The sequence below is a fragment of the Triticum aestivum genome, chromosome 4B (genome assembly GCF_018294505.1).
Source record: "Triticum aestivum cultivar Chinese Spring chromosome 4B, IWGSC CS RefSeq v2.1, whole genome shotgun sequence".
In the NCBI taxonomy this organism is placed as follows: Eukaryota; Viridiplantae; Streptophyta; class Magnoliopsida; order Poales; family Poaceae; genus Triticum; species Triticum aestivum.
Genome location: NC_057804.1, coordinates 312,123,049 through 312,267,227, shown reverse-complemented (window position 1 = coordinate 312,267,227; position 144,179 = coordinate 312,123,049).

The window sequence follows — 144,179 nt, the reverse complement described above, 5'->3', positions numbered from 1 at the left end:
ATTGGATCGAGCCATCGAGCAAAACCAACGTTTAAATCACATCTGTCGCGTTCGTGTCTCACCCTCCTACACAGCTCGACCCCACACGGTCGCTCGGCATGCCACTCACCGCAAACCGAGTATACGATAACTTTCCCGCCTGCTTGTTGATGGATCGCGCCATGGAGTACTTGCACTAGTGGAAGAGATTGACGAGTTGGGGGAGGACATCTAGCTGTAGCACGGAATCCCAAGAACTTTTTACATGCATGTTGTGGCCGGCTATTGCGACCTTTGAACGCGGAGCAGTCGCGTGCACCAGGAAGCGGCGCGGGGGACGCTCTCTCGCCGACGCACCGCTTCAATGCCGGTGCTAGTGTGAGGTCGCGTCTACTCTGGCCGGGCATGAATGCGGCACTGACCATTTCAGGTGGGAAGCATGCGCGGGTGATGAAGAGGGTTCGGGTTGGTCAGGAGCGGGCGTGGCAACGGTCCAGACGCCTGCAAACAAGAGATGTTGTATGTTAATATTGCTGCATATATAATTAACAACATAAATAATGTGCTAGTTGGACAAATATGATTGGAGATGTAGATGGAAATAGAATTTTACGTAAAGATGGATAAGCATGTCTATGTCTATGTGTGCGCGACGACTCTCGCGACCTAGAAGCGGGGGCGTGTTTTTGATCGAGTTTTCTTTCTTGGTACGTTAAAAAATTATCCGCCAATTTTCGTTTCTTTTTTCCGGGAATGCACGTATTCTATTTAAAACCACTACTATGGAGAGATTTGTTTACTCCATTATAACCTCTTGTTTGATAGGTTTCTCTCGTCTCGCTCTCCATATCAAAACAAGATGACACTTGTCGGATATCGGGTTCCCGCAAAACCCTTAAGGTTTGAACACGGGGGTGCGCATGAAGATCTCCCCCTACCGAAACATGCCCTCAGCCTCGCCGCGATCTCTAAGCTAGCATGATGAACAACACAAGAGACACAAGATTTATACAGGTTTGGGCCACGGTTGTGGTGTAATACCCTACTCCTATGTGTGGTGTGGTGGATTGCCTCTTGGCTGATGATGAACAGTACAAGGGGACAATAGCCTCGCGAGGCGAGGTGTTCTTGTGCTTGGTGATGTGTAGATGAACTGAGTTCAGATCCCCTTCTATTGTGGTGGCTATCCCTATTTATAGAGGCCCTGGTCCTCTCCCCAATTATTGAGCGGGAAGGGATCCAGCAACAACCATTTTGAAAGGGGACAGATAGTACAAGCTATCCTGACTAAAGGTGGTCTTCGCTTGTAAAAAGCGCTGGTGGTGACGCCGTCTTGGGCTCCATGATGACCTCTGTCCTGCCGTCCTGCTAGCCTTGGTCTTGTTGCACCGATATGGAAACCTTTGCGTGATGCCTCGGTACTCCGCGCCTGCGCTTGCACCCTTAGCACCAAAGGGGAAACGAGGACACTACGCGCGCTGGCGCCTGCCTGGCTCCCGCCTGGCCTTGGTTGTCATGGCTTGCGTCACGGGGACCTCGCGAGGTACCCCTTGCCTTGATCTCTCCGCCTCCCTCGCAAGCTTGCCTGGTGAGGCTGCTCCTGAGGAGGCCTTGCGTCATCCGCCCCACGAGGCTTGGCCCCTCGCGAGGGTCTTGAGTGTTGGTTGATGAAGATGGGCCACACTGGGCCGCTGGTGGAGCCACGCCGCAGGCCGCAGGTAGGCAAGTTCGGGGACTCCCATTCCCAGAATGCAGACAGTAGCCCCCGGGCCCAAGGCGCGCTCAGACTTGGCCTAGCGGCAAAGCCAAAGGGCAAGTGCGGAGCGCCGCGGGCCCCAACAGCCCGCGGCCTTGGTCGACGCATGGCGACTAATTGGACGTGGGCGTCTCCGCTTCCCCACGCTACCTCGGCAACTGCCCGACTTGACGAGTCCGTGCTGCATGCAAAAAGGGTCATCATTACCTGCGATCTTGGAGGTTGACGGTTGGCCTCCCTTGGTCTATGAATGAGGAGGGGCGATAGCCCTCGTCGCCCATCTCTTTTTGCTCTGCCTGCTTCTTCCCTGCTCTTCCTTTAGCCTTGACGCCAATGGCACCGATCCGCAGATTCTCGGCCGAATATAAGGGGAAGGCTCCCCGGGATGGACCTGATCTGCTCCCGCTGAAGAAGAGGCCGGTCCACCGCCGTGGTGAGGTAATGGGGCTGGAGATGACGAGGCCTTGGTGCAAGCTGCCACCTCCTAGGTTCCCTCTACCCCGATACACCCGAGCCGAGGGCTCCGGAGAAAGGGATGGCGAGCGACACCACCCGCACCGCAGGTGAGGTCGGCGAGCCACGGAGACGCGTGCCGTTGCTCCTGGAGTCCACGCTGCGGACTCCTCTCGCGAGCTCGTGCTGCATGCGGTGTTGCCTCCAAGCACCTAGATCCGCTTCCCTTCATTCTTCGCTACCGAGATGCTACCGAGGGGGCCTCTTGAGCTTTGGTTGCAGCGTGCCAACTGTGGCGCTCAGGCAACCGGAGCAGAGGTTGAAGTCATCTCCCCGGGCAAGATCTTCATGAACCGAGGCTGGGGCGTGGTCGCCCGGGTTTGCTGAATGGGAGGTGCCCTCGTGATCCATTTCGAGTACGACAGCGCTTCCACGCTGTTCTTCAAGGTCTTCGACGCGGAAGGCCACCGCCTGGAGCACTGCCCCAGAGGAGGCAGTTAGGACATCGACGTGGCAGGGACCGGCTGTCGGTGTCAAAACCGACGGATCTCGGGTAGGGGGTCCCGATCTGTGCATCTAAGGCTAATGGTAACAGGAGGCAAGGGACTCCACCACCGCTCTGGCGAGGATATTGTCCGATTTGTATAAAGGAGAAGAAGAAGAATTCCTTCATATTAAACCGCGGGATGGGTTTTCTATGTACAACCCCCCAAGCTGGGTAAGTCGTCACTCTTTCCCCCGCCTCATTTGTTCTGGCGTCCTTTGCCAAGATTATTTACCTCAATATTTCCGAGCAGGAACTGAGGAGGGCTGTAGAAGGGTTCAACAGCCCCTCCCGTAGCCAGAGGACCCTGGAAGGGTCTTCGATGGCGGACTTGAAGAAGATCCGGATATCACTGTGGAGCTTGTCAATAGGACATTTTATCAGGAGAGCTACGATGGCGCCTCAGTGGCTATTATCGCCGACTATCCCGAACTGCTACCTGCATCGCGTGTAAGCAAAGCCAAAAAACCATCCTCTGAAGAGGACTCCTTTCTGATGCCATGCCTTATACCTGAAGTGTCGTATTTTTGTAGAGACGATAGTCGGAGCGCGGCGCAGAGCCCGTGGGGGTTCGTCGGCAAAGGGCATCCGGATCGGGCAGGCTTAAGAGGAAGGCGGTTAGGGCCGAAACACCGCTACAGAGGTATGGTAAAAACCTGCTCTGTGGTTATTGTGTTTGAAATGTGACAGCACCCTTTGTATCCTGGTAGAAAGAGGAGTAGCCGGACTATGTCCGGAGATCCGGCCAATCACGCTTCCACGAGCCGGATTCCAGGACCGGCTTCGAGAGAGGAAGCGGACGCGGGGCCGATGCCGGGTTGTCCTCCGACAGAGGATGCGGATATGCTCGCCGCCACGAATTCCAAAGTAGAGAGTGCCATGAATCACCGGCGCCGACGGGCCGTACTTCGCAACAACATCTTTTTCGAAGAGGCATTTAATGCTTTCAATTCGGGAGACGCATACATCTGAGCTGCTCAAGGCAGGCTTGCCCGGGCGACAAACCAGTATGCCAAAGATATACGGGTAAGAAAATTTAATAAGCATGTATAGCAGTAGCCCCTGAGACTTGAAATGGTTGGAACAACTGTTTGAAGGATCAATTTATGCACATGTCCTTGTAGATAAGAATGCCCAATTGTATCGAGAGCCGGAAGAGTGCAAGACCCGGCTGAGGGCCACGGTTGCCAAGTTAGAGGAATCACAGAAGGCCTCATCTGGTAACATTTGTCTCAATTGTACGAAAATGTACCAGTTAGTAAGTGGCTTGTATGATAAGTCTAAAAGAAAATTCTGCAGACAATCCCGAGGTGAATCCGGAGGTCATAAGAGATAACGAGTCACATCTCCAAAGGCAGCTAAAAGCTGGCGAGCCTGTTCTTACTCAAGTTAGGCAGGAGAAGAACAATCTTCAATATGCCAATGTCCGGCTGGGCGTTGAATTAAGAGATGTCCGCGCTCAGCTGGAGGACCCCGTAAAGGAGAACAGAAGGCTTCGTCGCAGTATTTATGGTGAGTGCCTAGACATACTGTAGTACATCTCGGAGAGGAAGCATATTGAAAAAGTTTATGTCTGTAGGTATGTTGACGGGCCGCCCTGAAGAGGATATGCCCGCGTCCACAGGTGATATGCTGGACGAGCGAGCTCGGCAGGTGATGCAGGGTATTGCCCAGGCCTTGTGGCCATCCATCTCCCTGCCAAAAGGCATGGGGGAGCTCGTGGATGTGCTTCAAGGAGCACGGTGGCGCTTCCGATTGTGGAAGATGTCAGCCTGCCGACAAGGTGCAAGAGAAGCATGGGCCATGGTGAAGATGCGCTACACCAAGCTTGACCCGAACCATATGGCCGAAGTCGGACCGGCAGGGCCAGATGGGCAAGAACTTCCCGTTAGTCTGGTGTACGACCATGTAGCATTAGCCGCAAAGTATTCCCAACAGGATTGCAAGCTCGATAGCCTGCTGGACGGTATAGAGGAAGAATATAGTCAGTCCAAGTGACTATGTAATTCAATGGACATATGTAGTCCCTAGCCGGATTAAAAGTCATTTGTCATGGCGGACCTTTTCGCTTCAGCCCCTAGATCCGATAGTCTGGGGTGTATCCGAATACCCGCTCAGTTATGTAGAACCGGGGTATGCGTGGAAAACAGGCGTAGGGGTCATAAGTGCTTGAACAAACAAGTACCCAACTAGCTATGTTATATTACAAGGATAGTAAGAAACATCTTCCAGGGAGAATAGTTTCGTTAGGGGTTCCTTTCCCTGGGTACGCATGCATCGATGTACATGTCCGGACTGCGAACAGAGGCGCATGATACAAAACTTCTGGGGATTCTTGTTGTAATAAACGAAAGGAACATCTTTTTTTCACCTACCGAATATTCCCTTAAGAACGCTAGCTTTCGGCTTCACCCAGTCTGAGATACACATCCGGCCGAACCGGCAGTAACAATCACAGAGGTGCTCCCCTTATGCCCTAGCCAAATTAACGGGAACATAGGGCATAAACACAAGAGCCAGGCAACCCAGCATGGCCACATCTTAAGTCGTATCAATGCATATAATGGTGAAGAAAAGGCACATATGGAAAAAGAACGCATATGTGATAGGCAAAAAGGAATTAAAGTGATTATATTTAGCTTCCGTATAGGAAGCCCCCAGGTATGGCTTACACACATAGTGCGGCTGGAGTTATCCGAGCGTCCGCACTGTATTGAGTACTTTGTGTGAAAAAGGAAAAAGGTAGAGAAAGGAAAGAGGAGGGAACATAATTAAAAAGGAGGGGGTAAGGAGACGAACACTGAGTTCGGCACTAGGCGTAGAATCTCCGGAGTCTGGCCGCGTTCCATGGGTTCGGCTCGAGTCTGTTATCGGATGCATTACATAGGCGGTACGCTCCTCCTGTGAGAACTTTATCAATACTGAAGGGAGCCTCCCACTTAGGTTTGAGCTTATCCTTCTTCTTCTCCGGTAGGCGTAGAACGAGTTCGCCAATATTATAAGTTTTGGCCCGCACTTCTCTGCTTTGGTAACATCGAGCCTGCTGCTGATAGAATGCAGAACGGGCTTTTGCGACGTCGCGCTCCTCCTCCAGGGCATCTAAGTTGTCCTGCCGATCCAACTCGGCTTCCTTCTCTTCGTACATGCGCACGCGAGGCGAATCATGTATTATGTCACAGGGTAGTACTGCTTCTGCGCCGTACACCATAAAAAATGGTGTATATCCGGTGGTGCGATTCGGCGTGGTCCGCAGCCCCAAGAGTACGGAGTCGAGCTCCTCAACCCAGTGCGTGTCCGATTCTGTCAAGGATCGCACTAGTCTGGGTTTGCCGCTCATGATGAGACCGTTTGCATGTTCGACCTGGCCGTTTGTTTGGGGATGGTAGACGAAGGCGTAATCGAGCTTAATGCCCATGTTGCCGCACCAAGTTTTCACTTCATCGGCTGTGAAGTTTGAGCCATTATCAGTGATGATGCTATGGGGGACGCCGTATCGGTGTAGAACCCCGGATATGAAGTCTATCACTGGTCCGGATTTAGCCGTTTTGACTGGTTTAGCTTCTATCCATTTGGTGAACTTGTCCACCATGACCAATAAGTATTTTTTTCTTATGGCTTCCCCCTTTAAGGGGTCCGACCATATCCAGCCCCCAGACTGCAAAGGGCCAAGTGATAGCGATTGTTTGGAGAGCGATAGGGGGCATGTGGTTCTGATTGGCAAAGAGCTGGCAACCGACACAGTGTTGGACAAGGTCTTGTGCGTCCGCTTAGGCTGTTGGCCAATAAAAGCCCGTGCGGAAGGCCTTGCTGACAAGTGTCCGAGCCGCAGCGTGGTGTCCACCGAGTCCGACATGGATTTCAGCCAAGAGCTGCCACCCTTCCTCTTCCGAGATGCATCTTTGGAGCACTCCGGTCGCACTTTTCTTATAGAGTTCCCCCTCATGGACCTTGTAGGCTTTCGAACGCCGTACGATGGAACGTGCTTCATTTTGGTCCTAGGGGAGCTCCTGCCTATTTAGGTAGGCCAAGAAAGGCTCAGTCCACGAGGCGATTACAACCATGATTTCGTGGGCCGAAGGTGTTATTTCGGTGGCGGAGCCTCCGATTACGTCTGATGGTTCGGAATCTGGGGGTATATTTGGATCCGTGCTAGTGTTGCCGGACTCCCCTTCCCATACCACGGATGGCTTGAACAGCCTTTCCAGGAATATGTTAGGTGGGACAGGGTCGCGTTTAGCGCCGATGCGTGCGAGGATATCCGCCGATTGATTGTTTTCTCGAGCCACATGGTGGAATTCGAGCCCCTCGAACCGAGCTGGCATTTTGAGGACGACATTACGGTAGACCGCCATTTTCGGATCGTTGGCATCAAAGTCTCCGTTTATTTGTGATATTGCGAGGTTTGAATCCCCGTACATCTCCAGGCGTTGAATGCCCATAGAGACTGTCATCCAAAGACCGTGCAACAGAGCCTCGTATTCGGGTACGTTGTTGGAGTCTGTGTATAATATTTGGAGTACGCATTGGACCGTGTCTCTGGTGGGAGACGTCAGGACTACACCTGCTCCCAATCCGGCCAACATTTTAGAGCCGTCGAAGTGCATGATCCAGTTAGTGTACGCGTCGTACTCTTTAGGGAGTTCGGCTTCTGTCCATTCGGCGACAAAGTCAGCCAGTACTTGCGACTTGATGGCCTGCCGTGGTTTGTATGTTATGTCGAACGGAAGGAGCTCGATGGCCCATTTAGCAGTCCGGCCCGTAGCATTACAGTTATTTATTATGTCGTTGAGTGGTACTTCGGAGGCCACCGTAATCGAACACTCTTGAAAGTAGTGTCGTAGCTTCCGGGATGCCATGAAGACCACGTATGCTATCTTTTGATAGTGTGGGTATCGGGATTTGCATGGGGTGAGGACCGTGGATACGTAATATACCGGCTTCTGGAGCAGGAATTTGTATCCGCCAGCCTTTCGTTCGACGGCGAGCACTGCGCTTACAACTTGATGTGTTGCAGCTATGTACAATAGCATAGGTTCGCCAGTATTTGGCGTTGTTAGGACTGGATTACTGGCCAATAAGGTCTTTATTTCGTCCAGTTCGGCCGCGGCTGCATCCGTCCACATGAAGTGTTCGGTGCGCCGAAGAAGGCAGTAAAGAGGTAATGCCTTTTCTCCTAACCGGGAGATAAAGCGGCTTAAGGCAGCCACACATCCAGCTAGTTTCTGGATATGCTTGAGGTATGTTGGGATAGCCAACTGCGATAGAGCTCGGATTTTAGCCGGATCCGCTTCAATTCCTATTGGAAACAATGAAGCCGAGCAACTTCCCAGAGGGCACGCCGAAAACACATTTTTCCAGGTTTAGCTTGATGTCGTATGTTCGGAGGTTATCAAACGTAAGCCTCAAGTCGTCTATTAGGGTTTTATGACCACGTCGTCCACATATGCCTCAACTGTCTTGCCGATTTGCTTTTCCAGGCATGTTTGAATCATGCGTTGATAGGTTGCTCCGGCATTTTTAAGCCCGAAAGGCATACTGTTGAAGCAGAAAGGACCATACGGTGTTATGAAAGCCGTTGCAGCTTGGTCGGACTCTGCTATCTTTATTTGATGGTATCCAGAGTATGCGTCGAGAAAACACAATGAGTCGTGTCCTGCGGTGGCGTCGATGATTTGGTCGATCTGAGGGAGGGGGAAGGGATCCTTGGGGCAAGCCTTGTTGAGGTCTTTGAAGTCGAGGCATAGGCGCCAGGATTTGTCCTTCTTTGGTACCATTACCAGATTTTCCAGTCAATCCGTATGCTTGATATCTCTGATGAATCCGGCCTCGAGTAACTTGGCTTGCTCTTTCCCCATGGCATGCCGTTTGGGCTCTGAGAAGCGCCTAAGAGTTTGTTTGACAGGCTTGTATCCTTTCAGTATATTGAGGCTGTGTTCGGCCAGTCTGCATGGGATGCCCGGCATGTCAGAAGGGTGCCGGGCGAAAATGTCCCAATTCTCGCATAGGAATTTTCGTAGTGCGGCGTCCATTGTGGGGCTCAACTGTGTCCGGATGGAAGCTGTCTTCGTGGGACCCGTTGGATGCACCTGGAATTTGACTATCTCATCTGCGGGTTTAAATGAGGTGGACTTGGGTCGCTTGTCGAGTATCACGTCGTCCCTGTCTATGGTGGCATGCAGCATTGTTAGTTCTTCGGCTTCTAGAGCTTCGGATAATGCTTCCAGGGCTAGTGCTGCGGTTTTGTTTTCGGCGCGAAATGCGACATCCGGATCGCTGGCTAGAGTGATTATTCCATTGGGTCCGGGCATTTTAAGCTTCATGTACCCATAATGGGGTATAGCTTGAAAGCTTGTGAATGCGTCCCGCCCTAAAAGGGCATGGTATCCGCTGCTGAAAGGAGCCACTTGGAATGTGATTTGTTCGGACCTGTAATTCTCCGGAGTGCCGAATACCACATCGATTGTAATTTTTCCCGCACACCGTGCTTCTCGACTAGGGATGATTCCCCTGAAGGTTGTGCCGCTTTGCTCAATGCGGCTTTTATCAATTTCCATCTTGTTGAGTGTTTCTTCGTAGATCAAGTTTAATCCGCTTCCGCCGTCCATGAGTACTTTAGTGAGCTGAAAGCCGTCCATGATTGGGCTAAGGACCAAAGCGACTGGTGCCCGGACTGTCTGGAATTGAGGCTCATCACTGGCACTGAAAGTTATAGCAGTGTCGTTCCACGGATTTATCTTTGCCACGTGGTAGATTTCAGCGAAACTTCGATGACCTCGCTTGCACCTACTGTTTGAGGCGAAAGTCTCGAAGACTGTTAGTACCGTATTGTTTTCTTTGGCGGGGTGTTTTCTGCTTTATGGCTTACAAGAAGATCCTCGCCACTTTTTGCTACCTGCCGGAGTATCCAACATGCTCTAAGGCTATGTGTTGGTGTAGTGTCCGGCGTGCTGTGGAGTTTACATGGCCCATTGAGCCATTCTTCCAATATGGTTCCACGCCTTGGGGTGGGCTTTGGCTTCTTGGGGATTGGATCGACTGACTTACGACAGTTTGCCCGTTTAGCTCGGACAAAGGTTTTGGTGAGAGCCAGACTATCCCAAAATTTTGTTTGGGTTTTCCAGGCGCTTTCCATCGCACAATACTTCTGTACTATGGCTGCTAAGTCAGCAAAGTGCACTATATCATGACGACTTATAGCATTAAGGATCCCTTTGTTCGTGCAATTTTTGCAGAAAAGTGAGATTGCGTCTTCCTCACGACAATCTGTGACCTTGTTTAGCACAAGGAGGAATCTGGCCCAGTAGCAATGTACTGTCTCTTGGGGCTCTTGTCTGTCATGGGAGAGTCGGTTTAAGTCCGGGTGGGTGGGTGTAGCTGAATCTGGATTCAGATCCGAAATAACGCCCAGGGGCAGTGGAGTTACGAAAAAGGGTTTCCCCCCGCTTTATATTATAAAGCACAACCACAACCACAACAACGAGCATCCGATACAAACACACGCCACACTGACCCAAGGCAAGATACATGAATGCCGGGCACCGACACGCAACCTCAACGACACAAAGCATCTAAAAGATAAGTGAAAGTGTGTTATATCGACTAGAGGGGGGGGGGGTGAATAGGCGATTTTTACGAATTCTTCACTGAGGAATTTGCCGGTGAGGAAATTCCTTAGTGAAGAACTACTTGCAGCGGAATAAGTACTCAGAAGTAAGCATGACAGAATACACACATAGTCATCATGATGAAATGAAGACAAACACAGAGTACAGAAAGCGTAAACACAGGATAACACAAGATGAAGACAAACAGACTGAAGAAATTGAACTGAGGAAATTGAGAAAGTCTTCAGTCAAAGTCTTCAAACGCAGATATGAACAATCACTCAACACAGTAATGAAGAATTAAAAGAGTTGAGTAAATAGAACCAGTAAGGTTGGTGAAGACAATGATTTGGTAGACCAGTTCCAACTGCTGTCTCAGTTGTACGTCTGGTTGGAGCAGGTGAGTATTTAAACTCGAGGACACACAGTCCTGGACACCCAGTCGCTGAGCACGCAGCTCAGGACACCAAGTCCTTACCGTATTATCCTTGAACTAAGGTCACACAGACCTCGTCCAATCACTCGTGGTAAGTCTTCAGGCGACTTCCAAACCTTCACAGACTTCGGTTACTCGGTGATCCACAATTCCTCTTGGATGCTCTAGACCATGACGCCTAACCATCTAGAAGAAGCACAGTCTTCAAAGGTAACAAGCGTCGGATCCACGCAGGATCAATCTCTTCAGTGATGCTCAATCACTTTGGGTTTGTAGGTGTTTGGGTTTGGGTTTTTCCTCACTCGATGATTTTCGCTCAAAGTCCTCGGAGGATGGGTTGCTCTCAAATGACAAGTGTTAGTTTCTCTCGGAGCAGCCAACTAGCTAGTGGTTGTAGGGGGCGGCTATTTATAGCCTAGGGAGCAGCCCGACATGATAAGACATAAATACCCTTCGATGATATGACCGTTAGGTGGATAATATATTTTGGGACAGCTGGCACGCAGCACAGCAACGGTCGGAATTTTGACTCTCAAATTCCTCAGGGCTATCATGTTCCTCACTATGTAGGCAATCCGCACTAGCAAATTACTAACTCCTCAGTCAGAACAAATTCCTCAGCGACCAGAAGAACTTCGTCTCTGTCACTGAAGAAATTGACTGAACTATATGAGATTTCCAATGGCTTCACTCGAAGGGATTGGTAGGTGTAGGATTTTGAGTTGAGCATCACATGGAAATTTTTCCTTAGTATTTCCTCGACCCCCTTTAACAGCATGGTGTTTCCTATGACTCAAGAAGGAGAAAAACAAAACTATGAAAACGAAAGTATTCAAGCTTCATATTCCTTACATGAATATCCAGTCTTCATGGACACACCAATTTCTTCACTTTCAAAGTCTTCATGAAAGTCTTCAGGAATACCAAAATCTTCAGTCAAAGATATTCATTTTTAGGGTCGACTTTCTCTGTAAATATCAAACTCCTCATAGACTTATAGACCTATGTACACTCATAAACACATTAGTCCCTTAACCTATAAGTCTTCAGTACACCAAAATCACTAAGGGGCACTAGATGCACTTACAATAAGCAAAAAAAGATCCGCTAAGAGTCGACCGAGACCACCACCAAGGAGCGATCGTCCAGGAGGATGCGCGCCGGACACGCCGGACCGATGACTCCAAGACGGTGCCTCTAGGAAGGGCACGACGAAGAACGCCGGCACCGTCTGATCCGAAGATCAAGTTTTCACCCGGAGTAAGATGGAGGGAGAAGAAGCACCACGAGGGAGCCTGCAAGGAGGAACACGACGTCCACGGATGCCGTCACCGTCGACCAGAACGAGACTGGGTAGGTGATGAACCCCGGTGCTTCAGCTCCCCCACCGCCACCTCGGTCCACCAACGCCCACAACCATGCCGTCCGAGCGGCCATGGTTGCCTGCCCGCATTCGAGTCGACGGATCCCCACGACCAACGCGACTCCCACCGCCAGGGCCGCCGCCCCGCCATGAGACCTCCCTGAGGCCCCCAAAGGCCACGCCTTTGTGAAGATCCACAACCCCGACCACCTCCAGAACCGCCGCCGGCCAAGCTGCCTCGAGAAGGGCTGCGACCACATCGATCGGGGGAAGGGGAAGGCGGAGAAGTGGCACAAGGCCATGACCGACACCCGTGTCGGCTCCAACTTCCCCCCGAAACCGAGTTTCGCCCCCACTTCGAAGGCCCGGAGCATCAGGAGGCATCAGCCATCGCCAGAAGCCAGAGAGGGAGGGTTGCGGAGCCGTCGCCGTTGCCGCCTGAAGACGCCACCAGGGGATCCACCCGAGCCGAGCGCCACCACCTAGCCGCGAGGGCCCGACTAGGTGGGAGCAACCCACCACCTCCGCTGCCGCGCCGGCCCCCCACCAGAGCACCACGGCAAGAGGACCGCCCGTGATCCGGTCAACCGCGACCCGTGGAGCTAGAGGCGATGCCGAAGCACTGCCGGGAGCACCGTCGCCGACCGCACCACCGTCCCATACCACCACCATGCCGCCCGCCGCACGTCCAACGCCACCATCGCCGGCCTGCTCCGGGGTGCCACCGTGCCCTGCACCGAGCGCCGCAACCAGCTGCGAGATCTGGCCCGCGCCATACCCCACAAGCAGGGGCCGAAGGAGCCCCGCCGCCACGGCCGCGCCCCTTGGCGGCGATGAGGTAGGAGGAGGGAGGAGGAGGGGGGTGCGGTGGCGGGGATCTGGAGCCCTCCCCGGCGCCTCACGGGTGGCGGCGGGGGAGGGAGGGAGCGCTGATCTGGATCCTGATCACCAGGTGTTCGTGTCCTGTTGGGATTCTCCTGTAGGTATCTGGGGCAGAGGAGTTTCCGGGCTTGATAGCTCGGGATCCAGAGTGTTGCCCGATTTTTCCGGCCCCATACCCGATTCTAAATCCGGGGTCTGGATCATGTTTTCCCGCGAGCGGGTATACGGCTCAGAGAGCTCGGTAATCTGGGTATAATTCCTCCTCAAAATAGAGGGATAATCCGTATGCGGCTCCTCCACTACCGCTATCTCATGGGTGACCGGTGGGGATTTAATATCCCTCTGGTCGGGTTTAAGCCCGACCCGATCATAGTCTGTAGCCACTCCCAGAGCGGTGATGCGATCTCAGATCTCATTGAAGGAAGAGAGCTCTATTGGATTCATCTGTTTGGCGAGTTCCGAATTGATGTGGAGGCTGTTTTTGATGACTTGAGAGGTCATCGTTGGCACGGAAGCCGATCGGGTGGCCATGACAAAGCCGCATAATCGGAGAGTCTGGCCTACCGCCAGCGCTCCCCCAGAGGTGATGTTGTCCTTGACAACGAGGCGGGCCATCAAGCCTCACAACAACGGCACAGTGGAACTCTCAATGAAAGCCCAATGTCGGTGTCAAAACCGGCGAATCTCGGGTAGGGGGTCCCGAGCTGTGCGTCTAAGGCTAATGGTAACGGAAGGCAAGGGACACGATGTTTTACCCAGGTTCGGGCCCTCTCGACGGAGGTAAAACCCTACTTCCTGCTTGATTGATATTGATGATATGAGTAGTCCAAGAGTTGATCTACCACGAGATCGTAGAGGCTAAACCCTAGAAGCTTGCCTATGATGATTATGATTGTATCGTCCCTCTAAGGACTAAACCCTCCGGTTTATATAGACACCGGAGAGGGCTAGGGATTACATGGAGTCGGTTACAATACAATATCTAGATCGCCAAGCTTGTCTTCCATGCAAAGGAGAGTCCCATCCGGACACGGGACGGAGTCTTGAGTCTTGTATGTGCACGGTCCCACAGTCCGGCTAAGGCATATAGTCCGGCTGTGCAGATACCCCCTAATCCAGGACTCCCTCACCGGCCCCGTCGTTCGCTCCCCCAATGGCTCCTCCGACAGCAGCAGCGATGCTTGGGAGTCCAGCGACTCTCCCGAGCTCTTCATGACTCCGGAGACGAGCGACGACAGCTATGTGCCCCCGAGCTCGCGCCGTGCTTGAGGCAGTGCGGCAGCATCAGGCCGTCGCCGCGGCTGATTTGGACGGGGTTCACGCCGGCCTCGCGTGGCCCACTGTTGATGATGGCGTTAGCTACGGAGGCACGTGTAGATAGGGATCCTCAAAGTTCTTTTCCTTTTGTTCCCTGCGAGGAATCAAGAAGCACCCTGAGGGGGCGTGTAAAGGGTATGTGATGTCTTTTGTTTATGTTATCCTTATTATGAAATCGTGCGAATGCTTGTCTTGCCCTGGCTTGGTTCCCCCTTTATAACCTCATGACGACTTGGTGCTCTACGCTGACAGGTGCCAGTCCGCATGCAGGCCGCAACCGTCGCTGGTATGCCAGGTCGCGATGCCGTGGTCAAGGCCAGGAGGTGAGCGGCCCGAGGTCCAGTAAGAGCCCCTGAGGCGCGATGCTCAGGAGGTCCCCTTTAGCGTGCAAGCAGCCACCGAGAGGTGAGAAAGGAAGGCAACGTTGCCGTCACAGAGCCGCAGCAAGTGAGAATTTTGCGCTATAACAATTAGTTGTTCCAGGCGCAAGACTTATCTCGGTAATATGGAGTCGTTCCCTTGCATTGCGCCAGACTTGTGCGCCGGCGACCATGGCGCAACTAGTTAGGTCCTCGCGAGCTTCCCCCTTCTTCCCCGTACTCTCCTTCGTGCTCTACGTCCTCAGGTCCCGGCCCTCAAGCAAGCTCAGCCGCCGCTGGTATGCCAGGTCACGATTCCATGGTCAAGGCCAGGGGGTGAGGGCTGGAGAGCCAGTAAGAGCTCCTGAGTCGTGATGCTCAGGAGCCCTCCTTTTAACCCGCAAGCAGATCGCGTGGGAAAGAGAGAGGGAGCTCGTGGTGCCGCCCGCTATAGACCTTAGGAGGTTCCTGTAAACCAGCACGAGAAAAGCACGGGTTGCCATTATGATTGTCGGCTGGCCATTGGTTGCTCCGAGAGAGGGGTGAGGACACTGAGGGTCTGGTGGGGTGACACGTGCGGGACTACCGCGGGCCAGAGCTCGACCACTCAGATTTGTTGGTGTTGCAGGGAGGGACCCGTGCGCATGCACCGTGCCAGCGCAAGCGGCTCCCGTGGTAGACGCCAATCAAGCAGGCGATAATCACATGCAGGTTAGGTACGAAAGGCAAATCGGCTTAGGTAAATGCGAGATGGATACATGCCACTGGGTCGGACCCAAGCGGCTTGGAGATGATGCAGCCTGAGGGGCGCCCCCAACAAGGTAAGATAAAGACATAAGAAAAAGGGATACATGCCACAGGGCCGGACCCACGCGGCCTGGGAATGATGCAGCCCTGAGGGTGCTCCCAGCTGAAATGAACTTGGAAGATGTCACCTGGTTCCATTGTAGACGGGGTGTTGGAGTAGCTGAAGATGCGCGGTGAAGAGGCCGACCCTCACAAACCACCGGGGCCCTGAGCCTCGGGAGGCTCTGGGGGTCCGGGTGGCTCCTTGAGGACCGCCTCCATCTCTGCTAGGACCGCGTGGTGCCTGGCCTCCTGAGCTGCTAGAATGCTCCGCAGGTGACATTGGTAGGTGGCAGCCGTGTTCGGCAGGCCGAAAGGCATGCGAACGTAGCTGTGCGGCGGACCCTCGCAGCATCCCACGGGCGAAGGCCAGAGGCGCTCCTGAGATGCGGCTCGGTTGAGCCCTGGGACATCGATGCAGACGCGCGGCCCACCATCCTCGCCTGGATGGGGGGCTACACCAGGCAGGTGACGGTCACCAGGCATGGCTCTCGCTTCTTGAAGCTCCTGAGTGGTCTTGGTGATGAACTCCTGAGCATTGGGCTTCCCACGCCCTATGCCTTCCTGAGGGAAACGTGCCACGAAGCACGCCTCCAAGTGGTGCCTGAGCGCCTCCCTCGTGACGTTGGCAAGGTCTGAGGCCCTCCAGAAGAGAGCCCCCGAGCCCTGCCCGAGGAGGGCGCCCGACGCACCTTCCTATGCGATGGAAGGAGGCGCCCCTTGCATGGGCGTTGATCCTAACGTGGCACCACCTGAGATGCCGACCTCCTGAGGCCTTGCGCAGAGCGGTTGCTTCTTCTTCCTGGGGATGACCCCAGGAGGGTTCTCGCCCTTGCTGTTCGGGTCCTCGATTGATGCAGCTTGGAAGGCACGCTCGAGGGAGCACACCGCATCTCTTTCTTCGCAGGGGACCATGATGATTCCGCCGCTTCCTGGCATCTTGAGGATGTTGTAGCCATGGTGGATCACTGCCATGAACTTGGCCAGGGCTGGATACCCGAGGATGGCATTGTACGGCAGGTGATGTGGGCGACGTCGAAGTCAATGAGCTCGGTGCGGTAGTTGTTGCGCTTGCCGAAGGTGACAGGGATGCGAGCCTGCCCTATCGGGGTGGTGGAGCTGTCAGTAACTCCTGAGAAAGGCTTGGTCGGCTGGAGCTGATCGTATGGCACTTGAAGGTTGTCGAACATCTCTACGTACATGACGTTAAGCCCTGCGCCGCCATCGATGAGGGTCCTGGTGACTTGCACGTTGCGGATGACTAGGGAATAAAGCATCAGGAGGACGCCATCAGTAGCTGCGCACTTGAGTTGATCTGCTGAGCTGAAGGTGATGGCGCACTTGGACCACCTGAGTGGGCGCGTGGCCTCAAGCCTAGGGAGGACTGCATTCACCTCGCGAGCGAGCTGCTTGAAGATGCGCTGAGAGGCTAGGGCCTAAGCTCCACCCAAGATGCATGCAATAGCACATGGCTCCTGGAAGCCCCCAGCCCCCTTGTCCTGATGATGGTTGTCATTCCTTCTTGGCGGCGGCGGCATAGGAGGGAGGCCTGCTTTGCCTTGCGGGCGGTCCTCGCGAGGGTGATCGCTCCATGCGCCCTCGCGAGGCTGGTCCTGCCAGTGATCCTCGCGAGGTCGATCATGCCACTCCTGGCAAGGGCCATGGTCGTCCCATCGTCCTCCGCCTCGTCCTCCTCTTCGGTCGTAGCCCCGGCCGTTACGCTCGGGGCGTCGCCCGAAGTGTCCTTCTCGAACGGCCCTGAGCTCCTGGCAGTCGCTGGTGTTGTGGGTGTGGAGGTTGTGGTAGGCGCAGAACGGTCGGCTGCCCTTGGACGACTCCGGCTGGTCCCTGCCGTGCTTTTTCTCTGGTTTTGCTGCAAGCACGGCTACTCCCTTGCGCTTCATGCCCTTGGCCTTGGTCTTCTTTTCTTCTGGGTCTGCAGCTGGAAGCTCGAGGAGGGAGAGGCGTCCTTTCTCAGATCTTGCACACTTGGTCGCTAGGTTGAACAGCTCCAGGGATGTGCACAACTCCTCGTGGATGGAGAGCTCCTCCTTCATCTTGATGTCACGGACGCCATCAGAGAACGCTGAGATGATGGCCTCGCCCGTCATCTTGGGGATCTTGAGGCGAGTGCTGTTGAAGCGCTGGATGTATTTCTGCAGGGCTCCCCGGGTTGTTGCTTGATGTGACGCAGGTCACCCGCGACGAGGGGGGGGGAGGGGGGAGGGGCAGTCACGAGTGCCCTGGAAATTGGCGATGAAGCGGCAGCGCATCTCGTCCCAGGAGGAGATCGAGCTGGGAGGCAGGTTCAGGAGCCACGTGCGGGCACCGTCCATGAGTGCCATGGGAAACCAGTTTGCCATGACCTTCTCGTCTCCGTTGGCCGCCTCGATGCTCAGCTCGTAGAGCTGCAAGAACTCCGCGGGGTCGGCGGTGCCGTCATAGCGAGGAGGCAGATCCGACTTGAACTTGCCCAGCCAGGCGACGCTACGCAGCTAGGTGGTGAAGGCACGACAACCTGCTGTGGTCACCGGAGCCCTTTGCTGACGCGGAGCTTGCTCTTGATGGTACCCGCGCACCACCACCAGGGGCAGTACACGGTCTTGTCGCGCTGGTGCAGGGAGCATGGGGGCGCCTTCTTGAGGCCCAGGGATTTCTTGGCAGCTTCTTTCTTGTCGCGCGAGCGTTGGATGCGGTGGGTCACGTCCAGGGGCCACACTCCTTGGAGCCAGGGCGCCGTCTTGGGGCGGAGGTGGTGGAGGCGCTCCCTAAGCCGTGTCGCCAGTTCCTGGCGAAGGGCCAGGCAGCGAGAGGGACGGTGCAGGAGAGCCCCCTGCGGTGCTGATGAGCTCGGTGATGCGAGCGAGCCATTCTTCGTAGAGGTCATCGACGGGGCAGTAATGCAGGAGCTCGCGTGCTAGGAGCAGCGCGGCCTGCACGTCCGTGGGGGCGCGACGAGCATGGGACGACGAACCGGCTGGGGTCAGCGACGGAGTGGTGGTGCGGCCTTCCCACCGCACCAAGGGGTGCAGCTAATATGCTTGCTGCTCATTCCCCATTGGGCCGGTGGCGGCGTTGGAGGCAGGCGATGGAGAACGACGAGGGGGCCCGCCGACGGGAGCCGTCTGGGAGACCCGAGTGGCGAGAGCAGCCCGACGCTCGGCGCAGGCTCGGCGGGCGCCTGCCATGGATGCGATGAAGCGATGGGATGCGGATCAGCGGAAAGAAGATTCCGGCGCACCCCTACCTGGCGCGCCAAATGTCAGATATCGGGTTCCGGCAAAACCCTTAAGTTTCGAACACTGGGGTGTGCACGAAGATCTCCCCCTATCGAAACACACCCTCAGCCTCGCCGCGATTTGTAAGCTAGAACAATGAACAACACAAGAGACACAAGATTTATACAGGTTCGGACCACCGTTATGGTGTAATACCCTACTCCTATGTGTGGTGTGGTGGATTTCCTCTTGGTCTGATGATGAACAGTACAAGGGGAGAACAACCTCGAGAGGAGAGGTGTTCTTGTGCTTGGTGATGTGTAGATGAACTGAGTTCGGGTTCCCCTCTACTGTGGTGGCTAGCAGTATTTATAGAGGCCCTGGTCCTCTCCCCAAATATTGAGCGGGAAGGGATCCAACAACGGCCATTTTGAAACGGGACAGCTAGTACAAGCTATCCTGACTAAAGGTGGTCTTCGCATGTCAAAAGCGCTTGTGGTGACTGTCGGTGTCAAAACCGGCGGATCTCAGGTAGGGGGTCCCGATCTGTGCGTCTTAAGCTGATGGTAACAGGAATCAAGGGACACAATGTTTACCCAGGTTCGGGCCCTCTCGATGGAGGAAAACCCTACTTCCTGCTTGATTAATATTGACGATATGAATAGTACAAGAGTAGATCTACCACGAGATCGTAGAGGCTAAACCCTAGAAGCTAGCCTATGGTGATTATGACTGTAATTGTGATCGGCCTTCTAAGGACCAACCTCTCCGGTTTATGTAGACACCAGAGTGGGCTAGGGTTTACATGGAGTCGATTACAAGGAAGGAAATACAATATCCGGATCGCCAAGCTTGTCTTCCACGCAAAGGGGAGTCCCATCTGGACACGGGACGGAGTCTTGAGTCTTGTATCTTCACGCTTCAATAGTCCGGACGATGTATATAGTCCGGCTGTCCGGATACCCCCTAATCCAGGACTCCCTCAGTAGCCCCTGAACCAGGCTTCAATGACGATGAGTCCGGCGCGCAGTCTTGTCTTCAACATTGCAAGCCGGGTTCCTTCTCCGAATACTCCAAAGTAATTATCGAACACGTAGAGCGTGTCCGGATCTGTAAAATGATCTTCACATACCACCGTAGAGAGAATGATATTTCACAAATGCAATCTGCTGACAACTTTTTAGATGACATGATATGTCATTACGGTCGGGTCATTATTCGAACCGTTTTCCCACAACCAACCACAACGCACATTGCGAGGCGGTTTCTTCTGCATGTTTTGCCATAGCAGATATTGTGTCCCCTTATCGTGGGATTCTCATCAATACGGGCATGGGTAACCCAACCGCACCGCTAATCACGGCGAGTGGGGAGCGAGTGGGTTCCACTAGGAAAGTGGGGAGGCGCAAAAAGCTTTTACCGTCTCTATAAAGAGATAAGGTCTCTTCCTCTTTACCCACGCCTTCTCCTTCCGCTAGCCCATTCCCCTCTGTTCGAGCCCTAACGCCCAGGCATTCTCCTTTTTCATCGAAGAAAGGTTTTCCAAAGATGTCCGAATTCGGAGCAGGAGGCAGATGGATGGCCTCTACCATCCAGGAGAAGGATATCAAGAGGCTCCGGGAGGCCAGGTATCTGGCCAAGAAGATCGGCCACCGTCTCCCACCGGCGGGACAAATCGTCCCTACTCCGGAGCCTCACGAAAGAGTCGTGTTCGTTCCCCATTTTGTCCGCGGGCTCGGGTTTCCCCTTCACCCATTTGTTCGTGAAGTCATGTATTACTATGGGATTGATTTTCATGATCTTTCCCCCAATTCTTTCCTCAATATCTCGACGTTCATCGTCGTGTGCGAGGCTTTTCTCCAGATTTCGCCTCACTTTGGCCTCTGGTTGAAGATTTTCAATGTGAAACCCAAGGTGGTGAGTGGGGAGCACGTCGAGTGCGGCAGCGCCATGGTGAGCAAGATGCCCAAGGCCGTTTGGCCGACAGGTGCCTTCAACGACTCCGTCAAGGAGTGGCAGCAGCAGTGGTTCTATATCAAAGAACCACGCGGCAAAAAGTGGGTTGTAGCTCCTGAGTTTAGATCCGGAGCCCCATTGCGGCTCACGTCCTGGCCCAAGAAAGGCCCAAACTGGTCCTCGTCCGATGAGCTGTCACTGCTCCAGACGCGCGTTCAGAGTGTGGTCGACAAGGACGTCAAGCTTGTCGACGTAGTCCAGGTGATGTTAGTTTGCCTGGTTCTCTCTTGCGAGCGCTGAGCCTGTAATTTGTGGGAGTACGACCCAACCGAGCACCAAATCCTTCGGGAGCTCTATGATTCCTCCCACAAGGATATCTGGAAGGTGCTCTTCAAGTTCGGCAAATCATGGACGGGCTCCGCCGAGGACCGTGGGTACCAATTATCCCATTACGCGAGCCCAGTAAGTTATTGCTATACACTGTCCATCCATGCTTTCGTCGGCATGTCCTGAGGGATACATTCTTATCATGCTTTATCATGTCCCCGGGGATGGATAAAAAAGGTGGAGCGGATACATTGTCAGGCCCCGCTGTCGGAGGAACCTGCCGGACCTCTTCTGATGAAGATGCTGGTCCCGGCGCCTTACGAGGCACCAAAGAAAGAGGCCTCCAAGAAGGTCAAAAAGACCCGGAGTGGCCTCCGTCATCGCGATGCTTCGGATGAAAAATCCGAAGACTCCAGCGACCATCCTTCTTCCAAAGATGAAGAGGAGGAAGAGGAGGAAGACGAGCCTCTTGTAGGAGGTGGGAAGAAAATGACGGCCTCCTTATCCCTCGAGGCCGACCCGTCGAATAGGTGGAAAGGTTCCCTCCTAGAGGCATCCACCACGGCTGCCGACACCATCCCGGAGTGGGATCCCAGGGCCCAGCCCCTGGAAAAATCATGAGTATACGAAATCCGAACACGCATATGCGTCCGGGGTTGTTTGGTTATAGTAGTTTTAACTATAGCCATATTTCGTATAGCCCGACAAGGTCTTGCGCCGGACAGTCCTCATCGGAGGATTCGCTGAGCTCAGATGCCTTGGCGAGCGAGACGCCTCCAAAGGCCCCTTCCCCAAAGTCCAAGCGCGACACTGAGGTGTCGTCTCAACGAGACTCGGACCAGGGGGCATATCTCTGGAGCCGGACACATGGGAGCGATGGCCCCCAAGCGTGTCAACGGCGGGGGCGATCACGGGTTCAGACCACAGCCGAACATGGTCCTAGAGACTTTTAAGGCTCTAGGATCGGGCGAGCAGCCACCTTTGACGGGGGGAGGCTTGCCTACTCCGCCAGCGACCTCTGTCCAAGCAGAGCTGCTGGGCGGCCTATCGACAACGTTAAGGAGCGCGTCTATTGTTGATGAACATCGGACCCTCATGGGTGCAGTGATTGAAAAGATTCAGTCCGCCGAGGGCAGGCTGAATGAGTCCTGCCTTGGCCTTATAAAGGACTTTGAGGTATGTTTTCTAAGAAACCTTTGAGGAATTGTCATAATATGAGTAGTAGCCCCTGATACACTGTCCGGCGAAAGAGAGAGTCGGGCAGGGGATCAAACCCTCTGCTGTTGCAGGAGCCTTTGTTAATGACGTATACCCCTTTGTGTAAAAACAGGCGTCCGCAGAGAAGACAGCCGCTCATAATGCGGAAGTGTCCGGACTGAAACAGAGCCTGGAACGGGCCGAGGAGGAACTTGGCCGTGTCAAGAAGCAATTGGAGGACAAGCAAGGTATGTTGAAACATTGTCTTGAATTTGGCACGAATGAGTAATTGTGCCTAGTGAAAAATATTTGTATTGTATGCTCTAGGAGCGAGTGCTGAATATGAGGCACTAAAGAAAGTTGTGGCTAATGCCAACGAGAAGGCTGCCGCCGAACAGGCGCTTCGTGAGAAACATGAGGCCAGGGTCATCGCAGCTGAGTGAGAGCTCCAGTAGGCTATGAAGAAAAGTGAGGGCTTGGAGCAGAGTTTAATAGGGAAAGAATCCAAACTCGCCCAAGCTCTCCAAGCCGCGGAAGATGCTCGGGAAGAAGCCCGAGGTACTATGCGGGACATTCAGGAGGCCCGGAAGGTTGCGGCTGGTAAGGCCTTTTGTATTCATGGCCATTTTTACATGATAGTGGGAAGAACTCTAAGCGACAAGCTGAATTCTTGTTTTTCCAGGGGCGTTTGTGGGTCTGCCTCGCAACATATCAGATGCCGCCCAATTCTACCTGACAGAGGAGAAGAAGTCTGCGGAGAGGGATTTCTGGTCGCAGTATTTGGTGTCGAACTATCCGGTGCCATTTATCGATCAGCTGAAGTAGCTGGTCGAACTACACCAGGTGGCCGAACTAGCCATGAAGGACTTGGTTGTCCGGCTGTGGCCCACGGAGCCAATTCCAAGCAGTTACTTTGGGCTTGTGAAGCGGATTGTGTGCGCCTGTCCTCGGCTTGAGGCTATGAAGCGATCAGTCTGTATAGAGGGCGCGCGCATGGCGTTTGCCCGTGCTAAAGTGCATTGGGGGAAGCTTGACGCGGAGAAGCTGATGACTGAGGGGCCGCCAGGCGGTAAGGAGCACCGTAAGCCCGAGCTGTATTATGAAGGTGTACTGAAGGGAGCCCACCTTGTGGCGGATAAGTGTACGAAAGACATTATATTTCCCGAGGACATTCGTGTCGTTCTTTGTAATATGGGATAATGGTAGTTTTAATATTTATTACCAGTTTTTTTTGAACATTTGTTCTTCTTGTGCGGCTGTTTAATGTATGCAATTCCAGAGAGTTGGCCAGTCGTCGGCTTCTGCCCCCACGAAAGAAATACCGGGGTGTTCGGGACATACCTGAACACTCTTTATCCCATGGCTGGGTCCTTTTAAGGAGGTGTTCCTCACCACGAACCAGGCAATCGGACTATAAGGCTTTACTACTCTCACTTAGCCATAGGAATTCGAGTATGGTCGGCGCAGCCCCTAGTGTTCGGAAGGCCGAACTAGGGGCTCCATTGGCGCCTGATCGGAAGGCCGATCCGTCACATTTTGCATTTAGAATGGCATTAGGCGGAATAAATCTTTAAGGATTTTACAACCTCTCGAACAGCTGACCAGCTCTCGCTGTATCATGACAGTCAGTTTTCTGCTTTCTCTACTGAGGTGCTCATCCGGCAGAACCGGGACACAATCGCAGTAGTTCTCCCAGTGCTACCTTAGCCGATGGGGCGGAACGTGAGGTACCAAAACATGGGAGCCGAGAAAACCCAACCAATGACCCAAGACATGATTCAGAGCTGATGCATATAGTGCTATAAGTTTGGGGTGCTGAACGACCGAAAAGGTGGTCGAACTTTATTGCCGTCCTGTGAAGCCCCTGGCATAATCGGGTATAACACGAGGCGTTGATGAGAAACAACGGCCGGTGAGTGTTATTTAAGTCTACGCATTGCAGTAGGATGATATGTCTATGCATATGAGTACGATTTATGATTATAAAAACAGGTGTTTTTGGCGGAACCTGTGATGGCCGGACTGGAGGGGGCTGTGAGTGGATCTGAAGTGGATCCGGACTGCCTTCTTTGTGGGGGTTCACAAGCATGTTCCTGCCCTTTTGTGTTCGGGCCAATTCCGCGTCGCCAATCCTGTTCTGCGTCAGAGTTAGTTAGTAAAGGAAAATACTTGGAGGCAGTTGAACGTCCTCTTGTGGTTGGTCCGAGGCTTCCTGATCGGACCCTGGTTAACCCAGCCGTTATACCGTAAAGTCGGGCTGTTATATCAAAAAAAATTATAGGTATGCACGAATCTCTACTCCGGCAGTTGTATTATTTCCGCTCTAAAGGCGGGGTTCGGCCTTGCCCATGGGTGTGATTATATCATACGGTGTTGGCATAATGGTTTACCACATGGAATCTAGTCAACGTGGTTCATCCCGTTAGCATATGGTAAATTACCGTATGAGGGGGAGGTGCCGAAGAATTATTCTTTGGCGTGTGATTTTTGTGGGTGATCCGAAGACAACCATTAGAGTGGTGCGCCAATAATACTTGGCCTTTGCATTTGGCATCTTTTAGAAGATGTTATTTGTGGTTTCATACCCGCAGGGGCTTTATGTGAGAGGGAGCCCCCGGACTACTAGGTCTAGAGGTACTACAATTGAATTGATGTGGTAGGGGGAGATCGGCCGTACTATTATGATCTAGAGGATCTTTTGACTTTGCCATTGTTGGACACCTCCCCTTATTGTTTCTGGCACACGACCGGCCACTTTGCTCTGAGAACCCGACATTCTCTATTGGTATGCTTTGCCGTCCTTCTGGGAGTACCATGAATTTCACATGGTTGATCGAGTATGTGGCTCGGGCCGGATAGGCTTGAGCTGTTCTTTGTCCGCTAACCGGACTGGGAGTTGCTGGACTTGGCACCAGCTTCCCTGACATGACGTTTATGACCATTGCACCGAGGCTTGAGGATGCCTCTTCATGTATCCTTCGTATTGTCTTGGAGCGTAGTGATGTGTTGATGTTAGGATATGTGCCTTGGGTTCTCCTACTTAGGTTGAGGTAGCCAGTTGTACCGTGTGTGCCCTTTGTCGGGGCGGTCGAGTCCGTATTTTTTGGTAGCCAGGACCTTGGTCCACCTGTCCATGAGCAAATCTTGGTCATCTTTAAGCTGCTGTTGTTTCCTTTGCAGGCTCCTTGCCGTGGCCATGAGCCGTCGCTTGAAGCGAACTTGATCCACTGGATCTTCAGGAACGCCGAATTCGTCATTGCGGAGGCTTACCTCGTCCTCGGAGGGGGGCGTATAGTTGTCCCTCTCCAAGTATCCCACCGTGGCCAGTCCGGCCTGCTTAAAGGCGGGCTGATTAGGGTTGTATTCCACTTCGACACCATCCGGATTGTTTTCTCCTGGGCCGGTATTGCTGTGGCGGGGCTTGGGGTGGCGTCGACGACGCCCATGCTTTGTATTTCTCCCTGAGGGGTTATCCTCCGTTGCCTCATCGCCGTTGGTTTCCTTCGGAGTGTCCACCATATATATATATCATAGGAAGAGGTGGCTATCCACCGCCCAGTGAGCGGTGGTTCATGTTCTTCTCCTGCATCATCGTCCGTACCGTCGATGTCTTCGGAGTCGAAGTCAAGCACGTCGGTTAAATAATCGACCGTGGCAATGAAGTGGGTGGTGGGTGGGCAACGAATTCGTTCGTCACCTGCTTCCCACTCGAGCTGGATATAGTTCAGACAAGAGCGTCCTGACGAAGAGAGAGAGACTTTAATGAGTTCAGCATGTCGCCAAAGGGCGATTGCTAGAAGATATCCGCAGCAGTAAACTCCATTGTCGGAGCCCAACCAGGCTCGGCGGGCTCAGGAGCACGCGGATTGGAACCTACAACCGGATACGAGTACGGGGTCCGGAGTTGCAGGCTTACTTAGAAGTGAGGCATGTGTTCGGCTCTACCGCCGATGAGTGTGCGGCCTGCGGGGCGGGGTCCATCCACTCGTCCTTGAGCCATGCAGTCTGCTCCGGATTTAGGTCTGGCACTACTGCAGGTGTAATATCCTGAGCGTTGTCCGACAGCAGGTCTAAGTCCTGCTCATCGCGACTGTCCGGTGCTCCTGGCACAGTCCCGAATCCGTCGAAGATCAAGTCTCCATGAATATCTGTCGTGTAGTTCAAGTTTCCGAACCTGATCTGGTGGCCAGGGGCATGGCTGTCGATCTGCTCTAGATTAGCCCGCAGTGCGAAGCCGCCGAACATAAAGATCTGTCCGGGGTGAAAACTTTCGCCCTGGACCGTGTTGTAGACGATGATTGAAGGAGCCATCTAGCCCTGCAGTGACGACACAGAGGAACTCTCAATGAAAGCACCAATGTCGGTGTCAAAACCGGTGGATCTCGGGTAGGGGGTACCGATTTGTGCATCTTAAGCTGATGGTAACAAGAAGCAAGGGACACAATGTTTACCCAGGTTCGGGCCCTCTCGATGGAGGTAAAACCCTACTTCCTGCTTGATTAATATTGACGATATGAGTAGTACAAGAGTAGATCTACCACGAGATCGTAGAGTCTAAACCCTAGAAGCTAACCTATGATGATTATGACTGTAATTGTGATCGGCCTTCTAAGGACCAACCTCTCTGGTTTATATAGACACCGGAGTGGGCTAGGGTTTACATGGAGTCGATTACAAGGAAGGAAATACAATATCAGGATCGCCAAGCTTGTCTTCCGCGCAAAGGAGAGTCCTATCCGGACATGGGACAAAGTCTTGAGTCTTGTATCTTCGCGCTTCAATAGTCCGAACGATGTATATAGTCCGACTGTCCGGATACCCCCTAATCCAGGACTCCCTCAGTGACACCGTCGTGGGCTCCATGATGACCTCCATCCTGCCCTCTTGCTGGCCTTGGTCTTGTTGCACCAATTTGGAAACCTTTGCCTGATGCCTCGGTACTCCGCGCCTGCGCTTGCCCCCTTAGCACCAAAGGGGAAACGAGGACACTGCACGCGCTGGCGCCCGCCTGGCCTTGGTTGTCATGGCTTGCATCACGGGGACCTCGCGAGGTACCCCTTGCCTTGATATCTCCACCTCGCTCGTGAGCCTAACTGGTGAGGCCGCTCCTGAGGAGGCCTTGCATCGCCCGCCCCGCGAGGCTTGGCCCATCGCGAGGGTCTTGAGTGTTGGTTGATGAAGACGGGCCGTACTGGGCCGCTGGTGGAGCCACGCCGCAGGCTGCAGGCAGGCAAGTCTGGGGACCCCCGTTCCCAGAATGGTGACAAGAGTGTCCACTCTATCTCTCTCCTCACTGGTGGTCACAGATCCGGCCAAATCCCGTCTGCTGCGGGAGGTGAGGAGGTGCAGCGTTGACGTTGTCGCCGTCGGCGATGGAGGAAGCCGATGCACACTGTCCTCTCGGAGCCGGTGCTGGCACAGATGAAGGTCCTCCGCAATCTTGTTCGCTGCCATCGTGTGGGCAGATCCCGCCCGCTTGCCTAAGCGACATCTCTTCCACCGAGGTATAACTTCTTGTACTGGTCCAACTCCCCAAGTCGCTGCATGCGGGTTTTCTTCTATGTGACTACTCCCCAGCTCCCCATGTATAGTAGCTAGGGTTCGTCGGCTGGTCCAACATCACCTACTATTATAGAGGAAATGCCACTCGAAAAGTTGTCTTGATTTATGCCTCAGTGGAGGTATACATGTTGTTTCGACAAAAAGTACATGGTGGTTGTGTGGTGATTGTCCATATGCTCCTATTGCTGATGCTAATCTAATACTATCACTGGTAAATGAAGAAATGCTTTTTTTTCTCGGGTATCCTGGTTTAGTTCCCATCAAGATAATCATGATGCTTCTGTTTGTTGGTGTACTTTTCATTAATTCTTATTGACAATTGAGATGTCATTGTTAATCTTGTAAAACAAAGTAACAACACTATATCCCTTTTTTATATTTTTGGAAACAACGATGCGAATCTCCATACCCGGGCATGTCTTCGTCAATTTTAGTGGAAATGCACAAAATTGGATGGCCATTGTTGTTCCGCCTCACTGTCCTCTGCCACGTGGTTCTTCCTTCCTCGAGCTTGATTACTGAGAAGAAACAGACCACAGTGAGGATTTGTCGAACTTCATAGGTTCCTCACCCAAACTTGATGCTAAATGGATGATTCATCACCATGATGACCTATCGATGCTCATGGTTGCGCCTCATGGTTGCATTGGCTGGTGAAGCTGATCGATTTTCAATGAAAAACAAGATATCTTCCATCAATGCTCTTTGCTTGTAACCCACAAAGATGATATCCTTCATCAGTTCACTTTGGTAGCGTTGGAGATGCAGTCGTCTTTCACATTGGTGCAATTTTATCACATAATTGGTTATGAACCAAATGTTTCCTCGAAGAAGGATCGACATTGGTACTAAGAGCATAAGTTTTGTATTGATTTCTAGGCCTTTTCACAACTTCGTCTCCAGCTCCCCTGTAATTTTATTTGTCCAACTATAAACTTTGATTAAAAAATGGTGTGGACTAAAAACCCGGATGGACGTAGTAGCCCTCCATTTTTATTTACTTCGCATATTATATTTGACTGAAGTCAAACTTTGTAAAGTTTGACCAAGTTTAGGCCGAACACAAAAAACCATAATTATTAGAGATGGCAAACTATACATACTCTCAAACCTTTCTGATAATTGAAATTAAAATTCTTTATTTGTACACACTCTCACACATTTCCGATAATTTGGCGCATGTGTGGTTGTTCACTTAAGGGAGAGTAGAGTACCACACGTGAAGGACAGGAAGTGCGACCAGGACGCGTGGATCGTTAGTTCATCGGAAGTACTCCTTCCGTTCCTAAATATTTGTCTTTCAAGAGGTTTCAAATGGACTACCACATACGGATGTGTATAGACATATTTTACAGTGTAGATTCACTCATTTTGCTCCATACATAGTCATTTGTTGAAATCTCTAGAAAGACAAATATTTAGGAACAGAGGGAGTAGTAGTTTTTTTCACTGGTACTTTAAATAAAGAGTTTGGTTTCGTACTTACACAATTTAAAACGATTGTCATGGAGAGAATAAGAAAACCACTCCACTATATATTACTCGTATACACAAGTACTATATGGATGCAGCTTCATTGACTTAGTGTACCTGCCTTTGGGTTTATGATAGGTGGGCCCAAAATGTGGCTGGCCCACCTGTCATACAGCCAAAAGCAGGTGCAGTTAAGGCACCAGAGCTCAGTCCATACTACAGTATATATATAAGCTGGAGCCTCAACGCTTGTTCGCTAGGGTTTGCACTCTCCACACTCTCGCCGCACTATACACACACACACACACACACACACACACACACACACACATATATATATATATATATATATATATATATATATATATATAGACACACACACACATACACGCTGGAGGCTCAGCGTTCCTTTGCTAGGGTTTGCTATATTCACAGTCTCTCACCCTCTTCACCAGATCTAAACAAGACTGCATTGGCCTCTTCTCCCCCCCTCATAGCTAGTGAAGGAGGCGTCTGGATCCCATCGCACCGGGAAGGGGAGGAGGTGCAACGTTCACTCTATCGCTTTCAGCGAGGGAGGCAATCTACTGCCGGTTGCGCTGTTCTCTTTCACCCAGCGCCTGTGCGGGAGGGCCACCGACCCCTTCTTCATCGCTGCCGTACGTAGTGTGGGCAGATCCAGCCTCCCGCCGCACGCCTTGCCACATCCCGATGACCCTAAGGTACAAGTTTCTTTGAAACTGTCATTGCTCTAGCTGCATGCGAATCTTTTTCGATTCTATAGTCGAATCTACGTCTTGGTTCAAAGAGGAAAGAAGGGTGTGGTGGGGTGGAACATGAATCTAGGACATGGTTCAATGAAGAAAGGAGGGTGGGAAAGTAGTATAGACTGGCTATCCAGCCGCTTTGTTGGTCGAAAAGCGAAAAAGGGGGTAACCCAAAACTGGGGGGTCGGGTAGTTTGTGTAGGACTAGATTTGCCGCCCTCACATAGGAAAAAGGTTCAAAGAGAACAAATATGGGACCAATGCAGATTTGCTGCTTGCCTACATACTTGCATCACCCATTTATACGTGTGGACGCACATGGTGTTGGCATATCCCATGTCCCATACAACTATTTTGCTGTTGTTAATCTAAGAATGCCACCGGAAAATTAAAGCAATGCCACTGTTAAACGTAAATTACATTTTTTAATGAATGTTGTTCTAAGAGAATGTCTCTGTTAATATGAGTCAATGCAACCGTTTTAGAAATGCTACTATCCTACTTTGTTTTCCATCAAGATAAGTTAGATGCTTCTTTTTGTCTACGTTTGTTTCATCCTCCTTTATCGGCAAGTAATTGTTTCCTTTTTTGCCTCTGTTAAAACAGGGGTATCTATTAACTTGTTGCTATTGCGACATTTTGCTTTGCTACACGAAACACTTATGTTTTAAGAGTGCTTTGTGCAGTTCAACTTGAATGTCACACCGGCGACTTTGCTTAATTTTGTTGGAATAGCACAAAAGGAGATTGAGATTTGTTTCCAGTCTTCGTGGCGAGTTGTTTCAAATCTTGGTCTCATCCACATGATGGTGCAGTGCGCTTTGAGATGTTGTGCTACTGTTTTGGATAAATGTTGAATTGAAGCTATTGAACTGTTGTCTTTTAACATTAAGTGAACAAAAATTGTTCCAACCCAGACATGATGCTTGTTGCTTTCTTACACAAAACTCTGCATCACCCCCTTTATAAGTAGATGGAAGCACATGGTGTTGTTGCGCCCACTCTCCTCTCGAACTGTTTATGATTTTCTTAATCTAATGCTGCTGGTAAAATTAAGCAATTCCACTCATAGAATTAACTATTGAATCTTAGTTCAAAACTGCCACACTTGTTAGGGATTGGCGGAATTACCATATTTGTGGCCGCATGTTTCATCCTCCTTTATTTGCCAGTAATTGATTCCTTTTTTGCCTCTGTTAAAATAGGGATATCTATTCAACTTGTTGCTATTGCGACATTTTGCTTCGCAATGCGAAACACTTATGTTTTAGGCGTGTTTTGTGCATTTCAACTTGAATGTCACACCGGCGATTTTGCTTAATTTTGATGGAACTACACAAAAGGAGATCGGATTTTCATATATGTGTTGGGATTTCGTTAAAATCGTCCTCTCGAGCTGTTTCAAATCTTGGTCAAGAAATGTCAGTACCGACTTTCATCCACATGATGGTGCAGTGTGCTTTGAGATGTTGTGCTACTGTTATTGGTACTGTTTTGGATAAATGTTGAATTGAAGCTATTGAACTGCTGTCTTTTACCACTTAAGTGAGCAAAAATTGTTCCAACCCAAACATGATGCTTGTTTCTTTGGTACAACAAAACTCTGCATCACCCCCTTTATAAGTAAATGGAAGCACATGTTGTTGTTGCGCCCACTATCCCCTGGAACTGTTTATGCTTTTTGTTAATCTAATGCTGCTGGTAAAATTAAGCAATGACACTCTCAGAATTAATTAACTACATAATCTTAGTTCAAAGGGCCATTTGCATTTCTGTCCCTAACTCGAACCACCTAATCAGATATACCCCTAATTCGAAAGCCTACTCAAAAATGCCCCTCCGCCGTTGTGTGCACTTATAGAAATGCCCTTCCGCTCCATTACCGTCCAGTCAAAGGCCTTTGACCGTCAACGGGACGATTTCTAGACATTTCTACCCCTCCCTCCATGTGTCACTTACACGTGGGACCCACATGAAGAAAAATAAAAAGAAAAAGCTCTCTGTCGTCTCACTTACACGTGGGACTGAAAGGAAAAAAAATACCAATTTCACATGGTGCCAACATGTCATTGTTTTATTGTTTTCTAAAATGGTACTCACTTATTTATTTTAGGGGCAGGCCCACCTCTCATCTACACGATGGAGCTTGAACTCCGGCGAGCACGGGCGCTCCGGGGTTGGCTCGGGACTGCGCGGGAGCACGCTAGGGCGAGCAGTGAACGGTCCTGGAGCAAGGCGGGGTCACAGGGTGGTCCGCAAGGGCACTGGGAGCTTGTAGAGCAGCTGGGAAGCTCACCGGTGATGAGGTCCCGTTGCAACGGCGGAAGGCGCTAGGCATGGGCAAGCTACAGAGGGGGAGGGGACTAAAGAACGTGAGCAAACACATAAGTGGCTCACTTATTTGATGAAGGCATGATCCAGGAGTCTTGGGATTCACCAGAGCGATGACCTCGTCATCCACGGCGGACGGCGGAGCAAGGTGACGCTGACACGGTGCCTCGGGAATGAAGGGCTATGCAACGAGGGGTCCATAGGGTCTAGAAGCACCAGATGTCGACGAGGCAACCAAGATAGAGCATAGGGAAGGCGTAGCAGAGGAGATCGAGGCGCGACAAAGCATCACTAGAGGGGGAGAAGATGACATCAACCACACTGATTTGAGGCGTTACACTTCAATTATTTCGGTGTGGAAGTCGAGGACGAACAGGTAGATCCCTTGGACAAGGCTACGGGTCGTGGGGTTCCCATTCGCCGCCTGCATGACAAACGGCATCGGGGCGGACGGCCATGATTCGCGCAGACCACGTCTTTGTCGCGTGGCAGAGAGAAAAGAGGGTGCGCGGGGGGGGGGGGCATGGACCGGATCAAGGAGGTCATAAGGGGCCGGAGCCGTGTAGCACCTCACCCCGGCGAGGCTGCTGCTAGTTGCATGCGCCCCCGCCGGAGTTGAGAGAGAGACAGGAAATATTTTTTAGGGTGGGTCCTACATGTAGGTGAGGCAGGCAGAGAGAGGAGAGATAGAGCCTTTTCTTTTTATTTTTGTTTGAGTGGGTCCCACACGCAAGTGACACATGGAGGGAGGGTTAGAAATGTCCAGAAAACATCTCGTTGACGGTCAAAGGCCTTTGACCGGATGGTAACGGAGCAGAAGGGCATTTCTATAAGTGCACATAACGGCGGAGGGGCATTTTTGAGCAGGCTTTGGAATTAGGGGTATATCTGATTAGGTGGTTCGAGTTAGGGACACAGATGTAAAAGACCCTAGTTCATAACTGCAACACTTGTTAGGCCGCGTGCTTCATTCTCCTTTATTGGCCAGTAATTAATTCCTTTTTTGCCTTTGTTAAAACAAATCAGGTGTATTGTTTTAGGAATGGTACTATCCTGCTTTGTAGTTCTTTCTACATGTTTAACCAAGGTATTGTTAAGATAATGTCTCTGTTAAAATGAATCAGTCGCATTGTTTTAGGAATGGTACTTTTTTGCTTTTTCGTTCTTTATATATGTTGAAACAAGGCATTGTTAAGATAATGTCTCAGTCAATATGAATGAATCACACTAATGGAGAATTGCTACTCTCCTACTTTGTTTCCCATTAAGATAAGGTAGATCAGTAGATGTTTTTCTTCTGGGAGTACAAGTCATCAACTGTTATTTCTTAGTAATTGTTTCCCTTATATCTATTGTTGCTTACAGGGATATCAAAATTAAAGTTCGGTTTTATTCCGACTTTGATTTTAGTTGAACTGAACAGAAGGAGGCAATGTGTCCAAGGCAAACTGTTGCATTACTGGGTCCAGTTGGTCGTTCCACTTTGCAGAAAGAAGCAACCACTGTTTGTGCTACATTACAGAAGGAATGATCGAGAAGCTTTACAGAGTATTAATAGACGCTGGTGACATGACTAGTCTGCAGAGAGCATAGGCAACTCTACAACACGTGGACTTCACTGGGCAAAAAGTGCCCAAATAAGTACAAGAAGCCATGACAGGACTCCAAGTCTGTCAATATCACTCAAAGCAACAATGATGGGGCATCTGGGTATGGTAATCTGTTTACCGTACTTTTAGTTTGTTAGTCCACCGATTGGTGGGTTGACGCTGGGGCCAATATTCATGTGTGTGCTGATGTGTCTTTTTTTTTGCAGCATATAAATACGAAATCCACAAGGATGCTCAGCTTGATTTTAGTGGAACTGCACAAAATGTTGAGATGGCTTGTGTCCTCCATAATACTTCATCATGCACAATACATCAAATGGTTTTGTAATCATTCGTCGTCACCTTGATCCACCGGACTATCAGCTGACAAACTGATGAAAACCCTGCCCGTTCCACGATCATAAGCATTACATGATTTGAAGAGGAAAAGCTTGTCAAAGTTTAATCATTGATTTTAGCAAGAAGACATTAGTTTAATATATTGGAATTGGAAAACCTTGTCAAAATTTGCTCATTGATGTTAACCAGAAGACATGCATTTGATATTTTTGAGTGGGACGCCCTTTGCTGTGAGTAGCGTTGTTTTTTTCCTATTCCTGTGTTCTATTTAGAAGAAAATAGTTAATCTGCTAAGATGCATAGTCACATGAATGTTGACTTATGTAAGGTATTTTAAGATTTTGTTCTGAATATTGTCTATGTAATGCCAGGCCTTGTGTTTGATTGCAAAGTTGAGCTTGGAATGTTGCGGCATGCGGCATCATGAGTTGTTCACCGTGCCTCCTAAGAATAATGCTTCATATTGTTTTGCATGTTGATCTAATGCCAGTGATTTGCTTGTTAAGAAGATCATCCTCTTCTGTTATTTCCGTGCTTAAGAAGTTCATCGCCTTATGTTTCATTCATAGCCTATACGACAAGTCGGGTAGGTTAGACATGAAACCATATGATCTTACGACAAACTCATCATCTTAGGCCATGATTGGATCGTCGTTTTCCAACCAAAACCGCTTGTAAAATTGATGCTTTTAAATAAAAGCAGATGGTCTCGAGCGAAGTGCTTGGTTGGTTGATTTCGACTAGTAAAATATACACTGGTCTCTCAAATTACACGTGTGACCTGCCGGTTTTACTTACAGACCTCGGGCCCTCGGTGTCACGCCCAATATGCGATACTATCCTAAAGATACTCGAAGGTCCCACCAAGGATAGAACTGCATATTGAAACGCTTTTGCAAGGTGGATATCATTACATCAACATTACATAATAAGTGGGGATACATACAAGAGGCATACAATGCCACACGAATACAATATCACAATACCTAAGAGCATCATCCAACTACGGATGGAACACAAACAGAAACTCAAATGACATCCACCCTGCTAGCCCAGGCTGCCGACCTGGAACCTATCCCCTGATTGAAGAAGAAGCAGAAGAAGAACTCCAATACAAGCAAACATCGCTCTCGCGTCATGATCATCACATAACCTGTACCTGCAACTATTGTTGTAGTAATTTTTGAGCCACGAGGACTCAGCAATCCCATTACCATGGGTATCAAGACTAGCAAAGCTTAATGGGAAAGGAAGGGGTAAAGTGGTGAGGTTGCAGCTGTGACTAAGCAAGTATGGTGGCTACATACGCAAATAAGAGCGAGAAGAGAGCAAGCAGAATGGTCGTGAAGCTAGCAATGATCAAGAAGTGATCCTGAACTCCTACTTACATCAAACATAACACAGAAACCGTGTTCACTTCCCGGACTCCGCCGAAAAGAGACCATCACGGCTACACATGCGGTTGATGCGTTTTAATTCGTATCTGGTGTCAAGTTATCTACAACCAGACATTAACAAATTCCCATCTGCCTATAACCGCAGGCATGACTTTTGAAAGATTATACCCTGCAGGGGTGTCCCAACTTAGCCCATGATAAGCTCTCGCGATCAACGAAGGATATACCTTCTCCCAGGAAGACCCGATCAGACTCGGAATCCCAGTTTACAAGACATTTCGACAATGGTAAAACAAGACCAGCATGACCGCACGATGCGCCGACAATCCCGATAGGAGCTGCACATATCTCGTTCTCAGGGCAACACCGGATGAACACTACGTACAACTAAAACCAGACCTCGAGTTTCCCCGAGGTGGCACTACAAGTGGATCTGGTTCGGACCAACACTTAGACAAGCACTGGCCCCGGGGGGGGGGCTATAATAAAGATGACCCTCGAGAGAGCGACTCCCAAGGGAAAAGTAGGTGGTGGTGAGGCAAATGGTAAAACCAATGTTGGACCTTGCTGGAGGAGTTTTATTCAAAGCAAACTGTCAAGGGGGTCCCATAAATCACCCGACCGCGTAAGGAACGCAAAATCCGGGAACATAACACTGGTATGACGGAAACTAGGGCGGCAAGAGAGGAACAAAACACCAGGCATAAGGCCGAGCCTTCCACCCTTTACCAAGTATATAGATGCATTAATAATAATATAAGAGATATTGTGATATCCCAACCAAAATCTTGTCCACCATGGGGCAATCTTCAGCTTCACCTACAACTAACAATGCTATAAGAGGGCTGAGCAACACGGTAACATAGCCAGGCAATGGTTTGCTAGGAAGGGTGTCAAAGGTTAGAGGTTCATGGCAATTTGGGAGGCTTGAAAAGCAAGAGAATAGGTAGTGCAGCAAAGTGATAGAAGGAAGCAACTAGCATAGCAATGATAGTAGTGAGATCCAGGGTAGCGGTCATCTTGCCTGAAATCCCGCAAGGAAGAAGAACGATTCCATGAAGAAGACGAACGGATGAAGCCACGAAGACGAACCAAGCGTAGATGAACGAATCCTCACGATCGCAATGAAATGGGAACTATCGAAAAGAAGCACACAACATGGTAAACACACCACACATGAACAAGGCATGATGCACAACAAGCATGATGCATGACAAATCTAGATGAGGCTGCTCATGGCAAAAGATGATGCAAACAAGAACAACACATCAAGGCAAGTTTAAATGAGGCCGGGAACAACATATAACAATTCCGGTAAGTCCTCATAAGCATATTTCGAAATTGGTCCAGATCTGAATAAACCTTAGATTCAAGTTGTTAAACAGCAAGTTAAGATGCACCAAGATGATCTACACGAGATTCTAGTCAAGTTAGATATAAAGTTCATTTAGTTCGGAGTTACGGCCTAGAAGATATGAGCAAAACAAGTTAAACATGGCATTGATGCAAAAAAGCAAACAAACATCAAGCAAACACGCCAAAACATGGATGCAACATGATAATATGAAACTACATGCAATTCTAAGCAAGTTTCATATAGAGCACACTCAAAACGGAGCAACGGTTCAACACACATGAAACAAGTTATATCAACAATCTGTCCAAAACATCAACTAGGCATATTGCAAGCACCAAAACAACATTCTACAGCATCTCAACATGAAAACAAAAGACATGGGCATGATGTATAGGTAAAGCATAACAAAACATGAACACTGAGCTATCTCCAGAAATCACTAGAACATGCTCAAACACACATGACAAGATTGCAAATAATAATAGTTTCAGATTTTTGCAGAAATTAACATCAGGTTGCAATGTTCAGAGCTACCAAACAACACGTTACAGGAACTTAACATGGCAAACAAAGGCATGGCATGAACCTACTAATTGCATAGAACAAAAGTCCCTTACTGACCATGAGCCAAAAAGGATCAGAAGATATGATGGCACCCATATAAACATAGCAAGTTATAATACAGATTCATACATGGCAGGAACAGAATTATGAAGGCATGTAGATGAGCTTGTACCATGCACTACAGAGCAATACATGGCATGGCAAGGCAACCAACAGTAAGAAGGCATGTTTGTGAAGCTAAGCATGGCAATAGCAAGTCCATAGGATGCATGGAACACTAACAACAAACATGGCAACAACTGAACTTAATGTTAAAAGGCTGACAACAACATTATCAAGCAACTTTGAAGCAAGATATGAACAAGCTACAGGAAGCTATAATTGCAACCAGGGGCATTAATGGATAGAGCATGACATGTAGAACAAAACACCCTTACTGAAGTATCGCAAAATATGCATGGATCTCTCTGTAGCATCATGTTTACATGGCATCACAATAACAGCAGAACAGGGACTAAAATCAGCAATATCACGATGCCTAGTTTGCATGCTTGTGCTAGTCACCACATTGATCACAAAAATACATGTTAAGCACCTCTGTAAAGAAGACATAGCATAGATCAAAACACATGTAGACATCAACCTCATAGCATGCACACATCAATCATGGCAAAAATGACAAATGAGCTCGTTCTGTTAACAGACAGCAGAAAACATTATGAAGCACTCTTGCAACGATTATTCAGGCATCAAGATGAGATCAAATGAATATGATGCAATGGAATGAAATGAAGTACTCGTCGATATGAACAATTTGACATGTTACACGCACAAAATGGAGCTACGGATGCAGAGAAACGATGCAATGAACATGGCATGATAATGTCACAGATTCGGGGACTTGGAGAGATTTGGACCTCGGGGGAAAAGTCAACGCGGATCGGGTCAGGCGAGATGGATCCGGGCGCGGGTCGGGTCCGGCGCGGATCGGGTCGGGGCGGACCCGGACGCAACGGCGGCGGTCCGGCGAGGTCGGATGGCGGCAGGGCGGAGGCCGGCGCGGAGGCGCGCTCCGGCGGCGGGGCCGAAGGCACCGGGCGGCGCGCGGGGCCGAGCGCGGCCGGAGGCGAGACGCCAGCGGGGCGCCGAGCGGCGGCGTGGCACGGGAAGCGGCGGGGCGGCGCGGGCTACGCCGGAGGAAGGCGCCGGCGAGGGGCCGGTCGGGGATGGCGGTCGCCGGGCGGCGGGCGGAGGAGGGCGGCCGGGCCGGGCGGCGGCGCTGCCGGGCTAGCATGGGAGGCGGCGGGGCACGCGGTCGGGCCGGGCGGGCCGGCCGTGGGCCCGCAGGGCCGCGGCGACGCGGGGAGGAGAGAGAAGGCCGGCGGGGACAGGTGGCAAGGCGCGGTTGGAGGAGAGGGGCGGCGGGGTGACGTGGCGGCGCGTGATTTGCCGGGGTGAGGTGGAAGCTGGACATGTCCGGCCGGAGTGGACATGTCCGGCGCGCGAGGGGAGCGGGGCTAGGGTTTCGTCTACGTTTTGGACGGGGAGGGACACATATTTATAGGTAGAGGAAGCTAGGAGAGTCCAAATGAGGAGCGGTTTTTGGCCACGCGATCGTGATCGAACGACCGAGATCATGGAGGGGAGTTGGATGGGTTTTGGGCCACTTTGGAGGGGTGTTGGGCTGCAAAGAGAAATGGGGGTTTCGGGCTACGCGGTTAACGATTGGAGTATCAAACGACCTCCAAATGGCACGAAACTTGACAGGCGGTCTACCGGTGCTATACCAAGGCCACTTGGCAAGGCTAGGGCCATTCCGAGAAAGTTTCACACCCGCTCACAACGAGAGACAAAAGGGGAACGCCGGAGGACATGGAGTGCCGGATCACAAAACGGACAACGGGGAAAATGCTCGGATGCATGAGACGAACACGAATGCGATGCAATGCAATGCACATGATGACACAATGCGAATGATGACATGGCAAAATGCAACACGCAAGCAAATGACATGGCAACTACGGCGAATAACTGGCAGACACCTGGCGCATCGAATCCGGGCGTTACACTCGGTTTCATTACGCCTGTATTTTACATGTTGTTTTCAATGATGAGTAAATTACACTTGTATCTTAATATAGGTGTGAAATAAACCAGAGCTCCCAAGAGCAGCCTTACTGTTTCATGTCGTCTCAGTCTCTCGAAGGTGCTCATAGGTGTCTGATGATCCTGGCTTCCTGAATGAGCAGCGGACGCTGTATCAGGCCATCCTTAGGGCCCGCGAGGCCCTCTCCATCATCCTTTGAGTTGTTGCGCTCGTCGTGGCGCCGAGCATTGTTAACATGGTCAACGAACATGAGGATTCAGGAGAGGACTTTATTTTGACTGGATGACAGTAGGGACCCACTAGGGCCATAGCCGTATGTACGCAAGTGCCTCGTTATTATGTACAACTATATTTTTTTCTGCTTCCTCCTGGTTTCCTGACATCACGGTCCCACACCATTGTCAACCTATGTAGTCAATATAAACGAGAGAATTGCACAAGGTGCGGCCGACAGCTGGGACCAAGCGGCTCAAGCAGTATTTGTGTTTTTGAGGTGTGTGCACTGCAGAGTTTTCCTTGAGCGATGTTTTCATTGTTGTTCAGAGGAGAGCAGAGTATTAACTGGGCGGGTTGTGGCCCATCTAGACCAGGCCAGATATCCAGCCCATATTGTTTTTTTCAAGATGAAAATGGCTAGCCCAGCTATACATTTTTAAGGAATACCCAGGCAAGGTCAACTTGTTATTCTCCGCCCCGCTGGGCTACAAATCTTTCCTAGGAGGGATGCATTAGTCTTAACAGGAAAATGGGCTTTAAGAAATAATAAATGGGATGTAATTATAAAAACTAGGCAGTAACTATAAAAAAATGCACCAAACACGTAATTAGTTTATAAAATATTATTTTTGGATTTTGAAAATCTTAATTTTTAATTGTTGCATGCGCAATGTTGGATTTTTACGTAATACAAATTTATATTTAATCTGACTAGAAATTTCAGGATAAAAATATTTCGGATCCCATCAAAATGTTGGAAATTTTGTTGAATTATCTCTTGAATGGTTGGTTGAAATTATTAATCATTGTCCTAGCTAGAAAATGGGTTGTACTTTTAACTAACTGTAAATGGGCTGTAGTAAATTCCATTAGAATTCAAAAATGGGCTGTACATTCTTACAAATCGCAAATGGGCTATAAGTTCTCTGCCACACACTTGTGGGCCTACTAAGTTGATGCATCCCCTAAAAAAAAGAAGTTGACACGTATGTAAGGCTTTGTCAACTTATAGTCAACACACGGTTCTAGCAGCAGCGGCCGTTGGATGTCTATCCAACGGATGTTGTGCTTCTTCTTCAATCTCGAATATTCTAGCTTTGGCCGCCCAAAAAATGAATCCTCCCCCTGACATCTGGGGCGCACCATTTCGTAGGCTAGCCTGTGGGCCTACTAAGTTGACGCATACCAAGGGCTTTGTCAACTTAGTCAATATAAACGATTCTAGCTGTAGTGACCGCACGATGCCCATCCAACGGCCATCGTGCTTCTTCAACCTCTGGTCTTCTTGCTCCAGCCGCCCAAAGCAGCACTAGTCGTGCCGCCTGCTCCTGCCTCCCGTGGCTGGTTGTGCTACCGTGGAGGCCTCATCGCCCCCTACTACTCCCACCACTGGCCAGGCCATCCCTATACTCACCCACACCCCCTGTTATTCTGCGGCGACGGCAACCTCATACCAAAGTCGAACTAGTGAATCCTCGTACTCCTCTTTGCGTGGGCATCCACTGCCGCGTCTTCCCCGGCTCCGCGTCCCCTTTCTAGGCCTTGTCGTCGTCCACCGCCCTGGTGCTCTCAGCGCGGCGTGGTGAATGTGTTTCAAGGAACGACTTCCATCCGACATGGACTATACGTGGAAAGGCTGATAGCTAGGTCCACAGCCGCACACAAGGAAATGCCTCCTTATTACGTGCAAAATAATGATTCCTCCAGCTGACATCTGGGACCCACCAGAAGGGCCTCTATATTTAACGAAAAACACTTCCCCCCGCTGACGGTTCAGACCCAGCAGCTATATCAACTTAGTAGGCCCACAGGTCAGCCTCCCACTATGTTGGGTCCCAGCTAGCATGGGGAGTATTAATTTTTTGTGCGTAATAAGGATGTGGTGTACCGCAAAACGAAGGAAACAAACTTGTGTTGGAGCGCTACGGTCGAAACGGGGGTCCTATTCATCAGGGGAGGTGTGGCGTACCGCAAAACAGGACTGCATGGGATACTGATCATCTCCACTATCGACCTCCTCCAGCCTCCACGGGCTACTGTTCATCCACCGTCGACCTCCTCCAGCCTCCACCTGTGACTGTTCATCCACGGCCTCCTGTTCATCTAGCCTCCACTGCGCGCTACTCCACCGGCTACTGTTCAACCAGCCCTCTCCACGGGGTCCTGTTCAGCCACCCCTCCACAGGCTATTGTTCATCCAGCCCTCCCCCGGCTACTGTTCAACCAGCCCTCCACGGGGTCGTCCTGTTCATCCAGCCCTCCACGGGGGCCTGTTCATCCAGCCCCAACCGGCTCGATCGATCGGGGTCCTGTTCATCCAGAGGCAACACCACGGGGTCCTGTTCATCCACCCCCACCGGGAACTGTTCATCCAAACCCCCCACCAACACTCACTGTTCATCAAGGGAAGGAGGCCGCAGGGTTCGATCGGCTTTAGTTAGCAGCAGTAGCGAAGGAATCACTCGGGTTCATTAACGTATCTAGTGCAATCGCTCAGGTTCAGTTAGAGCCCAACACCTCGCTTGGGTTCAGTTAGATCCCAATGCCTCGCACACACGCACGTACATGTATGAGAGAAACGCACATTGCTCGGCCGCCGACCACCCACCGTAGCCGGGAACTCCCCGATATTTTCCTCGCCCTCACTTCTACCATGTTTTTTCCGCCATGGACGGTCCAAAGAATCTCATGCAGCTGCGTCTCCAGCCCGCCCAGGATGAAAAGCCCATTTTCGGTCATGATTTTTTGTCATAGAAGTAGGAGCCCACCACATTTATGATGATACTGGGTTTTGTCACAATTATCGTCATAGAAATGTCATAAGTATGATAGAGAAAATTTTCATTCGGCCCAAAATGTCATGGATGTGTCTTTTTTTGTAGTGCAAGGATTACTCAAAAAAGGCATATGCCTTACATGTATCCAAATGGAGTTTCTGCTACAAGTTTGAGGCAGCAATGATGTTCAATTCACCTCGCAAACGGAAAATTACTTTCTCATCAAGTGGTTTGGTGAATATATCCGCCAATTTCTTATCGTACGATCATGCTTAAGAATGATATCTCCTTTAGCAACATGATCTCGAATGAAATGATGGCGAACTTCAATATGCTTAGTTCGAGAATGTTGCAATGGATTGTGAGAATCCTCAATAGCACCTTCATTGTCACAAAGCAATGGAACATGTTTCACATATATCCCATAATCCTTAAGGGTTGTGGGTCATCCAAAGTAAATGAGCACAACATGATCCGACGGCATTGTATTCCGCTTTGGTGGTGGATAAGGATATAAAGTTTTGTTTCTTGGAGGACCAAGATATAAGTGTTCTACCAAGAAATTGACAAGTGCCTGAAGTGGACTTTCTATCAACCTTGTCACCGGCATAGTCCGAATCGGAGTAGCCAACAAGATCAAAAGAAGACCTCTTAGGATAGAAAATGCCAAACTTTGGTGTATGAATTAACTATCTCACTATTCTTTTCACAACCTTCAGATGACATTCTTTAGGGGCGCTTGATATCGTGCACACATGCACATACTTAGCATAATATTGGGATGGGAGGCACATAGATATAACAATGAACCAATCATAGAGCGGTAAACCTTTTGGTCAACTTGTTTACCATCCTTAGTCAAGTCAAGATTTCCACTAGTAGGCATGGGTGTTTTCATACCTTTGCTTTCTTGCATCTTGAACTTCTTGAAAACGTCCTTGGTATACTTTGTTTGAGAAACAAAGGTAACTTCCTTAGTTTGCTTGATTTGCAAACCAAGGAAGAATTTGAGTTCACTCATCATAGAGACCTCAAACTTTTCCAACATTAGCCTTCGAAACTTTTCACTAAAATGAGAGTTAGTTGAAGCAAATATGATATCATCCACATAAATTGGCACACAAAGAATTCACCATTAACCCTTTTAGTAAAAAGTATAGAATCAATCTTCCCAATTTCAAAGCCTTTTTCAATAAGAAACTGTCAAGCATTTATAGCATGCTTTAGGAGCTTGTTTAAGACCATAAAGAGCTTGGTGAAGTTTGAGAACATGATCAGGTTTCTTAGGATTAACAAAGCCGAGAGATTATTTAACATAAACTTCCTCCTTAATTTCACCATTTAGAAAAGCACTTTTAATGTCCATTTGGTACAAAGTCATATCATGATGATTGGCATAAGCAAGTAAGATGCGTATGGACTCAAGTCTAGCAACGGGGGCATATGTGTCACCATAGTTTATACCTTCGACTTGAGTGTAGACTTGGGTGATGAGACAGGCCTTGTTGCATACAAGTTTTCCATCCTCATCTTGCTTATTTCAAAACACCCATTTGGTTACAATAACATTGTGGTTGTCATTTGACTTTTCAACCAATGTCCATACTTGATTCCTCTCGAAATTTTGTAGCTCTTCATGCATAGCGTTCACCCAATCCAGATCATCAAGAGCTTCTTCAACCTTCATAGGTTCAATACTAGAAATGAATTAGTAATCTTCACAAAAGTTGGCCAAATGAGTTTTAGAGCGAGTAATTATCCAGGTTTGAATATCATCAAAGTTTGTTTTACGGGATGATCTCTTGAGACTCTTGCTCTAACTCGTGAGAGATTTTGTTTGGTTCGAGGTGGAACATCCTCTTCATTATATTGTTCTTCTTGTCCTTCTTCATTGTTGTTGGCTTTGTTGTTCTCCTGTGGAGGTGGAGAAGGAGGACGATGAGGTTCATCTTGTTGTACTTCCTCATTTCCTTTATCTTGACGTGTTCCACTTATGGATGCCTCCAAGTCAACTTGTGGTTCACCTGGTCGTGAAGTTGAGGCTTCCACTTGAACGGAAAAGGTACTCTCCTTCACCTTCGTTGGCGAACCTTGCCACCAGAAAAGTCTTGAATGGCTTCCGAAGGATCTCTATCTCCTACATCGATTGGCAATTGCTCTACTTGTGAGCCGTTAGATTCATCAAACTTCACATCTACCGTCTCTTCAACCTTTCGGGCGAAATTATTGTAGACACGGTAGGTGTGAGAGTTTGAGCCATGTAATACCCTAAGCCGAATACTCGAAACTATCCAACTTCGGGTTTGTTATCGGTGAGAAGCTCGTATGCCGTCTTGCCGAGAAGCTCGTATGTCGTCTTGCCGAGAAGCTTGTGAAGGTATAGTCGATTTGTTGCATGACAAGCTGTCTCAACCGCTTCCGCCAGAAAGTGTCTTGGCATCTTGTATTCATCAAGCTTCCTTCTCACCATCGCAATAAGTGTCCAGTTCTTCCTCTCAACAACTCTGTTTCGTTGAGGTGTGTACGTAGCCGAGAACTCATGTGAAGTCCCTTCTTCGTCAAGAAACGTATCCACATTGGCGTTCTTGAACTCTGTTCTGTTGTCACTCTGAACCTTCTTGATCTTCACTTCAAATTGATTTTGAGCCTTCCTAGCGAAGTTCTTGAAGATCTTTTGGACCTGCGATTTATCATCAAGAAAGAACACCCACGTAAATCTTTAAAAATCATCAACAATAACCAATACGAATGAGTTACCACCGAGACTCTTGTAGGCATTGGGACCAAAAAGATCCATGTGAAGTAGCTCGAGCAGTCTTCTCGTGGTCATGATGTTCTTCATGGGATGAATTCCTCCAACTTGTTTTCATGCTTGACAAGGACTGCAAAATTTGTCCTTCTCAAATATGACATCTTTAACACCAAGGACATGATCACCTTTAATAAGATTATGAAGATCTCGCATGCCCACGTGACCTAACCTTCTATGCCACAACCAACCATTAGACGATTTAGCAATTAAGCAAGTTCTAGGTTGAGCTATTTTAGTGAAATCAATAATGTATAGATCACCTCTACGTATACCGGTAAATACCATATTATGATTGTCTCTTCGATACACTTGGCAATCAACTTCAATGAACAGAACATTGAAACCGAAATCGGCTAGTCTAGATACGGAAAGTAAATTGTGGCCAAGAGATTCAACGAGCATAACATTTTGGATGGAGCTGTCATGTGAGATGGCCACCTTACCAAGGACAACCACCTAACGCTTCGAGTTATCACCAAAAGTGACATGCTTTCGCGGATCGTTGTTCTCAGCAAGCAAAACATATCCTTGTCTCCGGTCATGTGATTGGTAAATCCACTATCAAGAACCCATTCCTTTCCTCCGGCCATGTAACCATGAAGGTTAGCCATAAGACCAAAGTGTCTCATTGACTCATCAAGATCAAAGTCACTATCATCATCCTCATCATAATATCCATGTTGAACATCATCTTGTGATTGATCATCACCTAAAGAGAGTTATTCTTTAGATTTATGACCATGACAATGTGCATCTTTATGAATTCTAATGACTTGAGAGATGATGCTACTAATGACTCCAACATCTCCTTTGACATGCATGAGGTCACAAAGCTCAACTAGACAATCGCCAAATTTAGGATCACTAGGATTCATTTTATGAAAAGCAATGGACATTTCAAGAATCCCATTTAGACTATTGAAGAACTCTCCGTCAACAATAGGCACTCTACATCTAATACACCTAATCGTAGACTTGTCCATCTTCCTCCAATGGTGATTAAACGAAACCAATGGAGACCAATGCTCTGATACCAATTGAAAGGATCGAGAAGAGGTGTCTAGAGGGGGTGATTAGACCCTCAACAAGCAAAAGTGGCAGTTTTTAAGTTCTTCAAGTTAAGGTGGAGTTTTAGCACAAGTATAAGCATTCACAATACATTTCAAGCAAGCATGGCAAGGGTATGAGCAGTGGAAAGAGTAAAACATGCTAGTTGCAAGAAATTAAAGGGGTTGGATTGTAGTGTGCAAATGCAATGTAGACACGAAGATTTTTGGTGTGGTTCTGATAGGTGGTGCTATCGTACATCCACGTTGATGGAGACATCAACCCACGAAGGGTAACGGTTGGGTGAGTCCATGGAGGGCTCCTCCCACGAAGGGTCCATGAAGAAGCAACCTTGTCTATCCCACCATGGCCATCGCCCACGAAGGACTTGCGTCACTCGGGTAGATCTTCACAAAGTAGGCGATCTCCTTGCCCTTACAAACTCCTTGGTTCAACTCCACAATCTCGTTGGAGGCTCCCAAGCGACACCTAACCAATCTAGGAGACACCACTCTCCAAAAGGTAATAGATGGTGTGTTGATGATGAACTCTCTCTTGTGCTTCAAATGATAGTCTCCCCAACACTCAACTCTCTCTCTCACAGATTTGGCTATGGTGGAAAGATGATTTGAGAGGAAAGCAACTTGGGGAAGGCTAGAGATCATGATTCTAGTGGTAGGATTGGAATATCTTGGTCTCAACACACGAGTAGGTGGTTCTCTCTCAGAAAATGAGTAATGGAATTGTAGGCACGTTCTGATGGCTCTCTCTCAAATGCCGAAGGGGGTGGAGGGGTATATATAGCCTCCACACAAAATCCAACCGTTACACGCATTTGACCCAACTCGGTCTGACCAAATAGAAGAACTAGGTGAGGCCGATTTAGTACAAATGTGAACGTTAGGAATCTCGGTGGGACCGACTGGAACAACTTGGTGGGACCGATGAGCTAGGGCTAGGGCAAAACCTCATCTCGGTGAGACGGATTGTTTGTACTCGGTGAGACCGATTTCAGCAAAGAGCAAATAGAGAGTTAGTCAAGCAAACTCGGTGGGACCGATTGCACATTTCGGTGAGACCAAAATACAGTAACAGGCAATAGCGAGCTTGCAAGGCCATCTTGGTGAGACTGAGTGTTGGTGTCAAAACCAGCAAACATTGGGGTAGGGGGTGCCGAGCTATGGATCTAGGATAAATGGGTAACAGGAGATGACGAACACAGTATTTACCTAGGTCCAGGCCCTCTCGAGGAGGTAAAACCCTATGTCCTGCTTTATTATATTGAGTGTATGATGGAGTTTACAGAGTAGATCTACCTCGAGATCAGTATGAGCTAAACCCTAGGCTACGGGGGCTGAAGATAGCTCTTTAACCCTAATGACTACAACCCTCGGTTTATATAGACGCTGATAGGGTTAGGGTTACCGAAGATAGACTACAATAGGAATCAAAGAGATCCTATGCCTTCTTGACTTGGAGGGCACACCACGGCTTAATAGATCACCTGTCATAGTACGGTTCCACCAGTCCGGCCCATGCACAATGGGCCGTCGCCCCGAGGACCCCCTAGTCCATGACTCCCTCACCGAGATCCGTATCAGTGTAACTGAATTGCTAGGATTTCTGGCAATGGCTATGTCAACTGAACTCGGTGGCACCGGATTGATCATTTCGGTGGGGCCGAGTTTGACTTTGAGTTTTGGACAGACTTGGAAATGAGAAAGCGGCTGAGGGTTTTTCGAGCAATATCACTAAGCACTTTGAGCAAGAAGACCTTTAAGCAACACCTCATCTCATTTTAATAGTATTGGCTTTCCTATGGACTCAATGTGATCTTGGATCACTAAAATATAAATGAAGAGTCTTGAGCTTTTGCCAACCTTTGTCCTTAGCATTTTGAGGGGGGTCCACGTCCTCTTGTCTTTACCACGCCATATTTGAACTCGCTTGAAATATACTAGATAAAAGTATTAGTCCAACAAGAGATATGTTGACACTAATTACCAAAATCACCCAGGGAGCGCTTGTGCTTTCATTCTCCCCCCTTTTTGGTAATTGATGACAACATACATCAAAGCTTTAGATAAAAGATATGAAGAGTAACAAGTAAAGCTTTTGAAATACATGTAGCATACATAGGCTCCCCTACATATATGCAATCATGCAAAGATAGAATATGAGAAAATGTGAAAGAAGCATGGCGGATAAAGCAATGAGGGACATGCATCTTGGCTATATGCGTTAGAGCAAATGATGTGTATAGGAAGGGTACCTCCATGTTCATGAATCCTTCTTGCAAACAATATGTACATCAGCAAGAGATCATCATGCACATGCGTATGATGCATATACTTACTTTGTGGTCTTGGGCTGGCTTTAGAAGGAGTGGACTTGAGAAATCAAGGTTACATAACACAAGAATACTCAGGATAAAGCAATTTCAGGAAACCACAAGAGTACCAAGACTGGGATGACATGTAATGCGTGAGTACTAGGTACTCTATTTAGATACTAACATGTCCCAGATTTAAAAGATATGCAATGAATTCCAAAGATTTTCTACCACTAGATATGGACTCTTTCTCCCCCTGAATCTGATATTGGATAATGGGAGAAGGTAGGGTGAGAGAAAATCAGAGATTTGATGTGCTCTCTCTCCCCCTTTGACATCAATTTCCAAGAAGGGTGCTCCTGGAGCATGAGTCAACTAGGTGTGGTCCTTGAGACACACTACAATGTAACATGTAGTTTAAGATGCAGGTAGAGGATAAGAATCATTGAGTGGAGCTGGACAAGAAATTGAATATGCAGAATGCTATGGCAAAAAGTTCTCTTATTAGTGAAATCAGTAACGCCAATATGTTTCCATCGGTGGCACCAAGTTGGCAATGTCATGGATGATGCATATCGGTCAGACTGAGTAGTCCATGTCGGTTGTACCAATGGACTATCTACAAGATATTCTTATAGTTTGGTCTAGCCGGTAGGCTTGGATCGGTGTGTCCGAGTTCATTGCAGAGGAACTTTTTTGTCAACTCAGCTCACTTGAAAATTTTAATCTCACAAGGATTTTCAAGGAATTAGAAACAGAAGTTACACAGAAAAACATACATAAGAAAAGAGACCTAGATGAAGTTTTTTTTTGATAAAAGGACAATAGCGAGAAACATCTGCAAGAACATGAAGAAACACTAGAGAACTTCATCTAGAAGGATTCAGTGACAAAGTAACCTATATTAGAGTATATTGACTAAGGAGTCAAGTGATAGCACTTGATCATAGGTCATACTCATCCTTTAAGCTCAAAATGGGGTTACCATTTTTTATTTATGCATTTTGATGTGTTCACATCTTGTTGAGTTGCTTTGACTCATGATTTGGGTCAAAGCCTCTCTAAGATGGAGTGACATACCTTGGGTTGTGGTGTTGATCTTGATCATGTAGTCGAACTTGTGTTGGATGCTCATGGTAGATGTAGTTCATCAAGAGTTGGGGAACATCACTTGTAGTTTGAGTTCATCTGCCTACATGGGCTAGTCTTGCAAGGAAAAGCACTTGTGTATCCAACATGAAAATCATGAAACTTGATATCAATTGTAATTTGATATATAGAAATTGTCAAGATAGGTTGAGTGGGTTCATGCTTCCTTGCATTCAACATCCGTATCATTGGAACTTGGTGATGTCGAGATTGCTTAAAATGTAAGTGACTTGCAATATCATATATTTGGGATCATCCAAGTACCTACAAGGGTTAGATAACATGCAAGGGTACAAGTATAGATCCAAGACATATGATCATCATCATAAGAGAAGTATCGAGGATTAGTTATAAAAGGCTCATGCCCTGCATGTATTCAAATGGAGTTTCTACTCCAAGTTTGAGGCATCAATGATATTCAGTTCACCTCTCAAACGGCAAAATACTTTCTCATCAAGCGGTTTGGTGAATCTATCCGCCAATTGCTTATCGGTACGAACATGCTTCAGATTGATGTCTCCTTTAGCAACATGATCTCGAAAGAAATGATGACAAACTTCAATATGCTTAGTTCGGGAATGTTGCACGGGATTGTGAGAAATCTTAATAGCACTCTCATTATCACAAAGCAATGGAACATGTTTCAGATGTATCCCATAATCCTCAAGGGTTTGGGTCATCCAAAGTAATTGAGCACAACATGATCCGATGACAATGTATTCCGCTTCGGCGGTGGATAAAGATACCGAGTTGACAAAAGAGATCTACCAAGAAATTGACGAGTACCCGAAGTGGACTTTTATCAACCTTGTCGCCGGCATATTCCGAATCCGAGTAGCCAACAAGATCAAAAGAAGACCTCTTAGTATACCAAATGCCAAAATTTGGTTTATGAATTAAGTATCTCACTATCCTTTTCACAGCCTAAAGATGACAATCTTTAGGGGTCGCTTGATATCATGCACACATGCACACACTTAGCATAATATCGGGGCGGGAGGCCCAAAGATATAACAATGAACCTATCGTAGAGCAGTAAACCTTTTGGTCAACCGATTTGCCATCCTTAGTCAAGTCAAGATGTCCAATAGTAGGCATGGGTGTTTTCATACCTTTGCAAACCAAGAAAGAATTTGAGTTCACTCATCATAGACAGCTCAAACTTCTCCGACATTAGCCTTCCAAACTTTTCATTAAAATGAGGGTTAGTCGAACCAAATATGATATCATCCACATAAATTTGGCACACAAACAATTCACCATTAACCCTTTTAGTAAAAAGTGTAGAATCAATCTTCCCAATTTCCAAGGCTTTTGCAATAAGAAACTTGATCAAGCATTTATACCATGCTGTACGAGCTTGTTTAAGACCATAAAGAGCTTAGTGAAGTTTGTAAACATGATCAGGTTTCTTTGGATTGACAAAGCTGGGAGGTTGTTTAACATAAACTTCCTCCTCAATTTCACCATTTAGAAAAGCACTTTTAATGTCCATTTGGTATAACTTGATATCATGGTGATTGGCATAAGCAAGTAAGATACATATGGACTCAAGTCTAGCAACGGGGGCATAAGTCTCACCATAGTCCGTACCTTCGACTTGAGTGTAGCCTTGGGCGACGAGGCGGGCCTTGTTGCATACAACTGGTCCTGATGAGGATACAGACCTGGGGTAGGTTCATAGGCCTGACCTATACGTCCTACCCAAGGTCACTACCCTAGAAGATAAGAAGTCCAAGAGGCAGCAAGAGACCCCCAGTCAAAGATGTCGAGTGCAATCCACTCGACAATCATGTCACTCGGGAGTCCTCCTACCTACTGAGATCTTGCCTCTCCATACCTACCCCCCTTTCTACTGTCAGTCTTAGAACCACGACAGTTGGCGCCCACCATGGGGCAGGTGTCCTAGCGACTTGTTGGTGAAGTTGCAAGTTTTTCCGATCATCATCATCATGGTCTCCGGTGGTGGATTGGCTGAGGGCCGTGAGATCCGTCTCGGTGCACTCGTTTTCATCGCCGACGAATCTGCATGGCTTCAAGAAGCTCCACTTGACATTGAGGCGCTCCCCGTCCGAGGGGCGATGCACTTTCACACTTGCGTTTGCAGCATCCTTCTCCGGCAGCCGTCGACTCAGTATCAGTCGGCTCCGATGGTGTCTTCCCTCCCCGCTGTTCGCCGCCGCAAGCGATCCGGTCGATCGCGGCTTCAGCGGTGGGTGAAACATGTGGTGGTTTGGCGTTCGGCCACCCATAAAGTCACGGCAATCGAGACCAACAAAACTCTCCACGGCCTATTTGATCTGTCGACTGGCTCCGCGGAGACCACATCCGAGTGCGATAGCAGTGACCTTGTAGCTGAAGTCTTGATGGTCGATGGACCGCGTGGTCCGCCTGGCTTCCGTCGTGAAGACGACGAAGATGGTGGCGGCAATCCGTCGCATGTCCATGAGGAATACCATCCCGAACCCCTTTCTTCGCAGCAGAGGGAAGAACTTCGTCGCCGCAACATGGATGCACTCCACACGCCCATCGTTGGAGAAATCCCCGAGGCTCGGGCCTTGGAAGAGGTGCGTCTGGCTAATTTGGCTGAGCGCACTCGACTGGAGAACCTTCAGTGCGCTCTCGACGAGCGTGCTTGGGAGCGGGTCCCTAAGTCCAGTCGATGGCAGCTTTTCCCGCCTCCGCCTAAGGTATACCGTACTCCGATTCAGAACCTCACAGCTACAGCCCGAATAGCAGAGTCGATCCAACCTTCCAAGTCGGAGGCTGGCAGAGGGTTGATGCAGATCCGGGCCTTGCTCCGGGCAGCAGGGGAGCAGAACACAGCAGTGTCTCATTCGCGGAATAGGATTCACAACAGATTCATAGTAGCGGATACAATTCAGTCGGCCCACAGCCCAAGATCGCCACTGCGGCGTGAGGGCCGTGGATAGTATGATCATCGGCTCGACCGCGACAATCATCGTCGAGTGCCCATGCCTCCTCCGAGGAGTGCGTCATATGGGCCTCGGCAGAACGATGACAGAAGCCATCACAGTGGCGAGCGCAGAGCACCAGTCGACCCAAGAGAGCCAGGCTTCGATGCGAGATCCATCCTCGTTCAAGGCCTAGTCGACCGGAACAGAGCGCATAGAGAAGACCCTCGCAGAGATCATCCAAGTGGCAGCAGAGTGCATGTTTCCGGTCCGGAGTGTTTCAGCAGATCCATCAGGGCGGCCATGATTCCTCCCAACTTTAGGTTGGCGACCGGAGTCAGTAAGTTCACTAGAGAATCCAAGCCTGAAACTTGGCTAGAGGATTACCGAGTGGCTGTGCAGATTGGTGGTGGAAATGATGAAGTAGCAATGAAACATCTTCCTCTGATGTTGGAAGGGTTGGCCCGAGCGTGGTTGACTCAGTTAGCTTCGGGCAGTATATACAGTTGGGAAGAGCTGGCTCAAGTGTTTGTCAGAACTTTTGAGGGCACTTGCAAATGACCAGCAGGATTGACCGAGCTGCAGCATTGTGTGCAAAAGCCGAGTGAGACTTTGAGAGATTTCATTCAGGGGTGGACCACTTTGCATCATACCTTTGAAAATATATCAGAGCATCAAGCAGTGTGTGCCTTCAAGGAAGGCGTCAAATACCGAGAGTTGGTCCTGAAGTTCGGTCGGACTGGTGATATGACTCTGACTCGGATGATGGAAATAGCCACCCGATAAGCTAACGAAGAAGAAGAGGATCGACTCTGTAGCGGAAAGAGTAAGCCAGTCGGCCAGGAGACCGGTGGAGGTAATTCCAATCGGAAACAGAAGCGTAAGGCTGAGCTAGCGGCCCCTAGTGAGATTGCAATAGTGGCTCAAGGAAAGTTTAAGGGAAAACCTAAAGGGCCCTGGCCCCCTAAGAAGGTAAAGGATCAAGAAGGGAATGATGTGTTGGATTTGCCATGTCACATCCACCCGAAGAAGGATCAAGAGGGTAATCTGATCTACCCTAAGCATACCACTCAAAAATGTCGACTCCTAATCCAGCAGTTCCAAGAAAAACAACCCGGTGAGAAGGAGAAAGAGTTGGAAAAAATATGAGGATGAATAGGAAGACGACGGTTATCCCAAAGTCAATTCCACCCTCATGATTTTTGCTGATGTTTAGAGCAAGAGTCGTTGAAAGTTATCAATAGAGAAGTGAATATGGTTGCTCTAGCGACGACGACCACATACCTGAAATGGTCTCAGACAGTCATCACATTTGACCAGTCTGACCATCCTGCTCGTGTAGCCACCCACGGGAGGCAAGCATTGGTGGTCGACCGCGTGGTCATAGGAACTAGACTGACTAAAGTGCTGATGGACGGTGGTAGCGGTCTGAATATCCTTTATGCTGAAACCTTGAAGGGTATGGGCATTCCGATGTCCAAACTTAGCGAGAGCAATATGAGTTTCCATGGTGTTATCCTTGGAAAGAAAGCCGAATCACTCGGCCAGATCGCTCTCGACGTGGTTTTCGGTGATTCCAAGCATTACCCTAAGGAAAAGTCGTCATTTGAAGTCGTGGATTTCCAGAGTGCTTATCATGCCTACGCACGTTTTATTGCTCGACCATGTTACGTGTACCTCAAGTTGAAGATGCCTGGCCCAAAGGTGTGATCACGGTTACTGGCAATCGGCAGAAAGCAGAGGAATGCTTCCAGAAAGGTTCCAAAATTGCCGATGCGCAGATGGCAGCAGTTGAACTCCAAGAGTATCAGAAGAATGCAAATCCGAGTGATTTGCTCCGAGCCAAGAAGCCTGCCACGGATTCTGCATTTCAATCGTCTGGTGAAACGAAGCCGATTCATATTCACTCGACCGATCCCAATGCCGCACCGACTCATATATCAACAACACTCGACAGCAAATAGGAAGAAGTGCTCATCCAGTTCCTCCATGAGAACTAGGACATCTTTGCATGGAAACCCTCTGACATGCCGGATGTACCTAGAGGACTGGCTGAGCACCGTTTGCGTGTCGACCCCAAGGTAAAACCTGTCAAAGAGCATCTTTGGCGGTCCGCCGTGCAGAAGAGGAAAGCGATTGGCGAGGAAGTGGCTCGGATGCTAGCAGCAGAGTTCATCCGTGAGATCTACCACTCCGAGTGGCTTGCCAATGTAGTCATGGTCCCTAAGAAGGACGATTCACTTCGTATGTGCATTGATTTCAAACATATCAATCGGGCCTGCCCGAAAGATCACTTCCCTCTCCCCTGCATCGATCAGATCGTTGACTCGACTGTGGGGTGTGAGCGCTTGTCTTTTTTAGATGCATATTCCGGGTATCATCAGATCCGACTGTATGGTCCCGATGAAATAAAAACAGGCTTCATCACCCCATTCGGGTGCTTTTGCTATGTCACCATGCCATTTGGTCTTAAAAATGCCGGAGCACATTCATGAGAATGATTCAGAAGTGCCTGCTCACTCAAGTCAGTCGGAATGTGGAAGCATACATGGATGATATTATGGTCAAGTCTCGCAAAGGTTCCAACCTATTGATTGACCTCGCAGAAACCTTTGCCAACCTAAGAAGGTACGATATCAAGCTTAATCCGTAAAAGTGCACATTCGGAGTTCAAGGAGTAAAGTTACTCGGTTTTCTCATTTCCGAACGAGGGATCGATGCCAATCTAGAAAAAGTTGATACCATCTTCCGAATGAAATGCCCTATGCGGGTGCATGACGTTCAGAAGTTGACTGGTTGTTTGGCCGCCTTGAGTCGATTCATTTCTCATCTCGGTGAAAAGGCCTTACCTCTTTACCGACTAATGAAGAAATCTGATAAGTTCGAGTGGACTGAGGAAGCTGATGCAGCGTTTGCGGAGCTCAAAACCTTACTTTCCACCCAGCTGGTGCTCACTGCGCCAATCAGCAGAGAGCCTTTACTGCTTTACATTGCAACCACTGGACAAGTTGTCAGTACAGTACTCATGGTCGAGCGAGTAGAGGAAGGAAAATCTTACAAGGTTTAGCACCCAGTTTATTATCTCTTTGAAGTTTTGATTCCATCCACGCAACGATATCCACATTATCAGAAGCTTGTCTATGGAATATACATGACCATGAAGAAGGTTGCACATTATTTCTCTGATCACTCCGTTACAGTCGTCAGCGATACACCACTATCTGAAATTCTGAATAACAGAGATCCAACTTGTCGAGTGGCAAAATGGGCGATTGAACTCCTTCCATTGGATATCAAGTTTGAGGCAAGGAAAGCTATCAAGTCCCAAGCAATCGCAAATTTCCTTGCTGAGTGGATTGAGCAGCAATTGCCGACTAAAGTCCACTCGGAGCATTGGACTATGTTCTTTGATGGCTCCAAGATGCTGAATGGTTCAGGTGCTGGGGTAGTATTGGTATCCCCCCGTGGAGACAAGCTTAGCTATGTTCTCCAGATTCATTTTGATTCCTCCAATAATGAAGCTGAATATGAAGCACTTTTATACGGGTTGCGTATGGCCATTTCACTCGGCGTCCGTTGCCTTATGGTCTACGGTGACTCAGATTTGGTGGTTAATCAAGTGATGAAGGAATGGTATGTCAGGAGCCTGGCCATGACTAGTTACTGCAATGTAGTAAGAAAGCTGGAAAAGAAGTTTGAGGGATTGGAGCTTCACCATATACCCCGACTTAAAAATCAAGCTGCAGATGAGTTGGCAAAGATAGGTTCAAAGAGAGAGGCCATTCTCCCCAATGTGTTTTTGGAACATATTCATTCACCTTTAGTTCAGGAAGATCCTTTCACTGAAGAGTCACCACAGCCCAAGAGCGCCATAGATCCGACTGAAGTCGAAATCCCAACCGTGGTCGACTTAGTCATGGAGGTTTTGGTCATCACTCCCGACTGGACGGTGCCGTACATTGCGTACATTCTTAGGAAAGAACTTCCAGAGGATGAAGAAGAGGCTCGACAGGGCGTCCAACGATCTAAAGCCTTTACCGTGATAAAAGGTTAGTTGTTCAGAGAAAGTGTAACTGGGGTCTGCCAGAAGTGCATCACGCCAGAAGAAGGCCGAATGATCCTCAATGATATTCACTCGAGGACCTGTGGTCACCATGCGTCCTCTCGGACCATCGTGGCCAAAGCATACCGAGCCGGATTTTACTGGCCACGTGCCAATGAGATGGCAAAAGAAAGAGTGGACAAGTGTGAAGGCTGTCAGTTTTACTCCAACATGTCCCATAAACCCGCGTCAGCTCTGAAGACAATTCCACTCGTTTGGACTTTTGCTGTCTGGGGATTGGACATGGTTGGACCTCTGAGGACTGGCAGGAGTGGATTTACCCATGTGCTGGTGGCAGTCGACAAGTTTACCAAATGGATCGAAGCCAAGCCCATTAAAAACCTTGAAGCGAGTACAGCTATGAGTTTCATCAGGGAATTGATATTCAGATATGGTGTTCCACACATCATCATCATGCATAACGGATCGAACTTCGACTCTGATGAATTCAGAGCCTTTTGTGCTTCCCAAGGGGCGAGGGTCGATTATGCTTCGGTCGCTCATCCTCAGTCGAATGGGCAGGCTGAGTGAGCAAATGGATTGATTCACAAAGGACCAAAACCCCGGTTGATGCGTGACCTCAAGCATGCAGTACTTTGGGGATTGAGGAAAACTCCTAATCGGTGGACTGGACGGACTCCATTCTTCTTAGTCTACAGAGCCGAAGTCGTACTCCCGAGTGATTTTCTCCACAACGTGCCCCGAGTCGAACTCTTCTCAAAAGAGGAAGCAAAGCAGGCTCGGCAAGATGCAGTCGATCTCCTGGAAGAAGAAAGAGAGATGGCCTTGATCCGGTCGACCATTTATCAGCAAGACTTGCGTCGATTCCATGCCAGAAACGTAAGGGGTCGGGCATTTCAGGAAGGAGACCTGGTCCTTCAAGTGGACCAGCAGAAACCACACAAGCTCGCTCCTTCTTGGGAAGGCCCTTTAGTCGTCACCAAAGTGCTCCACAATAGAGTGTATCGTCTTTTCAACGTCGAGCACAATAAAGATGAGCCACGCGCTTGGAATGCGGAACTGCTCCGCCCTTTTTACTCTTAAAGTATTTAGACTAATGAGATGTAATAAGAAGTACCTTTTAGTTTGATTATCAAAAGACATGATTTTACAGTCTTCTGATTGATTGTTGTTCATTTTTTACATGTTCTAAAATCCCCCAGTGGGTGCCTTAGCTGCGAATCCGTTTCGCCTAAGTTGAAGAGAAAATCCTACCGAGTGGTGAGTCTGCATCTCACTCGAGGGCTTAGCCGCAGTTTAGTACTCGCCTAAGTGATAAAAAATCTTACCGAGTGGTGAGTCTACCTCTCACTCTGGGGCTTAGCTGTAGTTCAGTACTCCCCTAAGTGATAAAAAATCCTACCGAGTGGTGAGTCTACCTCTCACTCATGGGCTTAGCTGCAATCCAGTACTCGCCTAAGTGATAAAAAGTCCTACCGAGTGGTCAGTCTGCCTCTCACTCGGGGACTTAGCTGAAGTCCAGTACTCGCCTAAGTGATAAAAATCCTACCGAGTGGTGAGCCAGCCTCTCACTCGGAGGCTTAGCTGCAGTCCAGTACTCGCCTAAGTTTAAAAAGTCCTACCAAGCGGTACGGGTCGGCCATCCCCCCCCCCCCCGGAGTTGCACCGTCAAGAAGAAGGACGAGATTGTGGGAACAATCTTCCCGCTGGAGGGCTTAGCTGCAGTCCAGTACCCGCCTAAGTTTGTAAAATCCTACCGAGTAGTGAGCAATCCCCCCACTCGGGGGCTTAGCTGCAGTCCAGTACTCGCCTAAGTTTGAAAAATCCTACCGAGTGGTGAGCAATCCTCCCACTCGGGGGCTTAGTTGCAGTCAAGTACTCACCTAAGTTTGTATAATCCTACCGAGTGGTGAGCAATTCTCCCACTCGGGGGCTTAGGTGCAGTCCAGTACTCGCCTAAGTTTGTAGTATCCTACCGAGTGGCGAGCAATCCTCCCACTCAAGGGCTTAGCTACAGTCCAGTACTCGCCTAAGTTTGCAAAATCCTACCGAGTGGTGAGCAATCCTCCCACTCGGGGGCTTAGCTGCAGTCCAGTACTCGCCTAAGTTTGAAAAATCCTACCGAGTGGTGTGCAATCCTCCCACTCGGGGGCTTAGATGCAGTCAAGTACTCACCTAAGTTTGTAAAATCCTACCAAGTGGTGAGCAATCCTCCCACTCGGGGGCTTTGGTGCAGTCCAGTACTCGCCCAAGTTTGTGAAATCCTACCGAGTGGGGAGCAATCCTCCCACTCGGGGGCATAGCTGCAGTCCAGAACTCGCCTAAGTTTGTAACATCCTACCGAGTGGAGAGCAATCCTCCAACTCTGGGGCTTAGCTGCAGTCCAGTACTCGCCTAAGTTTGTAAAATCCTACCGAGTGGCGAGCAATCCTCCCACTCAGGGGCTTAGCTGCAGTCTAGAACTCACCTAAGTTTGTAACATCCTACCGAGTGGTGAGCAATGCTCCTACTCGGGGGCTTAGCTGCAGTCCAGTACTCGCCTAAGTTTGAAAAATCCTACCGAGTGGTGAGCAATCCTGCCACTCGGGGGCTTAGATGCAGTCAAGCACTCACCTAAGTTTGTAAAACCCCACCGAGTGGTCAGGAATCCTCCCAGTCGGGGGCTTAGCTGCAGTCCAATACACGCATAAGTTTGTAAAATCCTACCGAGTGGTGAGCAATCCTCCCACTCGGGGGCTTAGCTGCAGTCCAGAACTCGCCTAAGTTTGTAACATCCAACCGAGTGGTGAGCAATCCTCCTACTCGGGGGCTTAGCTGCACTCCAGTACTCGCCTAAGTTTGTAAAATCCTACCGAGTGGCGATCAATCCTCCCACTCGGGGGCTTAGCGGCAGTCTAGAACTCACCTAAGTTTGTAAAATCCTTCCGAGTGTGGAGCAATCCTCCCACTAGTGGGCTTACCTGTAGTCCAGTACTCGCCTAAGTGATAAAAAATTCCTATTGAGTGGTCAGTCTGCCTCTCACTCAGGGGCTTAGTTGTAGTCCAGTACTCGCCTAAGTGATAAAACTTCTACCGAGTGGTGAGCCAGCCTCTCACTCGGAGGCTTAGCTGCAGTCCAGTACTCGCCTAAGTTTAAAAAGTCCTACCAAATGGTACGGGTCGCCCCCCCCCCCCCCCCCGGGGTTGCAACGTCAAGAAGAAGGACGAGATTGTGGGAACAATCTTCCCGCTGGAGGGCTTAGCTGCAGTCCAGTACTCGCCTAAGTTTGTAAAATCCTACTGAGTGGTGAGCAACCCCCCCCCACTCGGGGGCTTAGCTGCAGTCCAGTACTCGCCTAAGTTTGAAAAATCCTACCGAGTGGTGAGCAGTCCTCCCACTCGGGGGCTTAGATGCAGTCAAGTACTCACCTAAGTTTGTAAAATCCTTCCGAGTGGTGAGCAATTCTCCCACTCGGGGGCTTAGGTGCAGTCCAGTACTCCCCTAAGTTTTTAATATCCTACCGAGTGGCGAGCAATCCTCCCACTCAAGGGCTTAGCTACAGTCCAGTACTCGCCTAAGTTTGTACAATCCTACTGAGTGGTGAGCAATCCTCCCACTCGGGGGTTTAGTTGCAGTCTAGAACTCACCTAAGTTTGTAAAATCCTTCCGAGTGGGGAGGAATCCTCCCACTCGTGGGCTTAGCTGTAGTCCAGTACTCGCCTAAGTGATAGAAAATCCTATCGAGTGGTCAGTCTGCCTCTCACTCGGGGGCTTAGCTGTAGTCCAGTACTCGCCTAAGTGATGAAAATCCTATCGAGTAGTGTGCCAGCCTCTCACTCGGAGGCTTAGCTGCAGTTCAGTACTCGCCTAAGTTGAAAAAGTCCTACCAAATGGTACAGGTCGGCCATCCCCCCCCCCCAGGGGTGCACCATCAAGAAGAAGGATGAGATTGTGGGAACAATCTTCCCGCTGGAGGGCCTAGCTGCAGTCCAGTACTCGCCTAAGTTTGTAAAATCCTACCGAGTGGTGAGCAATCCCCCCACTCGGGGGCTTAGCTGCAGTCCAGTACTCGCCTAAGTTTGAAAAATCCTATCGAGTGGTGAGCAATCCTCCCACTCGGGGGCTTAGATGCAGTCAAGTACTCACCTAAGTTTGTAAAACCCTACCGAGTGGTGACGAATCCTCCCAGTCAGGGGCTTAGCTGCAGTCCAGTACACGCATAAGTTTGTAAAATCCTACCGAGTGGTGAGCAATCCTCCCACTCGGGGGCTTAGCTGCAGTCCAGAACTCGCCTAAGTTTGTAACATCCTACCGAGTGGTGAGCAATCCTCCTACTCGGGGGCTTAGCTGCACTCCAGTACTCGCCTAAGTTTGTAAAATCCTACCGATTGGCGAGCAATCCTCCCACTCGGGGGCTTAGCTGCAGTCTAGAACTCACCTAAGTTTGTAAAACCCTTCCGAGTGGGAAGCAATCCTCCTACTCTGGGGCTTAGCTGCAGTCCAGTACTCGCCTAAGTGATAAAAAATCCTACTGAGTAGTCAGTCTGCCTCTCACTCAGGGGCTTAGTTTTAGTCCAGTACTCGCCTAAGTGATAAAAATCCTACTGAGTGGTGAGCTAGCCTCTCACTCGGAGGCTTAGCTGCAGTCCAGTACTCGCATAAGTTTAAAAAGTCCTACCAAACGGTACGGGTCGCCATCCCCCCCCCCGGGTTGCACCGTCAAGAAGAAGGACGAGATTGTGGGAACAATCTTCCCGCTGGAGGGCTTAGCTGCAGTCCAGTACTCGCCTAAGTTTGTAAAATCCTACCGAGTGGTGAGCAATCCCCCCACTCGGGGGCTTAGTTGCAGTCCAGTACTCGCCTAAGTTTGAAAAATCCTACCGAGTGGTGAGCAATCCTCCCACTCGGGGGCTTAGATGCAGTCAAGTACTCACCTAAGTTTGTAAAATCCTTCCGAGTGGTGAGCAATTCTCCCACTCGGGGGCTTAGGTGCAGTCCAGTACTCCCCTAAGTTTTTAATATCCTACCGAGTGGCGAGCAATCCTCCCACTCAAGGGCTTAGCTACAGTCCAGTACTCGCCTAAGTTTGTACAATCCTACTGAGTGGTGAGCAATCCTCCCACTCGGGGGTTTAGTTGCAGTCTAGAACTCACCTAAGTTTGTAAAATCCTTCCGAGTGGGGAGGAATCCTCCCACTCGTGGGCTTAGCTGTAGTCCAGTACTCGCCTAAGTGATAGAAAATCCTATCGAGTGGTCAGTCTGCCTCTCACTCGGGGGCTTAGCTGTAGTCCAGTACTCGCCTAAGTGATGAAAATCCTATCGAGTAGTGTGCCAGCCTCTCACTCGGAGGCTTAGCTGCAGTTCAGTACTCGCCTAAGTTGAAAAAGTCCTACCAAACGGTACAGGTCGGCCATCCCCCCCCCCCCGGGGGTGCACCATCAAGAAGAAGGATGAGATTGTGGGAACAATCTTCCCGCTGGAGGGCTTAGCTGCAGTCCAGTACTCGCCTAAGTTTGTAAAATCCTACCGAGTGGTGAGCAATCCCCCCACTCGGGGGCTTAGCTGCAGTCCAGTACTCGCCTAAGTTTGAAAAATCCTATCGAGTGGTGAGCAATCCTCCCACTCGAGGGCTTAGATGCAGTCAAGTACTCACCTAAGTTTGTAAAACCCTACCGAGTGGTGAGGAATCCTCCCAGTCAGGGGCTTAGCTGCAGTCCAGTACACGCATAAGTTTGTAAAATCCTACCGAGTGGTGAGCAATCCTCCCACTCGGGGGCTTAGCTGCAGTCCAGAACTCGCCTAAGTTTGTAACATCCTACCGAGTGGTGAGCAATCCTCCTACTCGGGGGCTTAGCTGCACTCCAGTACTCGCCTAAGTTTGTAAAATCCTACCGATTGGCGAGCAATCCTCCCACTCGGGGGCTTAGCTGCAGTCTAGAACTCACCTAAGTTTGTAAAATCCTTCCGAGTGGGAAGCAATCCTCCTACTCTGGGGCTTAGCTGCAGTCCAGTACTCGCCTAAGTGCTAAAAAATCCTACTGAGTAGTCAGTCTGCCTCTCACTCAGGGGCTTAGTTTTAGTCCAGTACTCGCCTAAGTGATAAAAATCGTACTGAGTGGTGAGCTAGCCTCTCACTCGGAGGCTTAGCTGCAGTCCAGTACTCGCATAAGTTTAAAAAGTCCTACCAAACGGTACGGGTCGCCATCCCCCCCCCCGGGTTGCACCGTCAAGAAGAAGGACGAGATTGTGGGAACAATCTTCCCGCTGGAGGGCTTAGCTGCAGTCCAGTACTCGCCTAAGTTTGTAAAATCCTACCGAGTGGTGAGCAATCCCCCCACTCGGGGGCTTAGCTGCAGTCTAGTACTCGCCTAAGTTTGAAAAATCCTACCGAGTGGTGAGCAATCCTCCCACTCGGGGGCTTAGATGCAGTCAAGTACTCACCTAAGTTTGTAAAATCCTACCGAGTGGTGAGCAATTCTCCCACTCGGGGGCTTAGGTGCAGTCCAGTACTCGCCTAAGTTTGTAATATCCAACCGAGTGGTGAGCAATCCTCCCACTCAAGGGCTTAGCTACAGTCTAGTACTCGCCTAAGTTTGTAAAATCCTACCGAGTGGTGAGCAATCCTCCCACTCCGGGGCTTAGCTGCAGTCCAGTACTCACCTAAGTTTGTAAAATCCTACCAAGTGGTGAGCAATCCTACCACTCGGGGGCTTAGGTGCAGTCCAGTACTCGCCTAAGTTTGTAAAATCCTACCGAGTGGTGAGCAATCCTCCCACTCGGGGGCTTAGCTGCAGTCTAGAACTCGCCTAAGTTTGTAACATCCTACCGAGTGGAGAGCAATCCTCCAACTCTGGGGCTTAGCTGCAGTCCAGTACTCGCCTAAGTTTGTAAAATCCTACCGAGTGGCGAGCAATCCTCCCACTCGGGGGCTTAGCTGCAGTCTAGAACTCACCTAAGTTTGTAACATCCTTCCGAGTGGGGAGCAATCCTCCCACTAGTGGGCTTAGCTGCAGTCCAGTACTCGCCTAAGTGATAAAAATTCCTACCGAGTGGTCAGTCTGCCTCTCACTCAGGGGCTTAGTTGTAGTCTAGTACTCGCCTAAGTGATAAAAATCCTACCGAGTGGTGAGCCAGCCTCTCACTCGGAGGCTTAGCTGCAGTCCAGTACTCGCCTATGTTTAAAAAGTCCTACCAAATGGTACGGGTCGCCATCCCCCCCCCCCCGGGGTTGCACCGTCAAGATGAAGGACGAGATTGTGGGAACAATCTTCCCGCTGGAGGGCTTAGCTGCAGTCCAGTACTCGCCTAAGTTTGTAAAATCCTACTGAGTGCTGAGCAATCCCCCCTAGTCGGGGGCTTAGCTGCAGTCCAGTACTCGCCTAAGTTTGAAAAATCCTACCGAGTGGTGAGCAATCCTCCCACTCGGGGGCTTAGATGCAGTCAAGTACTCACCTAAGTTTGTAAAACCCTACCGAGTGGTGAGGAATCCTCCCAGTCGGGGGCTTAGCTGCAGTCCAGAACTCGCCTAAGTTTGTAACATCCTACCGAATGGTGAGCAATCCTCCTACTCGGGGGCTTAGCTTCACTCCAGTACTCGCCTAAGTTTGTAAAATCCTACCGAGTGGCGAGCAATCCTCCCACACGGGGGCTTAGCTGCAGTCTAGAACTCACCTAAGTTTGTAAAATCCTTCCGAGTGGGAAGCAATCCTCCTACTCTGGGGCTTAGCTGCAGTCCAGTACTCGCCTAAGTGTTAAAAAATCCTACTGAGTGGTCAGTTTGCCTCTCACTCAGGGGCTTAGTTTTAGTTCGGTACTCGCCTAAGTGATAAAAATCCTACCGAGTGGTGAGCCAGCCTCTCACTCGGAGGCTTAGCTGCAGTCCAGTACTCGCATAAGTTTAAAAAGTCCTACCAAACGGTATGTGTCGCCATCCCCCCCCCCCCGGGTTGCACCGTCAAGAAGAAGGACGAGATTGTGGGAACAATCTTCCCGCTGGAGGGCTTAGCTGCAGTCCAGTACTCGCCTAAGTTTGTAAAATCCTACCGAGTGGTGAGCAATCCCCCCACTCGGGGGCTTAGCTGCAGTCCAGTACTCGCCTAAGTATGAAAAATCCTACCGAGTGGTGAGCAATCCTCCCACTCGGGGGCTTAGATGCAGTCAAGTACTCACCTAAGTTTGTAAAATCCTACCGAGTGGTGAGCAATTCTCCCACTCGGAGGCTTAGGTGCAGTCTAGTACTCGCCTAAGTTTGTAATATCCTACCGAGTGGCGAGCAATCCTCCCACTCAAGGGCTTAGCTACAGTCCAGTACTCGCCTAAGTTTGTAAAATCCTACCGAGTGGTGAGCAATCCTCCCACTCCGGGGCTTAGCTGCAGTCCAGTACTCACCTAAGTTTGTAAAATCCTACCAAGTGGTGAGCAATCCTCCCACTCGGAAGCTTAGGTGCAGTCCAGTACTCGCCTAAGTTTGTAAAATCCTATCGAGTGGTGAGCAATCCTCCCACTCAGGGGCTTAGCTGCAGTCTAGAACTCGCCTAAGTTTGTAACATCCTACCGAGTGGAGAGCAATCCTCCTACTCTGGGCTTAGCTGCAGTCCAGTACTCGCCTAAGTGATAAAAAATCCTACTGAGTGGGCAGTCTACCTCTCACTCAGGGGCTTAGTTTTAGTCGAGTACTCGCCTAAGTGATAAAAATCCTACCGAGTGGTGAGCCAGCCTCTCACTCGGAGGCTTAGCTGCAGTCCAGTACTCGCATAAGTTTAAAAAGTCCTACCAAACGGTACGGGTCACCACCCCCCCCCCCCCCCGGGTTGCACCGTCAAGAAGAAGGACGAGATTGTGGGAACAATCTTCCCGCTGGAGGGCTTAGCTGCAGTCCAGTACTCGCCTAAGTTTGTAAAATCCTACCGAGTGGTGAGCAATCCCCCCACTCGGGGGCTTAGCTGCAGTCCAATACTCGCCTAAGTTTGAAAAATCCTACCGAGTGGTGAGCAATCCTCCCACTCGGGGGCTTAGATGCAGTCAAGTACTCACCTAAGTGTGTAAAATCGTACCAAGTGGTGAGCAATTCTCCCACTCGGGGGCTTAGGTGCAGTCCAGTACTCGCCTAAGTTTGTAATATCCTACCGAGTGGCGAGCAATCCTCCCACTCAAGGGCTTAGCTACAGTCCAGTACTCGCCTAAGTTTGTAAAATCCTACCGAGTGGTGAGCAATCCTCCCACTCCGGGGCTTAGCTGCAGTCCAGTACTCACCTAAGTTTGTAAAATCCTACCAAGTGGTGAGCAATCCTCCCACTCGGGGGCTTAGGTGCAGTCCAGTACTCGCCTAAGTTTGTAAAATCCTACCGAGTGGTGAGCAATCCTCCCACTCGGGGGCTTAGCTGCAGTCTAGAACTCGCCTAAGTTTGTAACATCCTATCGAGTGGAGAGCAATCCTCCTACTCTGGGGCTTAGCTGCAGTCCAGTACTCGCCTAAGTTTGTAAAATCCTACCAAGTGTCGAGCAATCCTCCCACTCGGGGGCTTAGCTGCAGTCTAGAACTCACCTAAGTTTGTAACATCCTTCCGAGTGGGGAGCAACCCTCCCACTAGTGGGCTTAGCTGCAGTCTAGTACTCGCCTAAGTGATAAAAATTCCTACCGAGTGGTCAGTCTGCCTCTCACTCAGGGGCTTAGTTGTAGTCGAGTACTCGCCTAAGTGATAAAAATCCTACCGAGTGGTGAGCCAGCCTCTCACTCGGAGGCTTAGCTGCAGTCCAGTACTCGCCTATGTTTAAAAAGTCCTACCAAATGGTACGGGTCGCCATCCCCCCCCCCCGGGGGTTGCACCGTCAAGAAGAAGGACGAGATTGTGGGAACAATCTTCCCGCTGGAGGGCTTAGCTGCAGTCCAATACTCGCCTAAGTTTGTAAAATCCTACCGAGTGCTGAGCAATCCCCCCTAGTCGGGGGCTTAGCTGCAGTCCAGTACTCGCCTAAGTTTGAAAAATCCTACCGAGTGGTGAGCAATCCTCCCACTCGGGGGCTTAGATGCAGTCCAGTACTCACCTAAGTTTGTAAAACCCTACCGAGTGGTGAGCAATCCTCCCAGTCGGGGGCTTAGCTGCAGTCCAGAACTCGCCTAAGTTTGTAACATCCTACCGAGTGGTGAGCAATCCTCCTACTCGGGGGCTTAGCTGCAGTCCAGTACTCGCCTAAGTTTGTAAAATCCTACCGAGTGGCGAGCGATCCTCCCACTCGGGGCCTTAGCTGCAGTCTAGAACTCACCTAAGTTTGTAAAATCCTTCCGAGTGGGAAGCAATCCTCCTACTCTGGGGCTTAGCTGCAGTCCAATACTCGCCTAAGTGATAAAAAATCCTACTGAGTGGTCAGTCTGCCTCTCACTCAGGGGCTTAGTTTTAGTTCAGTACTCGCCTAAGTTTGTAAAATCCTACCGAGTGCTGAGCAATCCCCCCTTGTCGGGGGCTTAGCTGCAGTCCAGTACTCGCCTAAGTTTGAAAAATCCTACCGAGTGGTGAGCAATCCTCCCACTCGGGGGCTTAGATGCAGTCAAGTACTCACCTAAGTTTGTAAAACCCTACCGAGTGGTGAGCAATTCTCCCACTCGGGGGCTTAGGTGCAGTCCAGTACTCGCCTAAGTATGTAATACTACAGTCCAGTACTCGCCTAAGTTTGTAAAATCCTACCGAGTGGTGAGCAATCCTCCCACTCGGGGGCTTAGCTGCAGTCCAGTACTCGCCTAAGTTTGAAAAATCCTACCGAGTGGTGTGCAATCCTCCCACTCGGGGGCTTAGATGCAGTCAAGTACTCACCTAAGATTGTAAAATCCTACCAAGTGGTGAGCAATCCTCCCACTCGGGGGCTTAGGTGCAGTCCAGTACTCGCCTAAGTTTGTAAAATCCTACCGAGTGGTGAGCAATCCTCCCACTCGGGGGCTTTGCTGCAGTCCAGAACTCGCCTAAGTTTGTAACATCCTATCGACTGGAGAGCAATCCTCCTACTCTGGGGCTTAGCTGCAGTCCAGTACTCGCCTAACTTTGTAAAATCCTACCGAGTGACGAGCAATCCTCCCACGCGGGGGCTTAGCTGCAGTCTACAACTCACCTAAGTTTGTAAAATCCTTCCGAGTGGGGAGGAATCCTCCCACTCGTGGGCTTAGCTGCAGTCCAGTACTCACCTAAGTGATAGAAAATCCTACCGATTGGTCAATCTGCCTCTCACTCGGGGGCTTAGCTGTAGTCCAGTACTCGCCTAGGTGATAAAAATCCTACCGAGTGGTGAGCCAGCCTCTCACTCGGAGGCTTAGCTGCAGTCCAGTACTCACCTATGTTTAAAAAGTCCTACCAAACGGTACGGGTCGGCCATCCCCCCCCCCCCCGGGGTTGCACCGTCAAGAAGAATGACGAGATTGTGGGAAAAATCTTCCCGCTGGAGGGCTTAGCTGCAGTCCAGTACTCGCCTAAGTTTGTAAAATCCTACCGAGTGGTGAGCAATCCCCCCACTCGAGGGCTTAGCTGCAGTCCAGTACTCGCGTAAGTTTGAAAAATCCTACCGTGTGGTGAGCAATCCTCCCACTCAGGGGTTTAGATCCAGTTAAGTACTCACCTAAGTTTGCAAAATCCTATCGAGTGGTGAGCAATCCTCCCAGTCGGGGGCTTAGCTGTAGTCCAGTACACGCCTAAGTTTGTAAAATCCTACCAAATGGTGAGCAATTTTCCCACTCGGGGGCTTAGCTGCAGTCTAGAACTCGCCTATGTTTGTAACATCCTACCGAGTGGTGAGCAATCCTCCTACTCGGGAGCTTAGCTGCAGTCCAGTACTCACCTAAGTTTGTAAAATCCTACCAAGTGGTGAGCAATCCTCCCACTCGGGGGCTTAGGTGCAGTCCAGTACTCGCCTAAGTTTGTAAAATCCTACCGAGTGGTGAGCAATCCTCCCACTCGGGGGCTTAGCTGCAGTCTAGAACTCGCCTAAGTTTGTAACATCCTACCGAGTGGAGAGCAATCCTCCTACTCTGGGGCTTAGCTGTAGTCCAGTACTCGCCTAAGTTTGTAAAATCCTACCGAGTGGCGAGCAATCCTCCCACTCGGGGGCTTAGCTGCAGTCTAGAACTCACCTAAGTTTGTAACATCCTTCCGAGTGGGGAGCAATCCTCCCATTAGTGGGATTAGCTGCAGTCCAGTACTCGCCTAAGTGATAAAAATTCCTACCGAGTGGTCAGTGTGCCTCTCACTCAGGGGCTTAGTTGTAGTCTAGTACTCGCCTAAGTGATAAAAATCCTACCGAGTGGTGAGCCAGCCTCTCACTCGGAGGCTTAGCTGTGGTCCAGTACTCGCCTAAGTTTAAAAAGTCCTACCAAACGGTACGGGTCGCCATCCCCCCCCCGGGGGTTGCACCGTCAAGAAGAAGGACGAGATTGTGGGAACAATCTTCCCGCTGGAGGGCTTAGCTGCAGTCCAGTACTCGCCTAAGTTTGTAAAATCCTACCGAGTGCTGAGCAATCCCCCCAGTCGGGGGCTTAGCTGCAGTCCAGTACTCGCCTAAGTTTGATAAATCCTACCGAGTGGTGAGCAATCCTCCCACTCGGGGGCTTAGATGCAGTCAAGTACTCACCTAAGTTTGTAAAACCCTACCGAGTGGTGAGCAATTCTCCCACTCGGGGGCTTAGGTGCAGTCCAGTACTCGCCTAAGTATGAAAAATCCTACCGAGTGGTGAGCAATCCTCCCACTCGGGGGCTTAGATGCAGTCAAGTACTCACCTAAGTTTGTAAAATCCTACCGAGTGGTGAGCAATTCTCCCACTCGGAGGCTTAGGTGCAGTCCAGTACTCGCCTAAGTTTGTAATATCCTACCGAGTGGCGAGCAATCCTCCCACCCAAGGGCTTAGCTACAGTCCAGTACTCGCCTAAGTTTGTAAAATCCTACCGAGTGGTGAGCAATCCTCCCACTCCGGGGCTTAGCTGCAGTCCAGTACTCACCTAAGTTTGTAAAATCCTACCAAGTGGTGAGCAATCCTCCCACTCGGGGGCTTAGGTGCAGTCCAGTACTCGCCTAAGTTTGTAAAATCCTACCGAGTGGTTAGCAATCCTCCCACTCGGGGGCTTAGCTGCAGTCTAGAACTCGCCTAAGTTTGTAACATCCTACCGAGTGGAGAGCAATCCTCCTACTCTGGGGCTTAGCTGCAGTCCAGTACTCGCCTAAGTTTGTAAAATCCTACCGAGTGGCGAGCAATCCTCCCACTCGGGGGCTTAGCTGCAGTCTAGAACTCACCTAAGTTTGTAACATCCTTCCGAGTGGGGAGCAATCCTCCCACTAGTGGGCTTAGCTGCAGTCTAGTACTCGCCTAAGTGATAAAAATTCCTACCGAGTGGACAGTCTGCCTCTCACTCAGGGGCTTAGTTGTAGTCCAGTACTCGCCTAAGTGATAAAAATCCTACCGAGTGGTGAGCCAGCCTCTCACTCGGAGGCTTACTGCAGTCCAGTACTCGCCTAAGTTTAAAAAGTCCTACCAAACGGTACGGGTCGCCATCCCCCCCCCCCCCGGGGGTTGCACCGTCAAGAAGAAGGACGAGATTGTGGGAACAATCTTCCCGCTGGAGGGCTTAGCTGCAGTCCAGTACTCACCTAAGTTTGTAAAATCCTACCGAGTGCTGAGCAATCCCCCCAGTCGGGGGCTTAGCTGCAGTCCAGTACTCGCCTAAGTTTGAAAAATCCTACCGAGTGGTGAGCAATCCTCCCACTCGGGGGCTTAGATGGAGTCAAGTACTCACCTAAGTTTGTAAAACCCTACCGAGTGGTGAGCAATTCTCCCACTCGGGGGCTTAGGTGCAGTCCAGTACTCGCCTAAGTATGTAATACCCTACCGAGTGGCGAGCAATCCTCCCACTCAAGGGCTTAGCTACAGTCCAGTACTCGCCTAAGTTTGTAAAATCCTACCGAGTGGAGAGCAATCCTCCCACTCGGGGGCTTAGCTGCAGTCCAGTACTCGCCTAAGTTTGAAAAATCCTACCGAGTGGTGTGCAATCCTCCCACTCAGGCGCTTAGATGCAGTCAAGTACTCACCTAAGATTGTAAAATCCTACCAAGTGGTGAGCAATCCTCCCACTCGGGGGTTTAGGTGCAGTCCAGTACTCGCCTAAGTTTGTAAAATCCTACCGAGTGGTGAGCAATCCTCCCACTCGGGTGCTTTGCTGCAGTCCAGAACTCGCCTAAGTTTGTAACATCCTATCAACTGGAGAGCAATCCTCCTACTCTGGGGCTTAGCTGCAGTCCAGTACTCGCCTAACTTTGTAAAATCCTACCGAGTGACGAGCAATCCTCCCACGCGGGGGCTTAGCTGCAGTCTACAACTCACCTAAGTTTGTAAAATCCTTCCGAGTGGGGAGGAATCCTCCCACTCGTGGGCTTAGCTGCAGTCCAATACTCACCTAAGTGATAGAAAATCCTACCGAGTGGTCAATCTGCCTCTCACTCGGGGGCTTAGCTGTAGTCTAGTACTCGCCTAGGTGATAAAAATCCTACCGAGTGGTGAGCCAGCCTCTCACTCGGAGGCTTAGCTGCAGTCCAGTACTCGCCTAAGTTTAAAAAGTCCTACCAATCGGTACGGGTCGGCCATCCCCCCCCCCCCCCCGGGGTTGCACCGTCAAGAAGAATGACGAGATTGTGGGAACAATCTTCCCGCTGGAGGGCTTAGCTGCAGTCCAGTACTCGCCTAAGTTTGTAAAATCCTACCGAGTGGTGAGCAATCCCCCCACTCGAGGGCTTAGCTGCAGTCCAGTACTCGTGTAAGTTTGAAAAATCCTACCGAGTGGTGAGCAATCCTCCCACTCAGGGGTTTAGATGCAGTTAAGTACTCACCTAAGTTTGCAAAATCCTATCGAGTGGTGAGCAATCCTCCCAGTCGGGGGCTTAGCTGTAGTCCAGTACACGCCTAAGTTTGTAAAATCCTACTGAATGGTGAGAAATTTTCCCACTCGGGGGCTTAGCTGCAGTCCAGAACTCGCCTAAGTTTGTAACATCCTACCGAGTGGTGAGCAATCCTCCTACTCGGGGGCTTAGCTGCAGTCCAGTACTCGCCTAAGTTTAAAAAGTCCTACCAAACGGTACGGGTTAGCCATCCCCCCCCCCCCCGGGGTTGCACCGTCAAGAAGAATGACGAGATTGTGGGAACAATCTTCCCGCTGGAGGGCTTAGCTGCAGTCCAGTACTCGCCTAAGTTTGTAAAATCCTACCGAGTGGTGAGCAATCCCCCCACTCGGGGGCTTAGCTGCAGTCCAGTACTCGCGTAAGTTTGAAAAATCCTACCGAATGGTGAGCAATCCTCCCACTCAGGGGTTTAGATGCAGTTAAGTACTCACCTAAGTTTGCAAAATCCTATCGAGTGGTGAGCAATCCTCCCAGTCGGGGGCTTAGCTGCAGTCCAGAACTCGCCTAAGTTTGTAACATCCTACCGAGTGGTGAGCAATCCTCCTACTCGGGGACTTAGCTGCACTGCAGTACTCGCCTAAGTTTGTAAAATCCTACCGACTGGCGAGCAATACTCCCACTCGGGGGCTTAGCTGCAGTCTAGAACTCACCAAAGTTTGTAAAATCCTTCCGAGTGGGGAGCAATCCTCCCACTAGTGGGCTTAGCTGCAGTCTAGTACTCACCTAAGTGATAAAAAATCCTACCGAGTGGTCAGTCTGCCTCTCACTCAGGGGCTTTGTTGTAGTCCAGTACTCGCCTAAGTGATAAAAATCCTACCGAGTGGTGAGCCAGCCTCTCACTCGGAGGCTTAGCTGCAGTCCAGTACTTGCCTAAGTTTAAAAAGTCCTACCAAACGGTACGGGTCGCCATCCCCCCCCCCCCCGGGGTTGCACCGTCAAGAAGAAGGACGAGATTGTGGGAACAATCTTCCCGCTGGAGGGCTTAGCTGTAGTCAAGTACTCGCCTAAGTTTGTAAAACCCTACCGAGTGGTGAGCAATCCCCCCACTCGGGGGCTTAGCTGTAGTCTAGTACTCGCCTAAGTTTGAAAAATCCTACCGAGTGGTGAGCTATCCTCCCACTCGGGGGCTTAGATGCAGTCAAGTACTCACCTAAGTTTGTAAAATCCTACCGAGTGGTGAGCAATTCTCCCACTAGGGGGCTTAGCTGCAGTCTAGTACTCACCTAAGTTTGTAATATCCTACCGAGTAGCGAGCAATCCTCCCACTCAAGGGCTGAGCTGCAGTCAAGTACTCGCCTAAGTTTGTAAAATCCTATTGAGTGGTGAGCAATCCTCCCACTCGGGGGCTTAGCTACAGTCCAGTACTCGCCTAAGTTTGAAAAATCCTACCGAGTGGTGTGCAATCCTCCCACTCCGGGGCTTAGATGCAGTCAAGTACTCACCTAAGTTTGTAAAATCCTACCAAGTGGTGAGCAATCCTCCAACCCGGGGACTTAGCTGCAGTTCAGTACTCACCTAAGTTTGTAAAATCCTACCGAGTGGTGAGCAATCCTCCCACTCGAGGGCTTATCTGCAGTCCAGAACTCGCCTAAGTTTGTAACATCCTACCGAGTGGTGAGCAATCCTCCTACTCGGGGGCTTAGCTGCAGTCCAGTAATCGCCTAAGTTTGTAAAATCCTAACGAGTGGCGAGCAATCCTCCCACTCGGGGGCTTAGCTGCAGTCCAGTACTCACCTAAGTGATAAAAATCCTACCGAGTGGTGAGCCAGCCTCTCACTCGGAGGCTTAGCTGCAGTCCGGTACTCGCATAAGTTTAAAAAGTCCTACCAAACGGTACGGGTCGGCCATCCACCCCCCCCCCCCGGGGGTTGCACCGTCAAGAAGAAGGACGAGATTGTGGGAACAATCTTCTCGCTGGAGGGCTTAGCTGCAGTCCAGGACTCGCCTAAGTTTGTAAAATCCTACTGAGTGGTGAGCAATCCCCCCACTCGGGGGCTTAGCTGCAGTCCAGTACTCGCCTAAGTTTGAAAAATCCTACCGAGTGGTGAACAATCCTCCCACTCGGGGGCTTAGATGCAGTCAAGTACTCACCTAACTTTGTAAAATCCTACTAAGTGGTGAGCAATCCTCCCACTCGGGGGCTTAGCTACAGTCCAGTACTCGCCTAAGTTTGTAAAATCCTACCGAGTGGTGAGCAATCCTCCCACTCGGGGGCTTAGCTGCAGTCCAGAACTCGCCTAAGTTTGTAACATCCTACCGAGTGGTGAGCAATCCTCCTACTCGGGGGCTTAGCTGCAGTCCAGTACTCGCCTAAGTTTGTAAAATCCTACCGAGTGGCGACCAATCCTCCCACTCGGGGGCTTAGCTGCAGTGAACTCACCTAAGTTTGTAAAATCCTTCCGAGTGGGGAGCAATCCTCCCACTAGTGGACTTAGCTGCAGTCCAGTACTCGCCTAAGTGATAAAAAATCCTACCGAGTGGTCAGTCTGCCTCTCATTCGGGGGCTTAGCTGTAGTCCAGTACTCGCCTAAGTGATAAAAATCCTACCGAGTGGTGAGCCAGCCTCTCACTCGGAGGCTTAGATGCAGTCCAGTACTCACCTAAGTTTAAAAAGTCCTACCAAATGGTACGGGTCGGCCATCCCCTCCCCCCGGGGTTGCACCGTCAAGAAGAAGGACGAGATTGTGGGAACAATCTTCCCGCTGGAGGGCTTAGCTGGAGTCCAGTACTCGCCTAAGTTTATAAAATCCTACCGAGTGGTGAGAAATCCCCCCACTCAGGGGCTCAGCTGCAGTCCAGTACTCGCCTAAGTTTGAAAAATCCAACCGAGTGGTGAGCAATCCTCCCACTCAGGGGCTTAGATGCAGTCAAGTACTCACCAAAGTTTGTAAAATCCTACCGAGTGGTGAGCAATTCTCCCACTCGGGGGCTTAGCTGTAGTCCAGTACTCGCCTAAGTTTGTAAAATCCTACCGAGTGGCGAGCAATCCTCCCACTCAAGGGCTTAGGTGCAGTCCAGTACTCGCCTAAGTTTGTAAAATCCTATCGACTGGTGAGCAATTCTCCCACTCGGGGGCTTAGCTGCATTCCAATAGTCGCCTAAGTTTGAAAAATCCTACCGAGTGGTGTGCAATCCCCCATTCGGGGGCTTAGATGCAGTCAAGTACTCACCTAAGTTTGTAAAATCCTACCAAGTGGTGAGCAATCCTCCCACTCGGGGGCTTAGCTGCAGTCCAGTACTCGCCTAAGTTTGTAAAATCCTACCGAGTGGTGAGCAATCCTCCCACTCGGGGGCTTAGCTGCAGTCCAGAACTCGCCTAAGTTTGTAACATCCTACCGAATGGTGAGCAATCCTCCTACTCGGGGGCTTAGCTGCAGTCCAGTACTGGCCTAAGTTTGTAAAATCCTACCGAGTGGCGAGCAATCCTCCCAATCGGGGGCTTAGCTGCAGTCTAGAACTCACCTAAGTTTGTAAAATCCTTCCGAGTGGGGAGCAATCCTCCCACTCATGGGCTTAGCTGCAGTCCAGTACTCGCCCAAGTTTCTAAAATCCTACCAAGTGGCGAGCAATCCTCCCACTCGGGGGCTTAGCTGCAGTCTAGAACTGGCCTAAGTTTGTAAAATCCTACCGAGTGGTGAGAAATCCTCCCACTCGGAGGCTTAGCTGCAGTCCAGTACTCGCCTAAGTTTGGAAAATCCTACCGAGTGAAAACTGATCTTCTCGCTCGAGGACTTAGCAAAGTGCGGGTCGACCACGAACCCCACTCCAGAGTTGCACCATCAAGAAGAAGGACGAGATTGAGCGTGTCGCCAAGGCGAGCCACTTTCAGGAACATCAAGACCATTGCTGAATGCCTCGTTGATGAGTTGTCCGGTCCCGCCGAATGGTGCGGGTCGACCACGACCCCCCCCCCCCCCGGGGGGGGGGGGGTGCACCGTCAAGAAGAAGGACAAGATTGTGCACACTATCAAAGGCCCATCCAACGGCTGGTGCCAAGACAAACTGCTGAGAGGAACGTCAAGACCATTGCTAAGTGCCTTGGTGATGAGCTGATCAATGCTGCTCAACGCTCGTCCAACTGGTCGACTGCTGATTCTTCTTCAGAAGCTGCATCGAACGAACAGAAACCAATCAGAGAGAAGAACGAGTTTCACTCGAAGATAAACGCAACATATTCAAGGATAAATCCAAAGATTCCTAACCGCAGATTAAATTACTCGGGCGTCAGGCCCGAAGGAGTTTTAACGATTACAAAATAACTCGGCATTCCGAGGCAAATAAAGGTGAAGCATTATGTTTTTGAGTCACTCGGCGGGAGAAGGACTGGCTGGATCGCAGAAGCTGTCAAGGTTGATGCTGTCGGCAATACGAGTGGCTCCCTCGAGGAAGGTTTCCATGAAGGACTAGAAGGAGTGCTTCTTAGTATTCGCTACCTTGAGGGCCGCAAGCTTGTGTTTCTTAGCCTCCTTGCAGTGCACTCGAACCAATGACAAGGCGACGTCAGCACCATAGCGAGCAAAGGACTTCTTCCACTCTTGCACTCGGCCAGGGATCTGATTAAGTTGAGTCATCAGCGACTCGAGGTCTTGAGAAAGTTCCGCCCGAGGCCAGAGTTCGGCGTCCGCTCGGGTCATCGCCGCCTTCAGTCGAGCCAGATAAGCAAATGCACCATCCAAGCGTGATTCTAATCGTAGCATGTTCATCGCAACGTCATCTTTCATGGGACAATTGATGGGGTCGAGACCTGTCTCGACCCACCCGGTTTCAGCTTCAAAGTCCTGACAAAGTTCTGTTCCATCGCGAAAAATAACGATTCAACAATATTACAACAAACTTCTGTCGACGACAAATTAAGCAGTCGAATGACCATACCTTCAAGCTTTAGGACAAGTTTCACGGCAAGTTGTTCCAGATAGGACTCTAGCTTGTCTATCTTGGTTCTGAGGCCGCCGACTTAACTGGTCAGGTTCTCCTTGTCCTTCCTCAGTTTCTCGACTTCTCGATTAGCTTTCGAGATGGCAGTCTTCAACTTCACGTTCTCCTCCTCCAATTTCCCAACTGAAGCCAGCTTCTAGTCCGCAAGCGTCGTCTTCTCACGTGCTTCCTTCTAAGCAGCAGCAAGGTCCAGGTCCTTCTTCTCCAAAGCCTCCTTCATTCTCTCTAAAGAAACAACACTCTTTAGACGAGCCTGAAGTTGGCGGTTTTCACTACGCACATCTGCGTGCGTGAAGAAAAAGCAGTGGAAAGTGCGAGCTACTAAGCAGACAAGACAGTCGAATGGATACCTCCCATGATGGCCGTCTCTTGTTGAGCAGTATTGAGATTCTTCTTTGTGAGTTCAAGGTCAAGTTCAACGCTGATATGCTTCTTCTTTAACTCGGAAAGTCGAGCGCCAAGATCACAAGACCTCTGCAGTCAGCAAGAGAGATATGTCAGTCAACAGAAATAAGAGACTGTGACAAGGAAAAGTTACTCTAAGACTACTGCTGAATCAAATATTCAACAGTAGTCTCGGGGACTACACCCTGTGGGTGCACTTAGCGTGCCCCCACTAGTTCAGATCAATACTCAGCAGGGTCTGCCCAGCGAGAGTTCAAAAATAGAGAGAGAGAGTACATTCTAAGACCTCAGTCGACTGCCAGCAGTCGACCGTGGTCTCGGGGACTACACCGAGTGGGTGCGCTCGGCGTGCCCCCACTGATCCGGATAGTTCACTAAGACTCAGCTCGAGTCGAGTGGAGTGGAAGATTTCCTAAACTCTAAACAAAGAAACACCCCAGTGGGTGATCAGATATAAAACAACATTCAAAAGTTCGGTCGGAGTTTTGCTGACCTAAACATTGGTCTGAGGGGCAGTGCAGCACTGTAAGCCACCTGACTAGCTTTGTGCATCACCTTCACCTGCTCCATGACAAGGTTCACCTGGCGAAGAGCTTCCCTAGCGGCACTCGGCGAGTCGTCTGGGGTTTGATACACGACAAAGAGTGATGGCTGCAAGGCAGTCGAAGCAGTTACTGGGTCAGATGCGTGGAGTTGCACTAGAGTGGCAGGAGTCTGTGCAGTCGATCCCGACGGACGATCAGTCATCAGTGGGCTGGCGAATGTGACGTTGGTCCGAACCAGCTCTCCGAAATGTTTGACCACCTCCTCAAGCACCGGTGTCGACTAAGGGACTTGAATTTCAAGCCTCCTCCTACTTGAGCTTCCACTCTTCTCCCTCCTCTCCTATAGAGGCGCTTCTTCTTCTTCTTCATCATCAGCGAGCACAACGATCTCTTGCGGAACTACAGAAAGGGAGAAATATCAGATATTCAGCCGATTGATGACTCACTCGACTAAATGAAACCTAGTCGAATGGACTTACCAGCCAGAGAGGTGGCCTCCTCGCCTCCTGGTGCCTTATCGATATCCATGTCAGTAGCAGCAGAGGTGGGGCTAGCAAGATACATGATCCAATTGGTCAAAACAGAAATTTCAGTTGGTCTGCATAAACAACAAGTGTGATACTCACCACGAAGCCATAGGGAGGTCCATCTTGATCCGCGACAAAGTCTTCCGAGCCTTCGGAGGAGCAACCTTGGGCTGCTTGGCGACCTTCTCCGCCGGCTCTGGAGTCGATGTCCGAGTGCGCTTCTGAGCGTGGGTACTCGGAGCCACGTTCTTCCCGCGCCCGCCCGCCGGGTTATGTTGCTGCTTAGATCAGCGTTCGGAACACGGCGATGAGTCGACTTCTTCCTCGTCGTCTGACTCCTCGCTCTCCTCATCCTCCTCTTCATCCGAAGACTCCCAGTCGCCACTCTCTTCTGCGCTGGCCTCTCCCTCCTAGCCCTGATCTAGATCTTGTTCGCTGTTGGGCATCAAATACATCTCAGTAAAAACCTACAAGACAAAAAGTCAAGTAAAAGTCAGTCGACATCAAGTGCAGTTGGAACATATATGCCAGGCGGTCGGAATAGAAGAGCATACCTTGTCGGGCGGATTGTCGTCTCTAAAGTGGATGACTCGCCTGGATCCTCTGGGGTTGTCCTGATTGCCTGTGATACTCTTCAACCACATACCCACGTTCTTGGACGACACTTCCTCTGGGTGGACCCGAGCAGTGTCTTCGGGTCCGGAGTACAACCACATAGGATGATCACGAGCCTGAAGAGGCTGGATGCGTTGACTGAGGAACACTTCCAGCAGGTCTAGGCCAGTGACACCCTCATTGATAAGTTGGACCACTTTCTCCACCAACATCTTCGTCTCCACGTTCTTAGCAGCAGTCACTTCGAGTGGAGAAGGAGTCTGAACGCGGTCGAATCTGAAGTGGGGAAGGCCAGTCGACTGACCTGGAGCTGCGACATCCTTGCAGTAGAACCAGGTCGACTGCTAGCCTATAACCGATTCGGGGAGAGACGTAGCAGGGAAAGAACTCCTATGCCTTTTCTGGATACCTAAACCCCCACACATCTGGATGATGTGGGTCTTTGAGTCACTCAACTTTGCTTTTTTGACTGACTAGGATCGGATGGTGAAGATATGTTTGAAAAGACCCCAGTGCAGTCGACAGCCCAAGAAGTTTTCACACAGTGTCAGGACCCCGACTCAATGCCACATCGATCTAGCATGTAACACCTCATATCACTTTGCGGCCTCACGCACGGTATTCCCACGGGTGTCGCCTTACCTTTGCCCGGGACAGTTTGCGTCTTTTGGCACACATATATGATGGTGTCGCTAGCATCCATATGATAAGGAGCCCGGGCTGACATGGCTAGTCGTAAACCCAAAGTGGCACAAACTTACAGGGACAGGCATCCATGACCCAACATCGAACGTGTCGGTCATCAGCGAGTGAATCCAGGCTGTAGCACTGGGCTAGCAGGACTCCGGTGAACCGGGCTGTAGTGGGCTAACAGGACTCCGGTATTCATCGCGTGACCTTTCCCCGAAGGGACAGACACAGGAACGAAGAAGGACACATGCCGGCCAGCCTAAGTGTTCTGGAGCAGTGGCAAGCTACCATGGCTCAGTGGAAACACTAGGAGACATTTCCCGGTAAGAGAGGCTACTAAGGATAAGCAACTAGATAGTCAGATCCCACACATACCAAGCATTTCAATAACATACACACAATATGCTCGATATGTGCAAACACAACATGGCATCACAACATGACTCTACAACTCAAGTATTTATATTCAATAGGCTCCGAGGAGCGAGATATTACAATCATGGGTCTCATGACCCAACACTCAGAGCATACAAGTCAAAGCACAAGCGGAAGCTATCATGTCTGAGTACAGACATCTATAAATGAAAAAGGCTAAGAAGCCTGACTATCTACCAGATCCTGCCGAGGGCACAAGATCGTAGCTGAGGTAACAAGCTAAACGTCGAAGTCCACGCGGTACTACTAGCGAGACCGAAGTCTCTCTGCAAAAACATAAATTAAGCAACGTGAGTACAAATGTACCCAGCAAGACTTACATCAGATCTAATTACATATGCATCATTATCGACAAGGGGATGGTGGAGTTTGACTGCAGCAAGCCAGCTTTGACTCGGTGGCTATCCTGAACTACGACTGCAAGTAACTCTTTTGAGGTGGCGCACACGAGTCCACATATTCACCAACCAATACACCACTATGGATTCGCTCCTGTCTTCCTACGAGAACGCCATCCATAGCACTCACGCTTATCTTGCGTATTTTAGAGTATCCACTTTCACTTGTCTATGAACTATGCAAGGGGTCCAAGTTTCCATATCCGAGGAATCCGGCTATTCGAATAGATAATGATAACCCTGCAGGGGTGTACTTCTTCACACATGCTTTCGCCACTTATCGCCCTGTACACGTCATGTACCTCGGCAACCTTCAAGCTAAGCCGGGCGAGGGAGTCGGCCACGACCTAACTAACCGAACAAGTCTCTAGTCCAGGTTTATCGCCTATTCGGGTTCCATCCGTAAGGAGATCCGGCCGGGGTGTCGCTCACGGCCCCAAACGATGTGTGCAGGGTTCCCAAGCCCACCTCGACGGGTGGATGTACGCTTGGTACACCGTGCCACTGTGCCTAGTCTGTCCCAAGCCCACCTGTACCGGGTGCCACTTGGTAGACTACTAACACTACCTACAAACACCAGAAACTAGTTGCAACTCCTGGACAGAGATCATCTTGATTAATAAGTCGAGAGGGGTCGAGTTACGGAACCCAATGTGTGGTAGTAACTGGTCATGGATCACAAACACAGAACTCAGTTCCTGAAGACGGCTGCAATGAGACAACCCACCATGTACTCCTACATGGCCTCTCACCGCTACCTTTACCAAATCGTGTTCACACACTTAGCTCACACACAGTAGGACATGTTCACACGCCTCTGTTCATCCCCGATGAATCAGACCTGACTCAACTCTAAGCAGTAGCAGGCATGACAAACAAGCATGAATGAGTAGGCACATTAGGGCTCAAACAACTCCTACTCATGCTAGTGGGTTTCATCTATTTACTGTGACAATGACAGGTCATGCAAAGGATAAAGGGGTTCAGCTACCGCAGCAAGTAACAAATATGCCATTGTTGTCCTAATGCAGTAAAAGAGAGCAGGAGCGAGAGAGTGGGATTTTATCGGAATGAACAAGGGGGTTTTGCTTGCCTGGCACTTCTGAAGATAATATAGCTCTTCATCGGTGTCATCGATCACATCGCTGGTACACGTCTATCGAGAGGGGACAATTACCGGCAAACAAGGAAGAACACAATCAATGCAATGCGACAATATGATGCATGAATGTGACATGGCAATATAATGTGATTTGAGCTAATGCAACTAGCTATGATTTAAATGAAGTTGGTTTGAATACAGGATTCAAATTCAAACTCCATATATGATTATTTAAATGCCCTTAATTTGTTTTGTCCAAAACAGAGGACAAACATTGTTCAAACATGCATGAAAATGGTACAGATGGATTCCTTGAATTTTTCTGATAATTTTTCATATATAATTTATTTAATTTGGAGCTACGGTTGAATTTCTATGAATTTTAGAAGTTTATACAATTTTGTGGAATTTTCTGAATAAAAATAATCCAGAAAATGATTTATTGCGTCAGCACTAGGTCATGCTGATGTCAGCAGGTCAACTGGGCGCCCCAGGTCAAACCTGACCTGTGGGCCCGCATGTCAGTGAGTCAGTGGCTTAACTAGAATTAGTTATTAATTAACCAAAAGTTAGCAGGGGTCGGGCCCACCTGTCAGTGAGCCTGGGGAAGTCAAACAGGGTCAAATCCCGGGTCAGTGGGGTCAAACCCACCGGCGACATGACGCCGGCGAGGACCGAGACGGCGGCGCGAGCCGGAAACGCGCTACAGGGCACGGGCGAGGCTGTGCTTGGGCTCGTTGGAGAGCCCTTGCTGGTGCGCATCGAATGGTGGTGGTGGCCGTGCCTGTGGTGGCCGGTACCGACGACGGCGAGCTCGTGAGCGGCGGCCGGAGTTCGGCCAACGGCGGGTTAGGCGATGCAGGGCACTAGGGGAGGCGTTGGTGCGTGCTACGTGCTCCTGGTGAGGTGTGGAGCACGGTGTTGTGCCCGGCTTCGAGCCACAGTGGCTCTGGCCACGACGGCGACGAGGCACGGCGGCGGCGAGCTTCGGCCGTGGTGGAAGATGGAGCTAGGGGACGGGAACAGAGGGAGCGAGCAAAGAGGAGGCAGCAGGAGCTCACAGGGAGAACGATGAGGTGGTCAGCGAGCTCGGGGGCGTCTTCGGTGCTGCGAATCGAACGGCGGTGATCGCCGGCCGTGGCGATGAAGATGGCGGTGATGGCGTGGCTTCAAGGCACCTGGCGTCGCGTGCGTCGTGGTAGAGCTTCCCGGACCCAAGGCGGAGCTCGTGGCCTAACTGGCTGGGGGTGGGGATGCTGGTGGCTCCGGTGGTGCTCGTCGGCGGCCTCGGGTGCGTCCGGGGATGAGCGAGGGAGAGAGACAGAGGAGGGAGAGGGGATGCAGCGGGTGAGGGAGAAGAGCGAGGGGACACGGGGCGTCGTCGTGGCGTTGCTAGGAGGGCCAGGGAAGCAGGAGGTGGCCGGGGCGGCGTCGGCGCTCGCCACCGAGCTGCTTCGGTGCGAGGGGAGGAAGACGACAGGGGGGAAAGCGGCGGTGGGCTGGGCCGCTGGGGGAGCTGGGCCGGCTGGGCTGGACAGGTAAGCGCCAGGTAAGTTGTTGGGCTTCTCTCCTTTTTTTATATTTCTGTTCTGTTTTCTTTATTTAATTCTTTTGCCACTGTTTTGAATTTAAAATAACTCAAACAAAGCCAAAACTCCTGTGAATATTTTTATTTGGCTAGATGGACTTTTCCAAAGGCTCATAAAATATTTCAGGGGTATTTGAAATTATATTCTAGTTATATGAATATAATTCAAATTCAAATAGCTAATGATTTAAATTCAAAGTCCCAAAAATAAATCCTTTTAAAATGTTCATTATTTTTGGTTTGGATCAAAACCCTTGCCAAAAATATTAAACATCTAAGAAGAGCATTTTGGAATAATGAATGAGATTTTAGGGTTTTTGCCGTTCTTTTATTTAGGGTTTTGAGGCTTCTGAATTCCTCAGTTCAAGTTTCAAAAATTTAAACATGATGCACAGATGGAAGCAAGCATAGGACAGGCCAGAACTAGGGATGTGACAACTCACCCCCACTAAACAAGAATCTCGTCTCGAGATTCAAGCGTAGGGTAAGATGAAGGGGAAACGCAAACTAGTATAATCTTCACGATCCAGGTTGCACTTCGAATGAACGTTGATTCGATCACCATCATTGTCTCGAAGTCTTGCTCTGAGAAATCCTGCCAACATGACATGGAGAGAAGAAGGAGACTCTAGAAGGGTCGATCTTCTCGAAGATCGAACAACTCAGGATTAACTCACGGAATGAGACATAGCAACCTCTCTCGAGCTGAGACACTAAACATACATCCATGGGAATGGAGTGAAGCAGATGACGAAGGTTCACTAGGTAGACAATAATTCCACACTTAAGAAGGTGGTAAACGATTGTTAACATAGCGAGGAGTTGAGTTGCCACAATACCATAACGGGGCACCTTAGGGAAGGTGACTTGTGGAAATATCCCCTTAAGTGGCAAAAAGAATTACCTTTGATTCAGAGATCATTGAAACTCTTTATACCAGCCTAAGGAAAATCTCGAGCGATCGTTTGGAGGGGTTCGGTAGAATGGCATACTCGGACATGGATGATGTGGATTACCTTGTTGAAGACAACATAATGGATGAATTTTCTTACCACCGGAAATGGAAGAGACCCATGGTAGAATGGCACATTGGCGGTGCAAGCTGGGAACGAAATGCAAATGCTGGGAATGATTCTGGTAACTGGGGGAAGAACCCAACAATAGAGAGTGAATTCACTGTTTGAGAAGTTATAGCATAACCGAGGAAGTTGAGAGCAACCCTAGTTAATGCCGATGGTAACACCTAACGCTTGTGCATGCTCTCAAGAACTTGAGCATTTCCACAATCATCAAGGTTTTACCAACATCCGTGTCAAGGATCCTGGCAACACAACTTGCTACCATGATGAATGATGATGGATGATGCAGATGCAAAGGAAGATAACACTTTCTCAGATTTCACCCTTGGCGGGGCCAAGGAAATAAAATCTGGATAATCGACCGAGAGACATTTAGCACTCCGCTTCTAATGTTCTCCTTGATGTGCTAGTGTATCCCATTCATAGATATGGTTTGATAACTAGAACATCAAGTAAAAGGTCGGACTTCGGGAGCAATAGGATCCATAAGGAATAGTTACGGAGGTAAATCCTACGAAATCCTTATGGGGATGTGACCAATTTCTTCAATCAAGATACTACAATATTAGGTCTTCCGGCTGGGTGTGTTGGCCATGATATCCACTTAAACGGTTATCGAGGGACAAATATTATAGTTCTTGGGAAATGTTCCAACCATCATATCTTCCTGAGATTCAGACCTGGTTGGTGTCAGAATATTCTAGACTCATCGAGTCTAGGAAGAAAAATGAAAGTTTGCAACATAAATCGACGAGATGACATTGCGAGATTCTTGGGGAATGAACTACGATAGTAAGCTCCAAAACATGAGCTGGTTCTGCTACAAACATGCGAACACGCTGTCCCAGACAAACATGACCACGTGGTAGTCTTATAATAAAACACTACCGAGTTCAGGTGGGGAACCATCAACGAGGATATCAAAATCCTTGCAGAAGGCATGCTCTTAAGAAGGAACTTCTTCTCCTTAAACAAATCAATCAGTGGCTTGGTGTGCTCGGAACACATATGGAATGAAGGTTGCAAGTCTCCAAACCATAGAATACTTCGCACATATGCATGACTGACTTGGGATGATTGCAGAGGAAGCAAAACTAACTTTCTCAAATTCACGGCGGCAACTTTCACCAAATGCACGTTTATAAGAGGAAGTCACTCCTTTCATCAAACAAATACTTCATGAGCTAGCATGAAGAAAATGCTTCAAAAGTTTCCAACACTAACTTGTTGTCCAACAAGACCATGGAGGAGATAAGGATGTTGTCAATGGGCTCAACAACAATTCATCTGGGTTTCCTTTTAAAAGGAATTCCATAGTTAAGTGAACAAGTGATAGCATTGGTCAGACCAAAGATGTAAGGGTGTATGCTCGAGGGATCAACCACGAGTAAGACAACATTACGAGCATCGTTGGTACTGATTTGATTTGACGATAGCCCACACTCAAATCAAAGGATTGATAAGACAATAGGTCCAGCAACTGATCATAGGGACCAATAGGTGAAGATATCATCGTTCTTCAACACACACTACACCAGAATATCCCTTTGGAACGAACTAAGTCAGGCAAGCTTTTATCTTCCAACTCTCCAAGTTGTTGTCTAGCTTAACCAACTAGCTCCGGGATATCCAACACAGATTCTTGGAGAAAGGGTGGTTCACAAGAAACCAACTTGATCACGAGCCCAACATAACAGTCAGGAAATAACCCGGTAACGCTTCCAAGAAGATATTTGGAAAGTCACGAACCACCGGTATTTTACTAAGCTCGAGAACAATCTTGCCTTTCAGGGCAAGACGATATGATCAAATGAGTGAGGACTTGACAAAATCCTAACTCATCAATCGAAATGTGCACCAGGAAGATGGACAAGGTAGCACGATAAATCTTAGAATGATGATTCAAGAACAAACACGTTAAGAATGAGGTTATTGTCCATTTAACTACCAAGCAACAAGGTTGCTAGGAGTATTGATTTCACACATCACGATTCACTTGTCGACATTCCAGTTATAACCACACGGAACCGAGGAATGAGTAATGATGGCGAGAAGTATCACTGTACCAAGAGTTCATAGGATGGTGTGCAATTCCTATAACAATCCCGATATAAAAGATGGTAATACTCCAAGGTAGAACAGAGCAAAAGCTGGATTAGCAATTTGTTATGCGGAGCACAACTTCTTTGACCCAATCCTGGATATGGAAGAGGTACTGGAGTTTGTTTCTCCTAGTCATTCCGCGATAGAATGGCTTGACGGACCACAAGAGTAATAGGCATCGATAAACGAATGCACACATACTCTTGACTATCAATTGATAGACGAAGGTCAGTAGACAACTAAAGAGGATAACTCAAAGGAACATATAACTTTCTGAGTTGTGGATGCATAGATTAGTATGTTGAACCAAGTTCAACATAATTCTTCCGGATAACCCATGCAGAAAGGTTGAGCTGGCAGAGTCACAATATAGCATGGAGAACTCATTGAGAGCACTCTTGTTGACATCTTTTGGTTCAGAAGAACTCCTGCCAAGAATGGTTCATGGTAATTGGAAGAAGGATGTACCACGAACCTCGAGAACTATCGCAAAGGTTACTAATATCCTAAAGGAACTAGCAAACACTATCAACATGAGGTAAGTAGAGTGAATCTCGGGTTCAAAACCCAGGAGTAGAATACCTACTACTAAGTAGCATCACAGAATGCTTTCGAGAATAAAGGCCAGAATCATCACGCTAGGACACAAATCATGGCTAGACCACTAGATGATCCCCTGAGACACCTAGGGTCATAATAATAATTCCAACATAAATGTCAAGGCAATAGAATACCTCAGCTCAACAATTAGTGTGATTGAGCTGGCATAAAGGAACATTGAAACCAGAGGGAAAGGATTTTGCAAATGCATCAGACTATTTAGAAACCTGGGATGACTCGGACAGCATAACGGCTGTAAATGCTCAGAAAAGATTTGAGACATACTACAAAATGGTGGCATAACCACTCAGAAGCACAATATCAAGGTTCCGAGATCAACAATAACATACAGAAGTAGTAGGAATTGAACTAAGACTTAAATCCAACAATCTTATAAGTCTACTGATTAGTAACACGTGATCCTGATAGAAAGAAGAGATAGCCTAGTTCTTAATCCCCGTAGGAAAGATAAGATGACTCAGATCAGAAGGGCATAAGGTATAAGGAGTAAAAGAGCCTTACATTCCATCCCACAATCAATTCCCTTATATAACTAAAGAATTTCTAGACTCAACTTCGACCAGTTTGGCTTGGTAAACCTACAGGCAGTCAAGCTCTGATACCAACGCTGTCAGGACCCCGACTCAATGCCACATCGATCTAGCATGTAACACCTCATATCACTTTGCGGCCTCACGCACGGTATTCCCACGGGTGTCACCTTACCTTTGCCCGGGACCGTTTGCGTCTTTTGGCACACGTATATGATGGTGTCGCTAGCATCCATATGATAAGGAGCCCGGGCTGACATGGCTAGTCGTAAACCCAAAGTGGCACAAACTTACAGGGACAGGCATCCATGACCCAACATCAAACGTGTCGGTCATCAGCGAGTGAATCCGGGCTGTAGCACTGGGCTAGCAGGACTCCGGTGAACCAGGTTGTAGCGGGCTAACAGGACTCCGGTATTCATCGCGTGACATTTCCCCGAAGGGACAGACACAGGAACAAAGAAGGACACATGCCAGCCAGCCTAAGTGTTCCGGAGCAGTGGCAAGCTACCATGGCTCAGTGGAAACACTAGGAGACATTTCCCGGTAAGAGAGGCTACTAAGGATAAACAACTAGATAGTCAGATCCCACACATACCAAGCATTTCAATAACATACACACAATATGCTCGATATGTGCAAACACAACATGGCATCACAACATGACTCTACAACTCAAGTATTTATATTCAATGGGCTCCGAGGAGTGAGATATTACAATCATGGGTCTCATGACCCAACACTCAGAGCATACAAGTCAAAGCACAAGCGGAAGCTGTCATGTCTGAGTACAGACATCTATAAATGAAAAAGGCTAAGAAGCCTGACTATCTACCAGATCCTGCCGAGGGCACAAGATCGTAGCTGAGGTAACAAGCTAAACGTCGAAGTCCACGCGGTACTACTAGCGAGACCGAAGTCTCTCTGCAAAAACATAAATTAAGCAACATGAGTACAAATGTACCCAGGAAGACTTACATCAGATCTAACTACATATGCATCATTATCGACAAGGGGATGGTGGAGTTTGACTGCAGCAAGCCAGCTTTGACTCGGTGGCTATCCTGAACTACGACTGCAAGTAACTCTTTTGAGGTGGCGCACACGAGTCCACATATTCACCAACCAATACACCACTATGGATTCGCTCCCGTCTCCCTACGAGAACGCCATCCATAGCACTCACGCTTATCTTGCGTATTTTAGAGTATCCACTTTCACTTGTCTATGAACTATGCAAGGGGTCCAAGTTTCCATATCCGAGGAATCCGGCTATTCGAATAGATAATGATAACCCTGCAGGGGTGTACTTCTTCACACATGCTTTCGCCACTTATCGCCCTGTACACGTCATGTACCTCGGCAACCTTCAAGCGGAAGCCGGGCGAGGGAGTCGGCCACGACCTAACTAACCGAACAAGTCTCTAGTCCAGGTTTATCGCCTATTCGGGTTCCATCCGCAAGGAGATCTGGCCGAGGTGTCGCTCACGGCCCCAAACGATGTGTGCAGGGTTCCCAAGCCCACCTCGACGGGTGGATGTACGCTTGGTACACCGTGCCACTGTGCCTAGTCTGTCCCAAGCCCACCTGTACCGGGTGCCACTTGGTAGACTACTAACACTACCTACAAACACCAGAAACTAGTTGCAACTCCTGGACAGAGATCATGTTGATTAATAAGTCGAGAGGGGTCGAGTTACCGGAACCCAATGTGTGGTAGTAACTGGTCATGGATCACAAACACAGAACTCAGTTCCTGAAGACGGCTGCAATGAGACAACCCACCATGTACTCCTACATGGCCTCTCACCGCTACCTTTACCAAATCGTGTTCACACACTTAGCTCACACACAGTAGGACATGTTCACACGCCTCTGATTCATCCCCGATGAATGAGACCTGACTCAACTCTAAGCAGTAGCAGGCATGACAAACAAGCATGAATGAGTAGGCACATCAGGGCTCAAACAACTCCTACTCATGCTAGTGGATTTTCATCTATTTACTGTGACAATGACAGGTCATGCAAAGGATAAAGGGGTTCAACTACCACAGCAAGTAACAAATATGTCGTTGTTGTCCTAATGCAGTAAAAGAGAGCAGGAGCGAGAGAGTGGGATTTTATCGGAATGAACAAGGGGGTTTTGCTTGCCTGGCACTTCTGAAGATAATATAGCTCTTCATCGGTGTCATCGATCACATCGCCGGTACATGTCTATCGAGAGGGAACAATTACCGGCAAGCAAGGAAGAACACAATCAATGCAATGCGACAATATGATGCATGAATGTGACATGGCAATATGATGTGATTTGAGCTAATGCAACTAGATATGATTTAAATGAAGTTGGTTTGAATACAAGATTCAAATTCAAACTCCATATATGATTATTTAAATGCCCTTAATTTTTTTTGTCCAAAACAGAGGACAAACATTGTTCAAACATGCATGAAAATGGTACAGATGGATTCCTTGAATTTTTCTGATAATTTTTCATATATAATTTATTTAATTTGGAGCTACGGTTGAATTTCTATGAATTTTAGAAGTTTATACAATTTTGTGGAATTTTCTGAATAAAAATAATCCAGAAAATGATTTATTGCGTCAGCACTAGGTCATGCTGATGTCAGCAGGTCAACTGGGCGCCCCAGGTCAAACCTGACCTGTGGGCCCTGCGTGTCAGTGTCTGGACTAACTAACCTAATTAAGATTAACCCTAACTAACTTGGTTAGCCGGGCGGGGCCCGCATGTCAGTGAGTCAGTAGCTTAACTAGAATTAGTTATTAATTAACCAAAAGTTAGCAGGGGCCGGGCCCACCTGTCGGTGAGCCTGGGGAAGTCAAACAGGGTCAAATCCCGGGTCAGTGGGGTCAAACCCACCGGCGACATGACGCCGGCGAGGCCCGAGACGGCGGCGCGAGCCGGAAACGCGCTAAAGGGCACCGGCGAGGCTGTGCTTGGGCTCGTTGGAGAGCCCTTGCTGGTGCGCATCGAATGGTGGTGGTGGCCGTGCCTGTGGTGGCCGGTACCGACGACGGCGAGCTCGTGAGCGGCGGCCGGAGTTCGGCCAACGGCGGGTTAGGCGATGCGGGGCGCTAGGGGAGGCGTTGGTGCGTGCTACGTGCTCCTGGTGAGGTGTGGAGCATGGTGGTGTGCCCGGCTTCGAGCCACAGTGGCTCCGGCCATGACGGCGACGAGGCACGGCGGTGGTGAGCTTCGGCCGTGGTGGAAGATGGAGCTAGGGGACGGGAACAGAGGGAGCGAGCAAAGAGGAGGAAGGAGGAGCTCACAGGGAGAACGATGAGGTGGTCAGCGAGCTCGGGGGCGTCTTCGGTGCTGCGAATCGAACGGCGGCGATCGCCGGCCGTGGCGATGAAGATGGCGGTGATGGCGTGGCTTCAGGGCACCCGGCGTCGCGTGCGTCGTGGTAGAGCTTCCCGGACCCAAGGCGGAGCTCGTGGCCTAACTGTCTGGGCGTGGGGATGCTGGTGGCTCCGGTGGTGCTCGTCGGCGGTCTCGGGTGCGTCCGAGGATGAGCGAGGGAGAGAGACAGAGGAGGGAGAGGGGATGCAGCGGGTGAGGGAGAAGAGCGAGGGGACACGGGGCGTCGTCGTGGCGTTGCTAGGAGGGCCAGGGAAGCAGGAGGTGGCCGGGGCGGCGTCGGCGCTCGCCACCGAGCTGCTTTTATGGTTGGATGCACAAAATCTTAATGCAAAAGAACGTCACTTTATATTGCCTCTTGTGATAGATACCTTTATTATGCAGTCCGTCGCTTTTATTTCTTCCCTATCACAAGTTCGTATAAAGCTTATTTTCTTTGCATTAATAGATCATACATATTTAGAGAGCAATTTTTATTGCATGCACCGATGACAACTTACTTGAAGGATCTTACTCAGTCCATAGGTAGGTATGGTGGACTCTCATGGCAAAACTAGTTTGAGGGATATTCGGAAGCACAAGTAGCATTTCTACTTGGTGCAAAGAATTTGGCTAGCATGAGTGGGAAAGGCAAGCTCAGGTTGTTGGATGATCCATGACAATATACTTTATTTAGGATATAAGAAATTATAACTCATTACGTTGTCTTCCTTGTCCAACATCAATCTTTTAGCATGTCATATTTTAATGAGTGCTCACAATTACAAAAGATGTCCAAGATAGTATATTTATATGTGAAATCTCTCTTCCTTCAATATTCTTTCATGAATTGTTCAAGTGACTAATTCTGCGTTTGCTAACTTTCAATAAGTTTACCACCTATACTTATTATGTGTGAAGTCATTACTCCCCATGTTATAAGCATATGAAACATATACAAATTCAGATTTATGATATTCAATTCATTCAACCATTTACTCATAGGATATACATGAAGCACGTGACAAACTACTCCAAAAGATATATAAGTGAAGAACACTGAGTAGTCAAACAATTAACTAGCCATGGGAGGATTCTTTTTTATTCAAGATTTCAAATCCAATGATTTTATTCAAACAGCAAGTAAAACTGAAAATAAGCTCCAAGCGAAACACGTATCATGTGACGAATAAAAATATAGCTCCGAGTAAAGTATACCGATAGTTTTGAAGACGAACGAGGGGATGCCTTCCGGGGCATCCCCAAGTGTAGGCGCTTGAGTCTTCCCTGAATATTACCTTGGGGTGCCTTGGGCACCCCCAAGCTTAGGGTCTTTCCGCTCCTTATTCTCCTCATATCAATATCTCACCCAAAGCTTGAAAACTTCGATCACACAAAACTTAACGGAACTTCGTGAGATAGGTTAGTATGATAAAGAGTAAACGATTCACTTTGGTACTGTCGAAGAAAAAGTTCATAATTTTTATCACACAATTCCTACTGTACCATATCATTTCTAAAATTTATATTGAGAAATATAAGCCATAGAAACTAGAAATCAAGCAAACTATGCAATGAAAACAGAATCTGTCAGAAACAGAACAGTCGGTAATGAGCTGAACAGAAAACATACTTATGCTACTCCAAAAATTATGAAATAAGTTGGTGGACGTGAGGAATTTGTCTATTAATCATCTTCGAAAAGAATAAACCTAAAAACACTCTCCAGTAAAAAATGGCATCTATTCTCGTGAGCACAAAGCTTCTGTTTTTGACAGCAAGATTGCAAAGACTTCACCCATGTCTTCCCAAAGGTCTTACTTGGCACTTTATTAAAACAAAAATCTATAAAACATGATTACTACATTAGATTAATCATGTAAACACACAAAAACAGTAAGGGTAAATAGTGGGTTGTCTCCCAGCAAGCACTTTTCTTTAATGCCTTTTAGTTAGGCATGATGATTTCAATGATGCTCACATAAAAGAAAAGAATTGAAACATAAAAAGAGCATCATCAAGAATATGACTAGAACAATTGAATCTAACCCACTTCCTATGCCTAGGGATTTTGTGAACACATAATTTATAGGAACAAGAATCAACTAGCATAGGAAGGCAAAACAAGTATAACTTCAAAACTTTAAGCACATAGAGAGGAAACTTGATATTATTGCAACTCCTACAAGCATATATTCCTCCATGATAATAATTTTCAGTAGCATAATGAATTAATTCAACAATATAACCATCACATAAAGCATTCTTTTCATGATCTACAAGCATAGAAATTTTTCTACTCTCCACATCAGCAAAAGTCTTCTCATTCGGAATAGTGGGATCACTAATTCCTAAAGTTGACACTCTTCCAAAGCCAGTTTAGATGATAGTATTATTCATACTCCAAAAGATATAAGTGAAATTCATGGATCATTCTACAATTAATATATACTAACCAATATCCAAGCGCAAAATATGTAAGTGAAGCACACGAAGCATTCTATAAAACCATACTCAAAAGATTTAAGTGAAGCACAAAGAGCTGTTCTATAAGATCATACTTAAAAGATATAATGAAGCACATGAAGTATTGTATAAATCAATTAAGAGCTATATCATACTAGCATGGTTCTTAAAGGAAAAAAAAACAAAAACTCAAAGGAGACAAATCATGTGAACAAAACAAAAACCGAGGTATACCGATATTTGTTGAAGAAGAAAGATGGGATGCCAACCGGGGCATCCCCAAGCTAAGATGCTTGAGTATACTTTGAAATATTTACTTGGGGTGCCTTGGGCATCCCCAATCTTGAACTCTTGCCTATCTTTATTCTTCTCATATTGATAGCTCCTCGATCTTCGAACACTTCATCCACACAAAACTATAACAAAAACTTGGTGAGATCCGTTAGTGTAATAAAGCAAACTACCACTTTAAGGTACTGTAATGAACTCATTATTTATTTATATTGGTGTCAAACCTACTGTATTACAACTTCTCTATGGTTCATACCCCCCGACACTAGCCATAGATTCATCAAAATAAGCAAACAACACGCGAAAAACAGAATCTGTCAAAAACAGGACAGTCTGTAGTAATCCGGACGTTTAGTAAACTTCTGTAACTCAAAACATTATGAAATAAATATGAAAATTTGAAGACTTTGTACAGAATTAATGTGCCAAATGTTTAAGACCCATTTGACCTGCCAGTAAAAAATGTAAAATTACGCGCTACAGCCAAAGTTTCTGTTTTTGTTCTGCACATAGTAAACAAGCAATCTAATCATCCTAAAACCAAAGCTTGGCACATTATTTTTATAATAAAATGGATATATACAAGGGGATAATTATTTACAGAGAAATTTCCATGAAAAATTCTACATTGTTTCCGTTAGCACGAACACAAGTGTTCAAGGTCGACCCTCACTTCTTCAATGCATAACTTTCCAATCACTTCTCTTTTTGAAAAACTTTTTAGGCATGAGAGGCAAGTAATTTTTATTTGGTATTTTCATTCTTTAATTTTTTTGTATGTTTCACCCACAACTAAGCAGAAACAAAAAGGAAAAACAAAATCTACTCAGTGAAGAAAGCAAACAAGCACACACGAGAATATCAACCTCACGCTATTGCTCCCCGACAACGGTGCCAGAAAAGAGCTTGATAATCCCCAAGTGCAGGGAATCATCATAGCAATTTCCAAAGGTGGAGGTGATAAGTATGGGGTGTCGAACCCACAAGGAGCTAAAGGTAAGATCTATATTCACTCAAGTCCTATCTGCCACTAATATGACTCTACGTACACCGAACGTTTGCTTCCTACTAGATACGAGAAATTAAACTACGTTGTGGGTATGAAGAGGATAACTTTGCATGATATCGGAGAACTAAAATATAAAAGTAGGTGCTGTTATCATAAAGTTGGATAAATTACTAAATATTATAAATAGCAAGTGTGGAATAATGATGGATCGGAGTGCGGAGTTATCCTAGGCAATTGTTAACAAGACCGGTAGTCGTCATAGCAGTTTGGTATGAGGGAGAGGCATAAGCTAATATACTTTCTCTTCTTGGATCATATGCACTTATGATTGGTACTCTAGCAAGCATACACAACTACTAAAGATCATTAAGGTAAAACCCAACCATAGCATTAAAGCATCAAGTCCCCTTTATTCCCATACGCCGTGACCCACTTATCCGTGTTTATGCTTCTGTCACTCAAGCAACGCAGACAATAAGTAAACCATGGACATATTGCAACACCCTACAGCGGGAATCCCTCTAGCTTGCATGAGACGGAGGGCACAATAGGACATCACCAAAATAAATCAATAAACTCATACCAATCTAGATCATCAATCAACCTGAAGACAAAGGATATCTACTCAAAACATCATGAGATGGCAACATATCATTGAATCATAATATGTGGCATAAAGCACCATGTTCAAGAAGGGATTACAGCGGGGTGCGGGAAGAGTGGACCGTGTAAAACAGATGAGGATGGTGATGATGATGGTGATGTTGATGAAGACGATCACCGCGGTGATGAGTCCCCTCCCGATGGCACTCCGACGCCATCGAGAGAGAGGAAGAGAGGTCCTCCCCCTTGTGCTTCCTCCTCCATGGCCTCCCCCCTGGATGGGGAGAGTTTCTCCCTCTAGTCCTTGGCCTTCATGGCAATGATGGCCCCTCCGGGATCCTCCTCCATGGCCTCCGATGATGATGGCCCCCTCGACAGGGTGCCAGAGAGGGCCTAGATTGATTTCTCGTGGATACAGAGGCTTGCGGCGGCGGAACTTCTGATCTGGGTTATTTTCTAGAGGTTTCTGTATTTATAGGAATTTTTGGCATCCGTCACACGTCAGGGGGGTCTCCGAATCGTCCACGAGATAGGGGCCCACGCCCAGGGGGTGGGTGCGCCCCCCACCCACGTGGACAGCCCAACTCTTTTACTCCAGGGGCTTCTTTTGGTCCATAAAAAATCTTCGAAAATTGGCATGTCAATTGGACTCCGTTTGGTATTCCTTTTCTGTAAAACTCAAAAACAAGGAAAAAACAGAAACTGGCACTGGGCTCTAGGTTAATAGGTTAGTCCCAAAAATCATATAAAATAGCATATAAATGCATATAAAACATCTACTCTGGATAATATAATAGCATTAATACTTTATAAATTATAGATATGTTGGAGACGTATAAGCCCTCTATGGAGCCAACCATTTGTATCCAAGCTTTATGCCGGACTACGTCGGAGGTGGTGCAATTTATTTGCTGATGAGATGTTAAGCTTGTAGCCCTCAAGGTGCGTGTCGGCCTAAAATCCATGATGCATATTAGAGGAGATAGTGATCGATGGATGGTCCCTTGAGAGAGGGTCTTGAGAAGTCGCCATAATAGATTAGGTCGATACCGGATAGGTTCCAAACTAGACCTATTGTTGTCCAAAGACGCGTTTGCTCATAGTTCGGTCATGCTGAACACTGAGCACTTTGAATGTTCTGCATTGAATAGGCAATGCAGTAGCCCCCAAGCCACCGGTTGGGTGGCAACACCAGATTAGGGGATCAATTTGCCCCTTTAATATTTGCAAATGATAAGCGCGAAGCCCAGTAGCCCTCGAGCATTAATGTGGGCATGGGTGGCCGAATTAAGGACCGATATCCGGAGTAAAATCACAAATTATGTGTAATGATTCTATGTATCATTAATGCTCAAATCCGTATTGTCAAAAACTTTGTTGACCGACCATCGGCTTCAACCTCCTCAGCCAGTAGCCGGGGAGTGTTTGTCCTACTTTATAAAGCCTTTATGAGGGAAAAGTTTTATAGCAAACAAGGCAATCCGGCAATATGGTTTTCTAAACAAAGGTACACAAAGAGATATGTTATATTACTTTTAACGTAAGAACCATCTTCCAAAGAAAATACTCCCGCTATCGGTTCCTTTCTTTGGGTTGTCATGCTGAGCATGATCATGAAACCTCAACTCCAATCAATGTGGGACGAAAATATTGAGGATTTAGTTTGGGGAAAGTTCCCGACCTCTGTGTGGTTTTAGTGAACCTAAATTTTCACTTCCGTCGTTGCCGACCAATTATATACTTTAAGATGGCTAGCTTTCGGATTCACCTAGTCTGAGGTACTAACTCGGATGACCCAGTAGTAACAATCATAGAGGTGCTCCGTTTACCGCCTAGATGAACGATCGGGGACATAGGGGTAAGCATTGGAGCCAGGTAACCCAACTTGGCTAAAATCTTAAGTCAAATTGATGCATATTCATGGCTTTATAACGATAATTCTGGAAGGCAACGTTTGTATATTGAATAAAAATGCTGATGAGATATGTTTATTTTGACTCCATTGCGACCGTTTATCATTTGAAAATGGCCCATCGTCGGCTTCTGTCGGCATTCTGGGAACGGTGGTCCCAGACTTGCCTGCCCGCGGCCTTCGGCGTGGCTCAACCAGTGGCCCAGTACGGCCCGTCTTCATCAACCAACACTCAAGACCCTCGCGAGGGGCCAAGCCTCGTGGGGTGGATGATACAGGCCTCCTGAGGAGTGGCCTCACCAGGCAGGCTCGCGAGGAGGTGAAGAGATCAAGGCAAGGGGTACGTCATGAGGTTCCCATGACGCAAGCCATGACGATCGAGACCAGGCGGGCGCCAGCCCGCGCAGTGTCCTCGTTTCCTCTTTGGTGCAAAGGGGCAAGCGCAGGCGCAGAGTACTGAGGCATCAGGCAAAGGTTTCCATATCGGTGCAACAAGACCAAGACCAGCAGGACAGCAGGACGGAGGTCACTGTGGAGCCCAAGACGGCGTCATCACCAGCACCTTTGGCAGGCGAAGACCACCTTTAGTCAGGATAGCTTGCACTAGCTGTCCCCTTTCAAAATGGCCGTTCTTGGATCCCTTCCTGCTCAATATTTGGGAAGAGGACCAGGGCCTCTATAAATAGAGCTAGCCACCACAGTAGGAAGGCATCTCATCTAGAGATAGATCGAACCCTACCCAAGCAGAACACTACACTAGCCAAGAACACCTCTCATCGCGAGGCTGTTCTTCCCTTGTACTGTTCATCATCGGCCCAAGAGGCAATCCACCACCACACACAGGAGTAGGATATTACACCACAACGGTGGCCCGAACCTGTATAAATCTTGTGTCTCTTGTGTTGTTCATCGATCTAGCTTAGGGATCGCGGCGAGGCTGACAGCGAGATTCGGTAGGAGGTTATCTTCGTGTGGACCCCAGTGTTCAAACCTTAAGGGTTTTTCTGGAACCCGATATCTAACATTTGGCGCGCCAGGTAGGGTCCACCAGAATCTTCCTTCCCCTGATCTACGAACCGTAGCTTCATCGCATCCATGTTGGACGCCCGCTGAGCCCGCGCCGAGCGCCGAGCTGCTCTCGCCGCTCGCGTCGCCCAGACGGCTCCTGTCGGCGGGCCTCCTCGTCGTTCTACTTTACCTGCCGCCACCGGCCCGGTGGGGACCGAACAACAAGTATCTTTGTTTCACCCCTCGGTGCGGCGGGATGGCCACACCGCCATTCCATCACTGACCCTAGCTGGTTCGTTGTCTCACGCTCGTCGTGCCCCCACGGACGTGCAGGCCGCGTTGCTCCCAGCACATGAGCTCCTGCACTACCGCCCCGTCGACGACCTCTATGAAGAATGGCCTGCTCGCATCACCGAGCTCGTTAGTGCCGTAGGGGGCTCTCCTGCGCCGTCCCTCTTGCTACCTCGCCCTCCACCTCTTCCCCAAGACGGTGCCCTGGCTCCAAGGTGCGCGGCCTCTGGACGTGACCCACCGCATCCAGCGCCTGCGTGACAAGAAAGAAGCTGCCAAGAAATCCCTCGGCCTCAAGAAGGCGCCCACGTGCTCCCTGCACCAGCACGACAAGACCGCGTCCCGGCGCGACAAGACCACGTGTTTCCCCTGGCAGTAGCACGCGGGTACCATCAAGAGCAAGCTCCACATCAGCAAAGGGCTTCGGTGACCACAGCAGGTTGCCACGCATTCACCACCGAGTTGCGTAGCATCAGCTGGCCGGGCAAGTTCAAGACGGACCCACCTCCTCGCTATGATGGTACCACCGACCCCGCGGAGTTCTTGCAGCTCTACGAGCTGGGCATCGAGGCGGCCAATGGAGACGAGAAGTTCATGGCGAACTGGTTTCTCATGGCACTCAAGGACGGTGCCCGCACCTGTCTCCTGAACCTGCCTCCCGGCTCGATCTCCTCCTGGGACGAGATGCGCAGCCACTTCATCGCCAACTTCCAGGGCAGTCACGACCGCCCTCCGGCCGCGGGTGACTTGCGCCGCGTCAAGCAACAGCCTGGGGAGACCCTTCAAAAATACATCCAGCGCTTCAATAACGCCCACCTCAAGATCCCCAAGGTGACGGACGAGGCCATCATCTCAGTGTTCTCTGATGGAGTCTGTGACTTCAAGATTAAGGAGGAGCTCGCCATCCACGAGGAGTTGTGCACATCTCTGGAGCTGTTCAACCTGGCGACCAAGTGCGTAAGATATGAGGAAGGACGCCTCTCCCTCCTTGAGCTTCCAGCTGCTGACCCAGAAGAAAAGAAGGCCAAGGCCAAGGACGTGAAGCCCAAAGGAGCAGCCGTGCTTGCAGCAGAACCAGACACGAAGTGCGGTAGGGAACAGCCAGAGTCGTCCAAGGGTAGCCGACCGTTCTGTGCCTACCACAACCTCCACACCCACAACACCAACGAATGCCACGAGCTCAGGGCCGTTCGAGAAGGACGCTTCGGTCGACGCCCCGAGCGCAACGACTGCGACTATGACCGAGGAGGAGGGAGTGGCAGAGGACGATGGGACAACCGTGGCCCTTGCCAGGGGTGGCATGATCGACCTCGTGAGGATTGCATGCAGGACCAGCCTCGCGAGGGCGCCTGGAGGGAACAGCCTCGCGAGGACCGCCCGCAGGGCAACGCAGACCTTCCTCCTCTGCCGCTGCCGCCAAGGAGGAATGACGATCATCACCATGACGAGGGGGCTGGGGCTTCCAGGAATCGCGCGCTATCACTTGCATCTTGGGCGGAGCTCAGGCCCGAGCATCCCGGTGCATCTTCAAGCAGTTCGCTCGCGAGGTGAATGCAGTCCTCCTCAAGCACGAGGTCACGCGCCCGCTTAGGTGGTACAAGTGCGCCATTACATTCAGGTCAGCAGATCAACTCAAGTGCGCAGCTACTGCTGGCATCGTCCCGATGCTTTGTTCCCCAATCATCAGCAACATGCAGGTCACGAGGACCCTCATCGATGGCGGCGCAGGGCTTAACGTCTTGTCCGTCGAGATGTTCGACAACCTTCAAGTGCCATACGATCAGCTCCAGCCAACCAAGCCTCTCTCAGGAGTCACCGACGGTTCCACCACCCCGATAGGGCAGGTCCGCCTCCCTGTCACCTTCGGCAAGCACGACAACTACCGCACCGAGCTCATCGAATTCGACATCACCCACATCCACCTTCCGTACAATGCCATTCTCGGGTACCCAGCCCTGGCCAAGTTCATGGCGATGACCCACCATGGCTACAATGTCCTCAAGATGCCAGGAAGCGGCGGGATCATCACGGTCCCCTGCAAAGAGAGAGATGCGGTGTGCTCCCTCGAGCGCGCCTCCCAAGCTGCATCAATCGAGGACCCAGACAGCAAGGGAGAGAACCCTCCCGATGCAGTCTCCAAAAAGAAGAAGACACCGCTCAGCTCAAGGCCTCAGGAGATTGGCATCTCACGAGGTGTCGCATCAGGATCAGCGCCCGTGCAAGGGGCGCCTCCTTCCACCGCATAGGAAGGTGCGCCCGGCGCCCTCCTCGGGCAGGACTCGTGGGCTCTCTTCTGGAGGGCCTCAAACATTGCCAATATCACGAGGGAGGCGCTCGGGCACCGCTTGGAGGCGTGATTCGTGGCACGTTTCCCTCAGGAAGTCGCAGGGCATGGAAAGCACAACGTTCAGGAGTTCATCACCAAGACCACTCAGGAGCTTCAGGAAGCAAGAGCTATGCACGGTGACCACCGCTTGCCTGGCGTGGCTCCCCATCCAGGCGAGGATGGTGGGCTGCGCGCCTGCGTTGACGTCCCAGGGCTCAACCGAGCCACATCTCAGGAGCGCCTCTGGTCTTCGCGCATGGGACGCTGCGAGGGTCCGCCGCACAGCTACGTTCACATGCCTTTCGGCCTGCCGAACGCGGCTGCCACCTTCCAGTGTCACCTGTGGAGCATTCTAGAGGCTCAGGAGGCCAGACACCACGCGGTCCTGGCGGAGATGGAAACAGTCCTTGAGGAGCCACCTGGACCCCCAGAGCCTGCCGAGGCTCAGGGCCGCAGCGGCTCGTGAGGGTCGGCCTCTTCACCGCGCATCTTCAGCTGCTCCAACACCCCCCCTACAATGGAACCAGGTGACATCTTCCAAGTTCGTTTCAGCTGGGAGCGCCCTCAGGGCTGCATCATTCCCAGGCCATGTGGGTCCGTCCCTGCGGCATGTATCCCTTTTTCTTATGTCTTCAGTTTACCTTCCTGGGGGCGCCCCTCGGGCTGCATCAACCCCAAGCCATTCGGTCCTGACCCGGTGACATGTATCCATTCTGCGTTTACCTAAGCTGATTTGCCTTTCATGCCTAATGATAGAAGCAAAGGTGTCCTTTCTTTCGATGAGATGGTGGCTATCGTTTTGTTGGAAGTCGACTTTGACGATCCGACTATGAACGTGCGAGGACGTCGCGCCTTAGCAATCGCTACACCAACTCTGAGAGGTTATTGACCACACTGGTGCATGATCAACCTGACCACGAGGGTCTATTTCCTGCAAGCAAACGAAGAACAAGCAAGAAACTAAGATTGCAATCTGGATATTGCGAATAACAGAGGAAAGCTATTAATGAAGGTGGGGTTCTGTGACGCCTTTGTGTGGTCATTGAACACAAACGAAGTACGCGAAGTTGCAGCTATGGCGAACTTTAATCTAAACAAAACCCAAAGTCTAAACGACGCCCTAAGGTCTATATATATGGAGGAAGAGGGGGGGAGGGGATTTCGTGGCCCTTGGGGAAGGGGTCCGAAACCATCCCTATCTCTTGTTTCTCCACACATACGGACTCTAAAAACAGCCTATACTCAAGTATTTCGATAATACATGGGCCTGGCCCAATAATAAGGTGACACAGCACCTAAATAGCCTCTGGACGAAATTTATGAAGTAGCATCTTGTATATTTCGTCCAAGGCTTCATGCACTCATTATGGTGGCTTCAACGTCCTGAAATTATCACTTGTAACTCCGTTCTTGTTTCCCTTGCGCATGCCATCATCTCCAAGCTTGTTCTTGCTCCAATGTATGTTCATCCTTCTCCAAGCTAGGCCCTTCATTTGTAAGCAAAACAAATGTATCCAATTTAGGCAGCATCATATTCTCATGAACATTAGAATCATTACCAAGAAACGAAAGTACCTGGTAATTTAATTGGTGTGCGCGAGCTCTAGTAATTGTTCCAGTATCTATAGCACCAGGGGCTGTGGGTGTAACAATGGTATTGATGTCCTCATCATCCTCCCCTTCTTGAAATGAAGTCGTCCTCGATGGAAGCTTATCTTCCTCACCCAAATAAGGCTTCAAATCTGCAATGTTAAAAGTGGGACTAACCCCAAAATCTGCAGGTAGCTCAAGTTTATATGCATTATCATTTATTTTCTCTAACACCTTAAAAGGACCATCAGCACGTGGCATTAGCTTTGATTTGCGCAAATCAGGAAATCTATCCTTACGCAAATGTAACCAAACAAGATCTCCAGGTGCAAACTCAACATGTTTTCTACCCTTATCCCCGGCAAGTTTATATTTAGCATTCATACGCTCAATGTTTTCCTTAGTTAACTCATGCATTTTTAAAATCAATTCAGCATGTTGTTTAGCATCAAAATTAACCTTCTCCGAAAATGGAAGAGGCAACAAATCAATAGGTGCACGAGGTAGGAAACCATACACAACTTCAAAAGGGCACATCTTAGTAGTAGAATGCAATGAACGATTATAAGCAAATTCAATATGAGGCAAGCATTCTTCCCACATTTTCTTATTATTCTTCAAAATAGCCCTAAGCATAGTAGACAATGTTCTATTGACTACTTCAGTTTTCCATCAGTTTGGGGGTGACAAGTAGTACTAAAAAGTAGTTTAGTCCCCAACTTAGCCCATAAACATCTCCAAAAGTGGCTAAGAAATTTACTATCACGATCTGAAACAATAGTATTTGGCATACCATGCAAGCGAATAATTTCACAAAAGAACAAATCAGCAACATTAACAACATCATCGCTTTTATGACATGGTATAAAGTGTGCCATTTTCGAGAATCTATCCACGACAACAAATATGCTATCCCTCCCCTTCTTTGTTCGAGGTAAACCTAAAACAAAGCCCATAGATATATCCTCCCAAGGAACACTAGGTACAGGCAAAGGCATATATAAACCATGAGGATTGAGTCATGACTTAGCTTTTTGACATGTACTGCAGCGAGCCACAAAGCGCTCAACATGCCGTCTCATCTTTGGCCAAAAGAAATGTGTAGCAATTACGTCCTCCATCTTCTTCACGCCAAAGTGTCCCATTAGTCCTCCTCCATGCGCCTCCTGCAACAACAAAAGACGAACAGAGCTAGCTGGAATGCATAGCTTGTTAGCACGGAACACAAATCCATCATTAATGACGAACTTGTTCCATGTTCTTCCTTCTTTACAATTCTGCAATACATCTTTAAAATCATCACCATGCACATATTAATCTTTGATGGTCTCCAAACCAAATATTTTGAAGTCAAGTTGTGAAAGCATAGTATAGCGGCGAGACAATGCATCAACAATAAAATTTTCTTTTCCCTTCTTGTGTTTAATGACATAAGGAAAAGTCTCAATGAATTCAACCCATTTAGCATTTCTACGATTCAGTTTAGCTTGACTTTTAATATGTTTCAAAGATTCATGATCAGAATGTATAGCAAATTCTTTGGGCCATAAATAATGTTGCCATGTTTCTAAAGTCCGAACAAGAGCATTTAATTCTTTATCATAAGTAGAATAATTCAGACTAGGCCCACTCAATTTTTCAGAAAAGTATGCAACAAGTTTGCCATCTTGTAATAACACACCGCCTAATCCAATTCCACTAGCATCACATTCAAGCTCAAAAGTCTTATTAAAATTAGGAAGTTGGAGTAAAGGAGCATGTGTCAACTTATCTTTCAATACCGAGAAGGCTTCTTCCTGTGCGGTACCCCAAAGAAAAGGCACATCTTTCTTTGTAAGCTCATTGAGAGGTGCAGCAATGGTGCTGAAATCTCTCACAAAACGCCTATAGAATCCAGCGAGGCCAAGAAAACTCCTCACTTGTGTGACCGTTTTGGGTTGCGGCCAACTCTCAATAGCTTCAATCTTGGCTTTATCAACTTCAATTCCCTGTGGAGTAACAACATAGCCAAGAAAAGATACTTCGTCGGTGCAAAAGGTGCACTTCCCAAGGTTACCAAACAAACGTGCATCACGTAGAGCAATAAAAACAGCACGTAAATGTTCCAAATGTTCTTCCAAAGATCTGCTATAAATCAATATGTCATCAAAGTAAACTACCACAAACCGTCCAATGAAAGCACATAAAACTTTGTTCATTAATCTCATGAAAGTACTAGGTGCATTAGTGATGACCCACAAGTGTAGGGGATCTATCGTAGTCCTTTCGATAAGTAAGAGTGTCGAACCCAACGAGGAGCAGAAGGAAATGATAAGCGGTTTTCAGTAAGGTTTTCTCTGCAAGCACTGAAATTGTAGGTAACAGATAGTTTTATGATAAGATAAATAGTAACGAGCAACAAGTAAATAAAGTAAGTAAAGTGCAGCAAGGTGGCCCAATCCTTTATGTAGCAAAGGATAAGCCTGGACAAATTCTAATAATAATAAAGGAGCTCCCGAGGACACATTGGGAATTATTGTCAAGCGAGTTTTCATCATGTTCATATGATTCGCGTTCGGTACCTTGATAATTTGATATGTGGGTGGACCGGTACTTGGGTACTTCCCTAACTTGGACAAGCATCCCACTTATGATTAACCCCTATTGCAAGCATCCACAACTACAAAAAGAAGTATTAAGGTAAACCTAACCACGTCATTAAGCGTATGGATCCATAACAACCCCTAAGGAAGCAACGCATAAACTAGGGTTTAAGCTTCTGTCACTCTAGCAACCCATCATCTACTTATTACTTCCCCATGCATTCCTCTAGGCCCAAATAATGGTGAAGTGTCATGTAGTCGACATTCACATAACACCACTAGAGGAAAAGACAACATACATCTCATCAAAATATCAAACGAATACCAAATTCACATGACTACTAATAGCAAGACCTCACCCATGTCCTCAGGAACAAACGTAACTACTCACAAAGCATATTCATGTTCATAATCAGAGGAGTAATAATATGCATAAATGATCTAAACTTATGATCTTCCACCAAGTAAACCAATTAGCATCAACTACAAGGAGTAATCAACACTACTAGCAACCCACAGGTACCAATTTGTGGTTTTGATATAAGATTGAATACAAGAGATGAACTAGGGTTTTGAGAGGAGATGGTGCTGGTGAAGATGTTGATGGAGATTGACCCCCTCCTGATCAGAGGATCGTTGGTGATGATTTCCCCCTCCCGGAGGGAAGTGTCCCTGGCAGAACAGCTCCGCCAAAGCCCTAGATTGATTCTGCCAAGGTTCCGCCTCGTGGCGGCGGAGTTTCGTCCCGTAAGCTTGCCCACGATTTTTTCCAGGGTAAAAGTGACGATATAGCAGAAGATGGACGCCGGAGGCCCACCAGGGGGGCCAGGAGATAGGGGGGCGCCCTATAGGGGGGCGCCCCCCTGTCTCCTGGATAGGGTGTGGGCCCCTGGTCTATTTCTTTCGCTCAGAAATTCTTATTAAATCCAAAAGGTTGTTTCGTGGAGTTTCAGGACTTTTGAAGCTGTGCAGAATAGGTTTCCAACGTTTGCTCCTTTTCCAGCCAGAATTCCAGCTGCCGGCATCCCCCCTCTTCATGGTAAACCTTGTAAAATAAGAGAGAATAGCCATAAGTATTGAGATATAATGTGTAATAGCAACCCATAATGCAATAAATATTGATATAAAAGCATGATGCAAAATGGATGTATCAATTAGTTAACCCAAAAGGCATGACTAACCACTCATATAATCCAAACTTAGTTTTAAATGATGTTTTCCATTCATCCCCCAATTTCATACGAATTTGATGGTATCCACTACGCAAATCAACTTTGGAGAATATTGTTGAGCCACTCAATTCATCAAGCATATCATCTAGCCTAGGAATAGGATGACGATAACGAATAGTAATATTATTAATGCTTCTACAATCAACACACATACGCGATGTACCATCCTTTTTGGCACTAGAATAATAGGAACATCACAAGGACTAAGGGATTTGCGTATATAACCTTTGTCGAGAAGCTCTTGTACTTGACGCATAATCTCCTTCATCTCCTCTGGATTGGTACGGTATGGCGCATGGTTTGGTAGTGAAGCACCGGGAATTAAGGCAATTTGATGCTCAATCCCTCGAATAGGCGGTAATCCCGGTGGCACGTCTTGCGGAAAGACATCAGCGAACTCCTGCAAAATGTTAGTGACAGCAGGAGGCAAAGAGGAAGGCACATCCTCGAATGAAAATAATGCCTCTTTGCACACAAAAGCATAGCAAACAGATTTGCTGAAATCTAGCTCATCAATATCAGATTTGGTGGCAAATAAACATGCACTTTTCAATTTAATTTCAGAAGCAACAATAGATGGTTTATTATTAGGATTCATTTGTTGCTCAAATTATTTTCCCACAATGTAATTTTCACTCTTATTCTTCTCCTATTTTGCTTTATTAGCTCTATTAATATCATCTTTCAAAATGGAATCTGGAGTCATAGGAAGCAAAGTAATAGTTTTATCCTTATGAACAAGAGTATACTGATTGTTTCTACCATGGTGTACAGAATTTTTATCAAATTGCCATGGTCTACCAAGTAATAAGGAACATGCTTGCATAGGTACCACATCACAATCAACATAATCAGCATATGTAGAGATAATAAAATGCACACGAACAGTACGTGTTACCTTAACCTTGCCGCTGTTGTTGAACCATTGGATGTAGTAAGGATGTGGATGTGGTCTTGTGGTGAGAGAGAGCTTCTCCACCATCTCCATGCTAGCCAAGTTGTTGCAGCTCCCTCCGTCTATGATGACCCGCACAGAACGTTCCTTCACAACTCCCTTTGTATGGAACAAATTATGCCTCTGATTTTGCTCAGCTTGTGTGACCTGCACACTCAAAACACATTGAGCAACTAAACATTCATACCTGTCAGCGTCTTCAGGAGCCATGTATTGCGTCTCATGATCAGAATCATCTCCACCGTGTTCTTCACGTGTAATAAGAGCCAAAGTCTCCTCATCATAGTCACTAGCGGACTCATATCCACCATGCTCAGTAGCAATCATCACACGCTGAGATTTGCATTCTCTCACATAATGACCTCTTCCCTTAGAATGACGACAAATAATATCACTTGTGTGCCCAGTTGATGCCATGGAAGAAGAAGAGCTCTGTGCAGGCCCGGCAGGTGTGCTCTTGGCAGATAGTGGTGGTTTTGCCTGCTTTCTTGTATCACGGCTGGAGGTGGCACCTAATGGAGGTGCTAGCGCATTGGAAGTAGAAGATGCACGCGGTGTCCATGATGAAGATCGACCTGCAGAAAAGATAGTTCGCGCCAATGCTTGCCGATCCTGCACTTCACGTTCAGCTTTACAAGCAAGATGGAATAAACGAGTGATATTAGTATACTCCTTATACTCTAGAATGGTCTGAATCTCTCTATTTAATCCAGCCATAAAACGTGCAAGCATAGCTTCATTCTCCTCAACAATACCACATCTAATCATGCTAGTTTGTAATTCCTGATAATATTCTTCTACAGAATTTTTCCCTTGTCTTAAACGCTGCAATTTTTGAAGCAATTCACGTTGATAATATGGTGGAACCCAATGAGTACGCATAGAAGTTTTCAGAGAAGCCCAAGTAGTTGGAATAGGATATAATCTACAATGTTCAGACCACCATACACATGCAAAACTAGTGAAAGCACAAACAGCAGCAGCAACCCATCTCTCCTCGGGATATTGTAAACATGTAAAACGTTTTTCAGTTTCTAACTCCCAAGTAAGATATATATCAGGAACATATCTACCATCAAATGGTGGAATATTCAATTTCATTTAGGAATATGGTCATTATCTTGTACCTGAGGTGGTGGTGCAGGCCTACCGTTGCGAATATATACCTGAGGTTAAACTTTACAGGTACTAAAGATTACTGAAATACATCTGAACCATTAAGCGTAGTGAGCACTCAGTACACAACAAACCCTAATGACAGTCTTGCTAATGAGTAATGAATTAATTAGAAAATGGGCGACGAGGAGTGGCTGCTAAGTGTTGAGGATGTATCTCAGGATAAATCGGCTTTGCTTAGTGGCTGCTACACGCCCAAGCCCTGAATGGACTGGGAAGGTAGGCACTGTGGTGCGCCCGGGCAGCAGTGACGCTGTTGGGCGAGCGGCTCCTGACCTCCTGTTAGTCCGGCGTAAACTCCTAGAGTCATTCCGTCCTGGGACAGCAAGTCGCCGATGAGGCAGGCGGCTCGGGGCGAGTAGAGATCGGAAGCACAATAGAACAAAGGGGAATCAGGCCCTGGGTAGACCCAAGATCCCAGGGTGGGGTGCGGCCCACTGTGGGCACCCTATAGATACACACCCGAGCGGCGTAGATGCATTTTAGAAACTAAATTAGGAACATTTAGCCGACCAATTAAATGACCCTATTTTAATAATATCATATTCGTATTTGAACAACTAAGCTTGTTTAGCTTGATGGGTGGAGCAGTGCTATTATGACACAAAGCACGTATGCTAATCGTATAGTGATCATAAAAGGGGGAAACCCTAAGCATTTTTTGAGCAAAGGAGGGTTTCCCCCTCCGATTCCTATTAAAGAAACCACCACGGAACCAACATGATCAATTAAACCCTAAGCCTGATCAATTAAACCCTATTATGACTGTGCCATGGCAGATTTAAAGCTGCAAACCACATTAATGCTATTTATCATCCATTGTTTGCTTTCGAACCAAGAACTAAATTCTAAGAGTTGAAAAGAAAGTACAATAACCAAGTTATGATCTATTTTCTGGTTGAGATCAAAAAGTTGAGTAGATATGAAGTACGACCTCTCTCGCGACATCGTGTAGGCATCGGGGGTGCGATGGCTGTCGGTGGCACTGAAGCAGATCTGGGACGATAGATGGGTGCATCGGGGGATAGTCCCATTGCGGTGGACGAGAAGGTTGTGTGAGCGGCCCCGACAAGGAGGACGACGACGCCGATGAAGCGAGAGGATGCGATGAAAGGCTCCTGGTCCGTCACCACGGAGGAGAAACGTCCATCTCTAGCAATGGACGACATGGTCTTAGTAGGCGCTCCGGCATGGTGGAGGACGGTGGCGATGGATGGGGTGGAGGACGGCGGCGATGGATGGGGTGGCGGACGGAGGAGGCTGGTGTGGGGATGGTGTTCTAGCACGGATGGTGTATGAATGGGAAAATGGAGGGAGAGGTATGGGGAACCAGCAGTAGAAAATGGATTTCTACTGCTCTCGATTTTTACTACCCCTATCGAGAGCAGTAGAAATCGGGCCGATGGATTGTCCATGTACGGGGTAGACAGTAATTTCCATCTCCAAAACAATGGCTTTGGGGAGACGACGTGGGAGTGGACATTTTGCCGCTTGTTTTGAATTTTGGGAGAATAAGCATCCACGTTTACCCTGGCAACTAAATTCGACTCTATTTTATATTCCTATATGAATCTTTATAAATCATTCTATGTGTTTTTATATATCTTCAAAAGCACGGCAAAGATGTATTCCACTGTCATATATGAATATGATTTACAAATGTCGATACTTGAATTCAGAAGCTAGAATCCAGTTTAAGGTGAATTGGACTATTTGAAACCACTTTATGTCCAACTCAAGTGTCACACGCAGCATAATGTGTACTCCCATTTAGATATGTACACAAGCGATGTCTCAAGATTCAAAATACTGAGTCAATCAACCAATAATGTACAAAACTAATAGACATATAAACACTTATAGAGTATATGGATCAATAATATCAACTAACATACATAAGCCAGGCCACTGTACTTTTTTTGCTAGAAGAGCATCCTTTTCTTAGCGAAGCTAGTACAACATCTTGGCCCTTTCATATGCATGCCACTTAAGGACCATTTATAGTACTATTATTGCTGAATGCACTCAGCCCCATTGGCATATTTGTAGGCCTGGCACAACAATCAAAATAAAATGTCTCAGAGTCTTATCAATTAATACATACTTGTGCTAAAAAAATTACGACCCAAAATACAAAAAAAATATATTACATGATCTCTAAAACAAATGGTTTGATCGATTACATGAACAAACAACAGAAAGGTTATTCAATGATGGAAAGAACATTTCACCTATGATTTACCAAGTGGGAATAATTTCCTTTTCTCTTTCAAGACCTTAACAATGTGATCTATCTCAGCTTGCTTCGTTTTGAAATCCACCAAATATTTAATGGTTGTCTTGAGTACTGCTTGTGATTGTGCTATTTGCTTCCTCAACATGTCAACTTCATCTCTAAGTGCAGAAGCAGAATCTCTTTCTACCAGTAGTTTGGCCTCTAGAGCATCAGCAATTAGCAATTCATGATGCACGATTGGGCCGGTGCACTGTTGTGGGATGATACAACATCCATGGGGACCTCGCTCTCTGATCTTAGGCAAACCTGTTTTTCCATTAAAGTTTAGATTGGATTCCGAAAAGTTGAAGTTAGCAAAACATCTCAACTGGAAGTTATAACAGCAAACAAGTTAAACAAACAAGGAATTAAAGTGTTTCAATTGGATGCTGAAAAGTAGTTATTAACATCATTGTAACTGGTTGCGGCAGCAAAGCAGTTAAACAAACAAGTTTTGCAAAAGTTACCTGTTGTGGCATTGGAGTTTCTCTTGGATCCTAACAAGTTGAGTAGCAAGTAATGTGATTAGAGCAACCGATTGCAGAAACAAAGCAGTTAAACAAACAAGTTTTGCAAAAGGAACCTGTTGTGGCATTGGCGTTTCTCTTGGATCCTAAAAAGTTGAGTAGTTAGTAACTTGATTAGAGCAACAAGTTACAGCAGCAAACCTGTTACACAAATATATTTTTGAAAATATACCTGCTATGCAATTGGACTTCCAATTGGATCCTGAAAACTTGAAGTTGGTAAGATGATTACAACAACAAGTTACAATAGAAAACTAGGTAAACAAGGAAGTTTCTAAAAACATACATGTTGTGCGAACGGAGTTTCAGTTGGATCCTGCAAACTTGAATGTTAGCAATCATAAATAAAGTGTTGCAAGAGCCATAAGAAACTAACATCAAACTACTAAAAACTAACAAGTTTTGGCAACATATTTAATTACACATGAACTAGTAAAACTAACAAGTTCTTGGAAACGTATTAAAGTAACAAGTCGGTACCGTTTACCAGCAACACATACATCTGTAAATTTCTTTGATGTAAGCAAAATGATTCCAACACACGCACACACACACACACACACACACACACACACACAGACACACACACACACACACACACACACAGATATATATATATATATATATATATATTCACAACCGTACCTTCTACCGTGAGTTTTTCTGATCATTCGTGTTGTTTGTGATGTAAGTGTAATGTGGACATGTTTTTTAGAATCTAAATGCTTGTTTTGATTCAGAATCTAGCACGTTGTCGGATTTGCTCTCGGGCGGTGATGAACATGGGTCTGTTACAATGTTTTGCATGTACTGGATGTTATAGAATCTCTAACACGATGAGAATTGGGTTTAGGTATGAGTTTACTGCATGTTTCGTTGTTATTTTTGAACGAATTCGATTTGGTGTTTTGCCGCCTTTGTTCTTCGTCCACGGGACTGGTTTCAGCCGCTGTTGTAGATTGTAGTTTTGATGTTCAAATTGGCGGTGAATTTGCGTGCATTAGTGAGACTGAATCCTGCCCATGCTGTTAATTTGATTATGCGAGCTCATAAAAATCGAAATCCGGCGATTGGATCTTCTTCCTCCCGGCGTGTTTTTCTGTTGGAGGGACAACATGATGAGAATCATTTTCATGTTTATCTGGAGCATGATGACATTCGAAATGGCAGTTTGAATCCTTCCCGCGTTGTTAATTTGATTTGGCTGGCTCATTAATTCCAAAATTGTGGATTGGACCTTCTGCCTCCTGCCATGGTTTGTTGTTCGGGCGGTCAGCTTGATGGCGGATCTTTTTTTGATGTTTTATCTGGAGTATGATGATGTTCGAAATGGCTGTTGACGTGTTGGAGTTGACCCAAACGATTAAATCTCGGAACCAAATTTAATCGGGGTTGTTTTTATAATCATTTTACATTCCGTTGTACAAGCTGGACTGCTATAACTTTCGTACTTGAACTTCTGTGCTCTTTACTCATGCTTTTAGGAGATGAGGCAATACGATCTAGTCTGTTGCTGTTGTTGTATAAAAAATCAAGTTTGTTTTATGTTGTTGACTATTGTCATGTGTGTAACTGTCCAGCTGGACCACACACACATGCATCCTCTTTTCCTTTAATCTATGTTTTTGGGATAATTTTTTGATCATCCACTATCTTCAGTAGAAGCTAGACTTCTTTTTAATTAATGGTTGAACTTCTGGTTTTCCACATTGCATTCCACATTTGCAAGGCGAAGGTGCATGGTGCTATATATTTTCTTTGTTTCATTTTTTTGTAATTTTAGTTCTTGAGATGTTCTTTTTAGACTTTGTCTCGTGAGCAATCATGGGATTAGTCCAAGTATGCATGCACTTTTTCTAGATCATCTAAGGGTTGTTGTACAAGTTGGACTTCTGTGTTAAGGTAGAAATCGGGCCGATGGATTGTCCATGTACGGGGTAGACAGTAATTTCCATCTCCAAAACAATGGCTTTGGGGAGCCGACGTGGGAGTGGACATTTTGCTGCTTGTTTTGAATTTTGGGAGAATAAGCATCCACGTTTACCCTGGCAACTAAATTCGACTATATTTTATATTCCTATACGAATCTTTATAAATCATTCTATGTGTTTTTATATATCTTCAAAAGCACGGCAAAGATGTATTCCACTGTCATATATGAATATGATTTACAAATGTCGATACTTGAATTCAGAAGCTAGAATCCAGTTTAAGGTGAATTGGACTATTTGAAACCACTTTATGTCCAACTCAAGTGTCACACGCAGCATAATGTGTACTCCCATTTAGATATGTACACAAGCGATGTCTCAAGATTCAAAATACTGAGTCAATCAACCAATAATGTACAAAACTAATAGACATATAAACACTTATAGAGTATATGGATCAATAATATCAACTAACATACATAAGCCAGGCCACTGTACTTTTTTTTGCTAGAAGAGCATCCTTTTCTTAGCGAAGCTAGTACAACATCTTGGCCCTTTCATATGCATGCCACTTAAGGACCATTTATAGTACTATTATTGCTGAATGCACTCAGCCCCATTGGCATATTTGTAGGCCTGGCACAACAATCAAAATAAAATGTCTCAGAGTCTTATCAATTAATACATACTTGTGCTAAAAAAATTACGACCCAAAATACAAAAAATATATATTACATGATCTCTAAAACAAATGGTTTGATCGATTACATGAACAAACAACAGAAAGGTTATTCAATGATGGAAAGAACATTTCACCTATGATTTACCAAGTGGGAATAATTTCCTTTTCTCTTTCAAGACCTTAACAATGTGATCTGTCTCAGCTTGCTTCGTTTTGAAATCCACCAAATATTTAATGGTTGTCTTGAGTACTGCTTGTGATTGTGCTATTTGCTTCCTCAACATGTCAACTTCATCTCGAAGTGCAGAAGCAGAATCTCTTTCTACCAGTAGTTTGGCCTCTAGAGCATCAGCAGTTAGCAATTCATGATGCACGATTGGGCCGGTGCACTGTTGTGGGATGATACAACATCCATGGGGACCTCGCTCTCTGATCTTAGGCAAACCTGTTTTGCCATTAAAGTTTAGATTGGATTCCGAAAAGTTGAAGTTAGCAAAACATCTCAACTGGAAGTTATAACAGCAAACAAGTTAAACAAACAAGGAATTAAAGTGTTTCAATTGGATGCTGAAAAGTAGTTATTAACATCATTGTAACTGGTTGCGGCAGCAAAGCAGTTAAACAAACAGGTTTTGCAAAAGTTACCTGTTGTGGCATTGGAGTTTCTCTTAGATCCTAACAAGTTGAGTAGCAAGTAATGTGATTAGAGCAACCGATTGCAGAAACAAAGCAGTTAAACAAACAAGTTTTGCAAAAGGAACCTGTTGTGGCATTGGCGTTTCTCTTGGATCCTAAAAAGTTGAGTAGTTAGTAACTTGATTAGAGCAACAAGTTACAACAGCAAACTTGTTACACAAATATATTTTTGAAAATATACCTGCTATGCAATTGGACTTCCAATTGGATCCTGAAAACTTGAAGTTGGTAAGATGATTACAACAACAAGTTACAATAGAAAACTAGGTAAACAAGGAAGTTTCTAAAAACATACATGTTGTGCGAATGGAGTTTCAGTTGGATCCTGCAAACTTGAATGTTAGCAATCATAAATAAAGTGTTGCAAGAGACATAAGAAACTAACATCAAACTACTAAAAACTAACAAGTTTTGGCAACATATTTAATTACACATGAACTAGTAAAACTAACAAGTTCTTGGAAACGTATTAAAGTAACAAGTCGGTACCGTTTACCAGCAACACATACATCTGTAAATTACTTTGATGTAAGCAAAATGATTCCAACACACACACACACACACACACACACATACACACACACACACACACACACACACACACACACACACACACACATATATATATATATATATATATATTCACAACCGTACCTTCTACCGCAAGTTTTTCTGATCATTCGTGTTGTTTGTGATGTAAGTGTAATGTGGACATGTTTTTTAGAATCTAAATGCTTGTTTTGATTCAGAATCTAGCACGTTGTCGGATTTGCTCTCGGGCGATGATGAACATGGGTCTGTTACAATGTTTTGCATGTACTGGATGTTATAGAATCTCTAACACGATGAGAATTGGGTTTAGGTATGAGTTTACTGCATGTTTCGTTGTTATTTTCGAACGAATTCGATTTGGTGTTTCGCCGCCTTTGTTCTTCGTCCACGGGACTGGTTTCGGCCGCTGTTGTAGATTGTAGTTTTGATGTTCAAATTGGCGGTGAATTTGCGTGCGTTAGTGAGACTGAATCCTGCCCATGTTGTTAATTTGATTATGCGAGCTCATAAAAATCGAAATCCGGCGATTGGATCTTCTTCCTCCCAGTGTGTTTTTCTGTTGGAGGGACAACATGATGAGAATCATTTTCATGTTTATCTGGAGCATGATGACATTCGAAATGGCAGTTTGAATCCTTCCCGCGTTGTTAATTTGATTTGGCTGGCTCATTAATTCCAAAATTGTGGATTGGACCTTCTGCCTCCTGCCATGGTTCGTTGTTCGGGCGGTCAACTTGATGGCGGATCTTTTTTTGATGTTTTATCTGGAGTATGATGACGTTCGAAATGGTTGTTGACGTGTTGGAGTTGACCCAAATGATTAAATCTCGGAACCAAATTTAATCGGGGTTGTTTTTATAATCATTTTACATTCCGTTGTACAAGCTGGACTGCTATAACTTTCGTACTTGAACTTCTGTGCTCTTTACTCATGCCTTTAGGAGATGAGGCAATACGATCTAGTATGTTGCTGTTGTTGTATAAAAAATCAAGTTTGTTTTATGTTGTTGACTATCATCATGTGTGTAACTGTCCAGCTAGACCACACACACATGCATCCTCTTTTCCTTTAATCCATGTTTTTGGGATAATTTTTTGATCATCCACTATCTTCAGTAGAAGCTAGACTTCTTTTTAATTAATGGTTGAACTTCTGGTTTTCCACATTGCATTCCACATTTGCAAGGCGAAGGTGCATGGTGCTATATATTTTCTTTGTTTCATTTTTTTTGTAATTTTAGTTCTTGAGATGTTCTTTTTAGACTTTGTCTCGTGAGCAATCATGGGATTAGTCCAAGTATGCTTGCACTTTTTCTAGATCATCTAAGGGTTGTTGTACAAGTTGGACTTCTGTGTTAAGGTAGAAATCGGGCCGATGGATTGTCCATCTATGGGGTAGACAGTAATTTCCATCTCCAAAACAATGGCTTTGGGGAGCCGACGTGGGAGTGGACATTTTGCCGCTTGTTTTGAATTTTGGGAGAATAAGCATCCACGTTTACCCTGGAAACTACATTCGACTCTATTTCATATTCCTATACGAATCTTTATAAATCATTCTATGTGTTTTTATATATCTTCAAAAGCACGGCAAAGATGTATTCCACTGTCATATATGAATATGATTTACAAATGTCGATACTTGAATTCAGAAGCTAGAATCCAGTTTAAGGTGAATTGGACTATTTGAAACCACTTTATGTCCAACTCAGGTGTCACACGCAGCATAATGTGTACTCCCATTTAGATATGTACACAAGCGATGTCTCAAGATTCAAAATACTGAGTCAATCAACCAATAATGTACAAAACTAATAGACATATAAACACTTATAGAGTATATGGATCAATAATATCAACTAACATACATAAGCCAGTCCACTGTACTTTTTTTGCTAGAAGAGCATCCTTTTCTTAGCGAAGCTAGTACAACATCTTGGCCCTTTCATATGCATGCCACTTAAGGACCATTTATAGTACTATTATTGCTGAATGCACTCAGCCCCATTGGCATATTTGTAGGCCTAGCACAACAATCAAAATAAAATGTCTCACAGTCTTATCAATTAATACATACTTGTGCTAAAAAAATTACGACCCAAAATACAAAAAATATATATTACATGATCTCTAAAACAAATGGTTTGATCGATTACATGAACAAACAACTGAAAGGTTATTCAATGATGGAAAGAACATTTCACCTATGATTTACCAAGTGGGAATAATTTCCTTTTCTCTTTCAAGACCTTAACAATGTGATCTGTCTCAGCTTGCTTCGCTTTGAAATCCACCAAATATTTAATGGTTGTCTTGAGTACTGCTTGTGATTGTGCTATTTGCTTCCTCAACATGTCAACTTCATCTCAAAGTGCAGAAGCAGAATCTCTTTCTACCAGTAGTTTGGCCTCTAGAGCATCAGCAGTTACCAATTCATGATGCACGATTGGGCCGGTGCACTGTTGTGGGATGATACAACATCCATGGGGACCTCGCTCTCTGATCTTAGGCAAACCTGTTTTGCCATTAATGTTTAGATTGGATTCCGAAAAGTTGAAGTTAGCAAAACATCTCAACTGGAAGTTATAACAGCAAACAAGTTAAACAAACAAGGAATTAAAGTGTTTCAATTGGATGCTGAAAAGTAGTTATTAACATCATTGTAACTGGTTGCGGCAGCAAAGCAGTTAAACAAACAAGTTTTGCAAAAGTTACCTGTTGTGGCATTGGAGTTTCTCTTGGATCCTAACAAGTTGAGTAGCAACTAATGTGATTAGAGCAACCGATTGCAGAAACAAAGCAGTTAAACAAACAAGTTTTGCAAAAGGAATCTTTTGTGGCATTGGCGTTTCTCTTGGATCCTAAAAAGTTGAGTAGTTAGTAACTTGATTAGAGCAACAAGTTACAGCAGCAAACCTGTTACACAAATATATTTTTGAAAATATACCTGCTATGCAATTGGACTTCCAATTGGATCCTGAAAACTTGAAGTTGGTAAGATGATTACAACAACAAGTTACAATAGAAAACTAGGTAAACAAGGAAGTTTCTAAAAACATACATGTTCTGCGAATGGAGTTTCAGTTGGATCCTGCAAACTTGAATGTTACCAATCATAAATAAAGTGTTGCAAGAGCCATAAGAAACTAACATCAAACTACTAAAAACTAACAAGTTTTGGCAACATATTTAATTACACATGAACTAGTAAAACTAACAAGTTCTTGGAAACGTATTAAAGTAACAAGTCGGTACCGTTTACCAGCAACACATACATCTGTAAATTTCTTTGATGTAAGCAAACTGATTCCAACACACACACACACACACACATACACACACACACACACACACACACACACACACACACACACACACACACACACACACACATATATATATATATATATATATATATATATATTTTCACAACCGTACCTTCTACCGCGAGTTTTTCTGATCATTCATGTTGTTTGTGATGTAAGTGTAATGTGGACATGTTTTTTAGAATCTAAATGCTTGTTTTGATTCAGAATCTAGCACGTTGTCGGGTTTGCTCTCGGGCGGTGATGAACATGGGTCTGTTACAATGTTTTGCATGTACTGGATGTTATAGAATCTCTAGCACGATGAGAATTGGGTTTAGGTATGAGTTTACTGCATGTTTCGTTGTTATTTTCGAACGAATTCGATTTGGTGTTTCGCCGCCTTTGTTCTTCGTCCACGGGACTGGTTTCGGCCGCTGTTGTAGATTGTAGTTTTGCTGTTCAAATTGGCGGTGAATTTGCGTGCATTAGTGAGACTGAATCCTGCCCATGTTGTTAATTTGATTATGCGAGCTCATAAAAATCGAAATCCGGCGATTGGATCTTCTTCCTCCCGGCGTGTTTTTCTGTTGGAGGGACAACATGATGAGAATCATTTTCATGTTTATCTGGAGCATGATGACATTCGAAATGGCAGTTTGAATCCTTCCCGCGTTGTTAATTTGATTTGGCTGGCTCATTAATTCCAAAATTGTGGATTAGACCTTCTGCCTCCTACCATGGTTCGTTGTTCGGGCTGTCAGCTTGATGGCGGATCTTTTTTTGATGTTTTATCTGGAGTATGATGACGTTCGAAATGGCTGTTGACGTGTTGGAGTTGACCCAAACGATTAAATCTCGGAACCAAATTTAATCGGGGTTGTTTTTATAATCATTTTACATTCCGTTGTACAAGCTAGACTGCTATAACTTTCGTACTTGAACTTCTGTGCTCTTTACTCATGCTTTTAGGAGATGAGGCAATACGATCTAGTCTGTTGCTGTTGTTGTATAAAAAATCAAGTTTGTTTTATGTTGTTGACTATCGTCATGTGTGTAACTGTCCAGCTGGACCACACACACATGCATCCTATTTTCCTTTAATCTATGTTTTTGGGATAATTTTTTGATCATCCACTATCTTCAGTAGAAGCTGGACTTCTTTTTAATTAATGGTTGAACTTCTGGTTTTCCACATTGCATTCCACATTTGCAAGGCGAAGGTGCATGGTGCTATATATTTTCTTTGTTTCATTTTTTTGTAACTTTAGTTCTTGAGATGTTCTTTTTAGACTTTGTCTCGTGAGCAATCATGGGATTAGTCCAAGTATGCATGAACTTTTTCTAGATCATCTAAGGGTTGTCGTACAAGTTGGACTTCTGTGTTGTTCATACCTGAACTTCTGCTTTTCCTTCTTTCCAAGGTAGTGGAGCAAGTCCTCTGTATTTCTTTCTTTTTTTATGTTATTTTTCATTCTTTTGCATTGCTTTGGATTTTTTTTGACTTAGTCCCATGAGAAACCATGGAATTGGCCGACGGATATGTGTATATCTTTTATTTTTTCTAGTATGTTCTCGTACTTATAATAGTTGTTGGTCTTTAGTGAATAACTATCTTGAACTTTTGTATGCTAATAGTTTTTAACATGTTAATTTGAGGTTTTGACAAAATCCCAAACTTCTATATCTTCACTATTTGAACTTCTTTAATTATAATTATGTTCGTTATTTTAGGATTTAAATATTTGTAGACATTGAAATAGGCATTGGGCCTATTGACAAATGCGGTAGCGCGAGGACGAGCAGGGGGGAGGGGGGGTCGTCATCCCCCTCCCCCCCTGCGAGGCAGAGACAGGAACGAGCTGGAGCAGGCGACAACGCGGTGTGCCGCATCGTCGCATGCGGAGGCGAGTCAGTCACATCCGTGACCCCACTATCTCTTTTAGGGGTGTGGCTCTGGGGTGCCTGCGGTGGGGGTGGAAACAGAATAACCGCATTGCGTCCTGTAAAAACCTAGCGCGTAGCAATGCGGTAGCCCGAGGCCGAGCAAGAGGGGGGTCGGGAGCCCCTCCTCTCTCCCTGCGAGGCCGAGATAGGAACGAGCCGGAGCAGGCGACGACGCGGCGTGCCACGTCGTCGCATGTGGAGGCGAGTCCATCACATCCGTGACCCCACTATCTATCTTAGGGGTGTGGCTCTGGGGTGCGTGCGGTGCGGTGGAAACATAATAACCGCATTGCGTCCTGTCAAAACCTAGCGTGCAGCAATGCGGTAGCGCGAGGCCGAGCAGGGGGGAGGAGGGTCGGGACGCCCCCTCCCCTCCTCTGCGAGGCTGAGATAGGAACGAGACGGAGCAGGCGACGACGAGGCGTGCCGCGTCCTCGCATGCGGAGGTGAGTCCGTCACATCCGTGACCCCACTATCTATCTTAGTGGTATGGCTCTGGGGTGCGTGCGGTGGGGGTAGAAGCAGAATAACCGCATTAGGTCCTGTCAAAACCTAGCCCACAGCAAAGCGGTAGCGTGAGGTCGAGCAGGGGGGAGCAGGGGTCGAGACCCCCCTCCCCTCCCCCTCCGAGGCCAAGACAGGAACGAGCCGGAGCAGGCGAAGACACGGCGTGCCGCATCATCGCATGCAGAAGTGAGTGCGTCACATCCTTGACCCCACTATCTATCTTAGTGGTGTTGCTCTGGGGTGCGTCCGGTGGGGGTGGAAACAGAATAACCGCATTGAGTCCTGTCAAAACGTAGCGCGCAGCAATGAGGTAGCGCGAGGCTGAGCAGGGGGGAGGGGGCTTGGGACCCCCCCTCCTCTCCCCCTGCGAGGTCGAGACAGGAACGAGCCGGAGCAGGCGAAGACACGGCGTGCCGCATCATCGCATGCAGAAGTGAGTGCGTCACATCCTTGACCCCACTATCTATCTTAGGGGTGTCGCTCTGGGGTGCGTGCGGTGGGGGTGGAAACAGAATAACCGCATTGAGTCATGTCAAAACCTAGCGCGCAGCAATGAGGTAGCGCGAGGCCGAGCAGGGGGGAGGGGGCTCGGGACCCCCCCTCCTCTCCCCCTGCGAGGCCGAGACAGGAACGAGCTGAAGCAGGCGATGAGACGGCATGCCGCGTCGCCGCATGCGGAGGCGAGTCCATCACATCCGTGACCCCACTATCTATCTTAGGGGTGTGGCTCTGGGGTGCGTCGGTGGGGGTGGAAACAGAATAACCGCATTGCGTCCTATCAAAACCTAGCGCGCAGCAATGCGGTAGCGCGAGGCCGAGCAGGGGGAGGGGGGAGGGACCCCCCTCCGCTCCTCCTGAGAGGCCGAGACAGGAACTAGACGGAGCCGGCGACGACACGGCATGCCGCATGGTCGCATGCGGAGGCAAGTCCGTCACATTCGTGACCCCACTATCTATCTTAGGGGTGCGGCTCTGGGTGCGTGCGGTGGGGTTGGAAACAGAATAACTGCATTGTGTCCTGTCAAAACCTAGAATGCAGCAATGCGGTAGCGCGAGGCCGAGCAGGAGGTGGGGTCGGGACCCTCCCTCCCCTCTCCCTGCGAGGCCGAGAAAGGAACGAGCCGGAGTAGGAGACGTCGCAGCATGCCGCGTCGTTGCATGCGGAAGCGAGTCCGTCACATTCGTGACCCCACTATCTATCTTAGGGGTGTGGCTCTGGGGTGCGTGCGGTGCGGTGGAAACATAATAACCGCATTGCGTCCTGTCAAAACCTAGCGTGCAGCAATGCGGTAGCGCGAGGCCGAGCAGGGGGGAGGAGGGTCGGGACGCCCCCTCCCCTCCTCTGCGAGGCTGAGATAGGAACGAGACGGAGCAGGCGACGACGAGGCGTGCCGCGTCCTCGCATGCGGAGGTGAGTCCGTCACATCCGTGACCCCACTATCTATCTTAGTGGTATGGCTCTGGGGTGCGTGCGGTGGGGGTAGAAGCAGAATAACCGCATTAGGTCCTGTCAAAACCTAGCCCACAGCAAAGCGGTAGCGTGAGGCCGAGCAGGGGGAGCGGGGGTCGAGACCCCCCTCCCCTCCCCCTCCGAGGCCGAGACAGGAACGAGCCGGAGCAGGCGAAGACACGGCGTGCCGCATCATCGCATGCAGAAGTGAGTGCGTCACATCCTTGACCCCACTATCTATCTTAGTGGTGTCGCTCTGGGGTGCGTGCGGTGGGGGTGGAAACAGAATAACCGCATTGAGTCCTGTCAACACCTAGCGCGCAGCAATGAGGTAGCGCGAGGCCGAGCAGGGGGGAGGGGGCTTGGGACCCCCCCTCCTCTCCCCCTGCGAGGTCGAGACAGGAACGAGCCGGAGCAGGCGAAGACACGGCGTGCCACATCATCGCATGCAGAAGTGAGTGTGTCACATCCTTGACCCCACTATCTATCTTAGGGGTGTCGCTCTGGGGTGCGTGCGGTGGGGGTGGAAACAGAATAACCGCATTGAGTCATGTCAAAACCTAGCACGCAGCAATGAGGTAGCGCGAGGCCGAGCAGGGGGGAGGGGGCTCGGGACCCCCCCTCCTCTCCCCCTGCGAGGCCGAGACAGGAACGAGCTGAAGCAGGCGATGAGACGGCATGCCGCGTCGCCGCATGCGGAGGCGAGTCCATCACATCCGTGACCCCACTATCTATCTTAGGGGTGTGGCTCTGGGGTGCGTCGGTGGGGGTGGAAACAGAATAACCGCATTGCGTCCTATCAAAACCTAGCGCGCAGCAATGCGGTAGCGCGAGGCCGAGCAGGGGGAGGGGGGAGGGACCCCCCTCCGCTCCTCCTGAGAGGCAGAGACAGGAACTAGACGGAGCCGGCGACGACACGGCATGCCGCATGGTCGCATGCGGAGGCAAGTCCGTCACATTCGTGACCCCACTATCTATCTTAGGGGTGCGGCTCTGGGTGCGTGCGGTGGGGTTGGAAACAGAATAACTGCATTGTGTCCTGTCAAAACCTAGAATGCAGCAATGCGGTAGCGCGAGGCCGAGCAGGAGGTGGGGTCGGGACCCTCCCTCCCCTCTCCCTGCGAGGCCGAGAAAGGAACGACCCGGAGTAGGAGACGTCGCAGCATGCCGCGTCGTTGCATGCGGAAGCGAGTCCGTCACATTCGTGACCCCACTATCTATCTTAGGGGTGTGGCTCTGGGGTGCGTGCGGTGGGGTGGAAACAGAGTAACTGCATTGCGTCCTGTCAAAACCTAGCGCGCAGCAATGCGGTAGTGCGAGGCCGAGCAGAGGGGGAAGGGGGGTCGGGACGCCCCCTCCCATCCCCCTGTGAGGCCCAGATAGGAATGAGCCGAAGCAGGCGACGAGACGGCATGCCGCGTCGCCGCATGCGGAGACGAGTCCAGCACATCCGTGACCCCACTGTCTATCTTAGGGGTGTGGCTCTAGGGTGCGTCGGTGGGGGTGGAAACTGAATAGCCGCATTGCGTCCTATCAAAACCTAGCGCGCAGCAATGCGGTAGCGTGAGGCTGAGCAGGGGGGAGGGGGGAGGGACCCTCCTCCGCTCCTCCCGAGAGGCCAAGACAGGAACAAGACGGAAAAGGCGACGACGCAGCATGCCGCGTCGTCGCATGCGGAGGCAAGTCCGTCACATTCGTGACCCCACTATCTATCTTAGGGGTGCGGCTCTGGGTGCGTGCGGTGGGGTTGGAAATAGAATAACTGCATTGCAGCCTGTCAAAACCTAGAATGCAGCAATGCGGTAGCGCGAGGCCAAGCAGGAGGGGGGGTCGGGACCCTCCCTCCCCTCTTCCTGCGAGGCCGAGACAGGAACGAGCCGGAGTAGGCGACGTCACGGCGTGCCGCATTGTCGCATGCGGAGGCGAGTCCGTCACATTCGTGACCCCACTATCTATCTTAGGGGTGTGGCTCTGGGGTGCGTGCGGTATGGTGGAAATAGAATAACCGCATTGCGTCCTGTCGAAACCTAGCGCGGAACAATGCGGTAGTGCGAGGCCGAGCAGGGGGGAAGGGGGGTTGGGAAGGCCCCTCCCATCCCCCTGTGAGGCCGAGATAGGAATGAGCCAGAGCAAGCGACGACGCGGCGTGCCGCGTCGTCGCGTGCGGAGGCGAGTCTGTCACATCCGTGACCCCACTATCTATCTTAGGGGTGTGGCTCTGGGGTGCGTGCGGTGGGGTGGAAACATAATAACTGCATTGCGTCCTGTCAAAACCTAGCGCGAGCAATGCGGTAGCGCGAGGCCGAGCAGGGGGGAGTAGGGTTCCGGACGCCCCCTCCCCTCCCCCTGCGAGGCCGAGACAAGAACGAGGCGGAGCAGGCGATGACGCGGCGTGCCGCATCCTCGCATGCGGAGGCGAGTCTATCACATCCGTGACCCCACTATCTATCTTAGTGGTGTGGCTCTGGGGTGCGTGCGGTGGGGGTTGAAATAGAATAACCGCATTGCGTCCTGTCAAAACCTAGCCCGCAGCACTGTGGTAGCATGTGGCCGAGCAGGGGGGAGTGGGGGTCGGGACCCCCCCTCCCCTCCCCCTGCGAGGCCGAGATAGGAACGAGCCGGAGCAGGCGAAGACATGGCGTGCCGCATCATCGCATGCGGAAGTGAGTCCGTCACATATGTGACCCCACTATCTATCTTAGGGGTGTCGCTCTGGGGTGCGTGCGGTGGTGGTGGAAACAGAATAACCACATTGAGTCACTACAAAAAAATACACTTCTGTGATGATACGTGTTTGTCACAGTAGGTCGCGTTTTTTGTCATGCATGTACATCCATGACAAATTTATGACAGAATCAAGATAGTCATACATGTGTTGTCGTAGAAGTGTTCCATGACATTACCAAAATTATCATCACGGAAGTATCCACTTCCATGACGATAAATCGCGCGTCACAGAAGTGCTTTCGTCAAGGGTGACCGACACATGGCATCCACCGTAACGGAATGCTGTTAAGCTATCAGGTCGGGTTTTGGATCCGATAACCCGTTAACAGCCCCGACCAATGGGGATTTTCCATGTGTAAAATCATCATTGGCTGGAGGAGACACGTGTCAGGTCCGCGCTGGCACAGGTGTCACTCATCCAATGGGCGAGACACGCCTATGATATGTTGACACGTGGACTGGCCCATCAAGTTCAAATGGGCCGGCCCAACTAAAGGCCCACAAGATTTTGCGGACCATAATGGGCCGGCCCAGCTAAAGGCCCACAAGATTTTGCGGACCATAATGGGCTGGCCCAACTAACGGCCCACAAGATTTTGCGGGCCATAATGGGCCGGCCCAGGTAAAGGCCCACAAGATTTTTGTGTGCCATAATGGGCCCGCCCAGGTAAAGGCCCACAAGATTCTTGCGGATCATAACGGGCCGGGCCGGCTAAAGGCCCACGAGATTTCGCCGACATTAATGGGCCGGCCCAGCTATAGGCCCACAAGAATTTGAGGACCCTAGTAGGCCGGCCCATTAACTGGCTGCCATGTTTTGGGCCAAATGTCGGCCCATATTTGATCCGGTCCATTAATGGCCTGCCACCTTCCGAGCCTAATAGAGGCCCATATGAGATCCGGCCCGTTAAAAGCCTACCACGTTCTGGGCCAAATTACGGCGCAGATCAGGTACGACCTTTTAAGAGGTTGTGGGCTCAATTATGGCCCATATTAGATTTGGCCCATCAACTGGACACTATGTTTTTGGGCCCACTTGCTAGAGGCCCACTTAGTAATTCGGCCTGACATTAGATTTGGCCTCTTAAGGACCCGTTTAACATTTCGGCCCTATATTTATTTTGGCCTGTTAAATGCCCGTCATATAGTTGGGCCTAACTACGGCCCGGTTTGCATCCGGCCTGCTCGCAGCCGATATCTGATTGGGCCAAACAAGGACTAGGACAATTTTGGCATGTTAAGAGCCCGTGATTTGATTCACACAATCATGGGTCGGGGTTCATTTCGGGCTGCTGCCAGCCCGTTAGCTGTTTGGCACGTTTTAGGCCCAACCTACATCGTGATTACATGACGGCCCGATTATGTACCGTAATTTTACGGTTTGGCCGATTTACTGCGAAGACAGGATATATATACAGTAAAATAACTGCAGCACCATGAATAAGAAAAAACCTAGACTATACAATAAAGAAATTACAACATATTACATCCACTGGGCATTAAAGTTTGCCACTATGATAATAAAGCACAAGCAGACAGCAGATTACATACACTGGGCATCAAAGATCGCCACTAGTGCAAATAAACACGCCAACAAAATAATATACAAAACCGACAACACTTCAATAAAGTTCAAGAAAGGTTAGCCCTGCTGGGGAGCTGCAGCGCAAGCAGCTGACCAAGATGATGCGACTGCGCTTGTTCAACACTTAAATCTTCCTCACTCTGAAAAATAAACAAGCAGACAGATGACGGGTTTTGCACATAAAAGTATCAGTGCTGACAATTCATCACATTTCTTACTGACGAATAAAGTGACACAGTTAAAAATTGCATTAACACAATATGGTATTGTTCAGGTCAAGACATGGCAGGAAATGACATTGTGAAGGAGTTGGCACTTTCACGACACCACTGGATTACAGATCAAGAACTCATAAGTATCAATGGTTAGTATGCTATCAATTTATCCCATTTCAGATTGGCAAATAAAGAGATGGTTTAAATAATACTCCCTCTGTCCGGAATTACTTGTCATCAAAATGGATGTGCCTAGAACTAAAATACATCTAGATACATCCATTTCAATGACAAGTATTTTCGGACGGAGGGAGTAGTAGAATGATATGACATTGTTCGTAGTTAAGACATTGCAGAATATGGCATTGTGTTGTAGTGGGTAGGTTCACCACACCACTGGATTAGGGATCAAGAACATAAGCATACATGCAGTGCAAAAGAAGATCACTTGATCTTTATAGTTTAATTTACATGGTATGAATAAGGAACTTGGTTGTACAACTCGAAACTTAAATTGAGAAAGGACAAACTTTTGTTTATGAACTACATAATAAACTTTAAAATGCAATTTGATGCAAACACCAAAAATAAACAGCTATTGCAGTCATGCCTAACCAAATATATACAACAAAGTTTGAAGGCTTGAGATGGACAAACTTACATTATTGGTGATGACAGGCTCTATAAAGGCCTTGTCCATGCTGATGGGGGGGGCCAATTCAAGAAGTTTACCACAGAATCTGCTTCATAAGCATTGCCTTTATTCTACATTTTGTTAAGAGTAAATATAGATGTGATAATATACGAAAAAATGGAGAATATTTAAGATAAGATGAAGAGTGATGCTACATAACCAAGTAGCTATAAATGTAAGTGCAGCGATACAGGCAAAAGGTGCAGCCAAGAGCAATGCACAGCTAAACTTCTTTAGTACCAACCTTATGGTAAGAGTAAATATAGATCTGATGTGTAGAAAATGGAGGGCAAAGGATAATAAGCTGCAGAGTGATGGTACATGAACAACTACATGTCATTATAAGTACACTGATAAAGGACAACATGTACTTACAAGAACAATGCAGAGCTAAAAAAACATTGGCATTGGATATATTCTACACTAATGTAACCATTCATACAGATCAGATAATTTGGAGTGAACAATTGATAAGCAAGCTATCATGCATACTGCTGTCACATAATGAACCAGGTATGTATGCAAGTATAGTCATACAGGACAACAGGTACTAACAAGAGCAAAGCAGTGGGCAGCGTATTTGTGATATCCTGGCGTTCTTTTCAAACCGGAATTCTTCTTCGAGCAGATTTCCTCCAAACAAGATCCGTAAGGCACATGCGGAAAAGTAGAAGCTCAAATTGTCATGTGATTTCATAGACAGTACCTCATCCTGGGAATGAGACCAGTGCATAACAAGGTTTTTCCATTAATGTCTTCTAAATTTAGCACAGGAGACTTCACCAGAAATTCGTTTATAGATTTGCCACCAAAGTGTGATTTCCTCAGGTAACACCGATACTGTTGCAATGCTTCCTTGAAAAGCACAAGCAAGCTTTGCTCATCATGACTATCCAGACTGACCCTCGCCTAGTTACAACAATGTAATGTAAATCATTGATGTGTTCAATCAGCAGAAAACAGGAAAATAATAACCATGAATAATAGCACTTACACGTAAGTTGGACACGAAGATGTGAAAATGGTGTTTGTCTTCACAATAATCTTCCCATGATGGGAATATATGCACATAGTCCCTAACAACATTGAAAGCATTGTCTTTTAAACTGGGAATAAATGGAATGGGGTTCCAATCTGCAGGAATTGGCCGTCTCTGCAGTTGGGATAGGTGTTCGGCCGGTGGACTTGCTGTACTTTTTGCTGGAGTGGAATTTTTCTGTGGTACAACTGGTGATATGGCAAATGAAATCGGTATACCTTTTGCTAGAGTGCAGGTCCTGTGTGGTGGGGCTAGTGGTGTGGCCAGTGAAGTATGGGTACAGTCTGCTGGAGTCGGTCCTACGTTTTGTGTCACTGGTTGTACAGCCAATATAAGTGGGGTGTTGTCTGATTTCTCCGGCACCACCACGTTTTTCAAGGACTTTGATGGTGCTCCTTCAGGTTCGGTAATCACCCTCTTCCTTTTTGATGTCTGATGCACATGAACAACATTTGAGTGAAAAAACATGGTATGACGACAGATGGAATATGTATTGATAATGGATGGGCATGGCGTCTACATATATGATGAGTAAACTAAGCATATGGCGGTGCAACAAAGTAGAAGAAATGCAAGGCAGCATATGCAAGATACCCGCAATCAATAAAACATTGCCAAATTAGAACAGGCACCTTGATGGGTGAATAGGATAGGCCATCTGCTTTTGACTCCTCGAGGTTAGAATAGTCATTAGGATCATATTCTGAACAAGAGTCAACAGGTGGGGAGCGTATGAGTTTCATTGCATCGGCACTCAATGCCTTGGTGCCAATTTTGTAAGTCATTGCAGTTTTTAGCTTCAAGAGTGGACTGCTGCTAGTGCGACACAAAGCAGCTACACAGATCATAGTGTAGATATAACGGGAAAACCTTAAGCATCAGAGTAAAATCAGCAAAGTGGAACTTCCTGGAATATATGTGCTAGTATTGCCGGTACGGCTAGAAAGGCTTCGGATACCAGCTCTCTTCAAGTGAAGGTGCGGTACTGTTAATATCAGTATAACCCTCAAAGGCGACACAGCTCCGTGCATTTCCTTGCTATTCTTATAGGATTCAAGTGGGCAGGCCACTACAAATCCTATTCCTATGTTTACAAGATCCTACGAATCAAAGAGGCTCAAAGTGTCCATCACAATCGACCATATAGACCTCTACACTGCAAATCTCCCTGCTCATCTTCAGTACAAGGAACATACTGTACGACTAGCATACTCCCTCCGTTCCAAAATATATGTCTTGGTAGAGATTTCCACTATGGATCACATACAGATGTATCCAGATACATTTTAGAGTGTAGATTCACTCATTTTGCTCCATATGTAGTCCATGGTGGAATCTATACAAAGACTTGTATTTAGGAACGGAGAGAGTACATATTAAAGAAGAACGGAAGAGGAACATGGTAAAGAAGAGCAAGCAGATTTTGGATAATAAAATGTTGGTTGCGCAGTGCCCACACATGATGAACCAGAGTGCATTAAGAATGCAACTCCCAGCTGTCTCTCGACCATTTCAGGCAGTTGGATGAAGATCCTATGTCTCCTAACCCTTCTTATTCCTCGTCTCTGATTCTTCACATACAGAACACCGCACGGGCCACCGGCTGGACCACCGGCCCCCACCGCCTGTGTTCCTCCGCCACCCCCACCCCCAACCCGCGTCGAGTTTTCTTTGTTCGGCGAGGCCCCACAACCACCCGAGCCCCTTGGATCGCACCGGCGAACTCCGGCGAGCTCTAAAAAATTGACTGACCCAATTTTGAAATTTAGTCTACTGTGATTTAACTAGTGTGGAATATAAAAGGGGAAAACCATAAGCATTGGGAGTATAGTGTTGAGTGTGCCATGGCAGATCTGAAGGTGCAAACCAGACAAAGGCAACTTCGCAACCAAGACAAGAAATCAGAGTAAAGCAGTGGCGATCTATTTTCCTGCTGCGATAAATAAGTTGAGCAGATACGAAAGAGTACCGCCTCTGGTGCGGCGCCGTGTACGCATCTGCTGAAAATTTGACGGTGCTGCGGTAGCGATGGCTGTCGGCGGCGTGGAAGTAGATCTAGGAGGGTAGACCGTGGCGGCGGGGCGCGGTGGACGAGACGGTCGTAGGAGCAGAGCCGGCAAGGTGGACGACGGCGGGGATGAAGCGAGAGGACGGGATGCAAGGATCCCGGTCCGAAGGCGTGGATGAGAGAGGTCAATCTCTTGTAATGGACGGTGGCGGTGGGGTATCAGCTCCGGCATGGTGGAGGATGGCGGTGGATGGGGTGGCGGACGGTGGCGGACAGAGGAGGGTGGGGTGGAGAGGGTGTTTTGGCGCCCACGGAGTACGAATGGGGAAAAGGGAGGTAGAGAGGAACGGGGGAACCATGTATTCAGGGCGCGCTTGTCTCAAATGCAAGGAAATTACAAACTTAGCCCCCGTTTCAAATTTCGACTACATCACAGCAACATTAGTCGGTTGGGGATAGGACGGTAATCTCGCATACACTGAATATTTGCCGACGAGAGTTTGTTTTTGGCGCCCACCGTTTATGAATATGAATAGGGGAGAGAGTCGATTTCGGCCGAGGGCACACTGTGTTTTGGCGCCCACCGTGTATGAATCCGGGTGAGAGGCGGTTACGTCATGTTTGGGTGAAATTACAAACCTACCCCTATCGAAACCTATAGAAATCCAGCAGATAGGCTTTGCGTGGCAGGGATAGGCAGTAGTGATTTCCATCTCGCAGATTTTGGTTTCGGGCGTTACTGCGACTTTCCCTGCTTCATTCAAATTTTGCACAGTGCATGTTTACCGTGCCAACTCAATTCGAATCCCGTTTGTATTCTACTTTTTTTCGGGCAGGGTCCATTTTCAATTGGAATTACATTCTATATACATAATTTTTTTACATATACTTTCAAAAGCACAACAAAGAATTTTGCTCCTTTATATTTATAATATGATTTACAAATACAACGATCTCGAAATCTTAAGGTTGAATTCGAAAAAATTAAACCAAATTATGTTCTACTAAAATGTATGGATCAGTAATATCTACATATTAAATAACATAGATGTGCGTGAATTCATATGAGTATGCATGTTTGATGGATCAATTTTGGTTCGAGTATGGATTACATGTATCATCATCTCGAATTCAAATATTTGAATCCCTTTTTTGTTCACTCCTTTCACGCCCATCTCTCTCGCATGCATGCTCCTTCAGGTAGCCATCACTCTCTTTTCTCCAGCTCACCCACACACTCACTTCATGTTTCTCCTATTCTCGCAAACATGGTCTCTCGACGTCTCCCTTGAGAAGTGTCACACTCTCCCTATCATTATACATTACAAGGTTTTCATTATCTCTCACATCTCTACTATTCTCTGGTGTCACTCGGTACCTAAGCTTTCTTTTTCAATGCCACACACACAGTCTCTACTCGTCTTGCACTTTGTCTTTCTCTCTATGGTATTCTCTCACACACCCTATATGTCTCTACATATGACTCATACCACTAAAATTAATCTCTCTCTCTCTCCTATAGACACAACATTTGTTGCGGTCTCCTTTTCATCTCCATCCCAGACTGACACCAATCAGACAACCCCGACTACCGTCTCCTCTCTCTCTCACAACACACACACACAACTCCTGCTTCCACTCCCCTTCCCGACTACCGTCTCTCTCTCTCACACACAAAACTCTTGCTTTCGCACCCCGACTCGTATTTCTCTCACAAACATTTATCGACTAGCTAGCCTCTAGATAGGTTTGTACACCCGCACACTCATGCTTCCACCATCGCATACATGTCTCTCTCCCGCTCCTTGTATCTATGTAGCTTTTTCTTCCCTTCTTGAGACACGCCCTCTTGATCGTGCACACACACACTATCGCCTCATTTTAAGCTGATACCTATCGCACACACACTACTTGTGTCTTTGTCACACATGCACTCTGTCCTCCTCCACTCTCCCTCTCTCTCACACCCATGGGCCTTTTGCAACAACTAGCAAGATGCCCATGCGTTGCACGGAACATCAAGATGCATTTGTATGAGTAGTTTATCTTGTGGGGGGAAAGGATGAACGAGGGAAGACCTTATTTGCAAATGTGGAGAGGGGTGTGGGTATCTTTTTGCAAAATTGCCATAGTTTCCTTCCTATCCGTCAGATATAGATCGGACGGCCTATATTGGAGGATGGCAGGCACACGATCATCACTGACAATGCTTTTTATAAGAGTAGGGATAAAAAATAGAGTTGGTGATGATGGTGGGCCTGCCATCCTGCAATGTAGGTCGTCCGATTTATATCTGATGGATAGGAAGGAAAATATGGCAATTTAACCACACTCTTCACCACATTTGCAGATAAGGCCTTCCCTCGTTCATCCTTTTCTCCCACAAGATCTTGATGTTCCGTGCAACGCACGGGCATCTTGCTAGTAAGACTAGAAATTAGACATACACCACTTCTCGAATCTTGAAACCAACAACATGCCTTCCTTATCTCATCAAAACTGCCAAAGGAATATATTTTGAGTGAAACATAACATATTTTTAGTGATATACGTATTTCAAAACTAGACTTTTTTCTATCAAATCGGTGAATATGTATTAATCTACTTTGATCGTGTGGCAACGCATTGGCACATTGCTAGTAGTTATTATATTTTTTCGACACCAGACAAACAGTGGAGTACTTATAGGAAGAGAAGAGGCGCACGCACGCAGTCGGCCTCTCGCTATCTCGCACACATGAGTGTTACATAAAGGCAACGTTAACAAATAAAACCTAAAACCCTAGGTGCATGATTGCTGCATTCGCGGGTACCGGGTACGTGGTGGAGTACCTTTGTAGGAGTTGATGGTCGGGACCACAGGTGAACGACTTGGAGCGCGGTGGCTCGCCAGTTGCCACAGATCGAGTAGCCATGTTTAAAATATCGTTTTTTAGCGGGTTAAGAGTTCCGATTTTCTATGGCACGTTATAAGTAGTAAGTAGTTTTTAGAACGATTGGTATGGAGCGAAAATGGAATTCATAGTACTACGTACCTCCTTGGCATGTGGTTGTATGGGTTTATGTTACGAGATGTTGAACCTGGTAGTTCTAGGGCAGATACTATGGTTTAGATTTAGATGCTGCTTTTCAGTAATCGAAAAGGGAAACCCTTCTTTGATTAAAAAAACTACTACCTCCATTCTAGTTTACTAGTCCCCATCGTACTTTGGGTCAAAGTTTGTCCACGAATTTTACTTGTAAAATGTGAATGGAAAATGATATTTTGTTATACCCAAACAAAAAAGGACTAGAGGGAGTGATTGCTCTGACATGGACGTGAGCTCTCATAGCACAGGCATTGAACCGGCGCGCCGGCCAAGAGGGCCGCACTCGCTGCAGGCCCGGCTGAGCACGCCTCCTCGCCGCATGCAACCAGCTTAAGACTGCCCCGCCTACCTTCATTGAATCCGCACATGTGCCGGCAACATATCCTTCCGCGAGCTGGCAGGCATTTTAGAACACAAAAATGACTAAAATATAATTAATTTACGCATGGTCTTGACTTGTTGTGCTCGCACTGGTAGCAGGAACTAGTAGAGGTTTTTATTTATTTATAACTCTTCTCACATTTTTTTTGGCTTTGAAGTGAATCATGATTGTGGACATTATGTATGAATGTGCAGATATCTATGAACATGAGTTTGATGTGGAAGTTGACCTTGGAATGTCGGGCTTGCGCGTGAACTATACCATGTCCAATGCTTCGTCTGTTATTGTTTGGAAAGTAATTGCTATTATTACATGACCCGAAAAAAAACATTTTGTGCCACATCAGTAGATGCACAAACATCACAACAGGCATGCTGACTGAATAAACATTTGAACCTAGCTATTGTGAAGGAAATTTTGTATTGACAACAGTTTTAGATAGCAGGAGATGCCTAGCCTGCTCTGCCTCTGCTAGCTTATTTCTGACTTCTTCCATCTCTTCTTTGGCTTGGGTGAAGAGAGCATCTGATTGCTCTTTTCGCTTCTTCAGGAACTTAGCTACGTTCTCAAGGGCTGTTGCACGCTTTCTTTCAGCCTTTACTAATGCCACGAGGACACGAACAACTGACGACTCCACCTGGCTTGTGTGTAATCCAGCATCATCAGGGAATTTGCACCTTGTGTCTAATCCAGCATCATTAGGGAACTGGCACCTTGTGTGTAATCCAGCCTCATTTTGGAAACATGATCTCGAGGTTGACCATACTTCCCTCCTCGTAGGAACTGCATCCTGACATGAAGTTACTTCTTTCTTAGATCAATACTCAGAGAAACCTAGATCCATTTAGTAGAAGCCGGATAAACAGAACTCGGAGAAGTGAATTCAAAAGGAAAAGAAATATAAAAATAGACTACAAGGTGAGAACACCCACTTCCTACATCAAGTTAAAAACGAAAGCATTAGGACGATTAAGACTCTTCTTATTACACATCGAAGAACACCACGCTTAAGAGAAACAGAAACTACAACATATACACATCAAAGAACACGAGGCTAAACGAAAGTAATTAAAAGGGTGTTACTTACCAAAGCTCGTTTTACAGGTTCGGTGCAACTCCTCTTTAACTTGCCATGCTCCTTGAAGATGTCCCGAATATCCCGTGTTTGGTCTTCATTGCTCCTCTGCATGTTCACACTCGTGGTTTTAAAATCTCAACATGGCAAGAAAAACACTACTAGTAATACTCGTGCATCTTGTGGGCAACATTAAAGCACTCGTCTGCCATGTTAGAACATCTCCAACAGAATCGCAATGAGCGGCGCTTTAAAAAGCGTTTACAGTGCTGAGATCGAGAAGTAGATACTAGAGAGTAGAGGATAGTTCTCAGCATAGATAGATAAAACAAAGATAATTCAACTACTCCTCGTTGTCCGACTCCTCCTCGATGATGTCCTTCTCCGACGTCTGACTGTAGGCGTGAAGATACTGATCGTCGTTGGATTCCCAGGGTGACGCTGCTCCTAGCCTCATGTTGAATTGAGCGTCCGCTTTTCGCCTACGCTTGTCCTCGCGATAGGCGGCTCGCTCCACCCTCCTCTTATCCCTCTCCACCCTCCTTTGCGCGTAGAACTCATGCTCGTTGATGATGTCCTACGGGAAGTGTTGGCCCCACAACGCAATGGCTTCCTCGTCCATCTTGGCGATGCCGAGACGGTGCTCCCGCCTCCGGTTGTCGCGATGATCCTCGTCGGTGCTAAGTCACGGCAGAGGCGCGAGCTCCTGCGCCCGCTCCCGCGTCGGAACAATGGGGAAGTTCAATGTTCTATGAGGCCACCGGAGGCGCCACGCCGCCGCGTCGAATGCGCAGGCGGCCTCACTGGCGGTGTTGAAATTGCCGAGGCCGAGGCGCATCCCACGGAATCGGATCTCGGCGGAGAAGCCGCCGGAGGGGCACACGCGGACGCCGCGGTATCCCCAAGTTTCCCGGCGATGCGGCGGCATGGTGGCACGGCGTTGGTAAGGCAAAAAAGAGCAGGGAGAGAGCAGTGGCGAGGCACGGAGCGGTGGCAAGGCACAGAGCGGTGGGAGGGCGTTGGATTTTATAAAGCGTGCCGGACGCCGCGCGCCAAAACTAGCGCACGCTCGGCCACTTTTTCCCACGCATGCGCGATCCTTGCCCGACGTCTCTGCTATCTCTACTCTCTTCTCTACGGTTATATTTATTTTATATTTAATATTTAATATTTATCTCTACTTCCTTTATTGTCTACTTTTTTTCTCTATACTTTTTTTTCTTGTAATATAGGCCGTCCGATTTATATCTGACAGATAGGAAGGAAACAAATGGGAATTTTGCAAAAAGATACCCATACCCCTCTCCAGATTTGCAAATAAGGCCTTCCCTCGTTCATCCTTTTCTCCCACAAGATAAACTACTCATACAAATGCATCTTGATGCGTGCAACGCATGGGCATCTTGCTAGTTCTAAAAACCTTTCCATCATTTTCCACACTGCTGGTTGCAGATGAAAAACCTACCCAAGCACAACGCGATACAGCAGCGACGCACAATTACAAGATGATATTCTGTTGGACAATGGAGGCTATAACCAATTACTCTTATGGGAACAATAGCACCCAGGAAAATTGAAGGGTAGGTATGAACAAAATTGGAACTGCACATGTACTACTAAGTAATTCAATACACACATTACCAATCGAGGAGGAGAACGATGGTCGCGGCGGCCTCTGTGAGTCATGGTCAGCAACGGGAGTCAGTTCATTGTCCACGACGGTGGTACTTCTGCGCTTGGCGTTGGCTTCCAGGAAGCAGATCCGAGACCGTGGAAGACGATGCCGGGGAAGAGGCTCGGTCTATGACGACGACGGTGGACCGGCTCCAGTGCGGCGTACGAGGTCGTCGATGAGGCAAATGCGCTACGGTGGATGAGTGCACCGATGTAAAGGGGAGGAGCATGAAGGCTGCGGTGCCGTGGAGAAGTCTATTTTGCGGTGGGGATAGAAAATGGGGAGTATTCAGGTGTACTACTCTGGGTGCCGGGGTGGGGCTGGCTGGGTAGGGTGAACCTGAAGTTACGAAAACAGCCCCCTACCAAGCGTCGTCCGTAGGTCTGTTCCGAAGGCTATGATGGTAACTTCCCACTGCTCGAATTAGGGTCGCGGGAGATTTTCCCGCCGACCTCAAAATTTTGTGACACTGGACTCCCTGTGTGGCGTGTTGAGTGATTCGGCCGAGCAACTAGCGAGTAGTAGTAGTAAACTCTGCATATTAGGTTTGACCGAAGTCAAACTTCCTAAAGTTTGACCAAGTTTATATAAAAATATAAACATTTACCATAACGAATATGTATGATGTGGAAGTACATTCATTAATGAATCTAATGGTATTTATTTGTTATTATATATGTTAATATTTTTGTTATAAGCTTTCTGAGAGTTTACAAAACTTGACTTTGACCAGTGCTAATATGCGGACTTAAATAAAAATGGAGGGAGTACACATTAGTTTTCTTAGTTTGTAGTGAACTAATCATTTGTTGAAATTGTGAAATAAATATATTAGGCTATTGACTTCAAATGTAATGATCTATACAATTCAATAGTTACAATCATTGTCGAATCCCAAGATGTATACAAGGTCTATAGTACTTCACAACATGCTCAAACTCACATAATCCTAGTCAAATGAGAATCTAAATGCATTTCATAGTTATTACTTTGTTGGATGCAACAAAAACAACCAAAACTCTACATCAACCATTATAGAAGCAACATTTTGACATATCCCATTGTGTGAATGAAACATGCAGAGAGAGGTTTTGAAGATGGAGCAGATAGGGCGGGAAAGATTGTATGTATGTGGACGAGAGAGTAGGAGACAGACTTAACAAGACAGAGAGAGAGAGAAAGAGAAAGAGAGAGGAAGAAGTTAGGCCTGTGAGAAAGATGGAGACATGTAATATACGTGATTCTGTATACGTGGAAGGAGAAGAGACAACATGTTTGATGAGAGAGCTGGAAAAACATGGACGAGAGGGGAAGGATCTCATGGGTTGAGGGATTGACAATTTTGTGTGGGGGAGAGAGGGATTGGTAATTTTGTGCAACAGTGAGAGAGGGTGGGGGGAGGAGTCAGTCAGCCGTCGTCACATCACCAGGTGGGAGAAGCAAGACTCATAGTAGATCTTTCATTTAAACTCCCCAGATTTAGATGGCCACTTCCAAATGTCCTTTCTCTCCACATCCAGGTTGATCATTGACAGGAGAGACTAAAGTTGAGTGAGCTCAATATAAGCTTCCTGCGATAGAGGCAGATGGAAGTGATCAGAGGCCTCAGGCTGCTCCATAAATTCTCTGACTGTGACCATGTCATCAACGACAAATGAATGAAGCCGTGGGAACTGTTCCACAATAGGACAACATTATTACCCAGCTGCCATCGATCAAGCCAAAAGACCACCCTGTTGCCTGCATGCACTTGTGGAATAGATAACTTGCAGAAGTTGTTATACAAACGCATGACATCATGCCACCAAAATGAGCCATAGCTCTGAGTGACTTGCGGCGGTGAAGAAGCATAATAGGTGTCCCAAATTAATGTGACCCAAGGCACATCCACCCTGTTAAAAAACTTGAAAAGATGCTTGAGCAACAAGGCTTCATTTTGGATTCCCAAATTAAGAACACCCAGACCGCCATACTTCTTAGGTCGACAGACCAAATCCCAAGAAGCCAATGATTGACGAGGATTATCTGTGTTACCTCTCCACAGGCATTGACGCATGATTCTCTCAATCTGCTGCAAAATGCCCTTGGGAAGAGAGAGCGTACACAAGAAATAAATTGGCATGGAGCATAACATCGACTGAAGCAATTGTAGACGACTCCCTTGATTCAGCAGACATGAGGAAGCAAATAAACGACACTCAATGTGATCAACCAGAGGCATTAGGTCATAGATCCTAGGTCTAGAAGTACCCATGGGTAACCCTAGATATGTGAAAGGCATAGAGCCAACATCACAACCGAGCAGGCTGGCAACCCTAGAGCCCTCCGCATCACTCATATTGATTGGAACAAGGGAGGATTTACTGAAGTTGACATGCAAACCAGTTGAAGCCGCAAAGGTGTCAAGCATCTCCTTGAAAGCGATGAGCTGATTGTCTATCGCAGACAGAACAATGAGGGTATCATCCGCATATTGGATGATTGGGTAATCATTGGATCTTGTTGGGATTGGTAATGGCAGAATGTTCCTGGAGCACATCTCATTGACCACTAACTGAAGTAAATCCATTGCAATCACAAATAATAACGGAGATAGTGGATCTCCTTGACGAACTCCCGATCTGCAGACAAAGTGATTTCCTGGCACCCCGTTTAAGAGCACGGATGAATAACCCGTAGACAAGATGCTATCAATCCAGCCAGTCCAATGCGCATCAAAACCCTTGCATTGTAAGATTCTGAGGATGGCTTCATGCTCAATTGTATCGAATGCCTTCGTGAAATCGAGTTTGAGGAGGATGTTGGGACGCTTAGAGGCTTTACATTGGTGAATGTATTCAAAACACCAAGCCAGGCAATCTTGAATAGATCGACAACGCGGAAAACCATATTGATTACGATGGATACATCTTAGAATCACTTTCTGAAGCCGATTAGCCAACAGTTTAGTTAAAAATTTCAAACACGTGTTGGTCAAGGAGATGGGCCAAAAATCGCCAACCACTTCCGGGCTAAACTTCTAGAGGACAAGAGTAATTAAGGAAGTATTAAGACATTCCAAATTGCACCTCCCCTCATAAAACTCCTTGACAAGTTGCATAAAATCCTTCTTGAGAATTGTCCAGCACTTTTTTAAGAATAGACCAGTAAATCCATCGGGACCCAATGCATGGTCAGTTGGCATGTTCTTAATTACAACCTCGACCTCAGAATCCATGGACGGTTGTGATAAATCCTCCAGACCATCAACTCGCTCAATTAAAGTGTCTAGATTAAAACCCGTTTGAATTCCTTTTGCTTGGCCCATACGCTGGTTGAAATCAGACCAAAACATGCCCGCCAACTGTTGATGATCACAAACCACCTCACCTGCCGAATTCTTGATTGAAGAAATTGTATTCCTCCGGAACCTTTCAGTGGCCATGGCGTGAAAAAATTTAGAATTTTCCTCACCCACCTTAATACTTCTGATTGTACAATGTTGCTTCCAATAAACAAACTGCTAATGTAAAATATCCTCCAGATGCAATTTTACAATTCGCCTAAAATTGAATTCTGGCCAACTCAACTGTCGAATCTCCTCCATATCATCAAAATAGAGAAAGACTTTGTTGCAATCAGAAATGAGCACCTTAACTATGGAAAACTTTATGCCATTTCTTGAGGGCATACCTGAAAGCTTTGAATTTAGAAGATATAGTTAAGGTAGCCATGGATCTACCCACTGCCTTGCCCCAAACCTGAGCAACACATTCAATAAAGCCAGGAAAATCAATCCAACAATTTTCAAAGAGAAATACTTTAGCTTTAGGAATGGCAGTGGCAATCGTGACCACGCAAGGCACATGATCAGAGGTCAAGCATGCAAGAGGCAAAACTAAAGTATTGGGATGATCCCAAGTCCATGCAACCGAAGTGAAAATCAGTCAATTTGTTCAAGAAGAGGTTCAATTTGCATATTAGACCAAGTGAATTGTCTTCCCTTGATTGGCAACTCTACAAGGCCCAAGTGACCGATGATTTCATTAAACATAAATATATCGTTGACATTACCACCAGGTAAATTACGGTTTTCAAGCGAACGCATAAAATTGAAATGGCCCAAAAGAAGCCAGTTATCATCACAATTAATGTCAAGATTGTATAACCACTTCACGAATTGATCACAGGCCGGACCCTGACATGGGCCATAAACTGAAACTAGACTCCAAACTTTGGATGTATGTTTGGAGTGGAATTCCACAATGAAACCATAAGGTTTTGCCTCAATTAATTTGCCCTCAAAGAAAGAAGAATTCCAAATAATGATCGTACTAGTTGAAGCACCCACCAAGGGCACATAAGCAAAATTATTAAAACGACATGGACAAAACGTCCTAATGAACCTGTGATCAATATGCATACACTTTGTTTCTTGGAGGCAGACCGCAGAAAAACCACTTTCGTCAATCTTTTGCTTAAAAGCAAGTTGTCGCGCTTCAGAATTAAGGCCACGTACGTTCCAACATAAAACCTTCCAATCTTTAAACCCGGATTGATTCATTACAAACCATAATAAGATGCAGCAAAAGTAGATCACGCAATGACCTACACAGACCAGCTAAGCAGAGCGAAATGACAGAGTTCCAAACATAAAAATAGAAATAAAGATAGACGACATTTAAGATGGTATGCCATGGATCAGAAATCCGCATGATGCAATTAAACATCAGAACTCTTGTTGCTGGTGGATTTAGCTGGATCAGCCACAAACTTATCTGCGGTGATCTTCTCCGGAGCGATGCGCAGGCGAGTCCCAATACACTGAAGATCAGCAATGGCAGTTGGTGGTGGCACGGGCGAAGCTCCATCAGATACAGCTGACTTGGTCTTGCACTGCTTCAAAGTGTGAGGAGACCTTCTCTAAAACTTGGACTGGCTAGGGACACTGCTTGGCACACTACGGTATCCATCACGTAAAGCACTGAGACGTGCACTGCATAGAACCTTAGTGTCCACCAAAATTTTAGCAGCCCTCTGCTTCCGATCACGTTTCATGGTCACTTTTGGGGCAGCAGTAAACTCAAAAGATTCAGTGACAGGTGCAGAAAGGTCATCAAAACAGAGAGCCCTTGCAACTGGCCTTTTAACTGGAGAAGTAAGGCGAGCAGTGTTGCAAGAAGGGTCAGACACAGGTTGCAGGACAAAGCTCAGATCAGAACCATTGTAGCAAATGTCCCAAGGTCTCTTAGCAAGCAAGAGTGACCCAATTTCAGACTTGAACACAAACTTTGGAATCTCAGCAAAGCACAAAGAAGACATCTGCTTCTCAAAAGTGCGTTGCCACTGCATGGCAGGAGGCAAGACAGGCCCGAAGACAGTTAACACCTGCCCAATATGCAGAGGAGGCTGTTGTGGTCCCATTGGGGGCTGGTAAATTACCACATCCGCAGCACCAGGGACATTGTTAACTGAGTCACCAGAAACTTGCAGAATGATTGACTCCTGGGACTGAACTTCCTCAACCTTCTCGTGTTGAACAACATCATTCACTGGTTAGATATCCTCCTATGGTTTCTCATTGACAGGCGGTGGCACATCATTCCACCCAAGCTCTGGGTACTCCGGCATGACCCAGTTATGGTTGTCGAACTGTATATCTCCAGGCAGTGGATGGGGGTTGCCATCAAAAGGCATGGGATCCTCATCGGCAGGGAGAATATAGGCAAAAGCAACAGACTGAATGTAAACAGGGGCTCTCCAAGATGTCCTAGCCCCACCAAAGTCAGTGTATTCGCGGTAAACTACATCCCTTTGCTCTAGAGATGGAGCAGGAAATGACACATATGCCAAAGTGCGGATGCGCATCGGATCATCTTGGTGCCAGTGATGAAAACAACCAAAAGTGCTAACGGCATCAGCAATACACTGTGTGCTCTGTAATCCAATGGCACACCTAGCATGATGATCCATCCACGACGAAAACCCTGGGTGGCTCTGTAGTTTAGACCCTCATCATGCGGAACAAATCTAACGAATCTGTCGTTGCCCAGATCAAAGGGAGGGTGATCAACTAGAGCATGCCTAGCCACAACACTATGAAAGCGGAAGAGCCCAACCCCTTGAATCCATGGATGCACCTCCAAAACTGCCCTCCCAAGAGTGTTAACAACAAAGTCACTGACCATGTTACGGAAGATGAGAATCTCCTCAGGCAGCGGAGGCGGCTCGATGATGGCGATGGCGAAGTCCTCATGTTGATGATCTGGAGCCCCCGCCAGCGAGAAGAAAGTGCGGGGAAGGCGGAGTGGACCGCCCCCGATCACTTCAAAGCCCGTAGGAGCAAACTCCATAGGATCGAGAGGGAACTCAGCCATTGATGGCAACAGGTCGGTAGCTTTGTTGGATGTGGAGCTCAAATCTGTGGTGTGGCAATGCGGAGGTGTGGCCGGCGGTGGAGTGGTGGGAGGTGGAGGTGGGGTTTTGGGCGCTGGCTCTGCGGGCAATGGCGGAGGGGATGGGGTGGCAGACTTGACGGGACTGGGGAATGACCCAGTTTTATAGGCGACGGTAGAAACTGAGGTGTCGGGTGGAGATATTCCTGCTGACCGACCCGGAGAGCCTGCATTAACCCGCGGGACCCTGTGGGGACCCCGACTCATAAGTCGTGATCACCGAATGTACGTGTACAGTGATCCCAGAGATCAATGCTCACTGAACACACAGAAGCTGAATAACAAGAGTCTTACATCCATACATACTGTCTTACACAAATTATGACCATTATGGTCAAGTCTTACATAGATAAAGCCACAGGGGCTGAATACCAATTAATCTTAAGCAGCAGAAATCTTCATTGATAAGTAGAACCCATGCCATCTACCTTAACCCTACAGGCATTCTGACTGGGAAGCATCCTAGTTCGCGTGTTCATCACCAAAGAACTATTCCTCGGACTCCTGCTCTTCCATGCCTGGTAAATTAAATAACGAGTGGCAAGCCAATGACAACTTTGAATGTACTCGCAAGCAACCCATGATTTGGTTCAAAGTAACAATGCAATTGTACAACAAGTAAGCAGCCTAGCTTCAAGCTAGTTGAGATGTCCTATCAACTCGTGAGATATGCATCAATGAACATGGGTAACCTTGAGAACAGGTTATAGATATCAACACAAATAGGGTTTGGATAAATGCCATTTCATTCAACATGTCAAGTCACCACCTTGACACAAATAGTTCTCTTCCACACATGCACAGAGATTGTAAAATTTCTGGACATAGTTTAAGTAGCACCTCCCAACTGTCCATGACCATGGACACGGCTATTCAAATAGTTTGACACTCTGCAGAGGTTGCGCACTTTACCCACAAGATCCGGGAAGCTTTCGTGTCATCCACGATCCCGCAGTACCTCAAGTACTTAGGGGAAGCACCCAATCATTACCTTTCCCTAGACGACACTAACATAGGGGCCACTCATTGATACACGGCCCTCGTGTAT